General features: G+C 33.1%; 2 protein-coding genes and 1 pseudogene across 4 annotated transcripts; 1 reads left to right on the forward strand and 2 right to left on the reverse strand.

The window, feature by feature from the left end:
• Positions 1–30431: 30431 nt before the first annotated feature.
• On the reverse strand, positions 30432–32877 carry LOC149880661 (uncharacterized; annotated as a pseudogene). The gene is made up of 2 exons (XR_016445765.1): positions 32184–32877; positions 30432–31758 (listed from the first exon to the last, which is right to left on the reverse strand). The product of XR_016445765.1 is annotated as an uncharacterized LOC149880661 (transcript).
• A 3492-nt stretch (positions 32878–36369) lies between these two features.
• Positions 36370–37600, reverse strand: LOC149880662 (uncharacterized). Its single transcript, XM_090069237.1, has 2 exons — positions 37507–37600; positions 36370–37196 (listed from the first exon to the last, which is right to left on the reverse strand). Exons 1-2 carry the CDS (start codon positions 37598–37600, stop codon positions 36370–36372), a joined length of 921 nt encoding a protein of 306 aa, XP_089925363.1.
• A 4526-nt stretch (positions 37601–42126) lies between these two features.
• Positions 42127–89319, forward strand: LOC149880663 (uncharacterized). 2 transcript variants are annotated; one of them, XM_090069232.1, is made up of 9 exons: positions 42127–42213; positions 42506–42970; positions 47265–47567; positions 65250–65400; positions 81177–81626; positions 85595–85864; positions 86350–86492; positions 88574–88724; positions 89197–89319. In XM_090069232.1, exons 2-8 carry the CDS (start codon positions 42509–42511, stop codon positions 88721–88723), a joined length of 1929 nt encoding a protein of 642 aa, XP_089925358.1. In that variant the 5' UTR covers positions 42127–42213; positions 42506–42508; the 3' UTR covers position 88724; positions 89197–89319. The 2 variants fall into 2 exon arrangements, 1 of the variants encoding a protein (XP_089925358.1); XR_016445761.1 differs by lacking the exons at positions 86350–86492; positions 88574–88724; positions 89197–89319 and having other exon boundaries at positions 47265–47563; positions 85595–85784.
• Positions 89320–126049: the final 36730 nt, after the last annotated feature.

Raw genomic sequence — 126049 nt, forward strand, 5'->3', positions numbered from 1 at the left:
ATGAATTTTGGAACTTGATATTTTTTATTGCAATCGTCGTGAGCCGCTCCTCGATATTTTCCAGTAAAATGACAGTGATCGTGTACTTTGTCGTCTTTGAGATTTTTATTGCAAATGTGGCAAACTGTTGCGGATTTGAAATTATTTTCGTCCTCTATTGTCAAAACCATCTTTTTTTTCTCGATTTTTCCAAAAAGTTCTTTAATTGCGCTTTCCAAATTTTCAACAAAAAATTGAGCAATATCATCGTTCTCGCTAAACGATACGGAATTGACTGGATCGTGCTCTAAAACGGTTTCATCAAAACATTTTATGTAATAGGAAAAGGAACATGGAATGTGTCTTTGAATCTTTTTTGTGTAAGACTGGTTTGAGTTGGGAGCGCACGTGTCTATCGGCTTGATAAAACTTTCAAAGTCAGCATATACGATAAATGGAACCCTCATTGACTTTCCGATACCTTTAAACTGAAGAGTTGCACCCTTTTTAGGAAGTTCAATTCTCATTGGCGCGTTTTTATAACAATCTTCTCGATGTTTTTGAAGCTTTTCTTCTTGATCATAAAATTGAAGACACCTTCTGCAAAAATGTTGTTTTCTTTTACCTTTTGATGCTGAGGAGCCGGCAAATCGACTGAAACTATTAATGAGGCAGTAATGTTCTGTGTCTTCGTTTTTAATATACAGCAAATCAACATTATGCTTTCGATCGAGAAAGTCAGATACTTTCAAAGGGTTGGGTTTTTCATTTTCATACTCAAAATCGTTGATGCTAATGTCTGGATTATTTTTTTCAAACTTGTCAATATTATGATAATTCACAGGAAACTCCATTCCTTCCCAATTCAGCTCTTTTGGCTTTTCAATCAAGTCTTCATCAATTCTTTCGTTGTTTTTATTTTTCAGATTCAATGCTCTGGTAACTGACCATTTAAAGCATTGATTGTCGTTGTTTTTCATGTTGATGATTGCCTTTTTGTCTTTTAGATCGTCAGCCAGCTCCATGTAAGATCCACCGCTGAGAGGTGTGTAATCGATAAAGTTTATATCCATTCTTAAAATCTTAGATATGGTGCTATTAGAACCTAAAGCATTGTATTTGACACTACTTTCCAAGACTTTTTCTTCCATCTCACCCATGAGTTCTCTTACATCTGTAGCTGCTCGAATAATTTCCGAGCTGGATGAAAAGCTTGCTTCCCGAGTCACTTCTTCACCAGTTATGATGCTTACAGATTTCATTTCGCACGTTAAAATAATTCTTACTTTTGTATTCCTTTCTCCTTCCATGGTTTGAATGATAGACTCTCTTACCAAATTAAAAAAGGATGCAATGTCTTGATATTGAGAAGAAGGCTCGTAAGAATATAACCTAACAGTACTACCCAACGCGTGTTCAGTCAACTTGAATTTTATTTTATAAGGCTTTGGCACGGGCTGTTTATACACTGTTTTTAATACAAGTGATTTGAGAGACTGTATCTTTTTATCGATTTGTTCCGCTGATTCGTTTACCTTCTCCTTGACTACTTCAGGAACGTAGGCTTCTATCCAATCTTTAACATCATCAAACTTAGTTTTAACATACGACGCCACACTTTTTGCAGCTTCCTTCATACTTGAAAAAAATGAAGGTCTTGGTGGAATGACTGGTTTTGGTGTTATGGCAGGTGTTAAATCTAAAACAGGTTCATCAAGGATGTGTTTTTGCAAATGAATTGGTTTCGGAGCAATAGGAGGCTTTACCACAGGTCTTTGTGGAATGATTGCTGGTTTCGGAGCAATAGGAGGTTTTATCACTGCGGAAGGAACAAACCTTACTTTTGTCGGCTTTATTGAAACTTTTACAGCTGGCCTAACAAACCTCACCACGGTAGCATTAACAGGCAAAGGTCTTACCTCAGTCGTTCGCCTACGAAAAGAAGCAGGAGCAGAGACAACTCTAGGAGGCTGCAAAGCCATTATAAGTTCCCCCTTTCTCATTTTAGAATACCCTTTTATTTTTTGCTCTTTAGCAATTTCTTTTAATTCTTTCAACGTTTTGTTTTCCATTTTTATTATAGCAAGAAATTTATTTAACTCAAAATCATTTTTCTAATATTTTTTATTTCTTTTCAATTCTCTGAAAAAAGAATTGAAAAAATTTTTTTACATTTCTCACAGACTTTTTCTTTCTAGCTTTTCCGAATTTAAAATTTCAATCTTTATTCCATCTTCCACTTTTCCATTTCGACGTTCTAAATATCTCCATCCATGCCCTGTCTTTTTAATTGCTTTGTAAAGAGATTTGTATTCAGTCACTTCCCCGGTTTCCATATTGGTTGTTTTCACAGACACAGGTTTATTTCGAATTGAAGCAAGTCTCTCGTATTTTGGATCGATCGGTTTTTTTTCCGTTTTCTCATTTTTCATTTTTATTTCTTTTTTTGGTCGACCCACTGACCTGTGTTCTTTTACACCTTTCAAAAGCGAATCTTTACTTATTAGATTATTATCAATCGCAATCATCATCAAAGGAAACAATTTGTTTGAGGTTAATGTGATTCCATTTTCCATAAGCAAATTTTTCAGATAATTTTTTGTATATCTCATGTTTTATTTTTAAAAAGAAAAAATATTTTTTTAAATCATTTTTGTTAAGAATCTCATGATGGTATTTCAAACCTAATAAACAACGTCCATGCTGGTTCCATTGGAAACGAAATTAAGCAATTTGTCTGAAATGATCACTGCAAAAATAACGGTGTTTTCTGGTACTGCTGTTCGAAATTTGAGGTTGAGCACCAATTCTGCCGTTTCAGAAACAACTCTTTCTTTTTGCTTGCTAATGTCAACAAAAAACAACGGAAACAAATTTTTATATTCAATCAGAGACAAACCAGATTGACAAACAAGTTCGTTTGTACCATAATATTTATCGTCAAAAGAGAACGCGTCAGAATGAGCCATGGTAATTTTCTTTTCTCCAAAATTCAAATCGTAATTGTAATTTGGATACTTTATTCCATTGACGGTTACGAAAAAATTGCTAACATCACAATGGTTGAAAATGGCTGGATTTACAATTTGACTTGAATTCTTGTTTGTCTGAAGCCCAAACACGATATATCTCGGAACGCTTTTGTCCGTGATTCTTCCAAGGGTCCAAGTGAATTCTGTGAGACCCGCTGGAATGACTTGCCTTTCGACTTTGTTTGACTTATAGGCCACTGGGACGGAAATTTTACTCGCCATTAATTTCAAGAATTCGGCTTTCTTCGAAACATCCAACTCAATTCTAGGCATAAAAAGTCTGAATTTTTTAATGTCGATCATTCCTGCGGCAACAGTCTCGGCTCTGTAAATGGCGTCGTCGTATTCTTTTTTTGTGAAGGTAATGGTGTGTCTGAAGCCATAAACGACTTTATCGTAAGTTTCGCAAAAACCAAAAATGTGCTTTAATGGTATCTTGAACGAAAATGCGCCAATGGATGTCGTGTCTGCAAACAAGTGGTCTCGCCTTACAACAAACCCTGGATTTCCTGTGGCGTTTGAAGTGTCTTTATACCACATTTGCTTCAAACCATCTGCAAGCTGAAAACCAAAAGGGTATTTCAACAATCCAAGCATGGTTGTTCCTTGACCTGGATACATGACTCTTTCCACTTGTTGTCCTGCTAAATCATAGGTGACATCGTTGAATAAATACATGATGGCGTTGTTTATCAGAGCAATGTTGTCTGTTGCTGTGTATGCAGTTCCATCCGCTTTTTTGAGAACTCCTTCAACGAGGATGTAAGCATCAGATGGAACTGTTTGCACAGATTGACAATCAATTTCAAAAATGATCGTTCCTGAAGAATTTAAATCGAGGTTTGTTGGGTGGTACTCAAAAAAATCAACTTTTTCAATTCCAGTGTCATACTCTGGCATTTCATCAACTCTTAATCTATCGGTGTTTATCATTTTTAAAATGAGAAAAAAAAATTTATGTCATTTTTTTGATTCGTTAAAGTAATCAAGCAATCAAAAGCCCGCTCCCCATTTTAACGAGATCTTGGATTCTAGCCGCGTTCTTTTTCGTCATTTTCTTTTTCACTTGAATGGAAGAACCAAACATTTTTTTATGCAGCTCTTCCATTGGATTAATATATGTATCAGTCTTTGCCGCTTCGTTTACAATCGTGGTGAGTAATTGGTTTGGATTCACTGTTCCTGTCTTGGCGTAAACTTTTTCAAGCGCTTTTTTTCCTTTGTCGATGGCAACGTCTTTAGCAGTGGATATAGCTGAAGAGGCTAATTCTTTTCCAGCAGATTTGGCGGCTGTGATTGCTTCTCTTCCAATTTCGCTTGCTGCTGCTTTTCTCAATAAATGAAGAGACGATCGTGAAGCATTTGTGGCTGCCATTCTCCTCAAAAAATTTTTAATCGCGTCCATGATTCCTCCACCTCCAACGACGTTCTTTTTAAAATATCTTCTGTTGTTCACAATTTTTTTAAATCCGTTCTCACGACTCGATGTATTTTTGAATTGCTCTGTATTCTTCTTTGTTTATTTCCCCCTGTCTCAAAAGCTCGTCACAAATGGCAACGGCTTCGTTTCTCGATGCTATATTTCCAGCATGTCCTGCAGCGATGCTCAAGTTAAGCCTTTGCGTAAGCACATTCGGATCGCTCGGAAGAATGATCACTCCTCGACCTTTTCTTCCACTCGTTTTTGTGTAATTTTCTCTCCACATTTTTGAAACAATCCCTCTCCACTTTTTACTTCCCGAAGATCTTGCTCTGGTTGGTCTCCCTTCTTGCTCCATTGCATGCGTTTCAACCAGTATTTTTTCATTATTTTTAAGGTCGTCATCTGTGTAAATTTTATCGTTTGGTTCTGATTTTGTTATTAACTCCCAAAGTCCTCTTGTTCCCTTGTACTTTTCTCCACCAACAATGACATCATTATCATCGATGGTAACTTCTTTGTCTCCAATAAACATTTTTCCGCGTTCTTTTGAGTGAATTCCAAACACTCTGTCTGCATAAATTGCTTTGGCTGCATATTTGGATAAATATTCCAAAGAACATTTCCAACATTCATTTGTACAAAAGTTTTATCACTTTTTGGACTTTCAAAAGACGACTCGCTTTCTGGATAAGTCAAAGCCAGTGGAGTGTTTTCAACCTCTCTGTATGCAATGCTTTTTAGTTCGTTTTTTATATTTTCATTGCTCTCAATCAGAGGCTTAAAAAACTTGCTCAAATCAGTCTGATAATTTGCATCTGAAATGTTGGTGTTGAGACTCTCATTGTAAAGCTTTTCTCTATTAGCTCTATATTCTCTCAAAATCTCATCTCGCTTTTCAGGATCTTGTATTCTAAAAAAAGACATTTTTAGAATACGGAGAAAAAAACTTAAAACAAAAACTCGATTGCGTTTTACGTTTTCTTAAGATCATTTCATGATCCATGGAAATCTACGATTTCTTAGATTCGCTTGCGAATCCGTGGAAAAATCTTTAATTTTTCTTAAGATCATTTCTTGAACAAGTTGTTGAATGCTTTTATCGCGTCTTCTCTTCCTTTTTGGATCAACGACTCTTTAGTCAATTCGTCAATGACGCTTTTTGTCTTGGTTCTGATTTCTTCACTCATGGCTTTGAATTTTTGAAGCTCGCTGAGAATGAGTTCGTACTCGGAATCACTCACAAATCCATCCATAAGAGATTTTGAAATGTGGTCACTAATCGTATTCAATTTTGACTCGGAAAGAACTTTCAATTTTTCATGCTTTTCAGCCTTTAGCATCATTTTTTTGTTCTGATGATTTCCGAAAATGGATAAAGCTCCCAATACAACAGCAATCCATTCGAGAAGTGAAATAAGTTTTTTTTGTGCTTTTTACATTTCCTCGTCAGAATCCATTTCTTCCAAATCCAAGTTTTCACACATCATGATGCTATGAGGTAAAGATGCATTTTTTACGATGACGGCTTCAGACAGTTTAACTTGAATAGACACAATCGAAGGACCAATATACACCCCATCAATTCTAAGTCCTCCAATAGCGTAACATCGTTGATTGATAAAACCATGTCCAGAAGATAAGACCAAATTTTTATTATTACGTTCTCCTTTGACTCCATTTTTTATATCAAGAGCTGTTTTCTTTCTATGAAATGTAGAAGTAATTAATATTTCGTCTTCATTTTTAGTTATATACATTTTAGCATAAAACACTGGCGCTGCATCAGCATGGTCGGCTTTATATTTTAAAATACTCAATTCGTTAGAGTTAATTTGCTTTCTTCTTCCTCCTTTTTTAAGTTTGGATGACAATTTATCTACTTCACCTCTAATAAACAAAGTAATCTTTTCCATTGTGCTAATAAACTTTGCTTCTTCTTCAGTTTTACCCTTTTTAGCATCAAAGCAGACAAAGGACATGGAATATCCAGTCAATTTTTGTGTTATCGGATCTTTATTCTCACACACACCATACGAAAATAATGTAGGTGTTCGCACTACAAGAGGACCATCTCCAGTTGGGTAAGAATATTTTAATGGCAATTTTTGATAGACTACTGGTTTGGTTGCTGCGTAAATTTCTCCAACTGATAATTTGCTCTCATCAAAATTTTCAATTGTAATAAAATTCATTTCTTTTATATAGAAAAGAAAATTATTTAACTCATTTTTTCAGAGAAATCAATTCTTTATGATCTATCCAAGAGTTGAATGAATCTGAATATCCAAACCATTTGACTAAAGATCTGTTCTTTTGCTTTCGAATGACTTTTTCAATTCTAAATATGTCTTGATTGGTCTTTTGCATTTCTTGTTCATAAAATGTACCTTTAATTTCTTCACCGTTAGCATCAGCGATTTTATACGTCGGAGGATCCGTGTACTGAACATTTGACACGGTAAAAACCTCTTCAGTCCATCTCGGTGTATACCCTTTTTCAAAATGAGACTTCTTTTTTACGATCCTCACTTTGTCACCCATTGAAAATTTTGGTTTTTCTGGTAATGCTTGATCCTTTCCATACAGATTCCACCATACCCTACCTTTATTCTTTTCATCGCTAGCTTCCACTGGAGTCATTTTGATAGATGAATGTTTGGTGTTGTTATAATTTTTCACCATTTCATCTAATACGTCAATGTATTTATTGGTGTTGTTGGCTGAAAAATATTTAAACATTCTCTCTTTCATTGTTCTGTTCCATCGCTCTACGACAGAACTTTTTTCCTCGTTTTCAGTGGAGTATAATTGTACACCTAGAGCTTGTACATGCTTGTTATAAAACTCTTTACCTTTATCCACCCACATCTTTGTACACCTTCTCTCCTCAAATATTTTGCTTAGAGCGTTAGCTACATCAACTCCAGTTTTACTCTTTAACGGAACGATCCATCCATACTTTGAAAACACATCGATCACCATGAGCAAATATTTTACACCGTTGTTGAATTTTGAAAACGATTGCATGTCAACCAAATCTGCAGCCCATATTTCATCCATGCCGTTCACAAACACTTTTCTTCTTTTAAAATGATGAATGACTGGTTTATGAAGCTCGTTTGCAAGTTGATCCGTCCATTTCAGGTTCTCCGGTGCTTTTTTTTTAGACCTAGACCGAATTTAGCTTTGGCTTTGATGATGGGAGTGATCAGTTTTCTTTCGTTTACTTCTCTCTGAGTTGGGTTTGGAATGGAGTTCATTTCTTCAAGCATCATTTGATCTGCCAAATTTCTGCTTTGAACGTCGTTTAAATATTTATAAGCTAAATCATGATGGTATGCTGCATTGTCCACTCGGTCTACCGGTTTGCTCCACTCTTGATACATATCGGTGGATGTGAGTCTTTTGTCCAAGTTTGTGCCAGGTCCTGCAAAATTCATTCCTGGAATGTGCATTTCTCCTGGAAATTTTGCCCATGGAAGCTTTATTTTTTTTGAAAAATTGTTGATCGATTCCACCAAGTCTCCTCCTTTTGCCGTATGCGAAGATGATCCTTTGAGTGCATGTGAAGAAACAAACTTACATTTGATCGTTCCGCAAACGTTGCAACTCCCTTTGACTATATGCTTGTTGTTTTTTGTGATTTCGTTTCTCAAATGATTCGTTTCTGTTTTCCTTTTGCATTTAACACAGTACATTTTTTTATTTTAAAAAAAATATTTTTAAACTTAAAATGGAAGTGTCTGATTTGTCATGGAATATTGGAAAAATCAAAAGAAACAACAACAAGCTTTTACCGAGAAGCATTCGAGGAATCATCGTTGGAAAATCTGGATGTGGAAAAACAACGTTGCTTCTCAATTTATTGCTCAGACCTGGATGGTTGGATTATAACCATTTGCAAGTTTTTGGAAAATCTCTTTTCCAGCCTGAGTACAAAATACTAAAAAGTTCGTTCGAAAAAAAATTACCAAAAAAAATAATTCTTGACTTGTTCAAGGTACAAACCGAAATTGAAAAATTGAAACTAGACCCTGAATGCGTTATAAACGACCTTTCAAAAAATTTTTCCGAAACCGAAGACATGGAGTGTGAATTTTTTGAAACGGCTGACGATGTGCCTAATCCTGAAGATCTTGATTCATCCAAAAACAATTTAATGATCTTTGACGATTTACAACTAACCAAACAAAACAAGTGTGAAAAATATTACATCCGAGGAAGACACTCTAACGTCGACTGCTTTTACCTTGCTCAAAATTATTTCATGCTTCCCAGACAAATCATCAGAGAAAACACCAATTTTATCTGTCTCTTTCCCCAAGACTTAAAAAACATTAACCACATTTATCAAGACCACTTTTCGAGCGATATGGAAAAAAAAGAGTTTGAAAAGTTTTGCAGACATTGTTGGTCTGAACCTCACGGATTTGCGGTGATTGATTTGTCGTCAAAAAAGGACAATGGAAAATATCGAAGCGGATTTGACACTTTTTATTTTCCAAAAGAAGCCGTTTAAATACGCCTGAATCCGAAGGATTTAAAAAAAATGTTACATAATAAAATGCCAGGCATAATCATCGACGTGGATGGAAATTCCAACGTAATCGTAACAGAATTTTTAGACAAAATCGTTTTTGAAAAAGGAAAAACTTATGAAATGGCTTTTCTAGGACTTGAGACGTACAACAGCTTTCCAAACATCATCAGCAAAAACAATTCTTTCCGGTATAGCATGAACAACGGAATCAATTGGGAAAATGTCACCATTCCAGACGGGAGTTACGACATTAAAGACATTAACAATTATTTACAAAAGGTCGTCTCAAACACAATAAAAAATTATGCATCTCAAAGCGCAAGCTTCGTCACAACAAATAAAATCAGCTACTCTCCAGATAACATAAAAATCGGATCCAATTTAAACACTTTAAAATCAACCATCACACTTGGTTTGAATTATATGATGGATTTGAATGTGGATAACAGCATCGCCTCAGTTTTAGGATTCACAAAAAGACAATTGGATCCTAATTCCGAATATGAGTCTGACGATATTGTTAGAATTTCAAGCATCAACACGATCAGAATCCTCAACAACGTCATCGGATCGGCTTACATCAACGGCTCCCAACTCAATTGCATCTACTCTTTTTATCCAGCTGTTGGTCCTGGATTTAAAATCATCGAAAGACCCACTCATTTGGTTTACCTCCCTGTCAAAGTCCCAGAAATATCCACAATGATCACTCGCGTTGTTGACCAAAATGGAAATTTGGTTGATTTTCGTGGAGAGGACATTACGATCCGTTATCACATTCGAGAAGTGAAATAAATATTTTTTACCACATTTAAAAATGAGCAAATATGTTAGTGTTAAATTAAATGTGTCTCAGGGACAGATTGAAAAAATAAAAAAATCAATGATAGCAGGTAAACCTGTGAGCATCCGTATTTCAAAAGATGATTTTAACGGAAACGACGTTTTACTTGTAACACAAAATCAACATCGAAAACTTTTGGACGCTCTCCATCGAGGAGTTGGAGTCACCATTAAAATGAGCAAAACCCAATTGGAACATAACGCAAATGTGAAAGGAGGATTTATTGGAGCTCTTCTACCTTTATTGGGTATGTTGGGTAGTACACTTGCAACAAGAGTAGTTCCTGCTCTCGCCACCGGATTATTAGCAGGTGTAGGTTCTTCTGCTGGCTCTGCTATGGTTGATAAAATTGCAGGAAGAGGAATCGTTTACTTGAAAAAGAATGGAAGTGGAATGAAAATGGTAACGCACAGAGGAAACGGATTATTTTTAACACCCTGGCCTAAAGGAGGATCATTCAAAGACGGAGTTTACGTTAAAAGCGGAAGAGGATATGAATCTATCGGCGCTGGTTTGCTTCTCGGACCAAACTCTCCATTCTCAAGCATCCCTTTTTTAAATTTAATTTTGTAAAATATACAGTGAAAACTTTTTTTAAAATGACTTAAACAAATTTTTTCTTGTTATAAAAATGAGTATTACAGAACAAGAAGAATATGAGGAATTCTGTTACAGTGAACTACAGGAACTAATTAAACCCACTTTTGATCCAGAATTGCACAAAATTGCTATACAATTCCACTATGATAATCGCAAAAACAAAATTGATGAAAATTATCTTAATAAAATTAAAAAATTAAATACCTTACCCATTCATACCAATACTAAACTCTTACTACGACATGGATTTGAGGAACAACGACAAAAAGAACATAATCAATTAATTAGAGAAACACGAAGAGAAAAATATAAATATCTTTTTCCATACTTGAAGAACAACTACAAAGAATAAAGACATTCACAACCTTTTTTCATAATGTCATCTCATTATGAAAATGCGCAAAAAAATCTGCGCAAAAATGGAAATACGCAAAAAATCCTGCGCAAAAATGGAAATGAGCCAGAACCCTGCGCAAAAATTCCTTAAGTATAAAAAAGTATCAATGAGCCAGAACCCTGCGCAAAAATGGAAATGAGCCAGAACCCTGCGCAAAGAAATAATTTTAGAACGGGAAAAAATATTCAGACAACACTTTACATTAAAAAACACGACGCCATCTTGCATTCCTTAAGTATGGAAAAGTATCAATGAGCCAGAACCCGCTTTTTATAGTAGTAATATAGTATATTATTTTGGTCAAAATATTTAAATATTCTATTATATATTATTCTTTCCAATAATTTTGAAAAAGTTGAAAGAATCGAAATCGGGCGATAGTTGTTGATATTTGTTTTATCGCCTTGTTTGTAAATTGGTATGACTTTCGCAATTTTTAATTGATCCGGGAAAACTCCTTGTTTTATAGATGCATTAAACACTTTATAAAGAATATCACTACTAGAATATGCGGATTCTGAGCCATTGATACCTTTCCCATACTTAAGGAGAGTCCTACCCAAGCCTGTCGAAACCTGCAAGTAATTAATAAAAGTTGTTGTCCAAATCTTTAAAATTTTCTAAGAAGGTAGATACAAGATGGCGCCCAATCTCGAAGCAAAGACCATAAATTTCTAAGAAGGTGGTCGCGGATTCTGAGCCATTGATACCTTTCCCATACTTAAGGAGAGTCCTACCCAAGCCTGTCGAAACCTGCAAGTAATTAATAAAAGTTGTTGTCCAAATCTTTAAAATTTTCTAAGAAGGTAGATACAAGATGGCGCCCAATCTCGAAGCAAAGACCATAAATTTCTAAGAAGGTGGTCGCGGATTCTGAGCCATTGATACTTTTCTATACTTAAGGAAATTCAAGATGGCGTTGTTATTTCTAGGCATGCATTGATATTTTTCAAGATGTGTATTTTGTCGTTTAAAAAAAATATAAATGGTTATATTTTTTATTGTGACTATCATGCCGTAAATTAATCTGTAGGAAAGAGTTTATCATTAAAAGGTCGGTGTGAATTTCCATCCGAGTTTTGCAAACAGATGTGAGCAAATGTCGTCGTAAAATCTTTTCTTATCAATGGTTTTTAAAACTGAAAAATCTTCCAGGCGACATGGATGACTTCTATTTTGGAGCAGCTGAAACAAAATGTACTGCGCGTTCATGAAACTTTTTCTTTTTAATTCTTTTGGCTTGTCTTTTCCGTACACCAGATCGTATAAGAAAGACAAATCCTTAAAATCTTTGATCAACTGCTCTTCCAGATATTCTATATCGTCTCTCTTTCCGACGAGCACGTAATAGATATAGTTGGCGTTTTCATACTGGTTCGTGTAGTTGAGTTGTTTTAAAAAGATTAAAATGTGTTCTTTGGTAATGCGAGAATATTTCACATGCGTGTTTTCAGAATCGATTAATAAGTTGAGCGCCTTGAATTTTTTCTCCAATTTTTCAAAGACTTCTTCAGAAATCTTGCAGTTTTGTTTTCCTTGATATTGTTTTATGCATTCTTGAAAATGAATGATGCGCGAATAAGTGTATTTGTTTACCGAATTGGTTCGGTCGTAGTCTTTGTACGGAACAGTTGTTTCGAACATTTCTTGCTGACCCGAACACAAGAGACAGAATTTTTTATTGCTGTCGTCCATTTCAAACTGACTCGGATCGTTGTTGATGTAAAACTTGCATTTGGTGTGCAAGATGAGTTTTTGGACAATTTTAATATCGGTCCACTGTCGTTGAGAAAGCGTTTCTTCCGCAATGGTAAAATAACTGCGTTGGAGTTGGTTTTTTTCTTCGTCAAATTTGACGCGATCCTCAAACGAAAGCTGCGTCTGCAGGATGTCTTGATATCGCTGGATGAGGTGGTTTGTCTTGGCGATAAACGTCATTTTCTCGGTCTTACGTTTATCCAATTCGTCCTTGATCTCCATCAGATGCTTTAGAGCTTCCTCCGACAGGTCGTGTTTGTTTTCCAAAAGAAGAAACACGGATTTCAAGTGCGCTATATCGTCAATGTTATCCTTGTCAAACTTTTCCATAATTTTCGTGTTTAATAAGACAATGCTCATTTTTAAATGAGAGCGTGTTCATTCTTTTAATTCGTCATTGTATTTTTTCTATTCTACAGTAAAATATTGTGAAAAAATTTTAAATTTTGAGTTAAATAAATTTCTTATGTAATAAAATAATGGATGCGATATATAAAGTTGATCTTATTAACATGCTTAATGGAGAAGAAGTGAAATGTTCTGCCGATAAATCTAGTAGATATATTAAATTCGAAAAAAATGTTCGAAAGCTTCCAAAGTGTGTTAAAATATCGTTTATAGAAATGATTAAAACGACACCATTAGAAGAAGTTTTAAGAAGATTAAAAATTATTATGAGTGTATATAATCGTATTGAAATGAAAAAAACAAAAGTTAAAGGGTTATCGAATGCTTTCTCAGCAAAAAGAATTTATCACCATTATAATGAAAAAATTGTTAGTAATATGAAAGCAACTTTAGATAAGAGTAAAGAATAATTTTATATATAAGGATATATAAAATTTACAAGAGCTTTTCATAGAATAGCACCTAAAAAGGGAATGCTTGAAAAGGGTGAATTCGGTCCGAGCAATAAGCCAGATCCAATAGATTCATAGCCTTTTCCATTTTTAACAAAGAGTCCTTCACCCATAGTAGGTTTTACCCAAGGTCTTAAAAAGATTCCTGATCCTGCAGCAGTCATTTTCATTCCACTTCCATTCTTTTTCAAGTAAACGATTCCTCTTCCTGCAATTTTATCAACCATAGCAGAGCCAGCAGAAGAGCCTACACCTGCTAACAATCCAGTAGCTAGAGCAGGAACTACTCTTGTAGCCAAAGTGCTGCCTAACATGCCTAATAACGGTAAAAGAGCACCTATAAAGCCACCTTCAATGGTTGAGTTGTATGCAAGTTGTCTTTTGCTCAATTTAAGAGTGACTCCTTTACCGGCTTCATACGCTTTTGCGATTTTATTCAATTGCGTATGAGTGAGAGCGAGAACATGTTCACCGTTCAAGTCTTGATGAGATAGTCTTATATTGACATCAGTCTTGTCTTGAATCGCTTTTTTTATTTTATCAGATTGATTTTGTGAAATGTTTAATTTTACTTTTTGGTAACTCATTTTTTAAATAAAAGAAAAAAAATTATCGTTGAACAGCGCTGCTCGTAAAAAGGTCTTGAAGCACAGAGGTTATTCTTTCTCTAACGTGAAATCTGAGGATAATGTCTTCACCTCTAAAGTCGATCAAGTTACCGTTTTGATCTAGAATTCTTGTTTCCATTCTTGAAATTCTACCTACCACGATAGGCAAGTATATCAAGTGGAAAGGTTTTTCGGTAATTTTATAGCCTGGAGGAGTGTCAGGATGAAAAGAGTAAATGTCAGATGTTCTTTTTCCGTTATCATAAGAGGATCCAATCACATTGTTTGTGATTCTGATGATGGTTACATCGTCTATTCTCGAAAGCGACTCAGACTCGTAATAGTCAATATAACTTGTGACTTTATCAGGATTAGCCGGATCTTCTTTTTTCTCTACATAGGTATATTCTTCTTTATTAAATCCAAGAACAGGAGCTAAACTGTTATTCACGTTGAAATCCACCCAATATTTTGTTGTAGCTCCAGGTTTTCCAAATTTCAGTGTAGATCTTAAAGTGGTTAGGTTTGCACCTACCACAACACCATCCTTTCTATATAAGTTTCCAACTTGTTTTTCCATTTCCTTCTGAAGATAATCATTAATCTCGCTAATTTCATACGCGCCTTCTTCGATGTAAATGGTGTAGCTGTTTGAACCAGCGTTTGGACTGTATCTGAAAACATTATTTGTCGAATTGATGTTGGTGTAGCTGTGAACAGTGTCAAAGCCGACAAGAGCCATTTCATACTCTTTATTAGGGTTAAATTCGATGGGGTTGTCAAACTCAGTTTGGATGACGCTGTTTCTTACGGTTGGAGTTTCTTTTTTTGCTTTTGCAAGGAGATAAAATCCGCTCATCTTTTTATATAGAGTTGGGAAAATAAAAATTGTCAAATCCGCTTCGATATTTTCCACAATCCTTTTTCGAGGATAAATCAATGACTGCAAATCCGTGAGGTTGAGACCAACAATATTTACAAAACTTTTTAAACTCCTCTATCTTCATATCGCTTGAGACGTGGTCTTGGTAAATGTGGTTAATGTTTTTAAAGTCTTGAGGAAACAAGCAAATGAAATTAGCGTTTTCTCGGATGGTTTGTCTAGGCAGCATAAAGTAGTTTTGAGCGAGGTAAAAGCAGTCAACGTTAGAATGTCTTCCTCGGATATAGTATTTTTCACATTTGTTTTGTTTAGTCAATTGCAAATCGTCAAAGATCATTAAATTGTTTTTGGATGAATCAAGATCTTCAGGATTAGGAACATCGTCAGCCGTTTCGAAAAATTGACATTCCATATCTTCTGTGTTATCCCATTTTTTTGAAATTTCATTAATAACGCATTCGGGGCTTACGTTTAATTCCTCAATTTTGTTTTGAATGTTAAACAAATTAAGAATAACTTCCTTTGGCAATTTCTTCTCGAACGAGTTTTTGAGTATTTTATATTCCGGTTGAAAAAGAGATTTTCCAAACACTTGCAAATGATTATAGTCTAACCACCCAGGTCTTAAAAGTAAATTGAGTAGCAGCGTCGTTTTTCCACATCCTGATTTCCCAATAATGATTCCACGTATACTTCTAGGCAAAAGCTTGTTGTTTTTCCTTTTGTTTTTATTTACATTCCATGACAAATCAATCACTTCCATTTTTTATTATGTTGAATATAAAAAATGTATTGTGTCAAATGCAAAAGAATAACAGAAACGAACAACGTACAGCATTCTATAAGCAAAAGCAATAGAAATATGCTTAGAGGAGCTTGTGCTGTTTGCGGAAAGGGTAAATGCAAGTTTGTTTCTGCGAATAAAGTCAATGGAGGAGACTTGGTGGAATCGATCAACAATTTTTCAAAAAAAATAAAGCTTCCATGGGCAAAGTTTCCAGGAGAAATGCATATTCCAGGGATGAATTTTGCAGGACCGGGAACCAATTTAGACAAAAGACTCACTTCCACCGACATGTATCAAGAGTGGAGTAAACCGGTGGATAGAGTAGACAATGCAGCGTACCACCACGATTTAGCTTACAAATATTTAAATGACGTTCAAAGCAGAAATGTAGCAGATCAAATGATGCTTGAAGAAATGGCTTCGATTCCTAACCCCACTCAGAAAGAAATAAACGAAAGAAAACTGATCACTCCCATCATCAAAGCCAAAGCTAAATTTGGATTAGGTGTTGCAAAAAATTTCAACAGATCTGAAGGATCTAAAAAAAAGCACCGGAGAACCTGAAATGGACAGATCAACTTGCAAACGAGCTTCATAAACCAGTAATGTATCATTTTAGAAGAAGAAAAGTGTTTGTGAATGGCATGGATGAAATATGGGCTGTAGATTTGGTTGACATGCAATCTTTTTCAAAGTTCAACAACGGTGTAAAATATTTGCTCATGGTGATTGATGTGTTTTCAAAGTATGGGTGGATCGTTCCGTTAAAAAGTAAAACTGGAGTTGATGTAGCTAGCGCTCTAAGTAAAATTTTTGAGGAGAGAAAGTGTGTCAAAATGTGGGTGGATAAAGGTAAAGAGTTTTATAACAAGCATGTAAAAGCTCTAGGTGTGCAATTATACTCTACTGAAAACGAGGAAAAAAGTTCTGTCGTAGAGCGATGGAACAGAACAATGAAAGAGAGAATGTTTAAATATTTTTCAGCCAACAACACCAATAAATACATTGACGTATTAGATGAAATGGTGAAAAATTATAACAACACCAAACATTCATCTATCAAAATGACTCCAGTGGAAGCTAGCGATGAAAAGAATAAAGGTAGGGTATGGTGGAATCTGTATGGAAAGGATCAAGCATTACCAGAAAAACCAAAATTTTCAATGGGTGACAAAGTGAGGATCGTAAAAAAGAAGTCTCATTTTGAAAAAGGGTATACACCGAGATGGACTGAAGAGGTTTTTACCGTGTCAAATGTTCAGTACACGGATCCTCCTACGTATAAAATCGCTGATGCTAACGGTGAAGAAATTAAAGGTACATTTTATGAACAAGAAATGCAAAAGACCAATCAAGACATATTTAGAATTGAAAAAGTCATTCGTAAGCAAAAGAACAGATCACTAGTCAAATGGTTAGGATATCCAGACTCGTTTAACTCTTGGGTGAACAATAAAGAAGTGATTTCTATGAAAAAATGATCTTCAAAATTAAAAGACTTTCATTATTCTGAAAAATGATATAAATAATTTTCTTTTTTATATAACAGAGATGAGTTTTATTACAATTGAAAATTTTGATGAGTGTAAATTATCAGTCGGAGAAATTTACTCAGCGACCAAACCAGTAACTTATCAAAAAATACCATTAAAATATTCTTATTCCAATGGAGATGCTCCTCTTGTATTACGATCACCTACATTATTTTCGTATGGTGTATGCGAGAATAAAGAACCGGCAACACAAAAATTGACTGGTTATTCCATGCCTTTTGTCTGCTTTGATGCTAAAAAAGGAAAGACAGAAGAAGAAGCAAAGTTTATTAGCATGATGGAAAAGATTACTTTGTTCATTAGAGGTGAAGTAGATAAATTGTCAGTCAAACTTAAAAAGGGAGGGAGAAAAAAGCAAATTAATTCAGAAGAATTGAGTATTTTAAAATATAAATCTGATAATGCTGAATCTGCACCAGTCTTTTATGCAAAGACGTTTACTAAAAATGTGCAAGATGAAATAGTCATTACTTCTTTATTCCATAGAAAGAAAACAAATCTTGATATACAAAATGGAGTTAAAGGAGAACGCAGTAATAGAAATTTGGTCAAATGCTCTGGACATGATTTTATCAACCAAAGATGTTATGCTATTGGAGGACTTAGAATTGAGGGGGTATATATTGGTCCTTCGATTGTGTCTATTCAAGTTAAACTGGTGGAGGCTGTCATCATAAAAAATGCGCCTTTGCCTCATAGCATGATGCTGTGTGAAGACTTGAATTTAGAGGTGAAAGAATCAGATGAAATAGAGCAGGATTAATTAAAAATCTACGATTTTTTAGATTCTTTGAATCCATGGAAATTCTTCGAATTTTTAGATCCTTTAATCCATGAAAAATCTACGATTTTTTAAAATTTTCTGAATTTTAAAAAATGATCAACGTTGAAGGGATTGTACTGCCGAACAAACCTCTCACCAACTTTCAATTAATAGATGCTGCAAAAAAGCTTAAAATTAAAAACTTTAGAGGTGTTTTTGTGAGGGATGAATTGCCAGAAAAGACAAGAGTAAAAGAATGTGGCATTACCAATACGGGAGATTCTAGCACAGATGGATTTCATTGGGTGTGTTGGTATAAAGACGGAGACAAAAAATACAGCTTTGACTCTTATGCCCAGCCTCCTCTTGTAGAGCTAGTCCATTATTTAAAAAGACCAGTCTATTATAACAGCGAAAGAGTTCAGTTTGGTAACACGTCTTATTGTGGACACTTGTGTCTTTACGTCTTGAAAAAATTACAAGAGGGGAATGACTTTCAAAGCGTTGTTAACACACTTTGGTGAAAATTCGAAGAATTTCCATGGATCTGAAGGATCTGAAAAAAAAGTCGTGTCTATATAAAAATGATTGACAAATTTGGTAGAACTGAATTAGAAAGGTACTTTTATGATCCTTCCTCATCAACAACCATAACAGGTGATCTCTATGTCAGAACAGATGGAAACAGCACCATCACTGCAGACTTGGATTACAATTCTCATAAAATCATCAATTTAGGTGAGCCGACTAACGCACACGATGCTGCTACTAAAAATTATGTAGACACGCATGCGTCAGGAGGAGGATCATCGATTGGAACGGTAGACTTAGATTTGAACTTTCACAAGGTGATCAATTTGAACGAACCGACTAATCTTCATGACGCTGCTACCAAAAATTACGTCGATGTGAGTTCGAGTCAGTTTGTTAAAACAGACGGATCTAGCACGATCACTGGAATCATCGACATGAATTCTCACAAAGTAATCAACGTTTCCGACCCCACCGCTTTAAAAGACGCAGCGACAAAAGGGTATGTAGACACCAAAGTCACTTACAATAACATTTCTTACGTCGACATCAACATGACAGCTCATAAACTGACCAATTTAGCTGAACCTACATCAGCTTCAGATTCGGCTACTAAAAATTACATAGACACGCATGCGTCAGGTGGAACGACTGTGGGAAATGCAGATTTGGATTTGAACTCTCACAAACTGATCAATGTGACTGATCCAACCAACGCACAAGACGGAGCGACAAAAAATTATGTTGACTTGTTGTTGCAAAAATCGAGTTTGACAAGCGTCGTTCCAAGCTCGGGCTTCAGCAGTTTGGGATTCAAGTCTCAGACGATAGCCGCGTTAACCACTTCTCCCGTGTTTGCGTTTTCAGGAAAATCTGGAGTGCTGAGAAGGTTGTGGTTGGCTTTATACAGCGCCTCTGGAACAAATATTCCCGGTTAAGTTTTTATTCGAATCTTTACAGACGGAGAAATCAATGTGGGGAATTATGCAGAAACCACGGAAGGAATCGGAGTGGACGCAACTGGTCTCGCTACTGATTTGCTTTTTTCACCATTGGGAGGAGCTTTTTACGCCAATTCTTTGCAAGGATGCAACATGTACAACACCACTTCTTTAGGAGGATATTTCACGTTGGACATGCCTTTCAGAAACGACGTCTCCATTCAACTGGTGAACAGAAATGCTACTGCCATCACGTATTGGATTCAACCCTTCATTTCCACTCTTGCTTCCATTCCTGCCACCATACCTCTTTACAAGCTGTACTGTAGAACGTTTCGATTTTTGAACACCACTTACGGCAGCGAATACGTTTTGATGAACACTCCAGGAAAAGGAAATGGCGTCTCGTTGAAATACATCAAAATGCACATCATCGGCGCTTCTGGAAACTGGTGGGAATCTCGAGTCAGAATGTACGACGGAAATGTGCCTCCTGGAAACGGAACCGTTCTCACTCCTTGGACTCCATACAACACCAACAACTACACATCTTTTTCAGGATACGACGGTGATAGCACATGCTTCTTTGCCTCCTCCGGATTGGAAGATTTTTATTTGTCGTCATGGAACGGAGCAAATTTAACTTCCTTCAACAATAAATCCACAGGTCTTCTGTATCAATCCACATCTTCCATTGGATCAGCCACCACCATTTCCTTTTACAGAAATTTCGGAGAGGCAGATTCTATGCCTACTGTCGCAGCAGGTAGAAGACTCGTTGTCACGCTCAACTCTGGTGATGCTCAAGTCGGTCAATCTGGAAGTTTTTACCTTCTTCTAGGACAAGTCTATTATTACGCATAAAAAATCGAAGAATTTCACAATTGAAATTCCATTGTTACAAAAAAATCTAATGCACAGATGAAAAAAATTTTTTGAAAATGACTTAAATAAAATTTCTTAATATATAAAAAATAACAATGAGTAATATAGAAGAAGTTGACGATGTTGATCCTGTAGATATTGATCCTGAAGATTTACCTTACAATGAGTCTATGCTAGGTGATCCTGAAGATGATAATGATCCTGAAGATGATAGTTCTGACGATGATATTGGTGTCTTCACGCTTATCAGCAGGTTCGATCCTGAAGATTTTGATTCTGAAGATATCGATGATTCTGACGATGATTCTAACGATGATAATTATCCTGAAGATTTAGATTACAATTCAATGAGTGTTGAAGAGCGACTTGAATATGATGAATTCTTATATGATTTGAATTCTTATATGCGTAATGAAACAGGAGGAAACAACTTTGTCATTGAAGATGAGGAAGAAAGAAGAAATAAATTAAAGATTAGTGTGTTGATTGAAGGTTTTAAAAAAGATGAATATAGAACGTGTGCTTCTGCTGCTTAAAAAACAATAATCATTTTATTCTTTACATGTGAGGAATAAAATGATGTATAAAAAATAATTTTTTTGTGATAATAAAATGGAAAATCATGTGCATAAAAAATTATTTCATTACGACCGAAAGACGTGTAATAAATCATATCTTTTTTTCGACAAGTATTTGAAGCATCCTCCTGTAAAAGTGGGAACCAAGTATGAAATATTTGCTCAAAAAGACATTACGCTCAATAAACTGAGTCATTAGAAAATAACTTTTATGTTTGGAATAAAACTTAAAAGCGGATTAGCTTTAGTGAATTTAAGAGTAAGCCTAAAATCAAAACTGGATTATTACAGTCACAGCATCATAGTATCAGAGTCGGTGGATAATGTGATCATGGAAATTTACAATAACAGCAAGTCAGATGTCATTATTAAAAAAGGGGAAAGTTTATGCATTGTCAATTTCATAAATGAGTGAAAGAAATTATTTTTTTTGTAATAAAAATGGAATACAATTACGATGCTAAATCTAAACTTTATCCAGTTCTTCCAACAGCTCCTGCAGATGATGGAGGACATAATTACCGTCTTCAGAAAATAAGCGAAATCCAAAAAGAGATTGACAACGAGAGGAAAAAGAGAGTGCATCTCAGCAAAAAGTATCATCGCGCTTTCAGAATCATTTCTTTTGTAGACACTACGCTGCAAGCAGGTGGTGTTGCACTTGAAGTTGTTGGAATTGGAACTTTGAGCACCATCGCTGCTGCTCCTGTTGCGATTGCGTGTGAAGGTGTGGCTATTGGAATGGGGTTTTTATCCATTGTAGGAGGACAAGTGAACAAAAAACTAGCATTAAAAGCGGAGAAGCATGAAAAGATCAAAGTGTTGGCAGAGTCGAAATTGAACACCATCAACAGTCACATTTCAAAAGCTTTAGTAGACAACGTTGTGAGCGATTCAGAGTATGAATTGATTTTAGAAGAGCTTCAAAAGTTTAAGAGCCTGATGAAAGAAATAAGAACTAAAACAAAAATCAACATTGACGAGATAACTAAAGAGTCGTTAATCCAAAAAGGAAGAGAAGACGCGATAAAAGCGTTCAACAATATGTTTAAGAAATGATCTTAAGAAAAACTAATTTAAAAAACACAGTTAAGTTTGCGTTTAAGTTTTTTCTTGCGTTTTAAAAAATGTCCTTTTTTAAAATACTAGACCCAAACAAGAGGGATGAAATGGTGAGAGAATATGTTGAAAGAAGAAAAAGAATCTATCAAGATAGTTTGAATGAAAATATTTATGATGCTAATCTTCAGACTGATTTGAGCAAGCTTTACAAGCCTTTGATTGAAAGCAATGAAAAGATGATCAAAAGCATCGAAGAAAGTCGCAATGAAAAAGCGCCTCTCAGTCTTGATGATACAAATCAATTAGGAGGTGTTTCATCCTTCTATTTAAATAGATACAATAAGCTCTTCCCAAATAGTTCTAAAAAAAGAACTTATGAAACTAGTAGAGATGGTAATCAAATGCACATTGGAAAAATGGGGATGGAGGTGGATGGAAATGATATCATTGTTGGAGGAGAAAAGTATGAAGGAACACAAGGTCTTTGGGAGTTGCTAACCAATCCAAACATTTCAAAAGAGTTTTTGAACAGCAGCGGTATAAGCAAAGAAGATAAGGATAACTATACAAAAATTCTTTTCCAAAGTAGATCTATTTTTTCAGAATCAAATCCAAACAGGATAATATCTTCCAGAAGCCCAAAATACACAGAACTTATAAAACCTGTTTGGGAAGAAATTAAAAGTGAAACCAAAGTCAAAAAAGGCAATGGTGTGATTATTCTTCCAAGCGATCCAAATGCTCTTGTGGAAAATCTAAACTTGAGCATCGCTGCATGGCATGCTGGAAATAAAGGATCTAGAAATGTAGCTGTTTCCATTTGCGATGAGCTGTTGAGACAAAATAGAATTAATAAAGACGAGTACAAGTCGATGATGGCGTATATCGATATGAAATAAAAAAAAATCTTTGGAAATAAAAAATGATCGTTTATAGAAATAGATATGTTAAGAAGCATATTGTGGGTGGGAGTGGGATAATTGACACGCTTAAGAATTTCTTGAGAAGAGCAGCATCTTCAAGCGCTTCAAGAGCAGCATCTACTTTGGCTAATAAAATTGCAAAAACTGAATTGGGAAGAGAAGCCATCATGGCTACTAAATCTGCAGGAAAAGAGCTAGCTTCTACAGCCATTTCCACTGCTAAAGATGTGGCTATTGACAAAGGTAAAAAGACCATTGAGAAATTGTATGCCAAGACTGGAACTCCAAAACCGCATGAAGCTTCAAAGAATGATCTCAGTCTTAAAAGCAAAGAAATTATTTCGAGCATTGTTAACAAAGCAGCAGCAGCACCGGTGATGGATGAATATTCTATGTTTGGATCAGGATTGTCGAAGAACAATGCGATTAGAATACAAGATTTGGTGAAAAGGGGAAATGGACTTTTGATGGCATGAGGCAAATTTTTTTTCTTTGATGTATAAAAATGGCAAATTCCGATGTTTTAAATTTTACAGAAAAGATTATTGTGGATGAAGAAATTGAGAGATTTGAGTTTCATGAATACGAACCAGTGAATAAGAATCTAAACGTGGATGGAGAAATAAGAATCAATATTGAACAGCAAGATTTGTTCACGCTTCCATCTGAGGCATACCTTTTGGTTGAAGGAAGACTTTTAAAAGCGGATGGAGCTTCTTACGCTGATGCAGACCTTGTTGCTCTTGCAAATAACGGTATCATGCACATGTTCAGCCAGATTTCTTATCATTTGTCGAGTCAAGAGGTGGAAACCATTTACGAGCCTGGACAAGCGACTACCATGATTGGATATCTCAAATACCCAGTAGAGTTCCAAATTTCAGAAGGCATGAATCAGCTGTGGCAAAGAGACATATCAGCTTTAGCAAATGAAGCCAACACTGGATTTATCAACAGACGAGATTACATCATCAAGCAAAGTGAAGAAAAAGGATCGTTTTCGTTTTGCATCCCTTTAAAGCACATTTTTGGATTTTGCGACGATTACGATAAAGTGATCTATGGATTTAGTCATAAACTTACTCTTGTGAGAAAGAGCGACAGTGATGCTATTTTTAGAGCAGAAGCAGCAGCTGCAGGAAAAATAGATCTTAGTAAGATATCCTTATTTATGCCTCATGTTTTACCCTCTGTCGCGAGTAGTAACAATCTTTACAAAATAATTGAATCAAAGGTAGAGATACCACTTGCTTTTAGATCTAGACAATGTGATACCATCGCTGTTCCTGTATCCAATAACTTTAGTTGGAGGTTAGGCGTAAAATCAGTTAGTGAAAGACCAAGGTATATCATTGTTGGGTTCCAAACCAATAAAGCTGGAAGTCAACTAGAGAATCCTTCAGTCTTTAATCACTGCGACTTGAAAAACATGTATGTCACTTTAAACAGTGAAAGGTATCCTGCTGTTGATTACAATTTAGACTTTAATAACAATAGATTCTCAAGAGCTTATAGAGATGCCTCTAAGTTTGACAATAAAATTTATGGAACTAACGAAATTATATCTCAACCTAATTTGGCTGCATTAAATTATAAGAGCATTTGTCCTCTGTTTGTTTTTGATGTAAGCAAGCAGTCAGAGAGGTTGAAAAGTTCAGTGACAGATGTGCAAATAAAAGCTACATTCAATGCAAACGTTCCTGCAAACACGCAAGCCTTTGCTGTCGTCATTTCCGATAAATTGATTATGGCTAAATCAGATGGAAGCAAATTTAATTTTGCTTATTAAGTTCAAAGGACTCAAAAATAATATTTTTAAAATAAAAAATGAGATATACGAAAAAGGATTTGAAAAAATTACTGAAAGAAAACGGAATTTCCAAAACGTCAAACAATAAAATGACTTTATTAATGCTTGCGTTTGAAAACAACTTGATTAGTAAAGATGAATGGATTAAAGACGTGAAGGAAGACCGACCAGTGGGTAGACCGAAAAAGGGTTAAAAATTTCACAAGTGAAATTCCATTAATCCAAAGTGGATTTAAATCTATTTTCAAGAAGAATAAAATGAAACAGTTTTTTCCATTTTTTCTAGAATGTAGTATTAAAGAGACTGACGTAAATAAAAAAAGACATCTTGAGCTTCTTGCATTTGAAAAAACAGGTGTGTTTCGCGAATCTGTTTACATCACTGAAAACGGAGATTTTAATATTCCAAAAGAGTACAGCGACGAAGAGAGAGACAGACTTTACCAACTTGTATGGAGTAGTGATACAGAATATTCGCAAACAGAAAAGGAAATCAAAGAGCGTCTCAGTACTTGGAAAGGCTTGCCTAAAAAAGAAAAGCTAAGAATGATTGACAAGTATGTGCTTGGTTTGGATTGTGATTTCGAGGAGAAGAAAAAGATTTCTGGAAATCTAAAAAGCGCGATTTTAAATCATTCACTTGCTCCTAATGATATTGTATATAAAGACTTTAAAATACTTTCCATCAATGACATAAATTTAAAAAAATCGAATTTGATTTAAAAAAAAATCTTTACAAATAAAAAAGATGAAATATACAAGAAAACTTTTGAAAAATTTGTTAAAAGAAAACGGTGTTTCCAAAACGTCAGACAATAAAATGTCTCTCATGATGCTTGCGGTTGAAAACAATCTGATTAGTAGAGAAGAGGTTTTACAAAAATCAAAAGACAAAAAACCTGTTGGCAGACCTAGAATACATGAGAAAAAAGAAAAGAAACCTCTTGATCCAAAATATGCTAGACTTGGTTTAATTAGAAATAATCCTTTACATTTGAGAATAACTCATGTGGATACTGGCGAGGTGGTCGAGTACAAGTCTGCTTACGAAGCTCATAAAAAGACGGGACATAGCTGGCAGTACTTTGAATGCAGAAATGGAAAAGTAGTTGATGGATACAAATATGAGATTTCTGTAGGTAGAAATTTTTAAATTTGATATATATTGAATTTAAAAATTGAAAATGGCTTAAATAAAAATTTTTCATTAATAAAAATGGAAAACAAAACGTTGAAAGAATTAAAAGAAATTGCTAAAGAGCGAAAAATAAGAGGTTACTCTAAAATGAGAAAGGGTGATCTTTTAATGGTTTTAGATCCTCCTCCTAGAACTGTCTCTGCTCCTTCTGCAGTAATAAAACCAGTCATCGCTCCAAAACCAGCGATCATCCCGCCAAGACCTGTTGTAAAACCTCCTATTGCTCCTAAACCAATTCATTTGCAAAAACAGATTCTTGATGATCCTGTTTCAGATTCATCGCCTGTCATCACTCCTGTTCCAGCACCAAGACCTGGCTTAATTTCAACTCTGACCAGAGCTACAAAAAGTGTAGCGTCTTATGTTAAAAACAAGTTTATCGATATTAAAGACTGGGTAGAGCCCTACGTTCCTGAAGTAATCAAGAAGAATGTAAACGAATCAGCAAAACAAATCGATAAAAAAATAAAGTTGATCAAATCGCTTGTATTAAGAACAGTATATAAGAAGCCTGCGGTAAAACCAATTAAAATAAAATTCAAGTTGGTTGAAGATTCGGCAGAGGGTTCTGTAAGACAATTTTCTTATAGACCGTCTTCTCGATACCAAGACATTGCAGCCTTTTTTAATTTGGTGAGAGAATCTGTCATTCAAACCATGGAAGGAGAAAGAAACACAAAGGTAAGAATTATTTTAACGTGTGAAATGAAATCTGTAAGCATGATGACTGGAGAAGAAGTGACTCGAGAAGCAAGCTTTTCATCCAGATCAGAGATTATTCTAGCAACTACAGATGTAAGAGAGCTCATGGTCGAAATGGAAGAAAAAGTATTGGAAAGTAGTGTTAAATACAATGCTTTAGGATCTAATTGCACTATATCTAAGATTTTAAGGATGGATATCAACTTTACTGATTACGAGCCTCTCAGCGGTTCTTCCTATATTGAACTTCCTAAAGAGCTGAAAGACAAAAAGGCAATCATCAACATGGAAAACGACGACAATCAATGCTTTAAATGGTCAGTCACTCGAGCGTTGAATCTTAAAAATATGCATAACGGAAGAATCGATGAAGACTTGGTTTTAAAATCTGAAGAGCTGAATTGGGATGGAATGGAGTTTCCTGTCAAGACTGCTAAAATTAAAAAGTTTGAAAAAAGAAATACTGACATCAGAGTAAACGTCTTTGGATATGAAAATGAAAAACTTTATCCTTTGCAAATATCTAAATTTAAAGATCGAAAGCGCTGTGTTGATTTGTTGCTCATTTCAAACGACGACACTGATCATTATTGCGTGATTAAAAGTTTGAGTCGCTTATTGTCTACACAAACATCAAAAGGTAAAAGAAAACAACATTATTGCAGAAATTGCTTGCAAGGCTATGACCTGGAAGAAAAGCTCCAACAACATCAGCCTTATTGTTATGATAACGATGCAGTCAGAATCGAACTTCCAAAAGAAGGAACAACCGTTCAGTTTAAAAACTATAACAAGTCTATGAGAGTTCCGTACGTTGTATATGCAGACTTTGAAAGTTTCATCAAACCTCTTAACACTTGCACACCAAATTCTAAAGAGTCATACACCAAACAATACCAAAAGCACGTACCAAGCTCTTTCTGCTATTACATCAAATGCTTTGACGATAACCTTTACAAAGGAGAACCTGTCATGTACACAGCAGAACGCGATGAGGATGATGTAGCTCAAAAGTTTATAACCATGCTTGAAGCAGACCTTATAAAGATTTTATACAAGATTGATATAGTAAAAAAGAAAGTGGTTACTGATAAGGATGAAAAGAATTTTGAGACTACAACCCTATGTCATATTTGCGAAAAAGATCTTAACGATGATAAAGTATGGGATCACTGTCATTTGACTGGAAAGTACCGTGGAGCTGCTCATAACAAATGCAACTTGGATTATCAAATTCCAAAATTCATACCCATCATTTTACATAATTTGTCCGGCTATGACAGCCATTTGTTCATCAGGAAATTAGGAGGGAAACTCAATTGCATACCCAACAATGAAGAAAAGTATATCAGCTTCTCTAAACAAATCAAAGTGAGAGAATTTATCGATAAGAAAGGAAGACTTCGAGAAGTGTGGAAAGAATTGAGGTTCATCGACAGCATCAGATTCATGTCCTTCAGTTTAGACGCTTTATCTAAAAATCTGACTGATGACCAATGCAAAAACGTCGCTCGATATTACTCTGGAGAAAAGTTTAATTTATTAAGAAAAAAAGGCGTTTACCCTTATGACTGGGTTGACTCCATTGAAAAGTTTAAAGAAACGCAATTGTCACCTATTGAAGCCTTTTATTCCAAACTGAATGATGATGGAATAAGCTGTGAAGACTATGCACATGCTCAAAACGTTTGGAATGTATTTGGATGTAAAACGTTTAAAGACTATCATGAGCTGTACAACAAGTCCGACGTGCTGATACTTGCCGATATCTTTGAAAATTTCAGAGACGTGTGTTGCAGCTATTACAAACTTGATCCTGCTTGGTATTACACCTCCCCCGGTTTGGCTTGGGATGCAATGTTGAAACTCACTGGAATTCAATTAGAGCTTCTGTCTGATATTGATATGCTTAATATGATAGAAAAAGGGATACGCGGTGGAATTTGCATGATCAGCAAACGACATGGAACTGCTAACAATAAATACATGAGTGATTATGATCCTTCACAACCATCGAAATTCATTCAGTATTTAGACGCCAATAATTTATATGGATGGGCTATGTGTAAGCCTCTTCCTGTTAGAGGATTCAGATGGATGACTGATGAAGAGCTAAAAAATTGGAAATCCATGCCTTGTATTCTCGAAGTGGACTTGGATTATCCTAAAAGTCTACACGATTTACACAACGACTATCCTTTAGCTCCTGAAAGACTAAAAATTAATAAAGTGGACAAGCTGGTTCCTAATTTAAACAATAAAGAAAAATATGTCGTTCATCATGAAAGTCTAAAAATATATGAGCGATTAGGACTGATCATTACCAAAATTCATCGAGGAATCACCTTTGAAGAAGAAACCTTCATGAAACAATACATTGACCTCAACACCGCATTAAGAGCAAAAGCTAAAAACGAATTTGAAAAAGAATTTTTTAAATTGATGAACAACTCTGTCTTTGGAAAAACCATGGAGAATATTCGAAAGCATGTTGATATTAAACTCGTTACCACTAAAAAAGAAGTCTTAAAATTGTCAAGAAAGGTAAATTATGATAGAAATACCATTTTTGATGAAAACCTTACTGCAATTCACATGAAAAGAACAAAGCTCTTTTACGACAAGCCTGTTTATTTAGGACTAAGCGTTCTAGACATAAGCAAAGTTCTCATGTTTGAACATCATTATGACTATATCAAACCTAAATACGGAGACCGCGCGAAATTACTCATGACCGACACTGACTCGCTCATCTATGAAATTGAAACGGATGATTTTTATCAAGACATTGCTAACGATATTGAAGCTAAATTTGACACGAGCACCTTTCCTAATGATCATCCTGCCATTGAAAAATTTGGATTCAAAGTTGGAAAAAACAATAAGGTTATTGGCATGTTTAAAGACGAGGCTGGAGGAAAACAAATTAAAGAGTTTGTTGGACTTCGACCCAAACTCTACTCTTACAAAATTGATAAAAAAGAACACAAAAAATGCAAAGGGATTAAAAAGAAAGTCGTTGAGAAACACATCACTCATCAAGACTATTACGACTGCTTAATGAAAAAGACAGAAAAGCTTGCAGCCATGAACGTTATCCGATCTCATCATCACGATATCTACACCGAAGAAATCAACAAAATCGCTCTCAGCTCTAACGATGACAAAAGACACATCTTACAAGACGGAATTCACACTCTAGCTCTCGGACACTACAAACTAAAACCATGATTTACATTTATGGATTATGATAAACTCTTTCCTACAGATTAATTTACGGCATGATAGTCACAATAAAAAATATAACCATTTATATTTTTTTTAAACGACAAAATACACATCTTGAAAAATATCAATGCATGCCTAGAAATAACAACGCCATCTTGAATTTCCTTAAGTATAGAAAAGTATCAATGGCTCAGAATCCGCGACCACCTTCTTAGAAATTTATGGTCTTTGCTTCGAGATTGGGCGCCATCTTGTATCTACCTTCTTAGAAAATTTTAAAGATTTGGACAACAACTTTTATTAATTACTTGCAGGTTTCGACAGGCTTGGGTAGGACTCTCCTTAAGTATGGGAAAGGTATCAATGGCTCAGAATCCGCGACCACCTTCTTAGAAATTTATGGTCTTTGCTTCGAGATTGGGCGCCATCTTGTATCTACCTTCTTAGAAAATTTTAAAGATTTGGACAACAACTTTTATTAATTACTTGCAGGTTTCGACAGGCTTGGGTAGGACTCTCCTTAAGTATGGGAAAGGTATCAATGGCTCAGAATCCGCATATTCTAGTAGTAATATCTTTCAGACTTTCATAGCATTCTGCAACTATATTACCACTTACTTCATCAGCACCAATAGCTTTATTTCTTTTTAAAGATTTAAAGGCTATATCGAGCTCGTCGTGGGATAATTCAGAAGAATACTCATTGTTATAATGAGATTTATTTATAGGACACAAGTAGTCTTCAAACGAATTTTCGGTCAAAGGAATTTTTTTAGAGAAATTGGTTCCAATTTCAGTAAAAAATTTATTAAATATGTTTGCAATTTTGCTCGGTTCACATATATTTACATCTTCAAATTTTATAGTTTGTGGTAAGGAACTTAGGTGATTTTTTGATTTTCCTGTTATCTCTTTTATTATCTACCAGGTGCGCGTTGAGTTATTTTTAAACTTATTGATCAGATTAGTATAATAATTTTTTTTTAGATTTTTGCGAATTTTTTCAAATAAATATTTATAATTTTTATATATTTTTTCATTTGCAGAAGATTTAGTTTTTAAATATTTAATATACAACTTCTGCTTTATTTTCGAAGATTTTTTTAAGCCTTTTGTAATCCAAGGACTAATGAAGGTTTTATGACTTATAACTTTTTTACATACTGGAAAGTTCGCGTCATATACTGAGTAGAATGTTTCAAAGAATTTATTATAAATAGTACTTGCATCTTCATTAAAGTTGATGTGCCCCAATGAAATAATGATAGTTGATGTTTAAAATCATTTATTTTTTTGTCGCTGTAAATTCGTTTTTTTACAGTTCTATTTTGTTTAATTTTATTTGATAATGTTGTGTTAAGGGTTAGGAAAATAGGGAAGTGGTCCGATATATCAGTTTTTACGATACCTTTTTGGATGGAGTTATTAAAGATGTCTGTAGTAAAGATATTATCAATGAGAGTAGTAGAATTTTTTGTTACTCTAGTTGGATGATTGATTAAAGGAATTGCGCCAGCTAAAAAAATTTCATCATAGAAACTTCTCACTTTTTTGTCTTTGTTATAAATAAGACAGTCCAAATTAAAATCCCCAATTATAAAGTTTTTTTTTCTTTCGTTGTTACCAGCGTGAACTATATGATGTTGCAAATAAAAGCTAAAATTTTCGCACGCGCCGTCAGGTGGCCTATAGCAGCTGCTTATAAGTATGTTTTTTCCTTTGTTAATAATTAATTCAATGGTTGCGATCTCTTTATCTTTGTCAGAAACGCTCAAATCGCTTCTAACTTTATACGCAACGTTTTCCTTAACGTAGATAAAACTCCTCCACCGCGTTTATTTGTTTGTCTTTCTAATGAGACTAATTCAAAATTCTTTAGATGAAAATTAGAATTATTTTCAAGTTCGATAGAAGGGCACCAAGTTTCCGTAAGACATATAATATTAAAAATGTTTTCAGTTTCTTCTAGAAAATGTCGAAAGTTTTCATTATTTTTGCTTAAACTCCTTATATTTATGTGGAGGATTCTGATTCTTTCACTGTTTGTATCATTTACGTTTTTAAAAAGAAATTCTTTAATGGTGCTAGGGTAATAATATAAACTGTCCGTGTACATATCACTAAAAAAATTTACATCTGGGTCTGCGTTTTCATCTGACGTAATGTATTTTTCATAAAAATTATAGGTTAGCGATTGAAAGTCATTCATTTTTGTAATTATTTTTTGAGCACATTTTAAAGAATTTCTTTTCGTTATCGTAATTATTAATCGCGCGTTATAAGTTTATAATAGACAACTTTTGCATACTTACCTGAGGATCTTAATTCTTTAGCTTTTGCAAAGAGTATTTTTCTTTTTTCAATCGTTCTTTCGCTATAGTCGTCGTTGAGATATATACGTTCATTCCAAAGCTTTAGTCGTTTATAATGCTGTAATATTTTTTCTTTGTCTTTATAGTTTAGGAACTTTACAACTATTGTTCGTCGCTTTTTATGTCCAGATTCATTTTTTTTTCCAGTTCTGTGGGCTCTTTCTATTTGAATGTCGTGTTTTATATTTAATTTTTCTTTAATAAAATATTTTACTTTCGACTCGCTTTCTTCCCATGATTCGTTTTCTTTTTCTTCAAAACCTTCAAACCTCAAGTTGTTTCTCCTGCTGCGATCTTCTAATTCAGCAATTTTGTCTATAAAAATTTCGCTTGAAGTTCTTTTTTTATTTTCTTTGATTTGATTTTTTAGTTCTTCATTAAGTTCGTTTGTTTCCTTTATGGTTTTTTCGTAGTTTTCGTTTTGGAAGTTCATCCCGTTGTTTATTGTAGCAATTTCATTTTTTAGTAATATGTTTTCGTTTTTTAATTGCTCTATTTTCACTTCAAGTTTGTCAATTTTCTCTCCAAAGATTTTTAACAAAGTATTTTCATGAGCTTCTAATAGTTCTTTCATTTGCGTGATTGTTAAACTTTTAGCCATTTTTTTTTTTTAGAAAAGAAATGCGTCTTATCTCGACAAAAGCTTCACGCAATATCGCTTAGACAAAAGCTTCACGCAACATTCACGCTCGCTCGCAATTTTCACGCTCGCTCGCTATTCACGCAATACACACGCTCGACAAAAGCTTCACGCAATATTCACGCTTAGGAACATCCCAACTAACACAAAACTTTCGAGTACGTTTGAATAACGTTAGAAACGTTCTTAGAACGTGCCCGACCGTTTCTAAGGTTCTACGAACGTTTCTTGAACGTTTTGTATTAGCTGGGATATTCTTAGACCTTGTATAAAACTATTTGCTTTGTTTTTCATCAGAAACCATTTTTCTATTCCAAAAATGTAAAAAACAACTTTTTTCACTGGGGGCCTAAGGTGGAATGACATATTTTAGGAGAATGTCCAGGGGTTTTGTTGCTCAAAATGTGTAACTAAGAGCCATTGGACCAAATTTCTAGTATGTTGATTTAATACCTAGAAAACAATTCTAGTCAAATTTTGATTTCTGGTCAAAGTCTTACTAGACCATACTAACTTTTTTTTCAAATTTTAAAAGTGGAGAGCTAAGCCAATACGCACTAACAAAATTAACCAAGGAGGCTGAGCATTCCCAGAACTACCTACGGCTACACCACTGCCGATAGTATATTATGGTTTTCCATATGTTTATATATCACATGGTTTTGTGTACAGTTTACAGTATGTTTAATTAATAATTTAGAAAACAATTCTTTTTAAAATGTTTGTTTCCTCGTATAATTATTTCTTATTAAAGATTATAAATCTGTTAATTTCTTGATGGGAACAGTGTAAAGCCAATCATGAATTATAAGTTTTTAAAAAACGAGTGTAGTACTTCAATATGCATTCATTATTTGAGGAGTTGTTTAACTAGTAGCGTTAAGAAACGACCGTACTCATCCGACGCTCTAAAGACCTCTGTATATATGTTGTTGTTTTTTTCGTGTTTTTAAAGTTTTTGGTTGTTTTTCAGTTGCAATACCTTTTCATCTTCTATTAATGTGGCAGGTTGACGAGTCTTCGTATTTTCGTCTTTTCCCAGTTGTTTTTTTTAACTTTTCTTCTTACGCTTTTTCACTTATTTATACGAAGAATTGATGAATCATCTTGTGTACGTTGATTTCGATCGTTGTTTTTAATTTTGTTCTCCCTCCTCACAGTTTTTATCAAATTACAACGAAATGCTCAATCGAATATTTAGAGTGTTTATCACAGTCTGACGACTTGAAATTATTTTTAAAAAACCTCGTCAAATTTATCAATTCAGGTTTTTTTAAGTAAGTAAAGGTATCCTTATAGAAATATTTTGCACGCGTTGATATGATAAATAACGCCTCGTTTTGTCATTTTCTTCATAGTTATAAGAAAGATATAGTTTGGAAGCGAACAATAGCGCATTGTTTTAACTCTTTCATACTGTTTTTTCTCGTTTCCGGACTTCCGAACCTGCACAAAAAGATTGTTGTTGTTAGCAATTGCCTGTTATTTTTTTTAGTTGTCTTTCTGTTTTATTGAAATTGATTTTTTTGATATGCCTGGTGAAAATTGTGCAATATTTGGTTGTTCAACTTCAAGAAGACACAAAGGTATCAGCATTTTCAAAGTTCCTACTCCAACTAATGATGCAAATAAGAAATGGAGTAATGAGCTTATTAACGTAATTACTAGAGACAGACTCATCGATGACTCTTTGAAAAAACGAATTGATTCCGTTAAAAGTATAGTAAACCCACCTTCCTATAGTCTAGCAACATTTGCTACAACTGGAGTAACATCAACACAACTTATGCCAATATTTTGGAAAGCAGTGCGTTATCTGGAGAGTACAAATTTGAAAGTTATAGCTGCAACTGCAGATGGTGCATCTCCAAATAGGAAGTTTTTTAAAATGCATAAGAAATTAGATGGTGGCTTAGAGAAAAACATTATATATCGCACTAAAAACTTATTTAGTAATGATAATAGATTCATCTTTTTTTTTGCAGATGTTCCTCATCTAATCAAAACTTCTCGAAACTGCCTAAGTAATTCTGGCTCTGGATGTAAATCACACTACATGTGGAATAGTGGATTTTTTCTTCTTTGGAATCATATTTCAACATTTTACAATTCTGATTTAGAAAGAGGTTTAAAACTTGTTCCTAAACTAACAAGCGATCATGTAAACTTAACACCATATTCTGTGATGAAGGTACGTCTTGCCTCCCAAGTATTGAGCGAAACGGTAGGAAATGTTTTAAAGCAGTTTGGACCACCAGAAGCTGCTGGAACTGCAGAATTTTGTTTAATGATGGATGTGTTTTTTGATTGTTTGAATGTAAAGAACAGTGTTGAGCATATAACAAAAAGAAAAGCATTTTTAAAACCTTATGAATCAGTAGATGATTCAAGATTTGCTTGGTTAGATAACTTCCTCTTATACTTTAAATTGTGGAAAGAATCTATAGATCAGCAAGAAGGAAGTTTTGATGAGAACTCAAAATCAAAAATGTTTATTTCTTCTCAAACTTATGGTTTGCAGATTACAGTGCATTCATTCAAAGAAGTTGTTAAATTTTTACTTGAAAATGGTGTTCGATTTGTATTTTCTGAAAGATTCTGCCAAGATGACCTTGAAAACTATTTTGGAAGACAACGTGCAATTGGTTGCAGAAAAGATAATCCATCTATCAAAGATTTTGGCTACAATGACAATACAATCAAGTCACAGTTTTCAGTTCGCCCAATTACTGGTAACATTCAATCTACTAACAATAATATCATGGATATTGAAAATAATCCTTTACCAAAAAGAAAAAAAAATAGTTCAAAGTTAATTCAAATTAAAAACCATTATTAAGTTCTGCTTTTTCACATTTATGAATTGAAAAAAAAAAGGTTATTTTCATAACCACAATGTTTTAAAAGCATTATTTGTCATTTACAATGGTAAAAGTAACTATAAATGAATTAGCATAAAGGCATTGTTTTTCTTCAAAAAATATTTCTAAACAAAATACAATTGGCGTATTTTATTAAAATAAATTGGCGGGCATCCATCAAGTACAACTAAGTTAAACTTTAAGTGTGTTTTTTTAGAAAAAGGAAGAATAATGAAAAAAAGCTGATCCCTGCCCTAACCCAAACCTTTCAATGTGTTATCAACTTACTTCTAGGTTCTCCCTAAACCAGTCTATGCATGTACCCTCATCTATCTCTAAATCAGTGTGATGCATATATATATATATATATATATATATATATATATATATATATATATATATATATATATATATATATACGCAATTGATCATAACCCTGAATTTACTATGAGATTTACAACAAAAAGCTAACAAAAAGTTTATTGAAGTACCATCTTAATAAATTAAGTAACTATTAAGTAAAATTTTAAACAGAATTAAAGTAGTTTTATGCCATTAATGTTTTAAAAAAATGTGGCTATGAGAATAGCCTTTTATGTTCAATATTTATGTTAATTTCCTTCACTTGCTTTCTTTATTTCGCATCGCAATGAACGAGTCTTGCAGGTTTTCTTTCTCATCTTATGTTTTTCAATAATGTCTTTGGCATAAGAAAAGGAACGAACTCTTACAAATACTTTGAATTTAGTATACACTCTCTGAAAAATATATCCAATAAGATATTGTAAACTCTTTCTCTCTATATCAGTTATTTCCTGAGTTGTATTTACAGATTCAATAGTATTTGGTTTTATATCAGAAAGATTGTTTAATATAAGAGAAGACATTTCAGTGAGTAGTGTATTACTCAAAGTTAGGTCGCTGAAGTGTGAAGCTAGTAGATTTTCGCTCAACAATCCATAATAATCTTGATAAAATAAATCACTATTGCCATTAAACTTTTCTATTATTGGTTTTAACTTTTGGCAAAGATTTTCAGCATCATCTATTGAAAAACTAAATTTCTCACATGAGAACTGTTTTCTTATATCAAATGGCAGACACATGTCCATTTGCAATAAACTTGCACATTCTTCAACTATGCTTTTCAGCTTTAGTGGTGACAATGTATTATACATTTTGGAAGAACCTATTTCAAAACTCTCTAAAATATGCTTCGATGCAATGTGTCTCTTTAAACCTCTAATTGTCTTGTAAACTTTGGGACACTGAATGCATGCATGTTGTTCGACATTATCTCTATAAATATCGATATCAGAAACAATAGAATCTGTATCTGTAACTAAGTTAATGTCATTGTTCAAAAATCCTCCTTCAACCACGTCAAACAAACATTCTAAATCACTATTTGTCTCGAAATCGCTGTTAAAAGATGCCACTTTTTAAACTTGTGCAGGTTCGCCGGGTCGTTGTGCAGTTTTCAAGTTAAAATCGGAAAACAATGGAAACGGTCCGTGTTTCCAGACTATGTATTCTTATGACTATGTTTTCTTCTAGATCTTTTCTTAAGTCTTCCTTTAAATTTAAAATGTAACGTTCGTTTAATTTCTTTGTTATTAACAAAAAATAACAATAATAACGAAAAGCAGTTAAAACGAACCTAAAGTAATACATTAAATGAGAAATGGCGAAAAACTGGGCTTACACCGCTTGAAAAGTTGCTTTTATGCATGAACCATGGATTGTACAGTGGTCAAGAGTAAGCTTGGTTTTATACTTTTTTGCTGATGGTGGACCAATTGTTGCACCATAGATAAACCATGCATGAACTAAGCTACCCATCATGGCGTCATCCCATCTTCTTTATCACCACTTCTCCATCAGCTGCATGTCCTGATAAAACCTCATCACTAACAGCATCAAGGTTCGGGTGGAGGAAGTTCGGATGAGCGTAAAACAATGCGGGTTGAGTGACATTCTACAAACCAACTTCCGATAACTATCAAGCAATTTATTAAAAAGTTTCTTTTAGATTTCGACCTTTGCATAGGTTGTTTCAAGTTTCGTTTGGGACTTTCCTCCGAATGGTATCTAGTAATGCATTAAACGAGCCGTTAAGCTACTTCCCAGCCCGCACACAACGTTGTATTTACGTTGTATTTATGTTAAAATAACGTTTTACGTTACTTTACGTTAATCTAACGTTGTGTAAACGTAATCTTTTTAACATAATATTCTAACGTTGAGCTAACGTTGACACAACGTTAAAAAAACAAAAAAATGTTAACGTAGTTCTGCTAACTATAAAAAAAACCTACCGTAACTTTTTGCTTTTTTTTTCTTCTTAAAGATGGCGTAAGAGAAGATAGGAAATATATTTGTTAAAATATAATTACTAAACTTATAAGTTTAGTTCGAAGGTAATTACCCAAGTTTAAAGGTTTGAATTGTCTTTTAAAAGACAATCGAAGAATTTTAAAAAAAATGTTTTTAAATAAACAGCGTACAAGTAGAAAAAACTTTGAATTGCTGATAAAAGATTTAATAAAAGGTAGTAAAATATCGATTATAAAGGTTTGATTTGATTTTTTATCGTTGTCAAAACCTGTTCTATAAATTATGGAACAGGTTTTTTTTATGTTATAGAATGTTTTATTATGATATTGAACAATTTTTTATTCTTAAATTATTATGTTACAACTATTTCTGAATCTACTACTTCTCAGATAAATTATAAATACTTAGCTCGATGTCATTAAATTTGTTCAAATTTTAATTTTTTGAATTTCCACAATAAAAGTTTGTATCCAATTATTTGAAATGTTCAACCATGATGTAACATTTGTATTTGGGTATTCATTATTACAATTTTTCTTCTTTTAATCTCATTTTAAATTTTGAAAAGTTGTGCTACTATTTTATATTCCTTTAGTTGAATCCAAATTTATAGCTAAGTTTAGATTTTTTATAATAAATGTGAGTAATATGTCTAGTATTTCACTTTAGATGCAAGGAAATTACAAACAAATATCAAATTGGTAGGAGCCTAATACTCATCCAATTAAATCTGCTACTCGGCGTAGTTAAGGCGAGTCAGTAAAATTTTATCCGAGGATAAATGTAGTTACCTTTTTATTATTATTAAAAATTTAGGTTTTCTTATTTTTTATTTTTTTATTATGTTCAGTTTTTATTATCATCTTGTTATTGTCAAAACTACTAAAATTTAGGTTTATTTCAGAATAATAAAAATAAATAAACAAGAGAAAAATCAAAACTTGAGGGAATGGCGGCAAAGTAATTGAGCCTTAAACAATCTTCTTGTAAATGAAGAAATTGACAACTCATTGCATATCAAATCCAATATTAATGAAGTGGAGAGTAGCATTGATTTCCAAAACATTGAAATGGAGAACTATAACGATTTTTTTTTGTGTTTCTGATCATAAAGATATTTCTGGAACTGAGAGTTCTGACCTAGACTCTGAGGTTTTTATGAGTGATGATGATGAAGATCTAAATATATTAATATTGTTCTATCTATCTCTCCTTCCTTACATATTTTTTGTATACTTAGATATATCTTAGTCTTGTATCTTGAAAGTTAACGTTAAGAAAAAATCAAGCAACTAGTCAGTTATAAGAAAAATGTATTTTTAACTATTTTTTTAACATCCCGTTAACAGTATCTTATGTCATATTTTAGAAGTCATCCTGCTAATGCACCAGTCTTCGCCGGAAGCACAAATAAAAGATCAAATAGGATGCATCTTAAAGTTCTCACCATTTTTAAATGGAAGCAAAAAAATTATTTGAGAAAGCAAGTGATTGTTGAACAATTATTAGTTTTCAGTTTTTTTAAAAAATTTATAATATATGCTATATAATATACAAAAAAATACATAATACATCTTTAAATAAAGTCTTTAAAAACATTTATTGTATTTTTAGTTTGAGTATCCCCAAAACTGTTTTTCTAACGCCTTGTAAGGGATAAGAAACCCTTATATTAACGTAGAATATTGATTGTAATTGTGTTAAACATTTAATGTTAGTATGTTAACATTAAAGGCATATATAAACCGTTTACATACGGTTATATTCATATAAAAACCATAACACGAAGCCATAGGCTTCGGCAGGTTTATATGAATATAACAGTATATTAATATTAAATATTAAACACAATTACAATAAATATTTTACGTTAATATAAAACGCCAATAATTTTCCAAATTAAATTTATGTTAGTGTAACGTTAATCTAACATTAGAATTTGACGTTTGTATAACGTTATTATCTAACGTAAATCTTACGTAAGAACTTTACGTTACAAAACCTTTCCATTTTGCCGAACCGGCAACGTTGTACTTACTAAAAATCTAACATAAATACAACGTTACTACAACGTTGCGTGCCGGCTGGGTTATTACTCTTATTCGGACTCTTTGTAAAAGTACTTACTAACAGTTTTAATACTAATTTTAATTTACAAAAACACGAAATTTGTGTTCCAAATAGTAGAGTTTTGTTATTCGCAAAAAATTAGTTCTTTTAATCACTGAAACTGCTGAGAACTGTTTTTACGTGAAGGTTGTTAATGACATTGCAGTGCAGTTTAAGTTCTTGAAAAATGTAGCGTAACTAATTCCGATGAATGTTTTATAAATGCTTTTCAACTGTTCGTTTTAAAAATACTTAGTGATAGTTTTCATACTAAATTTAAGGTATAAAGACACGAAATTCGCGCTCCAAGTAACAGAGTTTTGTTATTAGTTTTCTTACTATTTTGTTATTTTTCCTATTTTGTTATTATTGTTATAGAGTTTTTGTTGAAATTTATACGATTTTTGTTATTTTATTATTAGGTTGTTTAGTTTGCCAATTGAAACTTTAGACAAAAAAATGGATCATGGTCTTAGCCGCCAAGAGAAATTTCGGGCCCTGAGAAAATTTTTTTAACGGGCCCTCATTATGATCAACTATATACCCAGGACCACTAGAAGCGTGCTCTGGTCATTGAAAATAAAAAATGAAAATTAATTAGATTTTTTAAAAGTCAAAACTATTTAAATCTTTTACAAGTTATTTTAAAAAATTACTCGTACACACACGGGGCCCCAGGAATCTTCCACGTCCACCCCCCCTCCCTCTCGGCGGCCATGGTCATGGTTCAAAAATACAACACAGTAATAAAAGTAAACTTCGGCATTAATTTGGTATTAAAGATATTTTTTAAACATTTTAGTGTAAGAGGTGCCTAAAATGCTAAAAGAAAGTTCTGGAAGTTGAACATAGGTTGAGAATGAAGATATTTTGTAGTTCTTTAAAAAGATTTTATTTGTTCTCATGAAAAGTTTTTTTTTTTTCAAAAAATATTTAAATAATGTGATATTTTTCAAATGTTGACAAGTTGTACAACGTAGGGAATAACTTAATGGATTTATACATATATACATACATATAAAGGTACGCACAATCGCGCATACATGCTTGCATGCATCCATTATTACCTACATACATAACAAAGTTCTAAGTGTTTAAAAAAAAAAAAAAAAAAAGAATTTTTATCAATGTTCGCATTTTAAATTAACAACGCATTTTCGAAAACTTTTGATTTTCTCTGGGTTAGAAATTTTATGAACAATCTTATATTTATATTATTCTTTATCAAGAATGTTCTGTACAACTGTTGCAAAGCTAATCAACTTTTTGCTGTAATCATGATCTCCAATCCCTCATCTCGTTCAATTGCACAAATCTGATGTCTACGCGGGATTTCACAAAGATTTTTTAAAAATATTTTTCTTTGTTTTTTTAGGCCATGGGGGATCAGAATTACCGCACGTTATTTGGTATGAACAAATTTTAGTTTAACCCAAAAATGTCATCTTGTCTTACGGGAATTTTTTAACTTATTTCCAGAAGTACATTTCTAAAGTAAAATATTTTAAATACAATTTTCCGAAGTACAATTTTGAGACAAAATATATTATTCCAAGAAATTTAAAAAATATATATGTATTATGAAATTATGTTAAGTTGATTAAAAACTGTCCGATAAACAATAACTAAATCTAGTTATTGTATAAATAAATTTATTTTGAACTGTCTAGAAGTTAATTGTTTCACAATCAGACCTGAAATTACATAAAACTACTTTCATTCAAAATTCAGAATGGAAACATCACAAAACTGTTGTAATTACGTAACTTACATAAGCATAAGTCCCAATAATACATTTTTCAATTTCATACGTATACATACGTATTTTCTTTTTTTCCTTTTTTTTCTCTAAAACTACTAAGTCTCATGCATTTGAAGTTATTTTAAGTGTTCACACTTAAACATATGTCAAAGTGTATTATTTAAGGTATTGTTTTTTTAAAAAAACATGAAAGATGTGCATCTGGAAAAATGCTATGATGATTTTTTCCAAAGTCTGAAAGGCAAAGGTTATACTAAATTATTTGCATTGTCTTGTAACAACATATCGAGATATAAAAAATTTAAAACCGCTATGTCTTATCTTTCTTTTAAAATGGAATAATTTATAGGAAGTATTTTTTAATCTTAGATCAATAAGAATTGAAAGTGTTTTATTACTTTTTTTATTTATTTATTTTTATTACTTTTAATACTTAAATTGCATAATAAATGAAATATACAAATGTTCATGTTAAAATTTAAGTAAGTTTTTGTATTGATAACATGGATATAATAAAGATATTTGCTTTATTGCATTAGAATATGTCACTGAAATCTGAACACTGGGATAAGAAATACTATCTTCTTAAAGAAGATGTAAAAGGAGAAGTGAAGTCAAAAAGTTCAAAGATTTTTCCAAATAATTCTCAAACATGGCAAGCTTCAAAAGGAATCTTTTTAGAAGAAAATTCAGATGATCAGCAACCTAGTAATAAAATGAAAGTGTTTTTGCGCTCTATTGATAATCCTCAAAACACAGTTACAGTAAATATTTCTCAAGTTTTTTATCTTGGAAAAGAATATTACTCTTTAATGGAAGCTGTTCCCAATGGAGCTAATCGTGTTGGAATTCTGAATGAACCAGGCAAATTAAGGCAAGGAAAGTCAGCTCAAACTGGTGATTTGGTCCAGGTTGAAACTAACAGTGGTGTTTTTGAAGCAAGAATTAGGTATAAAGGTCCAATTATGTGGGAAAAAGGCATATTCTTTGGTGTAGAGTTTGATGTAAGAAAAGTTCCCTTTTGTTTTTTTCTCTGTTTTTTTTTTGTTTTGCTTTGTTTTTGTTTCATTTTTTTTTTTTTTCATAAACAGTTTGTTTTCTTAAAAATATGCTTCAATTAAAGTAAAGTACTTTCTGTTTTTTTACTGCATCTCTACATTGAAAGGTTTTCATTGTAAATACTGCACAATATCTGAAAAGAAATGCAGTTAGTTTTTTTTTGCCATATTATCAATATATATATATATATATATATATATATATATATATATATATATATATATATATATATATATATATATATATATATATATATATATATATATATATAGCTAAGGTAAATGAGGTAGTGATTGACCATGTGCCAGTAGTTGACCATTTAAAAGTAAAATTGTTAAAGTAAGCCCTACTCTGGTAAAACGATTTTAAAAACAGCGGGAAAGTACTCTCCTACCACTTGGCTGTACCCACCTAAACTCGGGAATCATTTGGCAGCTTTGAAAAAGGGTAGTTGAATATCAATGTTGATGTGCTACGCTCTTGTCAAATTTTTTAAGTTTTCTTATGCAATTTGCTAAGAAAATGTTGGAAATAAGTTTAATTTTAAAAGGTAAGTACATTTTTTTTAAATATTAGATGATTATATTATGAAACAGGTATGTTTGATACTAATTAAAAGTTATTTATTGTCTGTTTACAATCCATCTGTAGTCAGTTAAGAGGGTGGTCAAATATTGGATCAGAAAAATTAAAAAGTTTAGTAAAATACCAGGGTGGTCAATTATTCAGTAATTCCTTTGTTTATCTTAATTCATCGTAATATGCTTCTTATTGGTGGCCAGTAAAGGAAGTATAGATAAGGGAAGAAATACGAAAGAAAACCCGCCATCCAAACTTGTGTTCTCAACATGGTTCATACCTCATACCAGAAATGAATGCTTATTCTTCATTTCATTTTTAATGATGTATTTGTGTGGCATCGCTTCGAAAATATTCAAAATGTCTTTGCAATTTTATATTCACTAAAATAAAATAAAATATTATCACCGCTTTCATTTTTCTCTCATTGAAATATGGTCAACTAATAAAGCAAAGGACAGTCAAATACTGAAAAAAAAATTTTTTATACGGTCAATTACTAACATAAAATCATGCTTAAAAAAAACAGCTACCAAAACATGAAAAGATAGTACTTTGTAAAATATTGCTTAAAAGTATGTTAGAACATAGTATGGTAAGTTGTTAGAACTATTAAGACTATATAATTGGCAAACAATATTAAAGACATAGCAGTGATATGGAATTTTACCTCTTAAGAGGTCAATTACTGGTACATTTACCTTAAAGTCTTTAAAAAAACTAATAAAAAAAAAACTTTAAGAAATAATAGCCTCCTTTTTTGCAAAGGTTGATCTTTTTTGTTAAAGCATTTAATATTTCTAAGATACTCAGACATACTTATCCATATCTGTATGTATGTATGTATGTATGTATGTATGTATGTATGTATGTATGTATGTATGTATGTATGTATGTATGTATGTATGTATGTATGTATGTATGTATGTATGTATGTATGTATGTATGTATGTATGTATGTATGTATGTATGTATGTATGTATGTATGTATGTATGTATGTATGTATGTATGTATGTATGTATGTATGTATGTATGTATGTATGTATGTATGTATGTATGTATGTATGTATGTATGTATGTATGTATGTATGTATGTATGTATGTATGTATGTATGTATGTATGTATGTATGTATGTATGTATGTATGTTTATATGTTTATTATGGTTACAACTTTTTAGCTTTTTATAAGATAATTTTCTGTGTCATGAATTGATCTTTTACTCAATGAAATGAAAATATTTTACTTTTTTTTTAAAAAGGTTATGCACAACACTATATTTCGAAAATGGTTTATAAATAATAGTTTCAACCAGTATAGATAGATTTCTGCATCTTTCTAAAACTTTCTTGAACCTATTAGAACTTTGGGGAATTTTCTGGAATGCTCTGGATTTTTTTTGAAATCTCTGGAATTTTCTAGCACTTTTTGAAGTTGTCTAGAAGTTTATGGAAATAAGCAAAGTTTATAATATATAAGCTTTTTGATAAAGAAACTTTTATAATGATCTTTTTTTTTTAAAAAAGTATATTTAAGTACTATTTTCATTCTTAATGTTAGAAAAATGATTCCACTTCTGAAAGAAATAAGATGATTTGAGCAAAGAATCTTGTACGATTTCATAAGTCACCTAGGAAAAGAAGAACTGTTCCACTTTAAGAGAAATGATTGGAAAATAATAGCAGGATACCACTAAAAGTTCTACTTGTTGGTTGCTATCTGTTCTTGGGGAATCCATTAAAGGTAGACATGAATGTATATAGCAAATTGAGAAGGAAGTAACAAGTTTATAGCAAAAGAAAGCTAAATTTACCAAATTTGTCAATCTAAATCATACACACAAATTAGGATCAAGTGCTGAAGACCGATAATAATGTGTAAAATAAGGAAAATATGATTCTTTGAATGAAGTTTTTGACACCACAAAAAAAGATGGTGAATGCCTCTGTAGTGAGGACAAAAAGTTGTATAATCTTCAGAAAGTAAAGGACATGTCAGGTATACAACTAGGAAGGCTGTATACCTGACATGTCCTTTACTTTCTGAAGTAAAGGACATGTCAGGTATACAGCCTTCTCATTCTGGAAGTTGGAAAGTTCAAAACTATCAGGCTGGAAGTTCAAAAACTATCCATCCATTAAAAAGAAGAAAAATGTCATTGGAGCCTTCTTTAACAACAGCAGTAGCAACAGCAACATCAACATCAACCTCCGTATTAGAGACTTGGGTTATTTTCTCTGTATCTTTGGATTCACTACCCGCAAAAATGGTCAAAAATAGCAAAGTTTTTTTTCCTTAAATATCATTTGGTTTTCACTTTAAAACTTAAGATCATTCATTTAGAAATCCACCTTTTTTGATTTAATGTTGGTTTTATTACAAACAGCTTTAGCAGTGTGATGGTTATAGAAATTGGTAACTTATTGTTGTACAAAAGTTTGTAAAAAAGGGATTTATGATAACTTAAAGAATTTGTATTTAAATAAGAAATGTAAAGAGTCAGACAAAAATTAATAAAGTTCTTAAAAAATTGAGGGGGAATATATACATGAAGAAGGTTTTAGTTTAAAACCTGTTCACAATGGTATTGAATTTGTCGCTTAAGATATTTTTTATCTGACCTGATTGTGTTATAGGAACTGATATCTTCATCAATATATTTGCAATAAATAATCCAGCAAACATCATCAGCAGGTGATCTTGCAATCCTTTTTTGTTGGACCATGAGGAAGCATAAATTTAATTTTCATATCTTTGTTGTTGCTGATGCTTTTTCGAATTATGTCAACCCTCCAAATATCATCATACTAAAAATCTACAACTTCAAAAGGTACTATGTCATCTGCAGTCAGCTGTTGGTGAGGAGTCTCAACTCTACCACTGGTTATGTTAAAGTTTTGAAACTTTGTATCTTTGCTTGTTCTTTTAAAAGAAAATTAGTTTATGACATTTGCTATTCAAAAGTCTCTGAAATGATTGTTCTGTTTTTAATTGTTCAGTAACCTGCAATTTAAAATCTTAGTTTCTGCTGATATAAGTTTACATTAAAGTGCAAGCACAAGTATATCTTTCTTGACATATTATATTTAACTTAATTTTAACCAAACTAAACATAATATCATCCGAAAAATGTTTATAAAAAGTGTAAAAAATCAAACATTTTGCTGTTATTTTTTTTTGTTGAAAAAAAACAAAAGAACTACTTTGTCTTTCATTTATTGTTTGATAACATTTTTTCTATTTAATGAAATATAAATATAACACTTGTGCCATTTACTAATCTTAAGATTTGCTGATTCCAACTTTGTATTTCCTAAGAGTTGAATTTGAAGAATGTTTTTGATGTATATACAGCTCTGTAACTTTTCTATTGTAATCTAATTTTGAATAGTATTTTCTTTAATTTGAAACAAGACAATCAGTATTTTAAAATTAAGTTAAAAATGTACATATGTATCAATATTTTTATTCCTGTTAAAGGGTTCAATGTTATTTTAATTTTCTTCTGCTTAATAACTCATAACTTATTTGCAATTTTTTTGTAAAGGGTTCAATCTTTTGCATTCTTTTGTTGAAATTATTTTCCTGGAATATTGATATTGGGTTTTAAAGCAATCATCATTATTTTTAAGTTATATAAACTTTCTTAAATTTTTTTAGAGAAAAGTTGGTAATTGTGATGGGAAGCCATATTTTGAATGTGAAGATCAATATGGAAGCTTTGTTGCACTGCATGATATTCATTTTAGTAATAAACATGAGAAAACTCAACCTTCAAATAATAAAACATCAAATGAAAATAATAGAAGGCTGTTCATTCCAACAACCAACTATAATGGAATGAAAATTGGCACGAAAGTTCTTTGTTTTATTTCTGGTTATCAAGAACCATTAAAGGGTTCTATTGTTTATATTGGTACTAAAGAAAGTAATACTGATCCAGTTGCTGTTGGAGTTCAGTTAGTATGTTAATATTGTTATTACTGTTATTATTATTATTATCATTATTATTATTATTATTATTATTATTATTATTATTATTATTATTATTATTATTATTATTATTATTATTATTATTATTATTATTATTATTATTATTATTATTATTATTATTATTATTATCATTATTTATTACTACTACTAGGAATTGGGAGTTCTGGGACAAAACATTTTTTCGAATAAATTGAGTATAATTTTTTTCATAACGTGAGAACGCGTAATGAAAAGTTTTAATTTTTGTAAAGGTGTTTAAATTTTCTTGCACGAAAAACTTCTTTTTCTTTTTTTCTTTGGTCTTCTTCTTTTTTTGTTTTGATGATTGATTTGTAATTTTCTATCTCCCGCCATTTGATTCCTTTATTTTTTAAAATTTGAATGGGATCTTGAGACACTTTATTTCTCGGAGTTTCAATGGAATTCATTTTTAATGTGCCAAAAAATTCTTTAAGTCAAAATTTTCACAAAACTAAATTTAAAAAGGGGACGCTTGAGAATGGGGAGTTTGGTCCGAGAAGCAATCCGAAGCCGATAGATTCGTATCCTTTCCCTCTTTTTACATAAAATCCATCTCTGACTGAGCTTCCTTTCACCCACGGCGTTAAAAACAGTCCGTTACCTCTGTGAGTTCCCATTTTAAATACGTTTCCATTTCTTTTGACGTATATAACACCTCTTCCTGAGTTTTTGTCGACCACAATGGACCCAAGCGAAGAGGCAGCTCCAGTCAACAGACCAGTGGCAACCATGGGAGCGGCTCGCGCTGCAAGCATGCCCAATAAAGGCAAAAGAGCTCCAATAAATCCTCCTTTCACTTTTGAGTTGTACTCCACCTGAGTTTTGCTCATTTTAATGGTCCCACTCCTCGACGTAGAACGTCCACAATTTTTTGATGTTGACTCTCCGTCACAAGTCAAGCGTCATTTCCGTTAAAATCTCCTTTTGAAATCCTGATGCTCACTGGCTTGCCTTCCGTCATTGACTTTTTTATTTTGTCGACCTGTCCCTGAGACACATTTACTTTGACACTGATATATCTGCTAATTTTTTTAACGTTGGAAAAATATTTATTTCACTTCTCGAATGTGATATCGTATCGTGATGTCTTCCCCTCGAAAGTCGATTAAATTTCCATTTTGATCGATGATGCGAGTGATCATCGTGGAAATTTCGGGCACTTTGACAGGGAGATAAACCAAATGGGTGGGTCTTTCGATGATTTTAAAACCTGGACCTACATCTGGCTAAAAGGAGTAAATGCAATTTAATTGGGAACCATTGATGTATGCAGATCCTATGACGTTGTTGACGATTCTGATCGTGTTGACGCTTGAAATTCTGATAATGTCGTCGGACTCGTATTTAGAATTTGTGATTCCCAAAACTGACGCGATGCTGTTTTCCACGTTCAAGTCCATCAAATAATTCAAACCAAGTTTAATGGTTGATTTTAAAGTGGTGGAGTCGGATCCGATTTTGATGTTTTCAGGGGAGTAGCTGATTTTATTTGTAGTGACGTAACTTGCACTTTGAGACGCATAATTTTTTATTGTGTTTGAGACGGACTTGTTAATGTCGATGATGTCGTAACTCCCTTCTGGAATGGCAATGTTTTCCCAATTGGCTCCGTTGTTCATGCTGTACCTGAAAGAATTGTTTTTGCTGGTGATGTTTGGAAAGCTGTTGTACGTTTCTAGACCGAGAAAAGCCATTTTGTAACTTTTCCCTTTTTCAAAAACGATTTTGTCCAAAAAATTTGTTATGATTACGTTGGAATTTCCGTCCACGTCGATGATTATGCCTGACATTTTTTATTATGCGTCATTTTTTTTAAAACATTCTCTGATATGAAATTTCACAAAAATCTCTTCTCCTTTAAAGTCGATCAAATCGTCATTTTCATCCACAATTCGTGTCTCCATTTTTGAAATTTTGCTTACCGTTAATGGCGAATAAAACAAGTGACGAGGTTTTTCGACGATTTTAAAATTTGGATCAGCAACCGCAAAGAAAGAATAAATGATGTTTGTGCTTTTTCCATCCAATAGATAAGACGGTTTGATAATGTCGCTCATCCCTTTGATCGTTTTTGAATTAACGTTGTAACTTACAAACTCAAGCATTGCCATCTCATATTTTTTATTTGAATCCAACTCGATTGGCTTCTCGAAGCATCTCTCGATGACGCTGTTTTTTGATTTCACATCTAAAATAATCGACATCTTTTTATTTACGCAAGAAATTTTTTTAATTCATTTAAAAAAAAATTTTTTTAATTCATTTAAAAAAAAATTTTTTTAATTCATTTAAAAAAAAATTTTTTTAATTCATTTAAAAAAAAATTTTTTTAATTCATTTAAAAAAAAATTTTTTTAATTCATTTAAAAAAAATTTTTTTTACGAGTTTGGAAAATAAAAATTATTAAATCCGCTTCGATATTTTCCATCGTACTTTTTTGATGACAAATCAAATCACCGCAAATCCGTGAGGCTCAGACCAGCAATGTCTGCAAAACTTTTTAAACTCTTCTTTTCCCATGTCGCTCGAAAAGTGGTCTCGATAAAAGCAGTCCATGTTGGAATGTCTTCCTCGGATGTAATATTTTTCGCACTTGTTTTGTTTGGTCAATTGCAAATCGCCAAAAATCATCAAATTGCTTTTGTTTGAATCGAGATCTTCAGGCTCAGGCACGTCGTCAGCTGTTTCGAAAAACTGACACTCCAAGTTCTCTTTGTTATTATAATTTTTTAAAAGGTCATTAATAACACATTCAGGATTTAAATTTAATTTTTCGATATCGTATTGTACCTTGAACAAATCGAGAATAACCTCTTTTGGTAAATTCCTCTTGAACGAACTTTTCAGTATTTTGTACTCGGGCTGGAAAAGAGATTTTCCAAAAACTTGTAAATGGTCGTAATCCAACCATCCAGGTCTTAAAAACAAATTAAGAAGCAAAGTTGTTTTTTCACAACCTGACTTTCCGATGATGATTCCTCGAATGCTTCTCGGCAGAAGCTTGTTGTTGTTTCTTTTGCTCTTTCCAATATTCCATGACAAATCAGTAACTTCCATTTTTATTTAAAATTTTTTTTTTTAAAATAAAAATGTACTGCGTGAAATGTAAAAGGAAAACAGAAACGATCCATTTGAGAAACTAAGTCTCAAAAAACAACAGAAATATGATAAAAGTAACTTGGGACGTTTGCGGAACGACAAAAAGCAAGTTTATTCCTTCGCATGAGTCATTTCAAAAAGGAGGAGACTTGGTTGAATCGATCAACAAAATTTTCAAAAAAATCAAACTCCCTTGGGCAAAGTTCCCAGGAGAAATGCACATTCCAGGAATGAATTTTTCAGGGCCTGGCACAAGCTTGGACAAAAGGCTCACTTCTACCGACATGTATCAGGAGTGTAGCAAACCGGTGGACAGAGTGGACAATGCAGCATACCATCACGACCTGGCTTATAAATATTTCAGCGACATACAAAACAGATATTTGGCAGATCAAATGATGCTTGAAGAAATGAACTCCATTCCAAACCCCACTCAAAAAGAAATTAACGAAAGAAAACTCATCACTCCTATCATCAAAGCCAAAGCCAAATTTGGACTGGGTGTCGCGAAAAAAAAAAAATTCCCGAGAGTCGTCTGAAATGGACAGATCAGCTTGCAGAGGAGCTTCACAAACCAGTGATTCATAATTTCAAAAGAAGAAAAGTGTTTGTGAATGACGTCGATGAAATATGGGCTGCAGATTTGGTCGACATGCGCTCTTTTTCAAAATTCAACAACGGAGTAAAATATTTGCTCATGGTCATTGACTTTTTTTTAAAGTATGGACCCAGTTGGCATCGACGTCATTCGCACGTCGGTTCGATGTTAGTTTTAGGTTAGCGACGTCGCACCAACGTGAGAATGACGTCGAAAATTAACATCGAGTTGCGATGTTAAATCAACGTCAAAACGACGTAAAACATCGCGATTGCATCGCGATGACATCGCATATTAACGTCGATCTAACTTTCCATTTCCAACGTTAATGCGATGTCGCACTCGACGTCGCTTAAACGTTAAACCAACATCGCCGTGCCCACTGGGGATGGATCGTTTCTTTAAAAAGCAAAACGGGTCTTGACGTGGCTGAAGCTTTCAGTAAAATCTTTTAAAAAAGAAAGTGCACCAAAATGTGGGTGGACAAAGGAAAAGAATTTTATAACAAACACGTGAAAGCGTTGGGCATGCAATTGCATTCCACTGAAAACGAAGAAAAAAATTGCGTCGTTGAACGATGGAACAGAACGATGAAAGAAAAAATGTTTAAATACTTTTCAGCTAACAACACTAATAAATACATTGACGTTTTAGATGAAATGGTGAAAAATTACAGCAATACAAAACACTCTTCCATCAAAATGACTCCAGTTGAAGCCAGCGATGAAAAGAATAAAAAAAAGGTCTGGATGAACCTGAATGGAAAGGTGCAAACAGAAAGACCAGGACCGAAATTTTCAATGGGTGACAAAGTGAGGATCACAAAAAAGAAGTCCAATTTTGAAAAAGGGTACACGCCGAGATGGACTGAAGGTTTTCACAGTGTCAAAAATTCAGTACACGGATCCGCCCACGTACAAAGTCACCGACGCCAACGGTGAAGAAATTCAAGGCATTTTTATGAGCAGGAAATGCAAAAGACAAATCAAGAGATATTTAGAATTGAAAAAATAATTCGAAAAACAAAGAGCAAATCATTAGTCAAATGGCAAGGATATCCAGACTCGTTCAACTCCTGGGTGGACCATAAAGAATAATAGGTTTGAAAAAATGATATAAATAATTTTCTTTTCTTTATAAAAAGACAAATTTTGTTACGATTGAAAATTTTGATGAGAGCAAATTATCGATTTGAGAAATTTATTCAGCAACCACACCAATTCAGTACCAAAAGATTCCGGTGTTTTATGATTACCCCTATGGAAAAGGTCCTTTTGTTTTGAGAACTCCAGTTTTGTTTTCTCTGGGTGTGTTTGAAAGTTGCAGTTTTGTAACGAAAGAACTGAATGGTTATTCCATGTCCTTTCTTGGTTTTAACGAAAAAAATGGAATGAACGAAGAAGAAAGAAAGTTTATCGAGGTGAATGAAAAAATATCAAAATTTCTTCGAAAACAACTCAAGGAAATGATGTCCACTTTGAAAAAAGGAGGAAGAGCAAAAAAAATCATGACGGAAGATTTGTCCATTTTGAAAAATAAATCTGAAAATCCAAACGCAGCTCCCATTTTTTTTGGAAAGTTGTAAACAAAGAAAAACGAAAAAAACATTGAAGTGACTTCTTTGTTTTTCAAAAAGAAAACAAAAGAAGAAAAGTGCTTCAATGAAAATAAAATGCTCGTGAAAGCAAATCCTTTGAAATACATTCGGCAAAAGTGCTACGCCATCGCCTCTTTGAAAATTGAAGGTGTTTTTATCGGCGCACAGATGGAGTCCATTCAGGTTAAACTTTCCGAGGTTGTAATCACAAAAAATGTGCCTTCTTTTCAAAGCATTATGGGTGATGGTTTGGATTTGCGAGAAGTGGATTCTGATGATGAATTGTGAAATCACGTAAAATTAATGAAAATAAAATGATTTAAAGATTTTCTTTTCATATAAAAAACTACACGCCCCTCATAAGTTGTATAAAAACATTACCTCAGTAGAAGACCAAAGTTTGAAATTGTATTTGGGTCATTTGGAGAAAAGAATTAAAGAATTGGAACGAAAAAATCCGAGAAACATTATTGTGACCAATAAAAATTGAGTCATCCAACCTATTTCAACGTCAACGGACAGCACGAGATTTTTGCTCAACAAGACATTAAAATTGGTTATTTATCACTCACGCAAATATCTTTGTCTATCGGTCTAAAATTAGAAAGTGGTATTGCTGTTGTTACTTTGATGAACAAAATAAATGATCAATTGGATTATTACAATAACGATGTTATTTTTTCAGAGTCTGTGGATGAAATCGTCATGACCATACACAATTACAGTTCACGTGACGTCATTATAAAAAAAAAGGTAAAAAACTTAATCACATTGATTCGAATTAAAAAAATCATGAATTTGTTAAAAAGATGGAAATAATAAAAAGCAAAGATAAAATTTATCCACCTCTTCCAATAACACCATCAGATGAAGGACACATTTATCGACTTCAAAAAAGAAGCGAAATCCAAAAAGAAATGGAGGATGAAAAGACAAAGAGAATGGATCTCAGCAAAAAGTACCATCGCGCTGCAAAGATTATTCGTTTTACAGATGATGGTTTGCAAACGGTGTGCATTGGTTCGGGAATTACAGGAATTGCCCTTTTGTCAACCATCGTAGCCGCTCCAGTATCGATTGCGTGCGAGGGTATTCCTATAGGAATGGGGGTTTTATCTATTTTCGGAAATCAACAGAACAAAAAACTGATGCAGAAGGCTGAAAAGCACGAAATATTAAAAGTTCTTCCAGAGTCCAAATTGAACACCATCAGCAACCACATTTCAAAAGCGCTCATGGATAGCTTTGTGAGCGATTCTGAGTACGAATTAGTTCTTAGCGAGCTTCAAAAATTTAAGACCATGATAGAGGAGATACGAACAAAGGCAAAAAGCAGCATTGACGAGTTGACCAAAGAGTCGCTAATCCAAATAGGAAGAGAAGACGCCATTCAAGCGTCTAGTAACATGTTTAAAAGGAATAATAAACAAAAACGCAGACTCGTTCGTGTTTTTGTTTAAGTTTTTTTTCTTCGTACTTTAAAAATGTCTTTTTTTAAAATACAAGACCCGAAAGAGAGAGACGATATTGTTAAAAATTATATGGCTAACAAAGAAAAGCTTTACAATGAGAGTATCAACAACAACATTTCAGATATAAATTATCAAACTGATTTGAGCAAGTTTGTTAAGCCTCTGATTGAAAGCAATGAAAAGGTGAAAAACGAGCTGAAGAGCATTGCTTACAGAGCTTTAACTTATCCAGAAAGCGAGACGTCTTTTAAAAGTTTAGAGACTGTTGAAAAGCCTCCTGAAATAATAAATGTTGAAAAGCCTCCTGAAAGAATGATTGTTGGAAATACTGCTTTGGAATATTTGTCCAAATAGGCATCCAAACGATTTGCTTCAGACAGAGTGTTTGGAATTCACGCAGGAGGTGGTAAAATGTACATTGGAAAAGAACAAATTGTCATCGATAAAAACGATGTCATTGTTAGTGGAGAAAAGTATACAGGAACTAAAGGTCTTTGGGAGCTTATTTCAAGATCCAAACCTGATAAAAACATTTACACAAAAGAGGACTTTGAAAGAAAGTTATGAAAAAATTCTTATTAGCACTCAGGCGATTGAATCTGATACAAATCCGAACAGACCAAAAGCTTCGAGAAGTGAAAAATATGTTACAATGATTGCACCCATTTGGGACAGAAATAAAATTAAAACGAGAGGAAAAAAAGGTCATGGAGTGATCATACTTCCATGCGATCCGAATGGGCTTGTGCAAAGACTAAACTTGAGCATCGCCGCAGGTCATGCTGGAAATGTCGCATCGAGAAACGAGGCTGTGGCGATTTGCGATGAGTTGTTGAGACAAGGGGAAATTAACAATGAAGAATACAAGTCGATTCAAAAATACATCGAGTCGTAAAAACACAATGGATTTAAAAAAAGTTTCTCATTTTAAAAAAAATGCTCATAGTTAACAAAAGAAGATATATAAAAAAGAACGTCGTCGTCGGAATTATGGACTTGGTTAAGAATTTTTTGAGCAGAATGGCAGCTTCAAACGCATCGAGATTGTCTCTTCATTTATTGAGAAAGGCAGCAGCAAGCGAAATTGGAAGAGAAGCGATCACAGCAGCCAAGTCTGCCGGAAAAGAATTGGCCTCTTCCCCGATATTGACAGCCAAAGACGTCGCCATCGACAAAGGCAAGAAAGCGATTGAAAGAGTATACGCCAAGACAGGGACGGTGAATCCAAACCAATTGGTCAACACGATTGTGAATGAAGCGGCAAAGGTAGACCAGTATGCTCCTATTAATCCGATGGAAGAGCTGCATAAAAAATTGTTTGGTTCGTCCATTCAAGTAAAAAGGAAGAAAAAGAATGCAGCCAGAATTCAGGATCTCGTTAAAATGGGGAGTGGACTTTTGGTTGCGTGAATTTTTCACGGATCAAAATAATATAAATTTTTTTTCCGTATTTAAAAAAATGATAAACACTGACAGATTAAGAGTTGACGAAATGCCAGAGTAAGATACTGGGATTGAAAAAGTTGATTATTTCGAGTACCTTCTAACAAATCTCGATTTAAATGCTTCAGGATTGATCACTTTTGAGATTGGTTGCCAGTCTGTGCAGACACTTCCGTCAGAGGCTTACATTCTCGTCGAAGGAGTTCTAAAAAAGCTGACGGAGCTGCTTACACAGCAGCAGACAAAATTACCTTGGTGAACAACGTAATAATGTATTTGTTCAGCGACGTCACTTATGACTTATCAGGACAACAAGTGGAAAGAGTCATGTATCCAGGTCAAGGAACAACCATGCTTGGATTGTTAAAATATCCTTATGGTTTTCAGCTTGCAGATGATTTGAAGCAAATGTGGTAGAAAGACACTTCAAACGCCACTGGAACCACAGGATTCAACGTCAGACGAGACCACTTGTTCGCAGACACTACATCCATTGGGTCTTTTTCGTTCAAAAAACACATTTTTGGTTTTTTTAAAACACATTTTTGGTTTTTGTGAAACTTATGACAAAGTTGTTTATGGATTCAGACACACCATCACCTTTACAGAGAAAGAATATGACGACGCCATTTTTAGAGCTGGGACTGTTGCTGCGGGAATGATCGACATTAAAAAATTCAGACTTTTTATGCCGAGTATTGACTTAGATATTTTGAAGAAAGCCGAATTCATGCATTTAATGACGAAGAAAATTTCTGTTCCAGTTGCATATAAGGCAAACAAAGTCGAAAGGCAAGCCATTCTAGCTGGTATTGCAGAATTTACCTGGACTCTCGGAAGAATCACGGACAAAAGCGTTCCTAGATATATCATATTCGGACTTCAGACAAACAGACCTTCCAGTCAAACCGCAAATCCAGCCGTTTTCGATCATTGTGATGTCAACAATTTTTACGTGACCGTCAATGGGATAAAGTATCCAAATTACAATTACGACTTGAATTTTGGAGAAAAGAAAATTGTCATGGCTCATTCTGTCGCGTTCTCTTTTGTCGAAAAATATTATGGCACAAACGAACTTAATTGTCAATCTGGCTTGTCTCTTCTTGAATATAAAAATTTGTTTCCATTGTTCTTTTTCGATATTAGCAAGCAAAAAGAAAGAGTTGTCTCTGAAACGGCCGAATTGGTTGTAAACCTTAAATTTCGAACAGCAACGCCAGATAGCACCGTTATATTTGCAGTGATCATTTCCGACAAATTGATTAAATTTGTTTCAGACGGAACAAAATGAATGCTGTTTATTAGATTCTTTTAGAATAAATCTTGACAAAAATGAATTAAACAAATTTTTTTTCTTTTTAAGAATAAAAACATGAGATTCACAAAAAGTTATCTGAAAAAATTGCTGAGGGAAAATGGAGTCACAAAACTTCAAACAATTTGTTGACTTTGATGATGATTGCGGTTGAGAACAATCTGATCAGCAAAGATTTGCTTTTGGAAGGTGCAAAAGAAGACAGACTTGTATGCCGACCAAAAAAAGAAGTGAAAACGGAAAAGGTGAAAACGGAAAAGGTGAAAACGGAAAAGGTGAAAACGGAAAAGGTGAAAACGGAAAAGGTGAAAACGGAAAAGGTGAAAACGGAAAAGGTGAAAACGGAAAAGGTGAAAACGGAAAAGGTGAAAACGGAAAAGGTGAAAACGGAAAAGGTGAAAACGGAAAAGGTGAAAACGGAAAAGGTGAAAACGGAAAAGGTGAAAACGGAAAAGGTGAAAACGGAAAAGGTGAAAACGGAAAAGGTGAAAACGGAAATAGTGAAACAAGAAAATGTGAAAAAACCGATTGACCCAAAATACGAGAGACTTGGTTTAATTCGAAAAAACCTGTGACTGTGAAAATAACCAACGTTAACACTGGGGAGGTTGTTGAATACGAATCCTTTTACAAAGCGATGAAAAAAACGGGGGACGGATGGAGATATTTGGAGCGTCGAGATGGAAAAGTGGACAATGGAATCAAGATTGAAATTTTAAATTCTGAAAAACTCGAAAACCGTAAAAACAACAAAGTCGAAAAAAATTGAAAAAAAAAACGACAAAGTCTGAAAATTTTTTTAACTAGAAAAAGTTAAAAAAATTTTCTTGACATAATAAAATGAAAAAAATTGATTTTGAGTTAAATAATTTTCTTGGCATAATAAAAATGGAAAACGAAACGTTAAAGAAATTGCGAGAAATTGCCAAAGTCCAAAAATTGAAAAATTATTCAAAGATGCAAAAGGATGATCTCGTAAAAAAATTAAACGCAACATCATCTCAAAGCTGCATACTTTCATGGGTTGTTAAAAAACTGGCTCTTGCTCCTCGTCCTGTAATCACACAGCGTCCAATTGTTCAAAAGCCTATCATCGCTCCAAAACCATCCACAATTCCACCGAGACCTGTTGTTGTGAGGTCAAACATGTTAAAACCTCCTCTTGCTCCAAAACCATCTCATTTGCAAAATCCTTCTGTTCAAAGACCGGTTCATGCTCATCGCCCCGTCGTTCAAAGACCTGTTCGCGCTACTCAACCAGTCGTTCAAAAACCCGTTTCAAGACTTGTTATTGCTCCGCGACCAATTGATCAAAGACCCGTTTCGAGACCGGTTCCTGATGAAAGACCTACAGTTGTGAGACTGGTTAAACCTACACAAAGGTCTTTTGTAAGGTTTGTTGTTGGACCTGATACTAAGCCGGTCATTTCTCCGAAACAATCCATTATTCCACCAAGGCCTGTTGTTGCGAGATCTGACGTGTTAAAGCCTCCTCTTACTCCAAAACCATCTCACTTACAAAATCCTGCTGTTCAAAAACCGGTTATTGCTCCGCGTCGAATTTCTAATTTATTTTCAAGATTGTCAACAGCTGAAAAAAATGCCATCGTCAACAGTTTTAATAGCGCTCTTAAGTCAATTGATCCTTACGTTAAAGAGGCTGCGAAGAAAAAAGTGAAAGATGCGATCAAAAAAAAAATAAAGTCGATCGTATTCCACAAACCAGCCACTGCTACTAGACCGATTGTCAAAAAACCGGTTCCAGCTCCTCATCCCGTCAGACCACGCATTCATTTTCAATTGACCAATCACGCGTTAAGAAATGTTGCCAAACAATTTTCGCATCAAGTCGAAGGAAATCATCATGACGCTTCTTCCTTTTTAGGTTCGGCAAAAAACGGTGCGATGAAAATTCTTCAAGAAAATAAAAATAAAAAAGCGTACATTGTTTTGATTTGCGAGATGTCGTGTGTGAGCATTACGACTGGAGATGAAGTGTCTCGAACTCTCTCTTTTTCGTCAAAATTTGGAATTATTTTGGAGTCGACGGATTTGGGAGAATTTTACGACACAGCAAAAGATAAAATCCTTGAAAACATGGTCAAATACAACAAAATGGGTTCGAATTGCAGAGTGTCTGCCATCTTGAAAATGGATATTAACTTGATTGATTACAATCCAATAAGCGCGAGGTCATACATTCCTCTTGACGATTTTTTGGAGAGAAAAAAAGCAATCATCAACATGGTCAACGAAGATAACGAATGTTTCAAATGGTGCTTCTCAAGGTTTTTAAACATGAAGGAAAAACACAATGAAAGAATTGATAAAGACTTGATTAAAAAATCGAAATTGGGAAGGGATTGAATTTCCTGTCAACCTCGATCAAATCAAAAAATTTGAAAAAAATAATCCAGAAATCAGCGTTAACGTTTTTGGGTACGAAAATAAATCCATTACCCTTTACGAATATCGAAATGTGAACAGAAAAAATGAAATAGATTTGCTGCTCATTTCAGACGAAAAAACAAATCGTTATTGCCTGATCAAAAATCTAAGTCGATTGATCTCATCGCAGTCATCCACACATCATGGCAAAAAATATTTTTGCAGAAATTGTTTGCAAGGGATGAATAGCGAGAAAGATCTTTCAAAACATTCGACTTATTGCAAAGAGAACAGCTCGGAACGAATCGAACTTCCAAAAAAAGGAACAACCATTCAGTTTAAAAACAAAAACAGGACAATGAGGGTTCCGTTTGTCGTTTACGCAGATTTTGAAAGTTTCAACACACCAATCAACACTTGCGTCCCAACAAGTCTTACACAAAACAGTACCAAAAACACACTCCGAGTTCGTTCTGTTATTTTATAAAATGCTTTGACAAAACCGTTTACAAAGGAAATCCTGTGACTTTTACCGCAACGAGAGAAACGGACGTTGTTGCAAAAATATTTGTGGAGATGCTCGAAAAAGACATTACTGAAATTTGCGATATGACAAAATTTCCAAAAAAGATGATCATAACCAATGAGGATAAAAATAATTTCAATTCTTCAAAAGTGTGCCACATTTGCGAAGAAAATCTCGAAGATGACAAAGTGCAAGACCACAGCCATTTGACTGGAAAGTACCGAGGAGCTGCTCACAAAAAATGCAACTTGGATTATAAAATTCCAAAATTCTTCCCTGTTGTATTTCACAACTCATCAGGTTACGGCAGCCACCTGTTCATCAAGAAATTGTCTGGTGGAAAATTAAGCTGCATCCCAAACAACGAGGAAAAGTACATCAGTTTCACAAAAGAAATAAAAATGGGAGAATTTGAAAAAGATGGAAAGACTATAGACATTAAACGAGAATTAAGATTTATCTACAGCTTCAGATTCATGGATAGAGACATGCAAGGAAAACTGGCAAGATAAAAAAGGGAATGGATGTAAATGTAAAACAAATTGTAAAGATTGTGCTTATAGAAGATCTAAAAAAGGAGATGAAATGTGTAGAAACCTTAATTTAATATATAGTGGAGAAAAACGAGATTTGTTACTAAGAAAAGGTGTTAACCCTTATGATTGGATGGACTCGATTGAAAAGTTTTCTGAAACTCAATTACCTCCAATAGAAGCATTCTTCTCAAAACTCAACGATGAAGGAATAAGCGATGAGGATTATTCACACACCAAAACGGTTTGGAACGAATTTGGTCGTAAAACATTCAGAGATTATCACAATTTGTACAACATGTCAGACGTTTTTGCGTAAAAAATTACAAACTTGACCCTGCTTAGTATTACACATCCTCCAGATTGGCTTGGGACGCTGCTTTAAAATGACAAAAATAAAATTGGAGTTGTTAAGCGATTCCAACATGATTATAATGACCAAAAAAGGAACCCGTGGAGGAATCAGCATGATTTCGAACCGACTTGGAAAATCAAACAACAAATACATGGGGGATTCGTTTGACCCTAGCAAAGAGTCAACCTTCATTCAATACTTGGACGCAAACAATTTGTACGGATGGGCTATGAGCAAACCTCTTCCAACCCACGGTTTCGAATGGATGACTGCTGATTAACATTCCGATTGGAAATCGATTCCGTGCGTATTGGAAGTCGATTTGGATTATCCAGAAAGTCTTCACGACGAGCACAACGATTACCCTTTGGCTCCTGAAAGAATGACCATCGAAAAAGTGGACAAACTCGTTCCAAATTTAAACGACAAAAAGAATTACGTCCTTCACAGCGAAAACCTAAAGTTGTATGAACGATTGGGAATGAAAATTTCAAAGGTACACAGAGGAATAAAATTTTAAGAGCAGGATTGGTTAAAAAAATACAATGACCTCAACGCCAATTTAAGAACAAAAGGCACAAACGACTTTGAGAAGAATTTTTTCAAGCTGATGAATAATTCTGTCTTTGGAAAAACCATGGAAAACATTGAAAAGCGAGTGGACGTGAGACTTCTGACAAAAATGGAAGAAGCTGCGAAATTGTCGTCCAAACCAAATTACGACCGACACACGATTTTCGATGAAAACTTAATCGTCATTCACATGAAAAGAACAAAACTCTTTTACAACAAACCGATTTATTTGGGAATGTCCATTTTGGATTTGAGTAAAACTTTGATGTTTGAATTTCATTATGATTACATCAAAAAAATGTATTTAGATCGGGCAAAATTGTTGATGACAGACACGGACTCGTTGATTTATGAAATAAAAACGGAAGATTTTTACAAAGACATTGCTAAGGATGTAGAAAGCAAATTCGGTACGAGTGAATTTAACAAAAAACATTCCGCCATTCAAAGCTTCGGATTCAAGGTTGGTGCAAACAAAAAAGCCATTGGGATGTTCAAAGACGAAACCGGAGCAAAGCAAATTGAAGAATTTGTTGGTCTACGGTCGAAATTGTACTCTTACAAACTACATGAAAAAGAGCACAAAAGATGCAAAGGAGTCAAAAAAAATTCGTCAAAACGGTTGATCGCAGAGTGCAGAGAGACAATCGCAAAGAACAAAAAAATTGAAAGTTCGTCAAAAAGGTTGATCGCGGAGTGCAGAGAGACTATCGCAAAGAACAAAGGATTTTAAAAAAACTTTAACAAAATAAAAAAAAATGAGTGACAAAAGGATAAATGTGGTAGGAATTATATTGCCGAACGAGGCTTTAACAAATTTTCCATTGATAAAGGCAGCAAAAAAACTGAAATTAAAAACTTTAGAGGAGTTTTTGTCAGAGTTGAATTGCCAAAATAGGCAATGAAAAAAGAATGCGGGAATGTCAATACGGGGGATTCAAGCACAGAAGGATTTCATTGGGTGTGCTGGTACAAAGACGGAAACGAAAAGTTCAGCTTTGACTCTTACGCCCAACCCCCTCTCGTCGAGCTCGTCGACTATTTAAAAAGTCCCGTCTTTTACAACACCGAAAGGGTTCAATTTGGAAACACGTCTTACTGTGGTCACTTATGTCTTTACGTCTTAAAAAAATGTGAAGAGGGAAAAAACTTTCAAGACATCGTCAACACCTTTTGGTGATTGCAATCGAATTTAAAAAATTTTGTCCATTTAAAAATGATTGATAAATTAACAGACGCGAATTCAGCGTTTATTTCGACAATCTTTCAACAGACTCTACAAGCAACGTTTTTATTAAAACGGACGGTTCCAGCACAATCCAATGATTTTGTTTGAATTGAAATGAATGTCTGCATCACTGCAGACATTCATTTCAATTCAAACAAAATCATTAATCTGGCAGAACCAACTAACTCACACGACGCCGCCACGAAAAATTACGTGGATTCGTTGGGAGGAACTGGCACGGTGATTGGAGCTGCGGACTTGGATTTAAATTTTCACAAAGCGATCAACTTGAACGAACCAACAAATCTTCATGATGCCGCTACAAAAAATTACGTCGACGTCAGCTCGAGCATGCGCATCAAAACGGACGGGTCAAGCACCATTACTGGAGACTTGGATTTAAATTCTCATAAATTGATAAACGTCTCTGATCCAATCACTTCTCACGACGCTGCCACAAAAGGTTACGTGGACACTCGAGTGGCTTATTCGAGCATCAATTACTCAGACATTAATATGACGTCGCACAAATTGACTAATTAGGCCGAGCCCACTTCAGCCTCAGATTCAGCCAGAAAAAATTATGTGAAAACGCATTCAGGAGGAACTTCAGTGGGCACCGCGGACTTGGATTTAAATTCCCATAATTTGATCAATGTGCTTAATACGTCAAATGCGCAAAACGGAGCGACAAAAAGTTACGCAGACGCCTTGTCACAAAAATCTAACTTTTTAGGACTTGTTCCCAATTCAAGCTTTTCATCCTTGGGGTTAAAGTCGCAAATTGTAGCAGGATCGACCACTGCACCAGTCTTCAGCTACATAGACGGTCCTGGAGTTTTGAGAAGGTTATGGCTAGCCATGAGTGGAACCGGAACAAACGTCCCTGGACATGTCTTTCTTCGAATATTAGCAGACGGAGACATTAGAGTTGGGAATTATTCAATGGTCACAGACGTTATTGGTGTGGATAGTGTAGCCCTTGCTTGCGACTTGCTCTTTTCCCCTCTCGGAGGACCAGCTTACGCCAACTATTTGCAAGGATGCAACGTTTTAAGCACCACTTCCTTGGGAGGATATTTTACCGTCGACTTACCGTATTCAACAAACTTGACCATCCAATTGGTCAATAATAATACCACGACCATCACTTACTGGATTCAACCCTTTATTTCTACATTATTCTTCATCCCTCCTCTTCTCTTCTCCGTTAAATTGTACTCGAGGACGTTCAGATATCTAAACACAACTTACGGAAACAAATATGTTTTGCTAAACACCACAGGATAAGGAAATTGCGTTTTTCTGATAATACATCAGGATGCACGTCATCGGTTTCTCTAAAAACTGGTGGGAGTCCAGAGTCAGAATGTACGATGGAAATTTACCTCCAGGCAACGGCACTGTCCTCAACCCCTGGACACCTTACAATGCAAACAATTACAACACTTTCCCTGGGTACGACGGAGGCAGCAAATGCATCTTTTCCTCATCTCGACTGGAAGATTTTTACTTGTCTTCGTGGAATGGGATAAAATTAACCTCGTTTAACAACAAATCGTCAGAGCTGTTGTACCAATTCACCGCCTCCATCGGCTCCACCACCACCATTTCCTTTCACAGAGATTTTGCAGAATCAGACTCCATGCCCAGCGTCGCAGCTGGCAGAAGGCTCGTCGTCACGCTTAACTTTGGCGACGCGCAAGTCGGGCAATCCGGAAGCTTTTACTTTCTTCTTGGACAAGCGTATTATTACGCCTAATTCTAAACCTTTTTAAATTTAATTTTGTGAAAATTTTGACTTAAAGAATTTTTTGGCACATTAAAAATGAATTCCATTGAAACTCCGAGAAATAAAGTGTCTCAAGATCCCATTCAAATTTTAAAAAATAAAGGAATCAAATGGCGGGAGATAGAAATTTACAAATCAATCATCAAAACAAAAAAAGAATAAGACCAAAGAAAAAAAGAAAAAAAAGTTTTTCGTGCAAGAAAATTTAAACACCTTTACAAAAATCAAAACCTTTCATTAAGCGTTCTCACATGAAAAAAATTATAATCAATTTACATGAAAAAATGTTTTGACCCAGAAAATTTTTACCGCGAGGAAGAAAAAAATGATTTTGTCCCAGAACTCCCAATGCCTAGTATTATTATTACTATCATTATTATTATTATTATTATTATTATTATTATTATTATTATTATTATTATTATTATTATTATTATTATTATTATTGTTATTATTATTATTATTATTATTATTATTATTATTATTATTATTATTATTATTATTATTATTATTATTGTTATTATTATTATTATTATTGTTATTATTATTATTATTATTATTATTATTATTATTATTATTATTATTATTATTATTATTATTATTATTATCATTATTAATATTTTTATTATTACTATTATTTACATTATTATTGTTATTGTTATTAACAGGTTTTTATATTAAAAATGCTTTTTTTTGTAATTTTTTTAGTCAGAAAAGCCAAGCAAGCCAATTAAAAATGGAAACTTTTATAATGGTTGTAAGCTTTTTGAGTGTCCTGAAGGCTTAGGTTACATTACCACAGATATGAGTTCCTTGCATGTAGTTGAAGGAAATGAAGGATTTGTAATGATTACTAATAGTAAGATCAAGTTTATTTTTTAAGTTATTTATTAAACAACTAATTTATAAATTTTTAAGCTTGTATTTTTCTATCTTTGGTAAAACATTTACTTAATACATTTAAAAAATGAAAATGCTTCAGTTTCGTTTTGATTCATTTAAACATTGATTAAAGAAATTTGTTTAAACAGAAGATGAGTAAGTTTCACCTCTTGTCTCATTTTTTTTTTTTCATTCCTAATGTTTTTTTTGATGGTACTACTACACACAGCCGATACCAGCTCATTGATACCTTTCCTATACTTAAGGGTTTGAAGATATCGTTGTGTAATTAAATGTAATTTCCTATACTTAAGGGGTTGAAGATGTCGTTGTGTAATTAAGTGTAAAAAAGTGTAATTAGATTGTGTGAGTCATTGATCCTTTCCTATACTTAATCCTAACATGTAATATGGTGAAATTAGATTCTAGCGTATTGATATATTTCTATACTTAATCCTAACATGCAAGATAGCGTCGTGTTTTTTTCCTCAATGTTAAGTAATGGATCTGATTTTGTAGTGTCCGAGAGCTAGCGTGTGAATTTCGTCTTTTAAGATAAACCTTTTGTCGTCGTTAGCGCTGAGAGCCACTTTGTTAACTTCTTCAGTGTAAATGTTATGTTTATGTGATCGTATAACGTTCATGGTTGCGAGCTTTTTTGTCTTGTTCATTAAGCAGTCTTTATAATCTTGATGAGTGATGTGTTTTTGAACCACTTTATTTTTAACCCCTTTACATTTTTTGTGTTCATCTTTAGCGATCTTGTAAGAGTATAGCTTAGGACGAAGTCCAACAAACTCTTTAATTAGTCTACCAGCAGCCTCATCTTTGAACTTGCCTATAACTTTTTTATTTTTAAACCCAATATCAAATCCAAAGTTTTGAACGGCAGGATGATCTTTTGCGAATTCGCTCGTGTCAAATTTAGCTTCAACATCGTTGGCAACGTCTTGATAAAAATCATCCGTTTCGATTTCATAGATGAGTGAGTCAGTATCGGTCATGAGTAGTTTTGCACGATCACCGTATTTAGGTTTCATGTAGTCATAGTGGTGTTCAAACATGAGAATTTTGCTTATGTCTAGAACACACAATCCTAAGTAAACGGGTTTGTCGTAAGTGACTTGCGTTTTCTTCATATGAATCGCAACAAGGTTTTCATCAAAAATGGTGTACCGATCATATTTAGGATTTTTGGATAATTTTAAGACTTCTTTTCTTGTGGTGACTAGTTTAATATCAACATGTTTTAGAATATTCTCCATGGTTTTTCCAAAGACAGAGTTGTTCATGAGTTTAAAAAAGTCCTTTTCAAACTTGTTTTTAGCTTTTGCTCTTAATGCGGTGTTGAGATCGATGTATTGTTTCATAAAAGGTTCTTCTTCAAAGGTAATACCTCGATGAATTTTGGTAACGATCAATCCAAGTCGTTCATATAGTTTTAGACTTTCATAGTGAATAGCATATTTTTCCTTGTTGTTTAAATTAGGAACCAGCTTGTCCACTTTATTAATTTTTAGTCTTTCAGGAGCCAAAGGATAGTCGTTGTGTAAATCGTGTAGGCTTTCAGGATAATCCAAGTCCACTTCGAGAATACAAGGCATGGATTTCCAATTTAAAAGTTCATCTTCAGTCATCCATCTGAATCCTCTAACAGGAAGAGGTTTGCTCATTGCCCATCCATATAAATTATTAGCATCTAAATACTGAATGAATTTCGAAGGTTGTGAAGGATCATAATCACTCATGTATTTGTTGTTAGCAGTTCCATGTCGTTTGCTGATCATGCAAATTCCACCGCGTATCCCTCTTTGAACCATGAGAAGCATATCAATATCAGACAGAAGCTCTAACTGAATTCCAGTTAGTTTCAACATGGCATCCCAACCCAAACCGGGTGAGGTGTAATACCAAGCAGGGTCAAGCTTGTAATAGTTACAACATACGTCTCTGAAATTTTCAAAGATATCAGCAAGTATCAAGACGTCAGACATGTTGTACAGTTCTTGGTAATCTTTAAACGTTTTACATCCAAATATATTCCAAACGTTTTTTGCATGCGCATAGTCTTCACAGCTTATTTCCTCATCATTCAGTTTGGAATAGAATGCTTCAATAGGAGGTAATTGCGTTTCGGAGAACTTTTCAATCGAGTTCACCCATTCGTAAGGGTAAACGCCTTTTTTTCTTAATAAATCAAACTTTTCTCCAGAGTAATATTGAGCAACGTTTTTGCATTGGTCATCAGTCAGATTTTTAGCTAGATCTTCTAATTTACCAGCCATGAATCTGATGCTGTCAATAAACCTTAGCTCTTTCCATATTTCCTTTAGTTTACCTTTCTTATTAATAAATTCTCTCACTTTGATTTGTTTAGAGAAGCTGATATATTTTTCTTCATTGTTGGGTATGCAATTGAGTTTTCCGTTTTTTCCGCCTAATCTCTTGATGAACAAATGACTGTCATAGCCAGACAAATTATGGAAAATAATGGGAATGAATTTTGGAAGTTTATAATCCAAGTTGCATTTGTTATGAGCAGCACCACGGTACTTTCCGGTTAAATGACAATGGTCTAAGACTTTATCTCCGTTAAGATCTTTATTGCAAATATGACATAGGGTTGCAGTCTCAAAATTCTTTTCATCCTCAACCGTCATGACTTTCTTTTTTATTAAATCAATCCTGTCAAGAATATTTATAAGATCTGATTCAAGCATGGTTATGAACTTTTGAGCTACGTCATCCTCTTCGCTTTCTGCTGTGTACATGACCGGTTCTCCTTTGTAAAGGTTATCGTCAAAGCATTTGATGTAATAGCAGAAGGAGCTTGGAACGTGCTTTTGGTATTGTTTGGTGTATGACTCTTTATTATTATATTCAGTGTTATCATCGATGGGTTTGATGAAACTTTCAAAGTCTGCATATACAACGTATGGAACTTTCATACCCTTTTGATAGTTTTTAAACTGAACGGTCGTCCCTTCTTTAGGAAGATCGATTCTTACTGCATCGTTGTCATAACAATAAGGTTGATGATGTTGAAGCTTTTCTTCCTGGTCATAACCTTGCAAGCAATTTCTGCAATAATACATTTTGTGCTGATGTTTTGATGTTTGTGAAGACAAAAAGCGACTCAAACTTTTAATCACGCAATAATGGTCAGTGTCTTCGTTTGAAATAAACAACAAATCAACACAGTGCTTTCTATCTTTAAATTTAGATATTTTCAAAGGGTAAAGTTTTTTATTTTCATACCCAAAGACGTTAATGCTAATAGTTAGGTTATTCTTTTCAAACATGTCTATTTTATGGTAATTCACAGGAAATTCCATTCCATCCCAGTCTAGCTCTTCAGATTTTAGAATCAAGTCTTCATCAATTCTTTCGTTGTTTTTATTTTTCAGATTCAACGCTCGAGTGACTGACCATTTAAAGCATTGGTCGTCTTCGTTTTTCATGTTGATGATAGCATTTTTGTCTTTCAGCTCTTTAGACAGTTCAATATAGGAAGAACCGCTGAGAGGTTTATAATCGGTAAAGTTAATATCCATCCTTAAAATCTTAGATATAGTGCAATTAGATCCTAAAGCATTGTATTTGACACTACTTTCCAATACTTTTTCTTCCATTTCACCCATTAACTCTCTTACATCTGTAGCCGCTAGAATAATCTCTGATCTTGATGAAAAGCTTGCTTCCCGAGTCACTTCTTCACCAGTCATCATGCTTACAGATTTCATTTCGCACGTTATAATAATTCTTACCTTTGTATTCCTTTCTCCTTCCATGGTTTGAATGGCAGACTCTCTTACCAAATTAAAAAAGGAAGCAAGGTCTTGGTATCGAGAAGAAGGTCTATAAGAAAATTGTCTAACAGCTTGCTCCGCTGAATGTTCAGTCATTTTAAACTTTATCTTATAAGGTTTTGACACAGGCTGTTTATACACTGTTCTTAATACAAGTGATTTGATAGACTTTATCTTTTCATCGATTTGGCTCACTGTTTTGTTTACGTTCTTCTTCACTACTTCAGGAACGTAGGGCTCTATCCATTCTTTAATATCATTATACTTAGTTTTAACATAAGACGCCACACTTTTTGCAGCTGACGTCAGAGTTGAAATTAAACCAGGTCTTGGTGGAATGACTGGTCTAGGTGTCATGACAGGCGATGAATCTGAAACAGGTTCATCAAGAATCTGTTTTTGCAAATGAATTGGTTTCGGAGCAATAGGAGGTTTTACCACAGGTCTTGGTGGGATGATCGCTGGTTTTGGAGCGATGACTGGTTTTATCACTGCGGAAGGAACAAACCTTACTTTTGTAGGCTTTACAGAAACTTTTGTCGGCTTTACAGAAACTTTTACAGCTGGTCTAACAAACCTAACCACAGTAGACCTTTCAATAGCAGGCAACGGTCTTGCCTCAGTTGTTCGTCTACGAGCTGCAGGCTTTTGACCAATGACAGGTCTTGTTGTTCTTATAGCTTCAACAAGCTCTTCCCTAGTCATTCTGGTATAGCCTTTTATAGCTCTTTCTTCAGCATCCCTTCTTAATGATGCCATTGATACTTTTCGATCTTTAATAGTTTTACTTTCCATTTTTATTACGGAAAGATTTTTGTTTAAGCCGCTTTCAATTTTTTGCTCTTTGGCAGTAGTTTTTGCTTTTTGCTCTTTGGCAACAGTTTTATCACCCATTTTATTAGGGGAAATAAATTTTTTTTCGATGCATTCAATTTTTCGCTCTTTGGCAATTAATTCTGGTTTTGAAGAATAGATACTCATTTTTATTATACTAAGATTTTCTTTAAGTCATTTTCAATTTTTTAAATCTTGGCACACCTTTCAGCATATTTTCTTCTTCGAAAAGTTTTTTTACCGTTTTTTAATTCTTTTTGCGGGAGAATTAAAAACTTATGAAACAAGATAATTGGCAAAAATTTCGCTTATGGAGTCGTATACATGTGCTTGACCCGTTTCATCAAATCTAATCGTGTAATTCCTTCCCCACTCGTCATGTGCAGTAAATTCGCATCCAGCCGTATGAATTTCTTTGTCTTCATCAAACAGATGAGCACGTCCCATATCATCAAGTTCAATCACATACTTCCTTTCCATCTTTTTTAAATGCCGTGATTTTTTTTTTAAACCATTTCAATTTTTCAGCAACTTTCAAACTGTTGATCATACTTCCATTCTTCAAAGCCGGAATCAAAATCGACCAAAATAAGATTTCCATCTCTATCAAAACCGAGTGTATAAGAATCACCAAATTCATCAATCACATCATATTCGTCAACAAACACATATCGATTTCCAAGAACATCAATTAGATAACCAGATCCATCAATACTAAACATCTTTTTATTTATGCCAAGAATTTTATTTAAGTCAATTTTTTAACATGTTAAAAGTTAAAAAATCAATTTTGCTGCTTTTTACGTTTTTCAAGCTTTTCAGAATTTAAAAATTCAATCTTGATTCCATCATCCACCTTTCCATCTCGACGCTCTAAATATCTCCATCCACGTCCAGTTCCTGCCATCGCTTTGTAAAGAGACTTGTATTCAGTCACCTCACCCGTTTCAATGTTGGTTATTCTCACAGTGATGGGCTTTTTCTTAACAAAACTAAGCCATTCCCATTTTGGATCAACAGGTTTTTTTTCTTTTGGAGGAGGCTTTACTTTTTTTGCTTTTGCTCTTTCTAAAATCGCATCTTTACTGATCAAATTATTTTCAACCGCAAGCATCATCAACGTTATTAAATCATCTGCTGTTTTACTAACACCGTTTTCATTCAGCAAATTTTTCAAATACGATGTTGTATATCTCATTTTTATTATACCAAGATTTTTTTAAGTCAATTCAATTTTTTTATCTTTTGAGCTAATAACAGGTCTTGTGTTTTTTATTGCTTTCACAAGCTCATCCTTTTTCATTTCCGAGTAACCCTTTATCGCATGGCTTTTACCTAATTCATGCAATTCTTTTACTGTTTTGCTATCCATTTATTTATTCAGATTAAAAACTAATAAACAGCAGTCATGTTGGTTCCGTCTGAAACAAATTTAAGCAGTTTGTCAGAGATCACCACTGCAAAAATAACGGTATTTGCAACAGTTGAAGTTCGAAATTTAAGGTTTACCACTAATTCAGCTGTTTCTGACGTCACTCTTTCTTTTTGCTTGCTGATATCCACAAAGAACAACGGATATAATTTTATATATTCAAGCAAGCTTAACCCAGATTGACAAACAAGTTCGTTTGTACCGTAATATTTTTCATCAAAAGAGAATGTATCTGAATAAGCCATAACCACTCTCTTTTCTCCAAAATTCAAGTCGTAATTGTAATTTGGATACTTTATTCCATTAACAGTCACGTAAAAATTGCTAACATCACAATGGTCGAATAGTGACGGATTAAAAGTTTGGCTGGAATTTCTGTTTGTCTGAAGTCCGAACAAGATAAATCTTGGAATGCTTTTGTCAGTGACTCTTCCAAGCGACCAGGTAAATTCTGTTTGACCGGATGGAATAAGCTGTCTTTCACATTTGTTTGATTTATAAGCCACTTGAATGGGAATTTTTTGAGCTATTAAATTCATGAAATCAGTCTTTTTCGAAATATCTAATTCAACGCGTGGCATATAAAGTCTGAATTTTTTAAGGCTGATCATTCCTGCACTAACGCTCTCCGCTCTATAAATCGCATCATCACATTCTTTCTTTGTAAAGGTGATGGTATGTCTAAATCCATAAACAACTTTGTCATAGGTTTCGCAAAATCCAAAAATGTGCTTCAACGGAATTTTAAACGAAAAAGCTCCAACGGATGTAGTTTCAGCAAACAAATGGTCTCGTCTAACATTGAATCCTGAATTTCCAACAAGATTTGACGTATCCATATACCACATCTGTTTTAATCCATCAGCAAACTGAAATCCATAAGGGTATTTCATCAATCCAAGTATGGTGGTGGCTGGACCTGGATACATCACTCTTTCCACTTGCTCTCCCGACAAGTCATAAGTCACATCATTAAACAAATACATCAAAGCATTGTTCACCAGTGCAATGTTGTCTTTAGCATCGTAAAAGGTACCATCGCTCTTTTTCAACACTCCTTCAATAAGGATGTAAGCCTCTGATGGTACTGTTTGAATCGATTGACAGTCAATCTCAAAAGTAATCGTGCCTGAAGAATTTAAATCGAGATTGGTTGGAAGGTACTCAAAAAAATCGACTTTTTCAATACCAATATCATACTCTGGGTTCTCAGTAACTCTTAATCGCTCAGTACTTATCATTTTTTTTTATATAATAAAAAAATTATTTAATTCATTTAAATCTCTCTCATTGCAAGACATTGCAAGTTTATAACAAGTCATCGCAACAGAATGCTATCTTCATACTATTTTCATGCCCTGCCCTATTTTCACCAGGTCTTGAATTCGAATCGCGTTCTTTTTAGACATTTTCTTACTTTGAATAGATGAACCAGTCTTTAATTTCTCAATGGTCTTTTTACCTTTATCAATAGCTACATCTCTAGCAGTGGAAATGGCTGAAAGGGCTAACTCTGTCCCAGCAGATTTTGCAGCTGTAATTGCTTCTTGTCCAATTTTGCTTGTTGCAGCATTTTTAAGCAAATTCACTGTTGCTTTTGACACACTTGACGCAGCTGCTCTTTTTATGAAATTTTTAATCATGTCTACAATACCGCCTCCACCAACAACGTTCTTTTTCACATATCTTCTTTTGTTCACAATGAGCATTTTTTAAATAAAACAATCTTTTTAAATAATTTTATCAATAGTCCTCATTAACGATTTATATTCCTCTTTATTAATCTCTCCTTGTCTCAACAGCTCATCGCAAATAGCAACAGCCACATTTCTTGACTCTTTATTCCCAGCATGCCATGCAGCAATACTCAATTCAAGCTTTTCCACCAACGCATTTGGATCGCTCGGAAGAATAATGACACCGCGACCTTTTTTACCTTTTTCAATGCGCATCATTTTTTCCCAAATAGGAGCAATAAGTTGCTGATACTTTGGTCTTCTTGATGATTTCGGTTTATGCGGTTGCGAATCAGATCTTATAGCATCACTGTCCATTAAAATTTTTTCATAATTTTGCAAATCTTCATCGGTATAGCTCTTTGGTAATGTTAATTCAGTCATCAGTTCCCAAAGACCTTCTGTTCCTTCATACCTTTTGCCACCGACAATGATATCATTTCCATCTATTTCAACCTCCATTTTTCCAATGTACATTTTATCTCCAACTTTGTTCACTTCGAAAGGTCTTTTCTTTTTTTGATCGACTGACAGGCTTTTAATCATCTTTTCATTGCTCTCGATGATGGGTTTAAATAGCTTGCTCGCATCAGCTTGAAAATTCGTATCTGAAATTTTGTCATTCACGCTGTTCTGATAACTCCTCTTTCGTCTGTCATTAATTTCTTTCACAATTTCATCCCTTTTATTCAGGTCTTGTATTTTAAAGAAAAACATCTTTTTAAAATACGTGGAAAAAAACATAAATTGGTTTTACGACTACGTTGATCCTTTCTTAAAATACGTGGAAATCTACGATTTCTTAGATTCGCTTGCGAATCCATGGAAAAATATTAATTTTTCTTAAACATGTTGTTGAACGTTTGAATCGCGCCTTCTCTTCCTTTTTGAATCAAGTTTTCTTTAGTGACTTCATCTATACCCTTTTTAGTTTTAGTTCTTATTTCCTCTGTTAAGGATTTAAATTTTTGAAGCTCACCAAGAATCAATTCATACTCTGAATTGCTTATTCTTCCATCTATCAACGCTTTGGAAATGTGTTCGCTGATCGTGTTCAACTTTGACTCGGCCAACACTTTGATCTTTTCATGCTTCTCCGCTTTTAATGATATCTTTTTGTTGACTTGTCCTCCTACAATGGATAAAAACCCCATTCCAATAGCTACACCTTCACACGCAATCGCAACAGGAGCAGCAACAATGTTTGACAAAAGCCCTATTCCAGTCGCACCCAAAGCAATGCATAAGGTTTGCATTGTATTATCTATATTAGAAATGATTCTGAAAGCGCGATGATACTTTTTGCTGAGATGTACTCGCTTTGCTTTTTCACTCTCTATCTCTTTCTGAATCTCGCTTATTTTCTGAAGACGGTAACTATGTCCTTCATCTGCAGGAGCTGTTGGAAGAACTGGATAAAGTTTTTCATTCAATATTTCCATTTTTTTATTAAACGAAAAATTTATTTTAAATCAATGTAAATAATCTTACAAAGTTTTTCGCCTTTTTTAACAATCACATCCTGTTTGCTGTTACTATTCACATCCATAATAACATCATCTACAGGCTCTGAAATAATAACTTCGTTTTTTCTATAATTCAATTGATCAGTAATTTTATTCATTAATGTTATCACTGCAACACCTTTCTCCAAATTCAGTCCAATGGATAAAGCTATCATTGTATGTGAGAGAGCAGCAAATTTAATGTCTTTCTGAGCAAAAATCTCATACTGTTCGTTCATGTTGTAATAAGGTGGATGATCTAACGTTTTCGTATAAACAACAATGTTACTCGGTCTTCTTTCCTCCAACTCTCTGATCCTATCTTCCAAATACTTCAATTGCAATTCCAAACTGTGAACTTCAGCTGAGGCAACATTTCTAAAAAATTTGTGAGGAGCATGCATTTTACATATTAAAAATTAAATTTTAGATCATTTTTTGCAAACTGATCAGTTCTTTATTGTCCACCCACGAATTAAACGAGTCTGGATATCCTTGCCATTTCACCAATGATCTGGTCTTAGTTTTACGAACGATTTTTTCTATTCTGAATATATCCTGATGCGTCTTTTGCATCTCCTGCTCGTAAAAAGTGCCTTGAATTTCTTCACCGTTAGCATCAGCGATTTTATACGTAGGAGGATCTGTGTACTGAACATTTGCCACGGTAAAAACCTCTTCAGTCCATCTCGGTGTATGCCCCTTTTCAAAATGCGATTTCTTTTTAGTAATCCTCACTTGATCACCCATTGAAAATTTCGGCTTTGCTGGTAATGTTTGATCCTTTCCATACAGATTCCACCATACCATACCTTTATTCTTTTCATCACTGGCTTCCACTGGAGTCATTTTGATGGAAGAGTGCTTTGTGTTGTTGTAATTTTTCACCATCTCATCTAATACGTCAATGTATTTATTGGTGTTGTTAGCTGAAAAGTATTTAAACATTTTCTCTTTCATCGTTCTATTCCATCGTTCAACAACAGAACTTTTTTCTTCATTTTCAGTTGAGTACAATTGAACACCTAGAGCTTGTACATGCTTGTTATAAAACTCTTTACCTTTATCCACCCACATCTTTGTACACCTTCTCTCCTCAAATATTTTACTTAGAGCGCTAGCTACATCAAGACCCGTTTTGCTTTTTAACGGAACGATCCATCCATACTTTGAAAACACATCAATCACCATGAGCAAATATTTTACACCGTTGTTGAACTTTGAAAACGATTGCATGTCCACCAAATCTGCTGCCTATATTTCATCAATGTCGTTCACAATTACCCTTCTTCTTTTAAAATGGTGAATGACCGGTTTATGAAGCTCCTCTGCAAGCTGATCTGTCCATTTCAAGTCACTCACACCTAATCCAAATTTTGCTTTGGCTTTGATGATGGGTGCGATAAGCTTTCTTTCGTTAATTTCTCTCTGAGTTGGGTTAGGGATCGAATTCATTTCTTCAAGCATCATTTGATCTGCTAAATTTCTGCTTTTAACATCGTTTAAATATTTATAAGCTAAATCGTGGTGATATGCTGCATTATCCACTCTATCCACCGGTTTACTCCACTCTTGATACATGTCCGTGGATGTGAGTCTTTTGTCTAAATTGGTTCCAGGTCCTGCAAAATTCATCCCTGGAATGTGCATTTCTCCTGGAAACTTTGCCCATAGAAGCTTTATTTTTTTAGAAAAATTGTTAATCGATTCCACCAAGTCTCCTCCTTTTGCAGCCGAAACAAATTTGCATTTTGTTATCCCACAAGAGTTGCAAGTCCCTTTGAGCATAGTTCTGTTGTTTTTTGTCATCTTTTTCAAGTGAATGGTTTCAGTCTCTCTTCTACACTTAACGCAGTACATTTTAACATATATAAAAACTTTTTTAATATAAAAAATATGGAAGTGATGAAATTGTCGTGTAAAATTGGGAAAACCAAAAGAAACAACAGCAAGCTTTTACCGAGAAGCATTCGAGGAATCATCGTTGGAAAGTCTGGATATGGTAAAACAACGCTGCTCTTAAATTTACTTTTAAGACCTGGGTGGCTAGATTACAACCGATTGTATGTCTTTGGTAAATCACTATTTCAACCCGAATACAAAATACTCAAAAGGTCTTTCGAAAATAAACTTCCTAAAAAGGATATTGTTGATTTGTTAACGGATGATGTACAAGACGAAATGGAAAAATTGAATTTAAACCCTGAAGATGTTATTAACAGCCTTTCAAAAAAATATCCTGGTAACGATGATATGGAGTGTCAATTCTTTGAAACGGCTGACGATGTGCCAGAACCTCAAGATCTCGATGCAACCAAAAACAATTTAATGATCTTTGACGATTTGCAATTAACCAATCAAAACAAGTGTGAAAAATATTACATCCGAGGAAGACATTCCAACGTCGACTGCTTTTATCTCGCTCAAAACTATTTTGAGATTCCAAGACATACCATCCGAGAAAATGCCAACTTTATTTGCCTCTTTAAACAAGATCAAAAAAGCGTTAATCACATTTATCAAGACCACGTTTCGTGCGATATGAAAATAGAAGATTTTAAAGCTTTTTGCAATCATTGCTGGAATGAACCTCACGGATTTGCAGTCATTGATTTATCCTCAAAAAAGAACGAGGGAAAGTACAGAAGCGGATTTGACAATTTTTTATTTTTCTAAAACAATTTAAAAAATAATTCTTATTTTAAAAATGACAGGTATAATAATCGATGTAGATGGAAAATCAAGTGTTATCACCACTGATTTTTTGGATAAAATCGTTTTTGACGAAGGAAAAAGTTATGAAATGGCTTTTCTCGGTCTTGAGACTTACAACAGCATTCCAAATGTAAACAGTAAAAACAATTCTTTCAAATACAGCATGAACAATGGAGCTAATTGGGAGAACATTATCATTCCATCAGGAAGCTATGACATTAAAGACATCAATGAGTATTTGCAAAGATCTATTTTAAGCACAATAAAATCAGCTCAACGTGGAAGTTATATTATTGTAAATAAAATTAATTACTCAACAAGCAACCTTCAAATTGGAATCAATCTTAATACTTTAAAATCAACCATTAAACTTGGCTTGAATTATTTAATTGACTTTAATGTGGAGAATAGCATCTCTTCAGTTTTAGGGTTTACTAAAAGAAAATTAAATTCCAATTCCGAATACGAGTCGGATCATATCGTTAGAATTTCAAGCATTAACACCATCAGAATCGTTAACAACGTTATCGGATCATCCTATATTAATGGAACCCAACTCAATTGCATTTACTCCTTTTATCCAAATGTTACTCCAGGCTATAAAATCATCGAGAGACCAATGCATTTGATTTATCTTCCTGTTAAACTGTTTGAAATTTCAACAATGGTTACTCGCATCATTGATCAGAATGGAGATTTGGTTGATTTTCGTGGAGAGGATATTACAATACGATATCATATTCGAGAAGTGAAATAAATAATTTTTTAATACATAAAAAATGAGCAATTATCAAAATATCAAAATTAACATCTCGCAGAGCCAAGCTGATAAAATTAAAAAAGCTATTCAAGACAAAACCGATACTAGCATTAAGCTTTCTTATCAAGACTTGAACGGTAAACATGTTCTCGCTATCACTAATGTGCAATTGAACAAAATTAAAAAAGCGTATGAAGCTGGTAAAGGAGTCACTCTTAAATTGAGCAAAAGACAAATTGCATACAACTCAACCATTGAAGGTGGATTTATCGGAGCTCTTCTACCGTTATTAGGCATGATAGGCAGCACACTTGCCACAAAGGTTGTTCCTGCTCTAGCCACTGGATTACTAGCAGGTGTAGGTTCTTCTGCTGGCTCTGCCATGGTTGATAAAATTGCAGGAAGAGGAATCGTTTACTTGAGCAAAAATGGGAAAGGAATGAAGATAAAAACTTTAGGTGGAGAAGGATTGTTTATTACCCCATGGACTAAAAATGTTCACGGTGATGGACTCTTCATTAAAACTGGAAAAGGTTATAAATATGCTGGATCTGGATTATTGCTCGGTCCAAACTCACCTTTCTCAAGCATTCCCTTTTTAGGTGCCATTCTATGAAAAGCTCTTGTTAAAAAATTCGGATAAACTTTTTAAGAAATTAAAAAAAATGATCGACTTTCAATGGATTGACGTAGAAGGAATTGTTTTACCTAATGAAGCATTAACCAACTTTCAACTAATAAAGGCTGCTAAACAGTTAAAATTAAAAAACTTTCAAGGTGTGTTTGTCAGGGATGAGTTACCAAAAAAGACAATGAAAAAAGAATGTGGAATTGTCAACACAGGAGATTCAAGCACTGGTGGGTTTCATTGGGTGTGCTGGTACAAAGACGGTGATAAAAAATATAGCTTTGACTCTTACGCTCAACCTCCTCTTGTTGAGCTCGTTCATTATTTGAAAAGTCCGGTTTATTACAACAGCGAGAGAGTTCAGTTTGGTGATACGTCTTATTGTGGTCATTTGTGTCTTTACGTTTTAAAAAAATTGAATGAAGGGTTTGATTTTCAAGAAGTTATCAATACTTTGTGGTGAAATTTTTAAAGAATAAAGTTTTTAAAAATCACATCACTCATCAAGACTACTACAACTGTTTAATGGATAAGAAAGAACAGCGTGTCACCATGAATGTTATCCGTTCCCATCTTCACGACGTTTACACTGAAGAAGTTAACAAAGTGGCTCTCAGCGCTAACGACGACAAAAGGTTTATCTTAAAAGACGAAATTCACACGCTAGCTCTCGGACACTACAAAATCAGATCCATTACTTAACATTGAGGAAAAAAACACGACGCTATCTTGCATGTTAGGATTAAGTATAGAAATATATCAATACGCTAGAATCTAATTTCACCATATTACATGTTAGGATTAAGTATAGGAAAGGATCAATGACTCACACAATCTAATTACACTTTTTTACACTTAATTACACAACGACATCTTCAACCCCTTAAGTATAGGAAATTACATTTAATTACACAACGATATCTTCAAACCCTTAAGTATAGGAAAGGTATCAATGAGCTGGTATCGGCTGTGTGTAGTAGTGATGGTCTTATAATCAGCAACAGTTCTCTTGAACATTGCAGAAAACATCAATTTGGTATTTTCTTATCAGATTCATTTCCCTGAAAATACCACAGTATGAAAAAGTAATTTGCTGTTGAGTTTTTGAAGGGACTTTCATTTCAAACAGTGTTCCAAACTGGTTATGGTCTTAAAAGTTTTAAGATAACAATCTACATGTTGATTTCCTTTAAGTTAAGGACAGCTTACTATTTAGTGATGCATCCAAGTAATTAAAGGACTCTGGTTTTGAGAATGTTATCTTTATCCAAGATATTTGATGCAGCTTTTTCATTTGATTTTAGTTTGGTTTTGGTCCAAGTTAAGTTTTTCAAGATTATGCTAAATGGATATTCATTTTCTGTTCTTTTCCTAAAGAAAACTTTTTTAACTGAAACCAAAACAGAAACTAGAAAACTTTCAACTTTGAATGTTCAAGTCTAAATTTGATAACTATAAGTGTAATGTAAATCTCCAATTTGAAAACATTTTATAGAGAGAATATTGAGGTGGTACAGGTGTAATAATAATTGTCACTTGTGATAAATTTAGATCCGCATAGTATTTTTCTTAATTTCTGCTTGAAGATAGTGCTTAAATGAAATTGATTAAATACAACAGCCGTGATGTTGTTCTTTATTTAAAAATAGCTTACAGTGGGGGTTCAAATATATTAAAAAGTCAAAAGCATTTTAAGGCCTTTTTTAAAATTGCAGAATTGATTTTTTACTTCAACTATTTTATTCCCTGGTAGCAGCTTTGATAATTATTTTTTTAAAGGAATTAAGGAATTATGTTCCTAGCTAGCTCATCTGAATAAACCATATCAAAAAATCTTTGAATACATTCATTAAATGCAGATAAAATTTTGATAACCTGTTGACTAGCATGATGAGCTATCAATTTTTCAACTACGTGGGTATGCAGCAAGTAACCAAAATGCTGGTGAAGTAATTGCAAAAGTTTAATATTACCCAGGTTTCCCCATTTAAATTTCCTAAAATCTTTGTTATGAAAATCCATAGAAAAATAGTAGTTAAATGAGTGAATTATTTAACTGAAATTTTGTTTACATTATTTTGAAGTTTTTAAATGTTTTTCTAAATATTAAAGGTTGCAGAACATCCCTAACTTAAGTCTTATTGCAAAAATGTCTGACACATTTTTGTACATAAGTAATCTTGTCAAAGCATTTAATTAAATATCCAAAGTATTTAGTTATATATCCAAATTGTAATTAGTCACCTAAATCATTTTGAATCATGGTTTTTTTGCAGGTTGTGTTTTACCACAACGGCTTTTAATTTCAGCTGTTTTTCTATTTTGTGTTTTTAGAAAAAGAAAACTTAAGTGCATCTGCTTATAATGTTGATTATGTTCCAAGTAATGAAAGAAATCCTTCAAGGTTTTTATCCAAAGATGAAATCAATTTAAAAAAAATGGACCATGAACAAAATAAAAATATTATAAGAAAAAAAGTGTTAAGAATGCAGGAATTTGAAATAAAATCATTCATTACAAGTAACTTTCCTCAAGATAGTTTGCAGAACTTTAGGATAAATAACTCCACATACACAGGAAGTATGGGAATAGAGAAAAGTTCTGAAGAAAACAATTTTTTAAGTAAATTGGATTACAAGCAATCAGAAAATCTCAAGTTGCATGAAACATATATAAATGCCAGGTTCAAAAATGATTTAAATGATGAGGAGTTGTATCCTGGTGATGAAGAGTTATATCCTACTAGTTCTGAGGAAAAGAAACAGAGTTCTCAGGAAATCCAAGGTAACTTTTAGCATTTCTTCTTAATTTACTTTTTAATTTTTGGTTTGCATTAAATGTATAGGTGACATTGTTTTGCATCATACCATATTTCCACATATAAGAAATCTTGCATTACTTAGAAAAGATAGTAGAATAACAAAGGTTCTGGATGGATATCGAGTTGTTACTCATGCCTATATACTGTACTTAAGGTCTTCAATAAAGATAATATAGTTTGGCAAGATTTTTCAGAATTATTTTGAAAGTAAATTTAATCGAGATTTCAATTAACAAAGATAAGACACTAATTAACTTTCCTAGCTCAATATTTAACAAGTTATTCAAACTGGACAAGTTTTCAATTTTAAAGAGTATCTGAACATAGGTTTTTGAGATCAAAGTTTTATCCTAGTAGTTAACTTTTGTGACTTTTTAGTTTTGAGTTGGACCACCATTGCATTTAATGTCTTCTGGAAGTTGATTTTGTATTGATTTAACTAACTTTTTTGTTGCATCTCGATCAATTTTAGTCCAAGCTTCTTGGAGCAAGATCTTCAGTAGTTTTTTCTTTTTAAGACATTGTGTGCCAGGATTGTTGCAGAATACTCCACAGGTGTTTAATTGGATTGAGATCTGGGGTTTGAGCCAGCCATTAAACACATTCTTCTTCTGAATGAAATTCTTTTTCTTTCATTGACTGGGTGTTTATTAGGGATTGCAATCCCGCACACTTTTCAATCCCGCGGGATCCACGTGGAAATTTTTAATTTTTGTGCGGATCCCGCAGGATCCCGCGCGGGATTAGTAGGTTTCTAATGCACATTATAAAAGGCAAAATGACAATTGTATTTTTCTTTCAAGTATTTCAGAAAAACTTATTAAATTGATAAGATAAGGTAAATAAAGCCAAAAACCCAATTCATTTGTAAATCAATATAATTCTTGACATTTAATGAACAAGAAGATAAGCCAAAGTACATAGCACATATTTTAGCTTTACGCAGAACGTCTATTAGCTTTATTATTATTTTTTTGATATCAAAATGAGAAAATCATTGTAAGAAATGCGCTCTTAAGAAACAGACCCTACTTAAGGTATCATCAATTAATCTACTCCTCAAAGGACTGCATATGTAACCAGCAGCTGAAAAAGCTCGCTCGGCCTCTACGCTTGTTGGTGGTGTGGTCATCAAGTAACTATGCGCTTTATCTAGAAACTTGCCTCCATTACTTTTATAGGCAGACATTTCCGGATTCATTAATTTATCAATGTCTAAAGAATCTAAATTTGGCCTCTCCTTTACATTTTCTGTTCAGCTGTTCTTGTCTTTCTGTGTATGATTTTCCAATTCTTTTTTCAGCGATAGAATTGTAGGAGTAAGTATTTGGGAATTCTTTTTCTTCGAGTTCATTTTCTTCGTCGGATTTTGTAAGTAAACTAGTACTCCATTTAAATTCTTATTACGACGTTGTGTAAACTTCTCACGAAGTGCCACGGCTAAATCTATGCTCAAAAGTGATGATTGCTTTTGCAATTTATCTAGCATAAATTAAAAAGTTGTTTCCGCCGTGACAAGGTTCGATTCTCTCCTGCATAAAAGTTCGAGACCAAGTTTTAGTGGTGCCAGGCAAATAATTAAGTCATTGATTTGGGACCTTTCTTCTTGGGTGAAACGAATTTCTGACCCAACATCAATTAAGGCTTTTTCAATAGACACTTTTAGTCTATGAAATCTTTCTAAAATATCGAACATACTGTCCCACCTTGTTTTACAATCAAGAATCAACTGAAGCTTTTTCCCGTGTTCTTGTAGGATATACTTCTGTAAATATGTATCCTTTTTAACAGGAGAGTTTTTAAATACTTTTACAACCTTTCTCACTTTTTTCATGAGATCTTTGTAATTGCTAACCAATTCAGCAGATGGTCATTCCAAAATCATTGTCAAACCATATTCTTTATTTATAACTTCATCATCCTCAGTGTTACCATATTCATCTTCTTCTTCACAATTTTCATATGTAGTAAACAATTCTTCTACTTCTCCGTTGTTTTTCTTGTATAAGATATCAATAACTGCAAGTTGTATTCCATGAGCATAACATAGTTGTTTATAGCAAGACTTCATTTTACCGACTTTCACCATCACACTTGCTCCATCAGTGGTCATGGCGATAATGTCTTTTTGGAGGTCAATATCGAAGCTATTTAGCCTTTCTGCAACTAACTTGACGCAATATTCTGCATTACACGATCCATGGATTCGAATCAATCCAAAATTAAAGCGGTTTGCCTCCATATGTACATTTAAGTTTAAGTATCTCTGACTATTTTGTGATGTCCATTCGTCAAACGTTATTGAAAACTTGTGAATTTTTGCATTATATCGGCTTTTACAGAATCTGAGAATTTAACTACCATCGATCTTATAGTATTAGGTGAAGTAGAGAGCCGGAAACCACTCTTTGAAAACAAATACCGTAAATCTGAAGATGTGCAAAAACTATTAAATGTAAAGCCATCTTTTGAAACCATGCGCGATGCCATTTTTTCCATAGAAATTTCCTTAACGAAAAACGTGTCAGTTGTTCTGATCTTTTTCGATGGAATTATTTCTTCGTCTTCGCAGTCGATGTATATTTTAGGCTCTAGTTCAACTGATTCATGCTGTTTTGAAGTTGAAGCTCTGTCTTGTTGTAAATCGTTTGATTTTAAATCGGTGCCATGTTTAGTTTTTAAATGGATAAATAACCGTTTAGTTGATCTTTGACTAATTTTTAAAATAGCCGAACATAACATGCACTTCGCATTTTCTTCTTTATCACTTTTTTAAAAATAGTTCCATATAGTTTTAATTTGCGACATGCTTAGTTAGAACTTTTGTTTTAAAATCTTGATGTAAATAATTTTTAAAAACTTTTTAAATAGTAGTTTTTAAAAGTATATTTTTTAATATTATGCACGCACGTTTTCAATTACACGTTTTCAACATACTCTCATTAACAAAAATTTCAACAATCATTTACTAAACAAAAAAAGTTTGAACGAGTTCGACTAATCTTTTGCTAATTAATTGTTTATTTTTGAATGATTTTTTAATATTTATAGCTAAGAAGAATATTTTAATAGCTGAAGATAAATTTTTAAACTTTTAATTTGATATCTTTTTTGTCTTTTTTGTTTAAAAGAATTGACTTTTTTTGTTTAAAAGCAATAGTTTCAAAATCCCGCAAATCCCGCGGATCCCGCAGTAGTTTTTGCGGGATCTCGCATGCACAAAATGAATGCGGGATCCCGCTATGCAGGATTGCAATCCCTAGTGTTTATCTTGTTAGAAGATAAAGTTTTTCCCTGTTTTCAAGTTGAGGTCAAAAGAAATTATTGAGAGTATTGACATAAAATGATAACAGCTAAAGTAAAGAATTACCAAATGCAAATCTTACCTCTTGATGGGTATGTGAAAGAAATGTTTTCTTACATGGAAGTCTTACTCTAAATCAACTCTGCTTGAATCATTCTTGGAGCTTTATCAAATAGGTTTGATGCTTTTGGTGCTGAAAAAAAAGGCTTTTATGTGGCATCTTGATAATTTGTTGATAATTTGACTTTTTTGCACTTCACTCCTGAAACTTGGTTGATTTTTCACATAGTAATTTGTATCAGTGTAGTCATAAATAGTGAAGTAAAAAGTTGCTTGTTAAAGTTATAATAGAGGAAATGTTTTTTACCAAACTTTATATTTGCTGAATTTCAAAGTATTTATTGGTTGTATGAACATTAGAAAAAGATTGTTTTGAAAACCCATTTCTTATTTTTGGCTTTGTTAAAAAAGAAAAAATTATCTTAAAAGATCTTTTAAATGTAATAATCTGGGACATAAAGCCCATGACCAGACTGACTTTTTTTGTTATTGTCATCTACAAATTAAAATTTAATAAATATGAACATTTAATTAACTGAAAATCTATCTTATGTTTCTATCTTTTAGTTTTAGATAAAATGTTTAAAACAAGTTCGAGAGATGTATTTATTTTATTGGCGGAAAGATTGTCTACAGCATGGTGGGCTTTTGGCAAATTACTGGGCATAAATGATAAATACCTGAATTTCTTAAATCTTCAAAAAAACTCAAAAAAGAATAAAATGTTAAACGTATTAAATGTATGGGAAGAAAAAAATCCTGATGAAGGTTGGAGTCATTTGAGAAACTTATTGCTGCTTAAAAATGAGGAGGAGCTCGTTAAAACTTGTGAAATGAGTAAGATAAAAAAAAAATTCTTTTTTTCATTTCTATAAGTTTAAAAGTTTTTAAAATGTTTTTTGAAAATTTGAACTTGATTTGTTAACCAGAGCCTGTTCATTATAACTATCCACAGTCATTGTTGATCATAATGATTCTTCTTAGTTATTCATCAAAATGATTTCCTTTTAGTTTGTTCAGGTTTTTTAGTTGCATGCTTTGCCACCCAGATAATACAGCATATAAATCACCACTTAGAGTATTTTTCTTAAGTAGGATTGCCCCCTCCCTTTCTATATTTGCAATATGGAGGCCAATCCTAAAAAATGTTAGCAGTGTATTAAGTATCATTGATCTTTCAAATTTCTATTCAGTTAGAGTTGGTGCTGAGTTAACTTGTTTGTGAACACACTTTTGTAGGTTTTTTTTTTAAGGCATAGGTAATAGTTTTTAGTTGCAGTCCATACTGTTATAAGGCATGCCAGTTGAAAATTAATCTTTAGAGCTTAATGATCTAAAACAGATCTTTTATCTTCAAATAAATGATATGGTAGAGTTTCAAGTGTCTGGTACTACTTTTTACGGTGTTCTCAAGTGGAGAGGTTTTGTTCCAAAAGTAATGGATGAACTTGCTGGTATAGAACTTGTAAGTGTATTATTTGTAAATGATGTCTCTTAGATGACTTATATTTTATATAAATCCATAAAACCAGTGCTTCTCTATTTTTCTCTCAAATTTGTATATCATAAGAATGCTAAGAGATATTATATATTGGACAAAAATAAATGAAAATGCGAAGAAATGTTGAGAAAGTAAATTTTATTGAAAAAGCTCTATAAGAGCAAAGTCTCTATCCAAAAGAAGATGAGTATGACCACTTAAAAGAAAATTGTGAGTTTTACTTTTAAATTTTTTCTCTTTTACTAAATGTAACCAGAGAGCCATCAGTAACCAATTTTTGTTTTGTCCGGGACAATTATCAGTGAAGATTATAAAGTCATCTACTTTAGATATTGTACTAAGATACTTTAAAAAAATGGATGCTTCTTCATCACTTCCTTTTTTGCTATATTTTTTGTCCAAAAAAACGAATGACCCTTTCCCACTGTGTAATCATGTATCCCCAAATTATTCATCCGTATTTTTCTACAATAAAATGCTGGAGCAGTTGTTAATTTCGGGAGTGGCGAAGCCAGTTGTAATTCAAAAGTTGTTACTAATTTTATGTTGTTTTTTGAAACAGCCGTTTCTAAGCTTTCCATGCTTAGCAAGGACCTTTTGAATAAGTTCTGAAGTATTGGGGTTTGAGCTTAGGTCTGGTTTTTTAAAGAGATTTAAGTTTTATGTCAGCTCCTTTTAACTGCATGAAAGAATTATTTTTGTTTTTGATTGTTACTTCCATTGCAGATGCTTTCTTCCGGGCTTAGTTTGAGGAAGTTGATTGGCATTGTAAAATATTTTTACAGAATCTTCAACATCTTAAGATAAAAGCTAACCTTTATTTACTATAAAGGCGATAACTATGAAGTCTTTGATCTCATTTGGTTTTTATTCAGCATAACAAACTTAATTACTCCTTAATGTCGTTCTTTGTTAAATTAAAAATAGTTATTGCGTCAAAGTTAAACAAATAAACTTTATATATCATATTTCAATATTACCCAGTGGGCATCGACGTCATTCTCACGTCGGTTCGATGTTAGTTTTAGGTTAGCGACGTCGCCAACGTAAAGTCAACATCGCACCAACGTGAGAATGACGTCGAAAAATAACATCGAGTTGCGATGTTAAATCAACGTCAAAACGACGTAAAACATCGAGATTGCATCACGATTACATCGCGATAACATCGCGATAACATCGCGATAACATCGCATATTAACGTCGATCCAACTTTCCATTTCCAACGTTAATGCGATGTCGCACTCGACGTCGCCTAAACGTTAAACCAACATCGCCGTGCCCACTGGGTTGTATTATTTATATGTATTATATTTCATGAGAAATTTATTGCATTTCCTCAGCATTACGTGAAAGAGGTGGACCATCCATCTTTTATTGTTTTTTGAATTCAACTTTTCTATTAATCTTTCAATCCTTCTACCTTAAATTTTATTTTTTGGTTTGGGATTTTTTAAAGGTATATCCATTTTGATTTATTAATATAGTAAATAAATAATGAAACCAATTCCAAATCATTACAAAATATTATATTTATTTATTTTAATTGATTAACTTATTATTTTATTGATATGAAATGATGTTGAGTAACGTAATTATTTTTGAATACTTTCTTTTCATTTTAAGTGAATTTAAGAATTTCAAATCCTCAAAAATATTCATTCAGTTTAATAATTGTATGATTATTCTGTCTCTCATGGTCAAGAATAAAATGAGTTGCTATATATATTAAGTTGTTTCATAAACTAAGGCAATTTTTAAGTGCCATTATCCCACAAAGATTTGATATGCATGCATTAATTTGTTTGTAATAAATTCATGGACACTTGACTATGTTCTAAAAACTATGTTCGGTTGTCTGAGAGATTGGAATGACTGAAATGATTGAATGATTGAAAAAGTGCGGAATGACTTCTTCATAATAACAGTACTGATTAGTGTTAACAAAAATACTAATTGAAGTTTCTTTTTCCTACAAGTAATAACGATTTTTTTTTTTTTGTAAGATTTGAGATTTACAAAAGTTGCTTCTTCTTTTGCGCTAGGAGGAATCTTCTTCTTTTCTCGGTACCATAGATGGTACTTTTTTGGGTGAACGTTATTTTGTATGTTTAAGTTCAAGAGGATATTTTATAACATTGAACAAATGTAAGCCAGATACTCGATCTCAGAGCTTGGATATGACAGCAAGTTAAGGTAATTTTTCTTAGCTAATTGGAAATTATTTTCAAGCAAAATTTAGGCTGAAAGTTTCTCTAAATGCTACTCTCTTCTTTACAATTATTACTTTTTTAATTAGGTGCATATGTTGATTCTATTAAGTTAGTAGCTGGTTATAATCTACCTTTAAGTAAGTTAGATCGCAGAAACCTTGGAATGAGAGAGAAAAGTAATGTCTAAATAGGAGACAGATATCAAACTATCGTTTTTTATATGTTTTTGATTTTTCTGGAAAATAAAATAGTTGGAGAGTTTTTCAGGAGGTTTCGGAAAGTTCGAAACAGTCTACATTGTTTTAGGAAGCACAGAATGTTATAGAAAGTTGTCAACAGCTGTTGGAAGAGTAATAAATCAGTCATGCTAAATATTTTATTTATTCAATAAATGAATTTCGAGGTTATCTTTTTTAAAAATGAATAAGATATAAAGCTTATTTAATTGTTTTTAGGTAAAAGTTCGTCCATTTTTTCAGAAAAGCATAAAAAGTTATAGCCCTAGTAAACTTGCCAATGAAAATGTGGAGCGAACCTGAGTACTTGAAAAAGACATACAAAAAATAATATTAACGTTGTCAAGTAGAACGCAACTTCCTGAACCTTACGTAAAATGAAAATTGAACGACTTGGTGACGAATGATGCTTGACATAACATGGGGCGACATGCACAACAACTTATTGACTTACCAAGTAACATTACGCAAGAGTCAAAGGAAGCCCATAAATCATTGTTTATATTGCGTATTATAAACTAACTGACGTATTTTGGATTCGTTAAATTTTATTTAGTTTACTGAACTATAAATAAATCTAAACCGCAGCCTGTGTTAAGTTTGTGCCAAAAAGAAAAGATTAGCGCTAAAAACGGTTAATAAGCGTGATTACCACGGTAATGTTGCGCAATATTATGTCATACGCAATTTCCGCTTTTATCATAACTGTATTTACCACTAACTATCGCTTTTCTTGCTTATTATCGAAATATTAAAGAAATTTTTGATTTATATGCTTTTTATTAATATATTTTACGTTTAAAATTTTAAACTAGTTCTTATTAATTGTAAACTAATCATCAGATAATTCATGATCTGACTGAAATAAAAAATTTGCAACCTAAAATGTTTTGGGCTTCTTTTTTCTCACTCCTTTTACCCTTCTCTTTCCTCTTTGACTTCATCATGTCACTTAATTGTGCCTTTTTGCCACTACTGCTTGACTACAATGACTTTGTTATTATGGAAGTGCCATTTGAATCAACAGAGAGTTTGATTTTGGTCTTTACTTTGAGTCCCTTCAATCCCTTCTTGTTGAGCTTGTTTCTTGTCAGGTTCAGGGCTAGTTTGAATTTCTGGTTTTTGACTTAAAGGAACCTTTCCAGATACACCTATATTACTCAATGACTTGTATAACTGGATTGTAATTGGGTGATTGGTCAATTAAATCTTTGATGGTAGCTGTCCACCAATACCATTATTGGGTATGTTTTTCTCCAACTTCTCCATGAAGTACTCTAGTCACTCTGGGGGATCGCATTCTACAATCTCACTTACGGTACTTTTGAAAAGCAAGAGGAGATTTAATCTCTTTTTCAAATTTGTGCACGGTCAGCTGTATGCCTGAAGACCTGTAACCAGAGCATCGCTTGTATTCTTCTAAAATTAGTAAAACGTTATGAATACTATTTAACTCTTACTCATTCGGAATCAAAATTTGAAGATATGTTTTGTATTGGGTTTCAAAAGTAAGCAGTAAACAAGCCTTTTGTCTAAGGATTGACCTTAGCATCATAAAGTTGGAATTCCGTTTTGTTACCACAGGCTGTATGATCTTCACTGGTTCTACATATGCTGTCTCACATGATTTCTTGTTGTCTTCCCAGTCCAGTGAACTTTGATGGGTCCTTTACATTTTCTGATTACAATGTTAAGTCCTTTTAATTTTTCTACAGTCTGTTGAGCAAATGTTGAGCATACGATTAGCCAAGGTTAGATAATAATCTTTCTTCTTTCCATGATTATTTTCTTCATATTACCTGCAGCGTCAATAAGACGCACTTTGAAAAGGCCTTCCCTCTGAAAAGCAAGAAATCGAAAAGCCTGTGTTCGATCCTTAAGCAAAACCCCTGCATGGTGTCTCATAAAAGCAATATGGAAATTTTAATGGCATTGCTATGCAAATTAATGTCTTGAGAAATTATTTTTGTCTCATAAAATCGATATAGCATTATCCATTTCGGTGGAGATGAACACATTGTGAAATTCAATTAACAATATGGTTAAACAAAATTTCTCTCATAAACATAAAATTTTTAGTAATTTGGATTGAAGTTAATAAACTGGTGTTGACCGTCAACGACTCACCGCTTCGTTGGCAGACTATTCCGAGATCGATATAATCCATTGGAAAACTATCAATACATACATACATATATACATACATACATACATACATACATACATACAGTGTCCGACAAAAAAAAAGTTTAGGTAAACTCTCAAAAAATTACAACAAAAAAGAATGACAATCAAATATTCTTTACAATATATATATATATTTTAATACTATTCCAGGAAGAAATAATTCATTTCAATAATGTATCTTTAATATTCTAGAAATATCTTTGGGCAAACTACAACCACATGTTTACTTCATTTTATTATTTGTCAATTAGAGCTTGAGATGTCGAATTCCGGACAAATTTTTGGCGAGTTGTGAAAAAAAGTATTTATTGTGAGCGAAAACGTAATCCTAAACTATTTTTCTTGCTTCAATTGTCGCTTTTTCTATCAAAGCACCCAAGTCGAACAATGCGCCAGACAACTCAAGAAAAGATAAGAAAACAACTCACTGAGTTTGAAAAGGGCCAAATTGTGGCATGGCATGAAAGTGGATACACTGACCATGAAATTGGAAAAAATTTGAATTGATTGTGCACTACAATTCGAAGATTTTTGTTCAAGTATTATTTGACGGGAAGTTTTAAACGCAAAGAAGGGAGCGGAAGAAGGCATAAAACAACTGCCAGAGAGGACAGATTAATTATAAGAGAGGTTCGAAAGAATAGAAAGATAACAGCGGCTGAAATAAAGAGAAATTTTCAACTGGATGTTGACGAACGGACGGTTCTTCGAAGGATCCATTCTATTGGGAAATTTAAATTACTGGAGCGTTAAAAAACCATTTATTTCTGAAAGTAACCGGAAAAAAAGACTTCAATGGGCAAAGCAATATCAGAATTGGACAGTCGAACAATGGAAAAATGTTTTATGGAGTGATAAGTCACCATTTTGTTTGCGCTTCAGTGGATGGTCGCGTGTTTGGCGGTTACATAATGAACGTTACGAACCATTAGTAATACAGCCAACAGTAAAGCACGATAAAAAAGTGAATGTATGGGGATGTTTTACTTCATCGGGTGTTGGTCGTTTGTATAAAATTCCTGGTGTTATGGACAGTAAAATGTACAAACAAATCTTAATTCATCAACTGATACTTAGTGCAAATGAGCTCTTTAAAGATAAAAGTTGGGTCTTTCAGCAAGATAATGACCCGAAACATACGGCAAATAATGTGAAAAATTATTTGAAGAACAAAAAGTTAGTGGTTCTTTCTTGGCCAACTCAAAGTCCTGATCTGAACCCTATCGAGAATCTGTGGAGTATATTGGATCATGGAATCAAGACAAGAGCTCCAAATAATGAAGAAGAGTTGTTTCAAATTCTTCAAAATCAATGGAAGAACGTTTCTGGGGAACTCTTACAATCACTTGTTGAGAGTATGACTACTAGGAAATGCGGATTCTGGCTCATTTTCATTTTTTTGTTAACTTTTATTTATGCGTTTTTTAGTGTTAAATTAAAAAAAAAAAAAGTTACCTTTTTTATTGGTTTGTCGACCGCAATCTGTAATGTCCTATTGCCTTTTTGGATCGGATGACGTTCATGGTTGCAATTCTTTTATCATCGTCGGCTCTGAGTGCGACTTTTCCATTTTTTTTGTTTATTTTGTTGGTTTGTTGGTTTGTTATTTTTAAAAAAAACTTTATTTTTAAAAATTCACCACAAGGTATTAACAATGTCTTGAAAGTCGTTTCCATCATTTAATTTTTTCAATACGTAAAGACACAAGTGACCACAGTAAGAAGTCTCACCAAACTGCATCCTTTCGCTGTTGTAAAAGACTGGACTTATTAAATAGTCGACAAGTTCGACAAGAGGGGGCTGGGCATAAGAGTCGAAGCTGTATTTTTTGTCACCGTTTTTTTACCAGCAGACCCAATGAAATCCGTTTGTGCTTGAATCCTCAGTGTTAACAATTCCGCATTCTTTTCTTTTTGTTTTTTTCGGCAATTCGTCTCTGACAAATACGCCTTTAAAGTTTTTTATTTTTAAAATGTTTGCAGCTTTTATTAGTTGAAAATTGGTCAAAGCTTCGTTAGGCATTTTAATTCCTTCGACATTGATCATTTTACATTGTTTTTTTAATTTGTAAGCTGATGCATTAAAAAGTCGGAGTAAAAGTCCATCCCAGTCCTTGAGATGAGACTTTTACTCCGACTTTTTAATGCATCAGCTTACAAAGAAATGAGAGCAGATTTTGTCGTGAAATTTTTCTTCTCAACGGTTTTTAAAACGAAAAATGTTTTTCATTTTGCATGGGTGATTTCTGTTTTTTAATAGTTTAAACAAAATGTACTGCTTGTTCATGAAACTTTTTCATTTGAGCTCTTTCTGTTTGTCCTTTCCGTAAAATAGGTCGTAAAGAAAAGAAAGCTCTTTGAAATCTTTGATGAGTTGCTCTTCCAAGTACTCAATATCGTCAATTCTTTTTCCGACTAGGGTGAAATAAATGTAGTGGACGTTTTCGTAGTGCTTCATGTACCTGAGTTGCTTGAGAAAAATGAGGATGTGTTCTTTAGTGATTTTGGAATATTTGACGTTGTCGTTATCGGAATCAACGAGCAAAATCAGAGCTTGAAATTTGTTTTTTAATTTTTTAAACACTTCTTTTCTCACTTTGCAATTTTGCTTTCCGTTGTATTGTTTCATGCATTCAATTAAATGAATAATTCGTGAAGGGTTAATTTTATTTATGGAGTTGGTCTGATTATAATTCTTATGAGAAAAGCTCGTTCCTAAAGTTTCTTGTTGACTAGAACATTCCAGATAAAATTTTTTGTTGCTATCGTCCATTTCAAACTTGTTTGGATTTTGTTCCAACAAAATTTGCATTTGAATTGATAAAAAGGTTTTTGAGAAATTTTGATGTCAGTCCATTGTCTTGAAGCGATAATTTTTCCAGCCCAGTTAAAATATTTTATATGAAGATCTTCCTTCTCATTGTCGAATTTGGTTTTTTCTTCAAAGGACAACTCTGTTTGCAAAATATCTTGAAACCGTCGGATGAGATGGTTGGTTTTAGCTATAAAAGAAGCTTTTTCAGCTTTTCGTCGCTCCAGATGCTCCATTTTTTCTTGCGAGTTTCTCACGGTTTCCTCTGAAAAACATTCCCTGTTTTCTAAAAAGGAGGAAACGCATTTTAACTGAGCGACGTCATCCCTAAAGTCCTGTTCAAATTGTTCCATTATTTTTGTGTTTAATAAAGTGAGATTCATTATTTTACAAAACGCGAATCTTTGCAAAGACTTAAAGAATGGCGCCTAAAAAGGGGATGCTGGAGAATGGAGAGTTTGGTCCGAGCAATAAACCAGAGCCGACAGATTTGTATCCTTTACCGCTTTTTATGAAGAGTCCATCTCCGTTGACATTTTTAGACCAAGGTCTTAAGTATAAGCCAGAACCAGCTTCGGTTAATTTCATTCCTTTTCCATTTTTGCTAATGTAAACAATGCCTCGTCCAGCAATTTTATTGATCATGGCAGAACCAGCAGTCGAAGCAATCCCACCTAACAGACTAGTGGCATCCACGGGAGCTGCTCGATCTGCAACCATACCAATTAAAGGCAAATTAACTCCAATAAATCCTCCTTTTACTTTCGAATTGAATTCCACCTGAGTTTTGCTCATTTTAATGGTTACTCCAATTCCACGACGGATAGCGTTTACAATTTTTTCATATTGCTTTTCCGTCACGAACAACATATCGTTTCCAATAAAATTGTCTTTTGAAAGCCTAATGCTCACAGGCTTGCCATCCATCATTAATTTTTTTATTTTGTCAGTCTGCCCTTGTGAAACATTTACTTTAACACTGAAATAATTGCTCATTTTTTAAAACTTTGTAAAATGTTTATTTCATTTCTCAAATGTGATATCGGATTGTAATGTCTTCACCGCGAAAATCAACCAAATTTCCATTTTGAGCAATGATGCGAGTGATCATTGTCGAAATTTCACACAATTTCACAGAAAGATAAATCAAATGGGTAGGTCTTTCAATGATTTTAAAACCTGAACATACGTTTGGATAAAAGGAGTAAATGCAATTTAATTGGCTTCCATTAATATATGACGACCCGATGACGTTGTTGTCGATTCTGATCGTATTGATGCTTGAAATTCTAACAATATTGTCAGACTCGTATTCAGAATTGGAATTCAATTGTCTTTTACCAAACCCCAAAACTGAAGCGATACTGTTCTCCACGTTCAAATCTATTAAATAGTTTAATCCAAGTTTAATGATTTTAAAGTATTAACACATTGCAAGCGGGGCGGGTAAAAATACCTGCTTTGCGGACTGCTGTCTATTACTTTAAAAGCGGCACAAAGTAATTTTACTCGATTGGTTTACATATGAAACTGATAAGACTAGCTCGTGCGGGTTTTGCAAAGTGCCTCTTCATAAAGGAGAATGTTTTTTTAAGTACCACACAGTACAAAAATATTAGTTTTAAATAAGTTAATCAGTTTTAAAAACAATTTTTAGAAATTAATTGGTTTATTTAAATTGTAAATATTTTTAAACAATATATAATATTATATTATTACAAAAAATTGTTGCAGTTTTATTAATTTTTATTAAAATATGTTTTTGTATATTAGATATTAGATTTCAAACGCGTAGTTTTATGCGAATTTTTGCCCGCTACGCACACCTGTTTAGTCTATTTCGCTACCCGCTTATAATGTGTTAAGATTGATTCCAATTTGAATGTTGTTTGCAGAGTAATTAATTTTATTTGCAGCAACATAACTTCCATGTTGAGCCGCATGGTTTTTTATTGTGCTTGAAATAGACTTTTGCAAATACTCATTGATATCTTTAATGTCGTAACTTCCATCAGGAATGAAAATGTTTTCCCAACTGTAACCATTGTTCATGCTGTATCTGAAAGAATTGTTTTTGCTGTTGATATTTGGAATGCTGTTGTACGTCTCAAGATCGAGAAAAGCCATTTCATAACATTTCCCTTTTTCAAAAACAGTTTTATCTAAAAAATCTGTTGTGATCACGCTTGATTTTCCATCCACATCGATTATAATTCCTGGCATTTTTTTCTTACACATCATTTTTATAAATTGTATTTTTTGGAAAATAAAAATCGTCAAATCCGCTGCGATATTTTCCATTATTCTTTTTGGAGGACAAGTCGATGACGGCAAATCCGTGGGGTTGAGACCAGCAGTGCTAGCAGAACATTTTAAACTCTTCTTTTTTCATGTCTACAGCGACGCGGTCTCGATAAATGTGGTCCACGTTTTTTGAATCCTGCGGAAAGAAGCAAATAAAGTTGGCATTTTCTCTGATGGTTTGTCTGGGGAGCATGAAATAATTTTGAGCGAGGTAAAAGCAATCCACGTTGGAATGCCTTCTTCGGATGTAGTATTTTTCGCACTTGTTTTGTTTGGTCAATTGCAAATCGTCAAAAATCATTAAATTGTTTTTGTTTGAATCGAGATCTTCAGGTTCAGGCACGTCGTCAGCTGTTTCAAAAAATTGGCATTCCATGTCTGTTTTTCCGTCCCAATTTTTAGAGATTTCTTCAATGACTGCTTCAGGACTTGCGTTCATATTTTCGATTTCTTCTTGCACGTTGAATAAATCAAGAATAATTTCTTTCGGCAGTTTCTTTTCGAAGGAGCTTTTGAGTATTTTGTATTCTGGTTGGAAAAGAGATTTTCCAAACACCTGCAAGTGGTTATAATCCAACCATCCAGGTTTTAACAGCAAATTTAAAAGTAAAGTTGTTTTTCCACAGCCGGACGTTCCGACGATGATTCCTCTTATACTTCTTGGCAAAAGCTTGTTGTTGTTTCTTTTGCTTTTACCGATATTCCATGACAAATTGGTAATTTCCATTTTTATCTTAAAAAACTTTTTCTAAATTTAATAATGTACTGTGTTAAATGCAAAAAAGAAACGGAGACAATTCACTTAAGGAACGAAGTCTCCAAAAACAATAGACTTGCAACGCTTGCGGAACGACAAAATGCAAGTTTGTTTCTGAGAAAAAAGGGGGAGACTTGGTGGAATCGTTTAATAAACTGTCAAGCAAAACCAAGCTTCCGTGGGCTGAATTTCCCAGGAGAAATGCACATTCCGGGCATTAACTTTGCAGGGCCTGGCACCAATTTGAACAAGAGACTAACTTCTACTGACATGTATCAGGACTGGAGCAAGCCTGTGAACAGAGTGGACAATGCAGCAAATCACCACGATTTGGCTCATAAATATTTCAACGACAGACAAAACAGGATTTGGCAGATCAAATGATGCTCGAAGAAATAAATTCTATACCCAATCCCACGCCAAAAGAAATCAGCGAGAGAAAATTGATTGCTCCAATCATCAAAGCTAAAGATAAATTTGGATTGGTTGTGAGTAATTTGAAATGGACGGATCAGCTTGCAGAAGAGCTTCATAAACCAGTGATTCACCATTTCAAAAGGAGAAGGGTGATTGTGAATAACGTCGATGAAATATAAGCTGCATATCTGGTCGACATGCAATCGTTTTCAAAATTCAACAACGGCGTAAAATACTTGCTCAAGGTCATTGATGTGTTTTCAAAGTATGGATGGATTGTTCCAATGATGTGGCTGACGCTTTAAGTAAAATATTTGAAAAAAGAAAGTGTTCAAAAATGTGAATGGACAAAGGAAAAGAATTATATAACAAGCATGTGAAAGCGCTGAGCGTGCAAATGTTTTCCACTGAAAATGAAAAGAAGACTTGCGTCGTTGAACTATAGAATAGAACGATGAAAGAAAAAATATTTAAATACTTTTCAGCCAACAATACCAATAAATACATTGACGTTTTAGATGAAATGGTGAAAAGTTACAACAACACAAAACACTCTTGCAATAAAATGACTCCTGCCGAAGCCAGCGAAGAAAAGAATAAAAATAAGGTTTGGATGAACCTGTATGGAAAGGTGCAAACAGAAAGAAAACAACCAAAATTTTCAATAGGCGACAAAGTGCGTATTACTAAAAAGAAATCTAATTTTGAAAAAGGGTACACGCCGAGATGGACTGAAGAGGTTTTTACCGTGTCAAAAATTCAGTACACGGATCCGCCTACTTATAAAATCACTGACGCCAACGGTGAAGAAATTCAAGGCACTTTTTACGAGCAGGAAATTCAAAAGACCCATCAAGACATATTTAGAATTGAAAAAATCATTCGCAAAACAAAGAACAAATCGCTGGTTAAATGGCAAGGGTATCCAGACTCGTTTAACACGTGGGTGGACAATAATAAATTAATCAGTCTGTAAAAATGATATAAAAAATCTCTTTCTACATATTAAAATGCATGCTCCTCACAAGTTTTTTAAAAATGTTGCGTTAGCAGAAGTCCACAGTTTAGATTTACAATTGAGCCATTTAGAAGAGATAATTAGAGAGTTGGAGCAAAAAAGACCTAGCAATATTTTTGTGCCCATAAAAACGTTGGATCATCCTACGTATTACAACGTTAACGGAGAGCACGAGATTTTTGCTCAAAAAGACATTAAATTTGTAGCTCTCTCGCACACAACCATATCGTTGTCAGTCGGACTGAAATTAGACAAATGCATTGCTGTCGTTACTTTGATGAACGAAATCTGTCGGTAAATGACGTCATTATGGTCGTTCACAATTACATCAGGACGTCATTGTTAAAAAAGGCGAGAAGCTTTGTAAAATTAATCACATTGATTTGAATTAAAATAATAAATGGATTTAAAACAATGGAAACATTTAAAAGCACAGATAAAATTTATCCAACTCTTCCAACGGCTCCAGCAGATGAAGTTCACAATTACCGCCTTTAAAAATAAGCGAGATCTAAAAAGAAATGGAGGATGAAAAAGCTAAGAGAATGACTCTTTGCAAAAAGTACCATCGCGCTTTCAGAATCATTTCGAATGTGGACAATTCGATGCAAGTCTTGTGTATTGCTCTGGGGACTGTGGGAATTGGGCTTTTGTCTACCATTATCGCTAGCCCAGCAGCGATTGCGTGCGAGGGTGTTGCCATTGGAGTGGGATTTTTATCTAATGTCGGAGGCCAAGTGAACAAAAAGCTGGCACTAAAAGCGGAAAAGCACAAGAAATTGAAAGTTCTTACAGAGTCAAAATTAAACACCATTAGCAACCACACTTCAAAAGCGCTGATAGATAGAAGAATAAGCGATTTAGGGTACGAGCTGATTTTGAGCGAGCTTCAAAAATTTAAAACCTTGATGAAGGAAATAAGGACAAAAGCTAAAATAGGCAAAGACGAATTGAACAAAGAGTCGCTGATCCAAAAAGGAAGAGAAGACGCCATTCAAGCGTTTAAGGTGGCTTCACAGGAAATGTTTTTTTTTTAGTAAAATAACTTAAATCTGTTCTAAAATCAGTTTTATAAATTCAATTTAATGAAAATAACAATAAAATATAAATGCTTATTGAAAAAAAAAAAAAAAAAGAGGACTTTATTTATAAAAAACGCATAAAAAAGCATATATTTATTTATTTTTCAAAACACGATTAAACCAGAATGGCTAATTAAAACAACTCGCAACTTTGCAATATTATTATCTGATATATGAGGTAGAGGATGAACTAAGATCAATATATAAAAACAAAAACATTTCTTTTAAGTCCCTAAAAACTGAAAATTGACTAATTTTTAGGGGGTAGGGTTCAAAAAAAGACTTAGCAATCAATAAATATTCATTCAATTATCAAGATTCTAGTTCATTCTCTACATATATATGTATTGGACAATTAGGGAAAATTTGAAGGTCTAAGCATTTTTTAATGTTGAGATATCGTGTTTTGAGTTTATAAATTATGTTAAAATCTTCATTTTATGATATAAAGTAGCTTCCTTAGCGTTGCTAAGGAAGCTACTTTATATCATACCGGCAAAATGCAAAATTGTTGCTTAAAAAAATTAAAGTTATTAAAAAATAATTGTACCATCATTTTCAGCATTGTTAAAAGTCTCAAAAATCATGTTTTTCAATTTTTTTTTTTTTTTTTGATTTTACACCTTTTATTTCCTGTGAAGCCACCTTAACAACATATTCAAAAAAGGATCTTAAAAAAATAATTTAAAAAAATTAATATTTTCCATAAACATTAGCGTAAAAACCTATTTATGATTTTTTCCACGTTTTTAAAAAACATGTTTTTCTTTAAAATACAAGACCCGAATAAGAGGGATAAAATTGTGAAAGAAGTGAAAAAAGAGGGATAAAATTGTGAAAGAAGTGAGAGAAGAAAGAAGCCGCTCATCGAAAGCAATTAAAATATGGTCAAGAGCATGAAAGAGGGTGATATTTCGTCTCGTTACTTGAGCGTTTACGACCAAAAAAAGAAAAGGCCTTTTGAAATGAATAAAATTTGAGATAAAATGTACATTGGAAAATCGGAAATGACAGTGGATGGAAATGATATCCTTGTTGGCGGAGAAAAGTACGAAGGGACAAAAGGACTTTGGGAGCCTATAGCCAAATCTACTCCTCCACACAGAAACCACTATACCGATGAAGATTTGGAAAATTATGAAAAAGTTCTGATTGACAGTGATGCAATAATATCTGATTCACAGCCGAACAAACCAAAAGCCTCAAGGAGACCTATTTGGGAAAAAATGGTGCGTATTGAAAAGGGAAAAAAAGGTCGTGGAGTGATTTTTCTTCCGAGCGATCCGAATGCGCTGATGCAAATGCTTATATTGAGCGTGGCTGCTTGGCATGCTGGAAATACAGGGTCGAGAAACGAGGCTGTGAGGATATGCGACGAGCTGTTGAGACAAGGAGAAATAAATAAAGATCAATCTAAATCGTTGATGAAGTACATTGACATAAAATTATTTAAAAAAAACAAATTTTTTAAAAAAATGCTTATTTTAAATAATCGAAGATATGTGAAAAAGAACGTTGTTGGAGGAGGCGGCATTGTGGACACGATTAAAAATTTCATGAAAAGAGCAGTAGCTTCAAGAATGTCAAAAGCAACGGTGAATTTGCTTAAAAATGCTGCAAAAAGCGAAATTGGAAGAGAAGCGATTATGGCTGCCAAGTCTGCAGGAAAAGAGTTAGCCTTTTCTACCATCTCCACCGCCAAAAAAGCGGCCATTGATAAAGGAAAGAAGGCGATTGAGATATTGTATGCTAAGACGGTGAAGCCAGATTTCATAAATAATCCGATGGAAGAATTGCATAAAAAAATGTCCATTCAAGGAAAAAGGAAAATGACGAAAAAAAATGCGATCAGAATTCAAGACCTTGTAAAATGGGAAACGGCATGAAAATTGTGTAAACCGTTGTAAAATGTGAAAATTTTTGTAAAACTGTCTGTGTGTGGACTGTTTGTAAACTGTGTAAATTTTGTAAGATTGCGAAATTGTGTAAATTACGAAATTGTGTAAAAAGAATTAAAAAAAACTTAATTTTCAAATAAAAAATGATAAATACCGACAGATTAAGAGTTACCGAAAATCCAGAGTTTGACACTGGCGTTGAAAAAATTGATTTTTTTGAGTACCTTCCCACAAATATCGATTTTAATTTTTCAGGTACTGTTACTTTTGAAATTGACTGCCAATCGATTCAAACAGCGCCATCAGAGGCTTACATCTTCATTGAAGGAATTTTAAAAAAAAGTAATGGCACTTTTTACGAAGCTGCATACAAGATTGCACTGGTGTACAACGCCTTGATGTATTTGTTTAACGATGTCACTTATGACTTGTCAGGAGAGCAAGTAGAGAGAGTCATTTATCCAGGTCAAGCCACTACCATGCTTGGAATAATGAAATATCCTTTTGGATTTCAGCTTGCAGATGGCTTGAAGCAAATGTGGCACATGGATACGTCAAATCTTGTAGGAAATTCAGGATTCAACGTCAGACGAGACAGCTTGTTTGCAGACACTACTTCCGTGGGAGCTTTTTAATTAAGAATTCCTTTGAAGCACATTTTTGGATTTTGCGAGACATACGACAAAGTTGTTTATGGATTCAGACACACCATCACCTTTACAAAGAAAGAATGCGATGATGCTATTTACAGAGCGGAGAGTGTCAGTGCAGGAATGATCGATATTAAAAAAATCAGACATTATATGCCTTGCGTTGAATTGAATTTTTCGATGAAGAACGATTTCATGAATTTAATAGCTAAAAAGACACTAATTCATGTGGCTTATCAAATCAAACAAAGTCGAAAGGCAGAGCATTCCAGCCGGTCTTACAGATTCACCTGGTCGCTTGGAAGAATAACGGACAAAAGCATTCCAAGATTTATCATATTCGGACTTCAGCAGAACAGATCTTCCAGCCAAACTGTCAATCCGTCTATATTTGACCATTGTGACGTCAGCAATTTTTGCGTGACCGTTAATGGAATTAAATATCCAAATTACAATTACAACTTGAATTTTGGAGAAACGAGAGTGGTTATGGCTCACGCAGATGCATTCTCTTTTGATGAAAAACATTATGGTACAAACGAACTTGTTTGTCAATCGGGGTTGTCGTTGCTTGAATATGTAAAATTGTATCCGTTGTTCTTTGTCGATATCAGCAAGCAAAAAGAGAGAGTGGTGTCAGAAACTGCTGAATTGGTGGTGAACCTTAAATTCCGAACACCAACTCTTGCGAATACAGTCATTTTTGCAGTGCTTATTTCCGACAAAGAGCTGAAATTTGTTTTAGACGGAACCAATATGAATGCTGTTTATTAGGTTCTTTTTAAAAAGATTGAATATGACTTAAAAAAAAATCTTTCCGTAATTAAATGAGATATACAACATCATATTTGAAAAACTTGCTGAAAGAGAATGGCGTCACCAAGACGGCAAACGATTTAATTACGTTGATCATACTTGCGGTTGAAAACAATCTGATCAGTAAAGATGTAATTTTGGAAAGAGCAAAAGAAAAGAGACAAGCTGGAAGAAAGAGAATACATAAAATAATAGAAAAAAAAAACAACCGATCCTAAATATGAATGGCTTGGTTTGGTTAAAAAAAAGCCTATAACCGTGAGAACAACCAACATCGAAACGGGTGAGATCATTGAATACAAGTCTCTTTACAAAGTAATGGCAGGGACTGGGCGTGGATGGAGATATTTAGAGCGTCGATATGGAAAAGTGGACAATGGAATCAAGATTGAATTTTTAAATTCTGAAAAACTTGAAAAACGTAAAAAACAGCAAAGTCAAAATTGAAAAAATTTTTAAAATTTTGTTTTGTTAAAAAATTGATCGATGATCTTCGCAAATGAATGCAGCTAATGCGTTAAAAGATCTTTTCACGGGAGAATCGAAAAAACGGCAAAGTGGCCAAAACTTTAAAAAAATTGAATTTGACTTAAAGAAAATCTTGGCATACATCAAATGGAAAACGAATCATCGAAAAAATTAATCGCCAAAGAGCGAAATATTGAAAGCAACGAAAAAAATAATCTTTCCGTAATAAAAATGAAAGATAAAGCATCTAAAAAAATTCGCTATAGAGCGAAAAGAGAAATTGTTAACCAAATTGCGAAATTAAGCCAAAGACCGGGTGATAAAAGGTTATACAAGAATGACCAGGGACGAGCTCGTTGAAGCCGTAAAAAAAACGAAACCTGTTATTAGTGCTCGGCCTGTAACGCGTCGAAGGCCAACGACTGCTGCAAGACCTGTCGCTGCTCCGAGACCGTCCACCAAGACCTGTTGCGAGGTCTTGAAGGACGGTCTCGGAGCTTAATCCGGAGAATAAAAACAACGGAAGAATTGATAGTTAGCTCATTGAAAAGTCTGAAGAGTTGAATTAGGGAGGAATTGATTTTCCTGTCAAGATCAATAAAATCGACAAGTTTGAGGCAAACAATAAAGACATTAGCATCAACGTTTTTGGATGCGAAAACAAAAAACCTTACCCTTTACGAATATCATAAAATTACAACGGAAAGAAAGAAATCGATTTGCTTCTCATTTCAAAAGACAAGAATGACCATTACTGCTTGGTTAAAAGTTTCAGCCGATTTGCTTCCACTTCAGCATCGAAAGGTAAAAGAAAACAATACTTTTGCAGAAATTGTCTACAATGTTACGACCAAGAAGAAAAGCTTCACAAACATCAACTTTACTGTTATGACAACATCTCGGTCCGAATCGAACTTCCTAAAAAAGGTACGACCATTCAGTGTACCAATAAATATAGGTCGATGAGAGTTCCGTTTGTGGTGTATGCCGACTTTGAAAGTTTCATCAAGCCCATTAATGCAGATGCCAGATATGATAATGAAAAGTCTTACACCAAGCAATACCAAAAACATGCTCCAAGCTCCTTCTGCTACTAATTTATAAAGGAAGCCCCGTCATGTACACAGCAGAAAGCGACGATGACGACGTTGCACAAAAATTTGTAAACATGCACGAAAAAGACCTTAAAAAGATTTTCAACAGAATTGATTTTAAAAAAGAAATGGTTATAACTCCTGAAAATGAAAAGGATTTTGAAGCTGCAACAAAATTTCACATTTGCGGAGAAGATCTAAAAAATGACAAAGTGCGCGATCACTGTCATTTGAATGGAAAGTATTGAGGAGCTGCTCACAAAAAAATGCAACTTGGATTATCAAATTCCAAAATTCATACCAATCATTTTCCACAATTTATCCGGTTGCGACAGTCACTTATTCATCAAAAAATTAACCGGTGGAAAAATAAAATGCATCCCCAACAACGAAGAAAAATACATCAGCTTCTCGAAAGAAATCAAAGTAAGAGAGTATGAAGAAAATGGAATAATACGTGAAGTATGGCGAGAATTACGATTTATCGACAGCTTCAAATTCATGGCTTCCAGTTTGGACAATCTAACCAATGAACAATGCAAAAACGTTTCCGAATATTACTCTGGAAAGCAGTTTGATTTATTGAGAAGAAAAGGAGTTTACCCTTACGAATGGGTAGACTTCATTAAAAAGTTTTCAGAAACGCAATTGCCTCCTATAAAAGTCTTTTTCTCCAAGCTCATCGATAAAAGTATAGAAGATATCGATTATGCACACGGTCAAACGGTTTGGAACGAATTTGGTTGTGAAACGTTCAGAGATTACCACAACCTTTACAACGTATCTGATGTGTTGATACTAGCGGATGTCTAATAAAGTTTCAGGGATGTTTGCATGAAACACTACAAGCTCGACCCTGCTTGGTATAACACTTCTCCCGGACTAGGCTTGGACGCTTGTTTAAAAATGACAAAAGTAAAATTGGACCTTCTAAGTGACCCTGACATGCTGCTCATGTTTCAAAAAGGAATACGCGACGGAATCAGCATGATTTCAAATCGGCTTGGAACTTTAAATAACAAATACATGGGCGATTCGTACGACCCCACCAAAGTGTCTAAATTCATCCAGTACTTAGACGCTAACAATTTAAACAGATGGGGCATGAGTAAACCTCTTCCCACTAAAGGTTTTGAATGGATGACTGAGGACGAATTTTTACATTGGAAATCTATGCCATGCATTTTAGAAGTCGATTTGGATTACCCTGAAAATCTTCATGACGAGCACAACGATTATCATTTGGCTCCTGAAAAAATGCTCATCAAGAAAGTAGAAAAGCTCGTTCCAAATTTAAACCATAAAAAGAAATACGTCGGCTATCACGAAAACCTTAAACTGTATGAACGATTGGGACTGGTCATTACAAAAATACATCGAGGCATCAAATTTAAAGAAAGCCCTAGGATGAAAGAATACATCAACCGCAACACCCAATTAAGAACAGATGCCACTAACAACTTTGAAAAGGAATTTTTCAAACTCATGAACAATTCAGTATTTGGAAAAACCATGGAAAGTATTCAAAAGCATGTAGACGTCAGACTAGTTACAACAAAAAAAAGAAGTTAATAAATTGTCTAGAAACCCTAATTATGAACACCATACCATTTTTGACGAAAACTTGATCGCTGTGCACATGAAGAGAACAAAACTCGTTTACAACAAACCCATTTATTTAGGAATGTGCATCCTGGATATAAGCAAGACCTTGATGTTTGAATTCCATTACGACTACATCAAACCAAAATATAATGACCGCGCAAAACTCCTCATGACTGAAACTGACTCTCTTATTTACGAATTTGAAACAGAAGATTTTTACAAAGACATTGCCGAGGATGTAGAAAGCAAATTTGACACGAGCAATTTCGATAAAATCCACCCTGCCATTAAAAACGTCGGTTTCAAGGCTGGCGTTAACAAAAAGGTCATCGGAATGTTCAAAGACGAAACCGGAGGAAAGCAAATTGAAGAATTTGTAGGGCTTCGACCAAAACTCTACTCTTACAAGATCTATAAAGAAAAAGAGTACAAAAAATGCAAAGGGGTCAAGAAAAATGTTGTCGATAAAAAAATAGAACACAAAGATTACAAAGACTGGTTAATGAATAGAGAAAAAAAGTTCGCAACCATGAATGTCATCCGATCCCATCATTACGACATTTACACAGAAGAAATTGACCAAATCGCACTCAGCGCTGATGGTGATAAAAGAGAAATTTCAGAAGACAGAACTCACACCTTGGCTAAAACACATTACAAATTGCGGTCGACAAACCAATAAAAAAGTTACATTTTTTTAAAAAAATTTAATACTAAAAAAACGCATATATAAAAGTAAACGAAAAAATGAAAATGAGCCAGAATCCGCATTTCCTAGTAGTAGTATGCCTTGTCGGTGCAAGGCAGTGATCAAAAGCCGTGGATTCACCAAAGTATTAGTTTAGTCCACTTCGTTATTTCAATAGAAATTCTCAAACTTTCGTCATTTTTTTCTTGTGTTTTTTCTAAGAATCAATGCACCAAATAAAAGTTTTTTGTTTATTTTTTTCTATATCAGTTGTAGAAATTTAGTTGAGTTCCCTTGCATGTCTATCTAAGCATTTTTTTTGTCGGACACTGTAAATACATACAAACATAGATACATATATACATAGATACATAGATACGTAGAAACATAGATACATAGATACATAGATACATAGATACATACATACATACACACATACATACATACATACATACATACATACATACATACATACATACATACATACATACATACATACATACATACATACATACATACATACATACATACATACATACATACATACATACATACATACATACATACATACATACATACATACATACATACATACATACATACATACATACATACATACATACATACATACATACATACATACATACATACATACATACATACATACATACATACATACATACATACATACATACATACATACATACATACATACATACATACATACATACATACATACATACATACATACATACATACATACATACATACATACATACATACATACATACATACATACATACATACATACATACATACATACATACATGCATACATATATACATACACTACCGACAAAAAGTTTGAGGCAGGCTAGGAATTTTTAGAAACAAATGAATAAACAAACTTTTTGAAGTCTAATTTATAACTAAATTAATATATTTACAAAAACTAAATATTATACTTTTTTAATCAATAATTTGTAATTTTAACTAGCGTTTTAATTAAATTTTTGATTCGTCAAAATAACCACCTTTAATTCTGTATTACAGCGATTTAGATCATCGGCATGCGATCAATCAATTTAAATAGTTTTTCAGGTTGTATTGCGTCCCATTTTACTTGCAATATGTGCCAAAGGTCTTTCACAAAAGATAGCTGTTCTTCTCGTACATTCCTATCAAGTTCTTCCCACAACAACTCGATCGGATTAAGATCTGGCGATTGTGGTAGCCATTTCATTATTTTTATATATTTCTGGCTTTGAAGACCTGCTACAAAGTTTTTGTAGATTTTGCTGGTATGTTTCGGATTATTATCGTGCTTAAAAACATACCGATCGGAAAATAATCTCTCACTAGAAGACAGCATTTGATGTTCTAAAATGTCTTTGTACACCTCTTTTGTCATAACTCCTTTAAATTTGTGTAGGTTTCCAATATTCCCCCCACCAAAACATCCCCAAACGACCACAGATCCACCCCCATGTTTCACAGTTGGTATTAAACATTCTTCCGAATACTTTTTCCCTGCAAATCTTCGCACGAAAACACGACGTTTTGAACCAAAAACTTCAAACTTGGATTCATCTGTCCAAAGGACGTTTTTCCATTCTTCAAATGACCAATGTCGATGATTTTTAGCTCAATTTAGCCTTTTTGTCTTAACAATTCGTTTTAACAATGGTTTAGGAGCAGCTCTACGCCAATGCAAGCCAAATTTCTTCAATCGATTCTTCACATTGGAAGTGCTAATTTTAAGATCATTAAATTGATTGTACACAGACCTGGTTTTTTTTGGCGGTGTACCTTCTTTTTGATAAAGAAATCTTTTTTATTTCTCTATCTTGTAATTTGTTAGTTCTTTTTAGGCCTTCCAGTACGTTTTTTAGTTTCATTCTTACTAGTTTATTTGTGTCCTTGTAATGTCCTTTAGACACAACATCTTGAAATTTTTGTTTTTTTTTTTGAAATTTCGACTTGTGAATAACCTTCTTCATGATAAACTTGAATTCTTTTTCTTTCAGCAAAATTTAATTCCTTTCGTTTACCAATTTTTTCACTTTTTTTTACAATTTTTAGACAATTTTTGCCAAATTATAAACATCAAAATTCTGTGCTAGTTATTTTTCTTTTTACAACAAAAAAGTATACCACACACAAAGTTTAATAATTGTCACTCGAGTAAAGGTATTAAAAAACACAATTTACTTAACAATGGGCTGATTTACTGAATAACTGATTATTTTGACAAATCAAAACTGGTTAGCGACTCCACGGCTCAATGAAAAACATTTGACGTTTGACAAAAAAACACGCTATTTAGGGGAAAACCTCAATGAACGGGACAGTTTTTGCAAAATACTTTTTAAACGTAGATAAAATTGTTTAATATATATATTTAAATATGTTTGATAACCACCGACTCTTGCTCAATGATATATTAAAACAAAAAAATTGGATTTGCATTTGGCTATAGGTAAAAAGAGAGTTTTATTGGAGCATGGCATTTGTCAAATTCATTAAGTATGTCTCATTGAATTTACTGAACAACTGATTATTTTGACAAATCAAAACTGGTTAGCGACTCGACGGCTCAACGAAAAACATTTGACGTTTGACAAAAAACACGTAATTTTCATGAACTTTACTCTCTTTTATCTTTTTGTATGCTTAAGCAAACACCTTGAGGTTTTTTGAATCAATTAGTGTTACTCAACCTCTTTCCAGCCAAATATAGAAAGTACTATGGATTATATGGCTTCATTTAAATTTTATCCATATCTTAAGACCACTTTTAAGAAAAAACTTGAAGCGGGAACGTTTTTTTAAAACGAAGCTTTTAGAGGTTAGGGTTCCTAAGTACCAAAACACATCCAATTTTTATTAAACTTTCCATATATATTAAAAAAGGGATGAGGAATCTAATGGACACTTTTTAACTTTTATACATAAATTTTTAGTTCTTAGCGTTTCAAAACTTCAAGGTTTATTTTTATAGAAAAAAAAGTGTTTTTTAAAAGTGTCCAAGTGGAAATTGCAAGTTTAGTCTTTCCTCTTTTTATATCAAGTATTTATTTATGTTTTCTTGAAGAATAGATTCTAAGGATTTGTATATAGAAATTACGTATATATATATCTATATTCCTTCACATATTTTATGACGTTTTTTGTTTTGATTTTGCGTAAAATAGATGAATTTGGGCAGTCCTCACTAGGGTGTCCAAGAAACACACTTTTTTTTTTTTAAGGATACCTCTCAAGTTTTTCCCATTCTCTAAAGTGCCTTATGGCTAAAAATAAACGGAAAAAAAAACCTTTGTCAAAAAAGGATATCTGTAAAATTTAAAAATTACGATTTTTTAAAAATAAATGTCCATTATTTCAATGTTTGATAAATTTGCAATGAAATTTTTCTGATGTTATATTTTGTTTTTAATAAACTTTGTGATGATCCCCTAGTTTAACAATATTATTATTAGTATTAGTGTGATTAAATGTTAATTTAAGTCATCTGTGGTCAATTAAAAAGGCAAATTTAATTACGCGCGATTTGATCATATGACATGTTTTAGAGATATGTACTACATACAAGTTTACCTTTGTTGTCATGCAACATAATGTATTTTACACATAGCTAAAAACTAAAAAAAGATTCAATGAATAATATAATTGTTTAATGAATACTACTATAAAAGGCGGGTTCTGGGACAAAATGATTTTTCATGTTTGTCAAATTTTGATTATCAAAGGGGTGAAAAAGATTTTTTGTGTTGCAAGGTCTTAGAGATTAAATCTTTTTTTTTTTTTGTTACTTACATTTCGCAAACCATCTAAATCAATTTTTAAAGTAAATTACTTTCACATGACTTACTTTTAAATTGACTTACATAGACAAAGAAAAAGTAAATAACATTTTTATGTTAATTACTTTTACTAGTAATAATAAATTACTTTAACAAGTAAAAGTTACGCATTTTTAAAATTAACTTTATGTAAGGAATTTTACACGTAATATATTATTTTACTATGCTACTTTTTAAAAAATGAATTACTTTAGAAAAGAAAAGAAACGCAACAACATTACTAAAATCTTATTAAAAATATAATCATGTACTCTTTTTTGTGGATGCTGTGAGATATTTCTACAGTAAATCATGTCTCTTTTTTCATTTATTGCATTTGGATAGTTCATATTTTTCACACCTTCCTATATTCTGTAACCAGTCCTTATACCAAATTAAGCGTTGTGCGTCTCTATCCATTTCGTGTATTCTAATTTGTAGAAACGCCTTCTTCACGTCAGCTAACACGCAGAGTTTATTCATCCGATTTCGTATGAGTATGTCAAATATCAAAGGTTGCAGCGATGGTCCCACTTCTAGACAGTCATTTAATGAAGGTGATTGAGCGTCTTTCCTAGCTGAACAATCATAAACTATTCTCATTTTCGTTGACTCAGCATTTTCTTTAATTACTGCTTGATGAGGAACGTAGTGAATAATTTCTCCCGTAGGTTTTTCTGGTGCCATTTCCAATATTCCCTCATTGATTTGTTCCATCATTATATCATTATACTGTTCTAGTTTCATAGTAACCATTCTGGTTTCATAGTAACCTTCGTCGGTTTGATGCAGTTTTTCGCTGAAGTCTTGGTGGAACATTGACTCACTGTTTGTGTCTGATAATCCAAGTACTTCTAAACTACACATTTGCTCAAACTCATCACGACCAGTGTTCTTTTTGAATCGTTAACTGCTGTTCCATGATTTGTTTTTCATACTCGAATTTTCTGACGCATTCGTTTTTGTTTATCGAATCCAACTTGTCCACCATTTTGTTTTTGATTTCAATCACTGCTTCTACTTCCATTACTGGTTTCGAAAGCCATTCTTCTACCGAATCGATGTTTTCGCCGTCGTCGAGCATTTTTCTGGTCAGCTCATCCTTTGCCATTTCAAATCTTCCCAATAAATTTGTTATTTTGTCCAGCGCTAAGATTATGCTTGATTTGTCGCCATTAATCGTGTTGCGTTCTATGCCTTTAATGTTTATTCTTATCATGTTGATTTCTCTCTGGTAAATTTGCTCTTGGTCCATTCTTCGCTAACTCGTAGGTTTCGTTCGTCCTGGCAGTAGTCTTCACCAAATAGTGTGGGGAATTATTTATACTTTCCCTGAGACACTAAAGAGTCACTTTTTGAACTTGATAATATATTTTACATCTGACTGCGAATCTATATTTTACAAAATACACACTCTTTTTATACACTTTTACAATCGCGTCATTTTCACACATTTTATCCATTAACAATTAAATACCTTAACACCTAAAATATTTACACCTTCAAACACGCCTTCACACAAACACACCTTCAAACACGCCTTCACACACCTTCAATTACGTCTTGAAGACTTTATTCACGACACTCCAGATCTTTTGCTGTTCATGCTTCGGCTAAAATAAAAAAACTTAATTTTTGTCATTGATTATTAAACATTAACTTTTATCAATGTACAGTAATATTTTACTACTTTAATATCATTTATTATCTATCATTTAGTTAGTTCAAATCTACATTGATAATGAACTTGGATCATCGTCTCATTTATGCCACTTTTTTCCTTACCAATACTTCTTCTTTTTTCCTTTCCAATACTTCTTCTTTTTTCCTTTCCAATACTTCTTCTTTTTTCCTTTCCAATACTTCTTCTTTTTTCCTTTCCAATACTTCTTCTTTTTTCCTTTCCAATACTTCTTCTTTTTTCCTTTCCAATACTTCTTCTTTTTTCCTTTCCATTACTTCTTCTTTTTTCCTTTCCAATACTTCTTCTTTTTTCCTTTCCAATACTTCTTCTTTTTTCCTTTCCAATACTTCTTCTTTTTTCCTTTCCAATACTTCTTCTTTTTTCCTTTCCAATACTTCTTCTTTTTAGGCAACTCAATTAGATTATTTTTACTAATTTACAGATTCTCAACTGAAAATTTTTTATCTGTTATTTTTATTGTATTGCAGTTCATGAATGTGATCTGTTTACAATAGAATAATGTAAAAATATGCTACAATTTAAAATAATTAAAGTAATACAAAAGTCAGCATTTTCTTAACATCACAAAAAACAAATTTGTTAATAACAAATTCGTTTTTCTTTTTTTCATTATCTTTTATTTGGGATTGTTATCACAATTTAAATAAGAAAGTTTATCAAAAAGAAAAGTAGACAAAATACTTAAAATTAGTGGTACTGATTTTTGTTGGGCTGTTTTGTTTTGACTATTATAAATATTATAAAATTTAAATATTGTTAAAATGTAAATATTGTTAAAATATAAATATTGCAAAAACATTTTCTCAATCTCTAATGTATTGATAATTGGTAGAAAAATACAGAAAAAAATAAAAGTAAATGCGTTATCAGAGTACTTTTTAAAATTCAATATACTCACAATATTTGTATTTTCAATGTCAATTGACAATTCGTCAAAACAGGAAATCTGTGGTAAATCTGGTAATAATCTGGTAATAATCTGGTAATAATCTGGTAATAATCTGGTAATAATCAGTAGAAAATTCAAAGTATTTATCAAAATTGTTTAATTAATCAGTTTTGCGGTTTTTTTCTTCTAAAAAAACAGGTTTCGGTTTTGGGAAAATTGAACAAATAACCCGTTAACCGATTGCGGTTTCCACCGGTTTCCGAGCCCTAAAAAGCACATCAAAATACTCTTGTAACATTTACTAGAAGTAAAATGCTCTCTGCATAATCTTAAATTACAAATCATATTTATTGAACAGTTGTCACGTTTAAAAGCTTGAAACCACAAAATTCTTCTTGTGTTATAGTCTTCTGTGTCTGCAAAGGGGATGCGGTAAAAACCTTAGCTTTTATTGTATTTCTTTCATTTTTTTGTATATCTAAAAACTAAGGGTCTGCGTATCGTTTCATTTCCATATCGTCATCATACCGATATGATATCAGAAAAAAGAAGTGTCATCGGAATGATTACGACGTAACATCGTTATAACAATTTTAATCGGTATTGTAGTTAGTTTAAATCTCGGTATATACTCTCGTCATTCCGATGATTTTTTTTTCCGATATCATATCGGAATGATAACGATATTGAAATGAAACGATACGCAGACTCTTACTAAAAACTGCTCCTCAATAAATTTTTATTCCTATACCCTAAAAGGGTTTTGAAGTTCCTGCCATTTAGAAAACATGCGCTTGTCATGTAAACATTGAAATTGCACGACTCTTATCAACTCCAATAATGCCAAAAAGAGCTAATTAAACAAAGGCATTAAGTATCCAGACTATAACGGAATTAGTTAAAATATTCTTAATTACCTTGAATTGATATTTGCTGTTTAAAAAAGGTGATGAAATGAAGGCCTGTACGAGTTTCACATTCTGACACATTTTTTTTTTTTTTTGAGGAAAATTTTTGTTAAAAAAAAATACCCATGTATTTATAATACAAAATTCAAGTTCACATATATGAATCACATGACTTATAAAAATCTCTTTTCACAAGAATGACGTTTTTACTGTCTGTCTGATTACACTCCAAACAATTTTCGTATTTACAGGGAAACAAAATACTTTTTTTAATAAAAATTTTTAGTAAAAACCAAGCTGGTTAAAAGACTTTCAAATCGAAATGTAATCCGACGCCCAGCACTGTAATATTTTTTCATCCGTAAATCCGTCAGTCACGTAAAAAAAAAGCCAAAGAAATATACATAATAAATATGCATAAAAGAAATATAAATTTGTAACTTATTTTCTGATAGCTGTTTTGACCAGACAGTTTAATGTCTACATAATAAAGACATTCAAAATTTCCATTCTATTTGTTTTTCACAATACACTAAATTCTGGTCGTAAAAATTTGTAAAATTACGAGTAGAAATCAAGTATAAGGTAGGGTGGGGTAATGTGGGTCTATAGGGTAATCTTTGGTCTAATTCTTATCTATATGTTATATTGATAATGGCTTTAGGTATAAAGTTGTAATTTTTACTACTTTGTTAAAACATATTAGGCTTGTTAATTTTAGCTGTGCTGATAGAAACGGCACTTTTTTTTAGCTAAAATGCTAGATACATCAACTAAGTTATTTTTTTCTCCGTTTTCAAACTTCATAGAAAATATATTCAAATTAGGCATAAGCGAATGATTTTATTTTAAAAAATGGTTATTTTGAAAGTTAAATGGTTACTTTGAAAGTTAAATTACTTTATTTTAAGGATAGTATACCTTTAAGACACTAACGCACATAGCTTGTTTAAAGTTTGAAATATAATCAGGTGGGGTAAAGTGGGTCTATATATGATATGTAATTATGTTATCGAAGTTGTTAGTAACATTATAAACCTATTAGTTTCATCAGACCTAACTATTTTCGTGTTAATAGTTCTTTAGTAATATTAAACTCTTGTGTTTGAAACTTAAAGTTTATGTTAAGAAACTTGTATTTATCTGTTTGAAAGAATACGTTCTCCTACGTCAAATAATGTCAAATAAAATATTATATAAGACCTATTTGGTGTTAAAATATTTTTTTTGTGATATGTTATGATTTATGCAAATATTTCACTAAAAATTTAACAGATTTTTCCATAAATATTACTTTAGAAAGTATTTAAAAAAATGCCAAGACGTTACAATACAAAAAAAAATGCAGTAAAAACCCCAAGTTGAAGAATGCTGATAGTTTGGAAAGAGCAATTATGTTAGTATATGAGAAAAAAAACCCCAAGTACAATGCTGATTGTTTGGAAAGAGCAATTATGTTAGTATATGAGAAAAAAAAAAGGACTTAAAAGATGGAAAGAAGAATAACAGGTATTGACTTTCTCAATCAATCACCTGAACGTTATAGCCCTAAATCTCCAAGATTACAAACACCAAGATCAGCTATGCGAGAAGCTTTAAGGTCAATCATATATCCTTAGGTATCTGCAGAAATAGCAGCATTAATAGAACAACAAAAACAAAAAAGGAAGAGAGTTCAAGCAAAATGTGGAGAACTCCTTAAAAATGAGTCAAACGACGGTTACTCGAGGAACAAAAAGTCAGAGAGGAAAAAAACCAAGTTAAAAAAAAATTATACAAAAAAAAAACTATTACCTCTACTGACCCACCCAACATAAGACGACTTTAAGACGTAACTTATCTTTAACTCGTCTAGACGTCTACAACAAGTTAAAGGCGTGTTTAAGACGGCTTTTCAACACCTCATTAAGACATCTTCCGACAACCAGTTTAAGACATCCGTAAGACATCTTAACAAGATGTTGTTCGGAATAACCAGTTTAAGAAATCTGTAAGACATCTTAACAAGAAGTCTTTTGGAATAAGCAGCTTAAGATGTCTTTAATCGTGGAAGTATTAGAGATGGACGTGCAACGTTATTGTTTTTTTGCAAACCATGCTAGTTACACATTGTTAAAAATCTGTTGTTTTAAGCAACAAGAAATTCAATTCTCTTAAAGTCTGTCGTATTCGTCGAAAAATTTTTGGGCTTGCATAACCAGTCACATCAACTTCCTTTTACTTTTTAAAGATAACAGCAATAGAACCAAGTTTTAAGCTGAACTTTATATAGCAAGGCATTCTTAATATTTTAAGAAATAACGCGGACGATGAAAAGAAATTGAGATCATTTACTTGAATACTTTAGTACATGTACAACTTGAGAGGTAATAGATAATACGAAATATCAAGAAGTTTTGTTGCTACCTAGAGCACAATGGTTCCATGTTTAGTGAACTACCCCAGCAAGCAGACGACCTTGAAACAACGTTGAAACAACGTTGAAATAACGTTGATTAACGGTATTTCAACGTTGCTTCAACGTCGTGTGCTCGCTGGGACTCCATCTACTATATTGCTGCAGTCTTCCGGTTTATGAATACTATAGAATTTTTTATTTGGGCTTGCTCCATCAGACATTGTAGCCCTTATTTTAAGTCCAATGGAATCTAATATCGTTATGTATGTATGTATATATATATATATATATATATATATATATATATATATATATATATATATATATATATATATATATACGCTGTTACTTTTGCATCCCTCCCCCCCCCTTTTTTTTATTACAGATTATGAAAGATCCTCGTTTAAAAATAAGAAAACGTATAAGAAACAACGCTTTTAGACCAACTTAGGGCCTGTTTATATGGACAAGGGCTAGCCCGTTTGACGAGCTAGCTCGGAAAAAGAGCCAGTTTTAAAATTGCGTTTATATGAATTTTTGCCAAAAAAATAAAAATGATATTGAGGTCAGCCTGGCTTTTTTTAGCAGGGCTGGCCTCTTTACCGGTAAAATAATAACTTTAAAGTTGGCGGCTAGCGACAAAAAAACACAATGCATTTCAACAATATGTTTAACTGGTATTATAACACAAATAATGCTTCTTAAAAGCCTAATTGTATAATTCAAGCTTCACAAATTTAAATTTGATAGTTTTTTAAATACTATTCTTTTACGAAAACGATCACAATCACTTCAAAAGATGAAACAAGCAGGAGAGAGGCGCCTTAAAAGAAAAAATCGTAGTTGCTGGTTTAAAACTGGCAGAACTGATTTATGGTGGCATAATATAATAACTGGTGTAGCTCCCATTGATTTATGGAAAACAAATTTTAGGCTTTCACGGTTTCTTTTCATGAATTTGGTTTCAGAGTTAAGCCCTTATTTATCTCCTGACCCTTTTTCGCCTAACTCTGAAGCTCTATCAGCAGATAAAAAATTTGCTATTACTTTTTATTACTTAAAAGATACTGGATCTTTGGGAATGACTGCCAATACTTTTGGAGTTTCAGTATGCACTGCTTCTGCCGTTATAACTTTAGTTTGTAAGGCAATATCAAAGTATCTTGGGCCAAAATATCTATTTCTTCCAAGAAATCAAACTGAAATGCGAAATAAAATTTATTATTTTACGCGGAAGCTTTCAAATTTAAAAAATGTAAGAATTCGTACGCATGCGTACAAATTTGTATAAGAAATTAACCAGCCCGTAAACAGATCTCGTTATCCGGGCTGTAATATCATAATTTCCGCAATGATAAGCATTCGAATAAACCGTTCAAAATTTTAAAAATTTAAACAGTGAAGAAAACCAGGTTTAATTTTTAAATAACTATTTTCATTTTTTAAATTCATCATCCACTTGAAAAAATAGCGAATATTAACGTTTTCGTATGTTTTTAATTTTTTCAGAGTAAATTGAGTTGGTCCAAAAGTATTGTTTAGTATACATTTTCTTATTTTTGGATGACGACAATCTTTTATAATCTGCAATAAAAGTAGGGGGTGCGAAAGGAAAATAGCGCCATATATATATATATATATATATATATATATATATATATATATATATATATATATATATATATGAAGGGTGCAAGGGGAAAATTTTGAGAAAACGAGAATAAAAAGTTTGAACAAACTTTGCGTAACTTCATAATTTTTTTTAGGTTTTAAATTTAGTATTATCTGTTAATTTTTTTTAATGATTTATTTAATTGCAATGATGCAGCAACATACTTGCTATATAGTCGGGTGAATAACTCGAAAAATCTGAAAATGTGACATCACTGGTTTTCTCCTTGCACCCTTCATATATATGTTTAACAGCAGAAATATATACAATTTAGGATAAATTTTTTTTTTTTTTTTTAATATAATAAGAATTAAGAGCTTTGATTTCAATATAACAATATCAAAGTAGTTTTTTGCATTCAATACTAAAAGTGTATTTGTTGCTTCATATTTGTCTAAGGTATGGTTAACTTTACTCAAGCCTGATCTTTTCAATAATTTGCTGAACTTCAGCAGTGGCTTCTTTCACCGGGCTTGTGCCACCGGCTCTTGCCATTTAATTTTTGTAGCTATTAAATTTATAGTAAAAAACTGAAGGTTGAACATTTTTATTGATAAGTCCGAACTTCATGATTTTCATAGTTTGTCACAGTTTTAAAATATTTAGCAAAGCCAATTTATGGGAAACCACAAGAATAACTTAGTATTTAACATTAACATAATATGATTTAACAGGTATATATAAACTAAAATTTATTTGACAAAAACTAATGGGTTATTATGTGCTTTTTATAATAAATGAAATAATATATGAAATATGAAAAACGAAAACATGAAATATCTAGCCGCCTTTTACAAGATAATTATAAATTTGAATAACTTTTTAAAAGGTTTTGCATTATCAAATAAGTTAAAAAAAGCCCATTAGAAAATGCACCTACTAAATAAACAACTGACAGTGGAATGCATATTGTAGAGCTTATAGAGTAGTCGGCGCAAAAAATGATGGCATATGGGAAAAAAATACTTAAAAAATACATAAATTTAAGGCTGGTGAATGAAGGACCAAGGAATTTAATGAAACCAGATCTTGACAACAAATTATATTTAAGCTTTTTTATGTTTTGCTATACTTTTTTTAGTCATTTTAAAATTGTTCTTACAGGTCTATTTTATCATTGGCAGACTTTGTTTACACGAAAAAAGTTCTCAAACTTACAAATGTTTATCTTTAAAAAATGATAAAATCTGTTCGTGCCGACAACTAATTTCCTTTACCTTGGAGTAATTTGTTTAGTAATTTGTCAACTCATGAACATATTAAACAAATGCTACAAAAGTTTAAACTAATACAAAAATTTAAACCATAGTTATAAGTTGCACGTCCACTCGTATGTCCATGCTTTTATTCCTTCCTTCATTGCGTCTTTAATTACGTGTTTAATTCCAATTGCGGAAAAATTACAAGAATTGTGTGGTTTAAAGTTATGCGGACAATTTTATCTGACAATAAAATCGGTTGTACACACTGTTAAAGTTAGAGCATTTCTCTGTGATGCCCCAGCAAGATCATTTTTTAAAATGGATTGTTGCTCATACTGGATATTATTCTTGTGGAAGAGGCATTATCAAAGGTTTTTGGGAAGGAAGGGAAGCGTTTAATGAAGAAAAGGAATTTTGCAAGCGGATTACGATATTAGCTGCCAATCGTATAAGCAACATCAGAAATATGTCTCCTCTTATAGCTGCTGGTTTTAAATGTGTTTCCGGATTTCTGCCTTGACAATATGCAAAAAACCAACTAATATTTCAAAAGAATTTTGAATTATTTCCGTAAAGGTCCTATGGCTAGTTAATTACAAGCACATATTTTACAGATTTGTGAGAAACTAATTGAATTTAGAAATTAGTTTCAACATAGACGGACAGAGAGGCGGAAAGAGAAGTTTTAAAGAAACCCACCTTTACAAATGTGTAATTGGTAAGTGTCTTCCAATGCTGCTTTCCAAAAAACCAATGATTTTCTTGACCTATTATTGTTTAATTAATTTTCTCTTTTTAGCGACTGTCCAAGAGACATATCCAAAGGTATCGGAGAAGACTGTCCATAAATTTATTTAGAACATGTTCAAAACGCAACAACATTACTAAAATCTTATTAAAAATATAATCATGTACTCTTTTTTGTGGATGCTGTGAGATATTTCTACAGTAAATCATGTCTCTTTTTTCATTTATTGCATTTGGATAGTTCATATTTTTCACACCTTCCTATATTCTGTAACTACTTTCCAGTCCAAATATATATATATATATATATATATATATATATATATATATATATATATATATATATATATATATATATATATATATGTATATATATATACACACACACCTTCCTATATTCTGTAACCACTTTCCAGTCCAAACATATATATATATATATATATATATATATATATATATATATATATATATATATATATATATATATATATATACACACACACACATAAATATACGTCTTTTTAGACCGTCGTTAATACGCGTTAAATAAGGGAACTTTAAGACGTTTTAGTAAAGACGACTTGAAGTGTTTCATTTGAGACCAGTTTAAGACATCTTTAAGACCATTTTGAAGACGTCTTCAATTTGTCTTTAAGACGACTTGTTGTTGGGTGGGAACTTACAGTGTTTCATTTGAGACCAGTTTCAGACAACTTTAAGACGTCTGAAACAAGGCAACTTTAAGACGTTTTAAATAAGACGACTTACTGTGTTTCATTTGAGACCAGTTTGAGACAACTTTGAGATGTCTTAAATAAGGCAACTTTAAAACGTCTTAGATAAAACGACTTAATGTGTTTCATTTGAGACCAGTTTAAGACATCTTTAAGACCATTTTGAAGACGTCTTCAATTTGCCTTTAAGGCGACTTGTTGTTGGATGGGGAAATATCAAAAAAATACCCAAAAAGATCTAAGAAATGCCTAAACTAGCACGAATGTTACCATAAAAGTGCAGTGATCAAAAAAATAGTTATTTTTTATGAAACACTTTATCAAAACATTATTTCTGTTTTAAATCACCATTTTTTTACTTTTATTTGTCCGAGTTTTTAACTTGTTGTTGTTGTGCTGTGTATGTATGCACTTTCTTTCTCAATAAAAAAATATCTTAAGACAACTTTTTAAAATAAAACCTTGTATATTAAAAAAAAGGTGCGTGCATATAGAATGTATGTCAGATTTTTCATAAGCAGCAGTATTTTAAAGCAGAACTACCAGTATTTTATGTAGACCCACATTACCTCACTGGGCGTAATGTGGGTCTTTATAGGCATCTTCAAATAAAGGCTCCCCAGACAAATTGATAGTATTTTAAGTTAAAGTTTTTTGTTAAATTTGTTTAGGATGATTAGGATGTTTAGGATTGTTTAGGATGTTTAGGATGTCCATTCATGATTTTATGACATCTTTTGTTAGAAAGCCGATACCTAAACATTGTTTTTTTTTTTAACTCAGAAATAGGCAAAAATAGGCTCAGATTACCCCATCCTATCCTAGTTATTCAATTAATACAACTTATTCTGCATTACGACTTACAAACGACTCAATGTCGTTTGATTGAATTACTGAAAAAAGCAGCGAAATGAAGCTTCAATTTAATTGTTTTTTTTTGTTTGTTTGTTTCTTAATGAAAATAGGTTTAAAATTTTTTTGTTTTATCAAAAAATAAAAAACACAACTTCAAGTGTTTTTTTTTTTTATTCTGTCAGCTCTGGTTGAACTGGTTGCTATCAAACTAACAAACTACTTCAATAATCTATTGACAAAATAATACTTTTTAAACCTTAAGTTCTCTGCGAAATTTAGCAACTGAAAAAAGTGCAACATCTTGTTGTCCTCTGCGTAACGTACCAAATAAACATAGACCAACTTTTTTTCCCAAAAAAATATGTTATATAAAAAAAAGGAACCACGCAGAGAAAAAATGAACTAATTATATATTGCTTTATCATGTTTGTGATATTGCTTTCTATCTAATAATAGAAAGTTCTTTAATTTTTATATTTCTATACTGATATATCATATATTTGTAGTTAATTAAATTTTTCTTGTATAATCTATGCAGAGATGTACTTTTTTAACATATCTAGTGAAAAGCATTAGGGTAAGTGGAGCTGATCCAACCTTACTCTGACCCCTAATTGCCCTCTTCCTAGGAACTACGTTCCTTAAAATCAAAATGTTTTTTTCGTTCTATCATAAAACTAAATCAAAATTCATCGACAGGTCTTAACTTTCATTAAAAAATCTCTTCACCAGATACAACTTTAATTTACCCCCAATTTACCCCCCTGAAAATGTCGACAATTTTTTTTGATAAAACTTAAAAGCTTTCGATGAATTTTGATCGAGTTTAAATTGAAAAAAAAAGTTGGAAAAGGTTTTTTAGAAACCATACTCAAAAGTAGAACGATTAGGGGTTGAGTAGAGTTGCTACAATCACTTTAATACCGACAAATCTGAGTTATGGTTTGCAAAGTTGCTTGTCTGACTGGGTCTGTAAAAATAGATTTGCATTCTTGCTTGATGAAATAAATTTTTTTGCGAATGTTAAAAAGAGGAAGCTTAGCATTACCAAAACAAATTCCCAGTGCTCCCTACGACTACACCACTACCGATAGTATATTATGGTTTTCCATATGTTTTTATATCACGTAATTTTGTGCATTGTTCATAGTATGCTTAATTAATACCTAGAAATTATTTCTTTGTAAGAAGCTTCTTTCCTCGCATCATTATTTCGTTTTAAAGATTATAAATCTGTTTAAATCGTTTATTTGGTGGCAACAATGTAAAGCCGATCGTGCGTAATTGTGATTGAGTTTTTCAAAACCGAGTGTAGCACTTCAATATGCATTTATTTAGCAATAATTATTTGATGGATAAATTAACTTTTTTATCTCAAAATAATCAGATGCAGCTTGAAAGATAAAAACGATTACAGTAAAAGTTTATTTTGAGAAATATCAATTGTTAGCTAATATTCAACTTTTATATGTAAATTTTCGTGAGCTTTTATTGAAATACAATGCATTTATTAAATTACAACGTTTTGGTAAATCGACTATATATTTACTGTTTAGCACAGTCTAAAGGAGACTATTTGAAATTACTTTTAAAAAATCTCGTCAAATTTTTCACTCAATTTTTTTGTAGCGATATCCTTTTGACAACTGTTTTACACGCGCTTATAAAAATGTTTTGCACGCGCTTATAAAAATGTTTTACACGCGCTTATAAAAATGTTTTACACGCGCTTATAAAAATGTTTTACACGCGCTCACAAAAATGTCTCATTTTGACATTTTTTTTTAGATATTTTCCTACGTCTTTTCTTTAAATTCGAAATGTTACTTCGTTTAATTTATTTGTTGTTAACAAAAATAACAACAAATGTGAAAAGCAATGAAAACAAACCTAAAAAACCCATTAAATAAGCAATGGTTAAACATTGGATAAACACCGCCCGAAAAGCGGCTGAAGTGCATGGATCATGGTTCTTTTCCAATGTTGGTACGAGAATGGGCCATGCATGTACCAAGCTTAGAGAGTTTTTTGGTAATGTATTTTTTGAGTGAAAACTACGGACCAACCTCTAGATACGGTTACCCATCATGGCATCCCATCTTTCTTGTTACCACTTCTTTATCACGTGATGTTAGTAAGGAGGTTTTATTCTTATTAATATGCAGGTTATGCATGTTAGTCAGCTGGAGGAATTTCAGATGAGTGTAACTAATGCGGTTTGGGTGACATTCTACAAGCCAACTCCCGATAACTATCAAGCAGTTCATTAAAAAGTTTCTTGTTGAGTTCAATCTTTTTTTAGTTGCATAATGAGACACGCTGGAAATCTCAAATATTCTGCATAGATTGTTGCAAGTTTTGGTTGGGATTGTTGCAAGTTTTGGTTGGGATTGTTGCAAGTTTTGGCTGGGATTGTTGCAAGTTTTGGTTGGGATTGTTGCAAGTTTTGGTTGGGATTGTTGCAAGTTTTGGTTGGGGTTGTTGCAAGTTTTGGTCCTCCAAACAATTTCTAGTCTTTGTTATAAGCTATTTGAATCTTTTTTGGACCCTGAGTATTTCATTATCCATCCCAAAGATATTCAACCGATTGTTCACCAATCTCTCGTAACTCTTGCGCAGCTCAGCAAAGGTTCCGCAATCTGCAAGTTCATTTTTATTTTTACTTTTTTCGTTCTCACGAACATTCACAGCACATTTTCATAAAGTTAAGTTAGCGCATGAGCTGCGCTCAACACGCAAAAAAAATGAAGACCAAACCCATCCAACAACAAGTCGTCCTAAAGACGAATTTAAAGCATCTTGAAATTGGTCTTAAAGTTGTCTTAAACTGGTCTAAAATAAAACACTAAAAGTCGTCTTATTTAAAGCGTCTTAAAAACTTCTTAGAGACGCGCGCGTGTGTGTGCGTGTGTGTGTGTGTGTGTTTATATATATATACATACATACAGGCAAATATATGTTATAATTACTGTTTATATGTATATTCATATACATAGGCGCCGAGTTCACGGGGGCAACAAGGGCAGTGCCCCCCCCCCAGGAAATTTATACTTATAATATATTATCACGGATTATCTCTGGGGTGAATAGATACTCTCGCCCTCATGATAATCCGTGATAATATATTATTAGTATAAATTTTCTGGGGGGGCACTGCCCCTGTTGCCCCCGTGAACTCGGCGCCTATGTTCATATATACAGTACAACTTTTCAACTTTGGAAGAATACTATTAAGTTAAAATTTTCAAGTAAGCACACACTAAAATATATATTACTTATGATTACAAGTTAAATCATTTTTATAGGCCAAAAATTTCAGCATACAAAATCAGGGTCAAAGTTGAGGCTTTTACAAATAAATATCATAAGAATATTATGTGTTTTTATTTTACAAAGCAATACAAATTCAATCTTTATAGCATTTAAGTCGTTTAAGTTTTTTTGTTCCTCTTTTTAGGGAAATAATCAGACACTTAACAAATTCCTCAATATGTTCTTAAGGTTGTATTTTTTTTATAAGCAACTATCTTTCTTAAAAAAGCAAAAAAAGGTATTGATTTGAAAGACTTTGTATAAAATCGAAAAGATAATGTAAAGAATTTTTCTCTAACAAGAATTGAAAAGATGGGATATTAGATAACATAGATGAAAATAACTTAGTGAAAGCTGTTAACCCTCTCAAAATGTAAACAAGAGCCTATAAACTTTAAGATCTTTTGCTTTTCTTCTCTAATCAATTGTTGCATGTGTTCATGTTTGCATGTGTTAACGTTTAAAGAATCTTAAACTAATGATAAAATTTTTGTTGCTGAGGTTTGAGAGTTAAAAGTCAAAACCTTGAGTAAACACAATGTTGACCTTTCCTGCACCAGGAAATAAACAAATCCATAATTTAATTGCTTCTCATAAGAATTTGCTTGAATGGTAGCGACGTGGAGTGTTTTTGAACTTAAACAAAGATTGGCGTTAAGCCAAACCAGTTAAGCCAATTGGTCTAGGTTGAGTTCCAGAACCACCCGGACGAGGATTTGTAGTTGGACCTGTTGCTAGCGGTTGAGTTAAAACTGCATTTGAGCAATATTCGAATCATCTTCAAACTTCATAAAAAAGCTCCACAAGAACGAATTTTTAGCTCGTGGCATGTTTAGCAGTCATCAAAAAAGTTTTTCCAACTGAAATTTGTAAACTAAATATTTTTGACAGGAGCTTAATTTTTCGTGTTTTCAAAAGTTGTTAAAATCCAAAATCTACAATCATAGTTAAAGGTACTTGGAGTCTTAGTAATAACTGATTAACGCTCATGGTCAGATGGTTACGACATAA

The sequence above is a fragment of the Hydra viridissima genome, unplaced genomic scaffold (assembly GCF_058129835.1).
Source record: "Hydra viridissima isolate aposymbiotic clone 2 unplaced genomic scaffold, HvirCarnegie_v1 scaffold_12, whole genome shotgun sequence".
Taxonomy (NCBI): Eukaryota; Metazoa; Cnidaria; class Hydrozoa; order Anthoathecata; family Hydridae; genus Hydra; species Hydra viridissima.

Bases quoted from the DNA above. Each gene is read 5' to 3' on its own strand.
- LOC149880662 (XM_090069237.1), bottom strand. From the start codon at position 37,600: ATGGGTAGCTTAGTTCATGCATGGTTTATCTATGGTGCAACAATTGGT. The intron at 37,197-37,506 runs GTACAATCCATG...AAGTTTAAAAAG, and splicing joins CAAGCTTACTCTTGACCACT to TGGCATCTTTTAACAGCGAT.
- LOC149880663 (XM_090069232.1), top strand. From the start codon at position 42,509: ATGTCACTGAAATCTGAACACTGGGATAAGAAATACTATCTTCTTAAA. The intron at 42,971-47,264 runs GTAAGAAAAGTT...AAATTTTTTTAG, and splicing joins TCTTTGGTGTAGAGTTTGAT to AGAAAAGTTGGTAATTGTGA. The intron at 65,401-81,176 runs GTAAGATCAAGT...TTGTGTTTTTAG, and splicing joins ATTTGTAATGATTACTAATA to AAAAAGAAAACTTAAGTGCA.